We start from the raw sequence: 102,315 nt of genomic DNA on the forward strand, positions 1-102,315 counted from the left end.
GCTTCTGGCCTAATATCTAACTTACCATGGGAGACTCTGATAGGCAGGCTGCATTCTCTGCAGAGGGTTCTTGGTCACCTCAGCCAGATAGAGGGGGCAGAGCACCAGTCAAGCCTAGAACAGCCAGCCTTGCTGCAACTGCTAAGATTTGTACCAGGACCAATGTCCGTGCTGGCACATCCAAGGCTGAAGAAAAGACTGACCGGGCACGACAGAAAGCCATGGATAGAGAGTTTGCCAAGGCTTCAGCAGAGTTTTTACCTCAGGCCCCTTCAGACTCTGCCATTTCTGAACATCAGATGGCTTCTCTAACCCCAGATTTGCCTCCTCAGCAGGATCTGAACATACCATTTCAACCTGCAGCTACCAGGCCCTGGTCACCTGATACCCTCACTGATCCTCTCCCTCGGCCTGGGACTTCTGGGGCACCACTTAGGGCCCCTGAGGCAACGTGGACTCCCACCACTGAGGGACTCCACCAAGGGGAAGTGGTAGAACAAGACATGCCACAGTTTATGAAGAGGTGGCTTGAGCAGGCCATTAAGCGAGGCATTGCCGAGGAAAGGCGCCAGCAGTCTCAACCAATTGCCCACTTGTATTCTTTGGGGCAGGGAGAGGCCTCTCGGAGACCTTTGTCTCCAGTGATGGAGTACCAGGAACCTGTGTCTCCTGCTCCCTCCGAAATTAGTTATTACAATGGGGAGTGGCAAGGTGAAGAGGATTTTTCTGTACCAGAGCAAGATGCCCAACCAAAACCTCCCTTCAAGGGTCTATTCAATCCTGCCTTTCTGAAACCTTTGTTAGCAAAGGCTCGGGCTACAGCACGTATGGATCAGGCACCTGCAGCTTCTGGGTCCACTTTAGATAGCGGGGAACAGGATGGAGGAAGATACCATTCCTATCCCTAAGATGTTTTTGGACTTAATACAAAGGCAGTGGACCTCACCAGCTACAGCTTCCAGGCCCACTGGGTTGGAGAATCAACTTTTTGGCGTGGAGGCAGCCTTACTGAAGTTACTGGACATTCCCAAGGTAGATGCTCTGGTGGCTGTTCTGACCTCTTCTTCTGTTTTGCCACCTGATGCTGAGGGCAGAGGAAAAGAGAGAGGAGACGACCCTGCGCAGGGCTCACCTGGCAGATTCCTGGGCTATTAGAGCCTCTACAGTGGCTTCCTTCCTTACTAGAGTGTCAGTTCGATGGTTGCGACAACTTCAATCTCACTTAGCGCCGGATGATATACGTGCTCATCCAGATCTCTCCAAGATTTTAGCTGCTGCAGAGTACACCGCGGACGCAACCTTGGCCTCTGCCAAATTTTCCGTCAGGGCCATGGCAGCATCTGTCACTGCTAGACGTCTGCTTTGGCTACGACACTGGCGCATGGATGCTAAGCATAAATGGAAACTGGCTTCTGCCCCATTTGAAGGGGAACATTTATTTGGCCAGTCTCTGGATCCTTTATTAATCGAAACCAGAGACAAGAGGAAGGTGCTTCCATCTCAGAGTAGGCGGGGCGATTTCCGTCAGTCACCCTAATATAGGCGGCCCTCCTTCCATCAGAGGGGAGCTGGGCCTAGCTTTCCCCGACAACAATGGCCCTTCCAATCATGGTCAGGTTACCAGACCGAGAGATCTTCCTTTGCCAGAGGTAGACTACTGCCATCAAGCCAGCCGTTCAGGGGCAACAGTGGGAGAGGAGCCCATCGTTCCAAGTGACGACTGGCTCCAGGCTCCTATTGGGGGCAGGCTGGGTCTGTTTGCGGACCATTGGGATGACCTAACCACAGATACCTGGGTCAGGGAGACAGTGCGAGCAGGGCTCTCCCTCAAATTTCTCTCCCCTCCTCTGAGGCTTTTCCTCCGTTGCCCACTTTCTCGAGACCCAGTCAAACGGGGACTCATGGAGTCGGCTATTCAGCATTTGCTGGATATTCGGGCCATTCAGCCGGTTCCGCTGGAGCAACAGGGGCGGGGGTTTTATTCAATATTGTTCATCGTTCCAAAGGCCTCGGGGGGGTGGAGACCAATTCTCAATTTGAAGGGACTGAACTATTACATCAGGTACAGGAGGTTCAAAATGCACTCCCTGCATTCTATCTTAGCGGGGATCAGGGAGGGGGACTTCCTAGCTTCCATAGATCTCACAGAAGCGTACCTCCATGTACCTATCAGTCCAGACCATCATCAGTACCTGAGGTTTTGTTATGCCGGTCGGCATTTCCAATACAGGGCACTTCCGTTCAGATTGGCTTCGGCCCCCCAGATGTTTACCAAGATTTTATCTGGCGGCATACCTCAGGTCCATCCCTATCAGGATCCATTGTTACCTGGACGACCTTCTCATCCAGGCATCGTCCCAACAGCTAGCAGAACAAGACTTAGCTACAACCTTAGGTGCTCTGAGGGATCATGGATTCTCTGTGAATTTGAAAAAATGTCAGGTCATACCTTCTACGAGGTTAGTGCACCTGGGGGCCCTGATAGACACTCGGGCGGGTCAGGTGTTCCTATCCCAGGAGCGGCAGGAGAGCATACAGACCTTAATTCAGCTGATTCGGCAGGACCAGACGGTACCAGTGACCCGATTGTCACAACTGTTAGGGAAAATGATCTCCTGCTTGGCCATAGTTCCTTGGGCAAGGTTCCATGCTCGACCACTCCAGTGGTTCTTGCTTCCCTTTCAGAGGGCGGGCACCAGTTTCTCGAAGGCTCGGGTCAGGGTGCCGCCACGAGTGCTGCTCTCTCTCTCTTGGTGGGAGTCGGAAGCCATCAGGAGGGGATGTTTTTTCAGGGAACCTTGCAGAATAACGGTGACATCGGACGCCAGCCTCTTCGGCTGGGGAGGACATTGCGGGTCCCAGGTGGCCCAGGGACGTTGGACTCGGCTGGAGCTCGATCAACAGATCAACTGGCTGGAGCTGGGGGCTGCGCGTCTGTCTCTTTAGGCTTTTCTGCCACTGGTGAGGGGGAGACATGTTCTTCTTCTCACAGACAATACAACAACGAAGGCCCATGTCAACAGGCAAGGCGGGACTCGATCACGTTAACTGATGCTGGAGGCGGAGGCACTTTGCCAATGGGCAGAGACTCATCTGTTGTCCCTGACAGCGGACTATATTGCCGGGATGGACAACATCAGGGCAGACTGGCTGAGTCGGGCCTCAGTGGATCCATCAGAGTGGAGGCTCCATCCCAGCCTATTCGCAGCCCTCGTTGACCGGTTTAGCCAGCCGGTAATCGATCTTTTCGCATCCCCAACGAACACTCACCTTCTCCGGTTCCTGTCACGATTCCCAGCCCCGGGAGCAGAGGGGGTGGACGCTCTGAGGACCCCATGGCCCAGGGGCCTCTTGTGTGCTTTCCCTCCTCTACCATTGATCCCAGCTGTCATCAGGAAGGTGCTGTTGGAGAGGGCAGAGATATATTGGTAGCTCCTCATTGGCCCAGGAGGCCGTGATTCGCCGACCTGGTTGGCCTGTCAGTGGCCAAGCCCTGGAGGATTCCTCCGGACATTGTCTCCCTCAGTCAAGGACCGGTGCTTCATCCCGAGCCCCAGCGGCTCCAGTTGACTGTTTGGCAATTGAGCAGAGGCTCTTGAAACGGGAGGGGTTTTCTTCTAGGGCCATTCCTACAATGCAGGCGGCCAGGCGGCCTTCGACCACGCGCATTTACAATGCCAAATGGGCCACCTTTGCAGAGTGGTGTAGTTCAAGAAATTGGGATCCTACTTCGGCCTCAGTGGCGGAGGTGATAAGAGTTTTTACAGGATGGCCTTGAGCAGGGGCTTTCTCCTAATACCTTGAGGAGGCAGGTGGCTGCACTGGGTTCCGTTTTGCCATTTGGGGACTGGGGCTCCCTCGCTCACCATCCGAGGGTGTGTACCTTTCTGCGACTTCTATCATGTAAGATTGTTTTCCTTGTGACCATCACGTCTGCCCGACGGATTTCGGAGTTGGTGGCTTTATCAGTGAGGAAGGACCTGTGTATCTTTCACTCCAACAGGGTGGTCCTGCGGCTGGACCCTGATTTTCTACCAAAAGTCAACTCCTCGTTTCACCGAGCACAGGAGTTGGTCCTGCCGGACTTCTGTCCAAGGCCTCGCTATGCCTTGGAGCAGACCTGGCATATGTTGGATGTTAGGTGGGCCCTCCGTATTTATATCTCATGGACCTCTTCATTTTGGAAGACTGAATCCCTGTTTGTTTCCTATCAACCGTCAACTCTTGGCCACAGGGTGACATCGTCCACAGTGGGGCGTTGGCTTAGGTCATGTATAGCAAGTGCTTACGAGCTTCAAGCTCTTCCGGTGCCTCAGGCTTCGGTTGAGGAGATTTGTAGGGCAACTACATGGACTTCTCCATCTCCCTTCATACGTCACTATAGATTGGATGCGTATGCCTCGGCAGAGGCTGCCTTTGGGCGGAGGGTCTTGCAGAAAGTCCACGAAGAGTCAGGGTCGTCGGCCCAGACCAGTTCCCGCCCGTAGTGCTCATCAGTCTTTGGTATATCCCCAAATGGTGCCTCCCATTGCCGCACTATGGAGAAGGGACGTTGGTCTTACCGTGATACGTCCTTTCTCATAGGGGCAATGGGAGGCGCCAGTCCCACCCTGTTTCGGTCAGGTCCGACTCCCGTGGGGGTGTGGGGGTGTTTCCTGTTTTTCTAATTTTTAGCTGGATCACTTCGGCTTCGTTGTCAAATGCTGGGGAACGTCACCAGGGAGGCGGATCCTCAGAAGTTTTTCTTTCAACTCAGAGACCATAGAGCTAGAGACTGGAATAACCCAAATGGCGCCTCCCATCGCCACACTATGGAGAAAGACCTGTGAATGCAGGAATGTCAGAAAGCACCCCCTCATCATCCAAGAGGTCCTGGTCCCTTTGGGCCTCCTCCCCCAGAAATAACCCGTCACTGACTGCAGAGTGAGAAGGTGACCAGTCGGTGAGGTCTGTCAGACTGGCCGGAGGGGAAGTGGGCGCATGATGGGAATAGGAGCCAGAAACAAGAAAGGCTGTTTTCTACTGTTGTAAAACCTCCGCCACACCCCTAGAGATAGCCTGCGAAATTAGCAACTGAAAATTTTCAGGCAAGTCAGACAGTTGGGGCGCTGATGCTGTCAAAGGTGGAGCAGGTTTAGGATTCTTTGATGCAATATTGCATTCAAAGAGATTATCTCCTCTGAGAGGCCCTGCAGTGACTGATCCTGGTGACAGTGAGCCAGCATTCTCAGGTGACCAGACCCTGGTAGAAGGATCTGTCTGTTGGTTCTGTAGTGATCTGGAAGCAGACTGATCACAGGCCTGTGACTGTGACTCCTGATGGTCACGCCTTGTCTGCTTCTCAGCAGATGTCTGCTTGGGGCATTTCTGGAAGGCTGTCTCTCCTTGCACGTTGCCTTTCTGCCTGCAGAAGTCCCTGACTCTTCCTTGGACTTGTGTTCCTCCCTAGGCCTGATTTTGTCAGCCATTGTATTAAGGAAGTTAAGGAAGTAGAAGGCTATGCCTGTTTCCAGGAGCTAGCCAGCACACACACACAAACCTGGGCAAAGGGCGGCTTGCCTAGGGTGAACCTAGGAATTGTCAGCTCCTGTACAGAACCCCCCCTCCAAGCGAGGCTAGAGCAGCTTGGGAAGTAAAGCCTCAGGTGGTTTGCCTAGGACACCCCTAGGACGTGCCAGCACCTATACCTTACTCAGTTTGAATTGAGATCCGCCACGGCTTGTTTAAAGGCAAGGTGGGGGTGGGGGGGTTAGGGTTAGGTTTTCATCATTGATGGACTTGTGTTAAAGCAAAAAATACTGATCCCAGATCCATGTTATAATGCAGATTTTTAAAACTAGCATAAAATTGAAACTTTTATCCTTTAGGATTACCAGATAAGGAGTTGGAAAATCTGGAACTTTGTTATTGTATATGTTGATTGCAGTGAGAAATCTGTATGCCCAGAAAGATACGTCAATCCCCACAACAGAAACACAGATGAAACAGTGATAATGCTAGCAGAGAATATATCCAGTTTTGTTTCTAATTGAAAATCGCTCTGGATTTTGTATTCAAGACAGAAAAAATGACCTCTTGATGTCAGGTTTTTCTGATTAGTTAGTTTGTTATATTAGTGGCTAGTACTTGTTAAATTGGTAAATTAAAAACTTGGGAAGCTATAGCAATAACGAAAATATTTACTTATATTCTGCTACACAATGCTTTACAGTCCTCTCCAAGCGGTTTACAGAGTCAGCATGCAACCCCCAACAATCTGGGTTCTTATTTTACAGACTTCAGAAGATGGAAGGCTGAGTCAATCTTGAGCCCATGAGAATCAAATTGCCACACTGCAGACAAGCTTCAGTCAGCAGAACTGGTCTGCAGCACTGCATTCTAACCACTGCGCCACCATGGCTCTATTCTATTTTATATTTTACTATGTTGAAACAAGTTCAAAGTGAATGCTTTTTCCCCTTTTCATTCTTTATACCTCTCCTTCCCCTTTCTTTCCCATTTTCCTTCTATATTTTTATTTTCATTTGTATTTTGTATTATGATAATCTTAATAGAATTCTTGGGGGGAAAAGGAAGTGGCAGTCACAGGATTACAGGCTAATGTAATCGGTCATTTAAGTGTGAGCCAGTTGCCAGGCAGCCAAATCACGATCACCTAATCTGTCACAGCTGGAACTCCAAGGACCAGACATAATAATCATTTGTTCAGCTATTGTAACTGAATACTCATGAGGACTAATTGTGTATGCATCCTTTGCTGTCACCTAATATTCAATTCACACTTTTTTGTCCTAAATCTTATAAACTTACTTTCATCTATATGCGTTATTCAAGATAACCCAGGTGTATTACAGTTTACAATAGCAATACTTGCTACATAGCTAGAATAACCTACAGGTAAATAACTATTGAAACGAAATTAAAGTTTTTATTCCACCAAAGGTCCCATCCATTTTCTCTGGCTTGTATCTTTGGGTTTATTTTTCATTTTTGATTTGGTTCGGACAAGAATTTTGAATGTTTGTGAAATATTTTCCCATCAAGTTAAATAAATTAAACCAGTTGCAATGTATGGCTGTGAAGGTTGGACCATAAGAAAAGCTGAGCGCCAAAGAATTGAGGCCTTTGAACTCTGGTGCTGGAGAAGACTCCTGCAAGTCCCTTGGACTGCAAGGCGAACAAACAAGTCAGTTCTAGAGGAGATCAACCCTGACTGCTCTTTAGAAGGCCAGATCCTGAAGATGAAACTGAAATACTTTGGCCACCTAATGAGAAAGAAGGACTCACTGGAGAAGAGCCTAATGCTGGGAAAGATTGAGGGCAAAAGAAGAAGGGGACGACAGAGAACGAGGTGGCTGGATGGAGTCACTGAAGCAGTAGGCATGAGTTTAAATGGACTCCAGATGGACAGGAAGGCCTGGAGGAATGTTGTCCATGGGGTCACGATGGGTCGGACACGACTCTGCAACTAACAACAACAACCTTTTAATTTAGGATGCAAAATATAAAATCTATCAAATATATAGAAATTAATTATGAGCCAAAGTATAGACAGATATAAATGGAGAAAGATATAAATGGAGTAACAGACAAGTAAGTTTAAATAAACATAATGCTAAACCATGATTTTTAGTATATTATGACATTACTAGGCTTCTATAACACGGATTCTATAACAGTGAATTTAGTTTGTTTTCTTTACAATTACGTAAAATCCAAAATTATGTTTTAAAATGGAAGTCATATTGCTAATGAATGACTTTCAGACTATAGATTACCCACTTTGGATTAATACAATTGAATTTCCTTTAAACTATATATTCTGTATGTAGTTGTATACGACAGTAAATCAGGAAAATTAATTTTAGATCATGGTTTATTGTTCTTGTTAAATATAAAATAGCAAAAGAGCAATCTTCTTGTTCTTTCATAAAAAATTGTGTGCATAATACAAAACTAGTCTTGCTTTGCTCATTTTGGCTTCCTGCTGTCATGATTACTGTGCAAGATACATAAGATTCAATCTCAAAATATCTAGAGAAGGAACTCTACACTTAATTCATAATTTAGCATTATGGATAAATTAGAGTAGTATTTCAAAAATTAAATATAGCTACAATTAGTGAAACCTTTAATTTTTCTAAAGATAAGGGACATTAGAACTTTTGCCAGATTACTTTATATTTATTTTACTTGTACTATATCTAACAAGTAAACTTTTACCATTCATAAAACACCTTTGTGGCTGATTTGATAATACACTATCATTCTCATATTATTAAATCTAATGGGTTGCTTTAACGCTTTCTGGTAATTTGGATCCTCCTAGCTTCTAATAATGTATTAAGTTATGGGAATGTAATGATTCTATCATCAAAACAGTGATAAATATACAAAAGGCCAAATTTAGCAGAAACTATTAAATAGCTACAAAGCACTAAAATTAGCAGGCCCTTTACACATTCTTTATACTATATATTCTTCATTTTAGCAATAAGTTCTTCAAGACTTTCTTCACATTCTTCAACCATTTCTCCAGCTGGGACATTCTCTTTCTGTTAATGATAGAAAAGAAAAATAACTACTTCACATCCAATTCACCCAAAGACTAACAGAATTGTAAGGAATCTTGATAGTTTTCTAGTCCAGTCCCCTGCTCAAGCAGGAGACACTATACCATTTCACACACTTGGCTGTCTAATCTCTTCTTAAAAAATCCTGGGATGGAGCACCCACAACTTCTGAAGGCTAGTCATTCCATTATTCTGTCATTAAATTTCCATTATTCTGTCATTAAATTTCTCATTAGTTCTAGGTTGATTCTCTCCTTGATTAGTTTACACCCATTGCTTCTTGTTCTGCCTTTAGGTGCTTTAAAGAATAGATTGACCTCCTCTTCTTTCCTTAGATACTGGAACACTGCTATCAAGTCACCGCTAGACCCTCTTTTCATTAAACTAAAGACACCCAATTCCTGCAACTGTTCATGTTTTAGCTTCCAGTCCTCTAAGCATTTTTTTTTTGCTCATTTGAACTCTCTAGAGTCTCAACATCTTTTTCATATTATGGCAATCCAAACTGGATGCAGTATTCCAACTGTGATCTTACCAAGGCATAAAATGGTAATAACACTTCACATGATCTTGATTCTATCCATTTATTCAGGGGTGTCAGACTTGATTTCATTCATTCATTCATTGACCTCGGAGGGCTGCTGTGGGTGTAGTCAGGATGGGCATGGCCAGCTTGACGTTACTTGTGTCAGGGGCGCCTGTGGTGGCCCAAGTGCTCTGCCAACAAAAATGGGCTCCCAAGCACCCACAGTTTCTGGGTTCAACAGCCTCCTGCAACCCTCTGCCAGTGAATGGAGTTTGGGAGAACTGCACTCAGCCCTTGCAAGCTCCGTTTTCGGCTGCGACTGCCTCCTGCAACCCTCCCGAGCTGTTTTCACTGGCAGAGGCACTGTGGGCCAGTCCTTCGCTGTTTCCTGGGTGGCCACATGGACCAGATCTAAGTTCTCCATGGGCCGGATCTGGCCCCCGGGGTCTTGAGTTTGACATCCTTGGCTATTAATGCAGCCTAGAACTGCATTAGTTTTTTCGAAGGCTGCAGCAGACTACTGGCTCATATTTAAGTGACTGCTCACTAAAATTCCATGACCTTATTAGTTACTATTAACTATTACTATTACCAAGACAGGTACCACCTATTTTATAACTGTGTATTTTCTTGCCTAAGTGTAAAACCTTACTCATTGAATTTCATTTTGTAATTTAGGGCCCATAGTCAAGATCCTTCTGTATCTTCTGGAATGTTGACTTTTTCCACCAGCTAGGTGTCTGCAGTTGGTGAATTCCCCTTCTGTAACCTCATATAAACCTTTTTTTGAAGATACCGAAAAGTATGGGCCTAAGAAAGAAGCCTTGGGATATTCGTGCAGATGCAGTTCCATTAAGGACTACACACTGAAGCAAAGCATTTGTTCTACAGGGTAGAGATAACCGAATTTGGCAGGTGTGCTAATACAAGCCAATGATACTCCTGCAGCAGCTGTAAATCAATTTAGCAAAAGCCATTTAAACCCATTCTAAATAAGATATGATGGATTAGAGCCATGATGGCAAACCTATGGCACGTGTGCCAGAGGTAGCATGCAGAGCTCTCTGGGCACATGCCAGCTTCTCTTCTGGTTTCTGAAACTTTGATACACACAAAGAGCAGCTGGCCGGTGCACATGCATATGGTGGAAACCAGAATACTGGGTGGGTGGCAGGTGCGCGCATGCACACTGGCCAGCTGGTCTTCGGGTTTCCAGAGCTCTGGACGCAGATGTGTGCTCCGATTTGAGCACTTGATGCCAAAAAGATTCTCCATCACTGGATTAGATCCTAAAACCAAATTTCAAGAACTTGAATGCCAAGCATTTTTATTACCTTGTTTGGTATTGTGTAAGCCAACGTAATTCCTTCTGGAAGATCAGGAACTGAACTACAATCATCTTTCAGTTCTTCTTCTGAAATCTCCGAAACTAATTCTATACCTGAGCATTCCCCAAAAAACATAAAGATAAAAATTGTGTAATTAAACAGAATCATGATCATTTTAGAAAGTTTAAAAATATACAACAGGTTTCTTGGCTAATTTTGGTCATTCCTGTCCAGAAAACCGAAATAAAAATAAGTAATATTTAGAAAGTTTTACTGCGTTTTACTGCTATTTATGCTGCACTAAATAACACAAAGATATCCACCTGATGAACAGTATGGCCATTAATTTTTCTTCTTATTAACAGTATGTCCAATTTTTTTCTGCATTTTCTCTTGTAGAAAAAAGTAAGCTCATGTCCTTTAATGGCTTAATGATGCCCTAGAGAAAGGATGGCATACTGTAATTTAATCCTTCATAGAGTTTCATGAAATAATCAGCCTGCCTTTTGGTGGGCATTTCAAGGCAAACAGTGGGTATCTGCAGTCTTCTATCTTCTAACTAACCTCTTAAACTTCCATATTATCTGTGATAGAATACAGATAAATGTTTCAAATAAATGTTATTCAGCAATGTCCTCTGAAAATATTGACAGAACAGTTTGACCTGTCCACTATATCAGGTTTTCTTTCCTAAAAATTCTCCATTGTTCCCAGTCTACTGTTAAGAAGTTTGAGATCCTCAAATTGTAATAATAATTTTATTGATCTTTTGAAAATTGCCTGAGATTCCTCAGGGACAAAGAAATAAAATGATGCCATCACAAGGGGATTAGTTTTAAACAATGAAATATAGGAATGTGCATTATCTTCATGAGTCTTTTTTTAAAAAAATCACCCCAATCATTGTCTTCATGAACTATTTCTTCTTCCTGGTCTATTAATTCTTCTTTTGGATTCATTGCCTCCTTTTTCTGGAAATATAAAAATACCAAAACTAACAAAAGTTTTTTGATAACACAAAAATAAAATTAAATAAAGGTAGTTCTCATTATCTGTGAGGATGCTGTTTAATTTAACAACTATGGGCAACAAAATTAAGAATAAAAAATATTTTAAAATATATTTATGATTTCTGCCATTTTGCACATGGACAAAATACACACATCATTCCAAAAATCTTCAAACAAAATGACAAACTCCAAACTGAAGATATATAGAACATTTTGCAGAGGATAACAAGATCTGGTCTGTATTTACCAAAATCGGATGTACAAAATCACTATCCACTTGATAATAATGACTACCTGAAATTTACTTATAATACGTGGAAGAAAACACTCTACAAGACTCCTTTTTTTTCCTTTGCAAGTTCTAAATGAATAATGCAACTCACTGGAGAACGAAGGGATCTGTTTTTGGAGTTTGTATTTTACCTTATACTGCTCTTGCTGCATTCTGCAGTTTCGGTCACTACACTGTGGATTTGGCTTCATTGTCATAGTGGGAAAGAAATCCTGCAGTGCATTATAGCCGAGGTAAAAGCTCACCATTCCAAAGTTTAATAAATATCTGGAGAAAATGTAAGGAGAATTTAAAAGCTTGTATCAAAACATGGAATCAGGTTCAAAAGATTTTATTCTAGAAGATCCATTGACAAAAAACTAAGCTCATCAAGTCTTTAAAATTAAGGCAATTTAAAGATTAGTTTAGATTATATTAGCTTTATTGATTATCCTATAGGCCATATCAAAGTATAAGGTTGAAACATGTATTACTAATACAATCCTATAAAAACAAAGTAAAATAAGAGTAGGATAGAGTACAATAGTTATAGGATAAAATACAATAATACATAAATATGTAAAATAGAATAAAATGACATAAAATTATATTTCTGTGTCACCCTGCAATCTTTCCCAATCAGGCCCACATATGCCAATCTCAGTCAGACCATCTTAGTCAGAAACTGTGCTGCATTAAATGTTGTTTTCAACTTAAAGATTTAGCCACTTACTTCAAGACATTTTGCACAAGAAGACCAGCAACCACTCCCATAGTGGTGGGAAGACTGGCTGCACAAACTCCCTCTCGTTTCAGAGTTTTCTCATCTATGTTTGCGGCTACAACAAGTGGAGGTGCACACTAGCGAAATGAAAAAGATACCTGAAAAGATGCTTATAATCATGTGTTTACAGTATGGAAGAAATATATTTAAATCATTAATCTGGGCTAAATCCCAAATCCTGACAAAAAGCTCAAGGAGGTTTGGAGTTACTGAAAACAGAATGTCACACAGCCAAAATAAAACAGACTGTTGTAACCCAGTTTAGCTTCAGGTACTTATCCATTGCTGTTAAGCTCAAGTTGATTATGAAATGTTGCAGTAGCTCTGCTAGCTAGCATTGCGAAATATTTTTTTTAATCAGGTCATCATCAATCTTCCAATCAAGAGTTTTTTGTCATCAGATCACCATCAGCCATTCTAATCAGAATGTCTTATATGTTTTATGACATATGGGAATAAGGTATTTGAAGCATTTATTAAGCAGTGATGGACCAGCCTGAGTGAGACGCAAATCCAAGTATAAAGAATTATTGCAAGTTAGGAAATATTGTAGAAATTATCTTAAAACAGCAGTTGGTAAAATCTGAAAACAAAAACAAAACAAAACAAAACAGCATGAGATGAATTCCAAGCTGTTTGGCTTGGAAAAAACTACGGTTGCTATTGCCAAAGAGACAGAAAAAATGGTCAGTGTGGCATTTTGGAAGAGAAATATCACTCATCTCCTATTTTATCATCCAAATCCGACTTTTTGGAGACAAAAGATTATGTATCTTGCAAGATCTTGTAGCAAAAAATGCATACAGTAAAGTATGGTACTTGAAAAGCTATACTAGATCCAGGTTCAAATCTAACCTCAACTCTGGAAGCTTTTTGGGGAACTTTGGGCCAGCTACTCACTCATTCCAAACTACTCTCAGCACTGTTATGGAAAAATTGGAAGACTGAATGCAAACACTTAAACTGCAACTGAAAATATAATTATAACAGGGCCTCTCTTTCTAGAAGATCTTTAAAAATTCTGAAAGCAGGATTTTAAAGAAGATTGACTTTTGAAAACTTTCTCAAAATAACAGAAAAAAGAAATTTCTGAAGGCAACAGATTGTTTGTTGTTTGGTATTCCAATTCTAATACCAACGAAAATGCATTATGTAGATCTCAAACTGGAAGGTATTATGGACCAGTATGTGGATACAAAGGAGCAGACTAGGACATTCCTGTAGATCTCACATCCGCTATGAAGCTGGTTGGAAGCCTTTACACAGCCCTAACACATATACATTGCAATTAATTGGATGAATGAAAGAATTGGACTTCTCTAATAGCAGAAAAGAAAAGAAGTCAGATAATTACATACTGCGAAACAAGCTGATTCACCAGGTATGATCAGCTGGATATGACCAGAAACAGCATTTTCGCTTACTCCAGATTCCATCCATATTTGTCCAATCTCATTACAAGCCTTTAAGAAAAAGACATGACATTTGATTTGCTAAAAATAGGTATAAGAGGCGTATACAACTTGCACAACATCAGGCAGAAACTAGGGTCTAAGAACCTAAGGAGTCCACACATTGAACTCAATCAATCCAGGATTATAATGCATTCATGCTTTATCTCTGGATTTTTCATGCTATCATAATTTTCTAACAATAGACACTCAATTTTTATTGGATAAGAATAAGCAAGCACCAATTAAGAGTCATTAATGAGAGTTCTGAATATTTAGTTATTTACTTACAGTGTTAATTGCCATACGAGCTTCAAAGTTATCCACACAGCTTAACAGAAGATCCACAGGTTTTCCTTCTTCTAATCCACCATTACTACAGTATTAATAAAATCAAGTCAAACAGTGCCATTATGTATACTGTAAATACATTTCTAAAAACTATTGTTACCTGATCCTATTCATAAAGTGCTGGAAGTTGTCCACAGTAGTGATGTTGTAATTATGTACTTCAAAGCAGACATCAGGATTAATATTCCTTTAAAAAAAAACCTGCTATTTATGATGTTCACATAAATATTTCTTAAAGGATTTTCATATCAAATGCAATATTCTATCTTTCTGGTAATATTTTTTAAAGTTGGAGAGAGACATCTCCTTGTCTGACTAGGTGGCTCAGTGGCTAAGATATTTAGCTTGTCGATCAGAAAGGTCAGCAGTTTGGTAGTTCAAATCCCTAGTACAGGTCTCCTGCATGAGCAGGGGGTTGGACTAGATGATCTCCAAGATCCCTTCCAACTCTGTTACAGTTATTGTATTGTTAATAGTTGTAAACCCATTTTCCCCATCATATACCTTAAAGTGTGTTCTGCTGCTTTCACTTTGCTCAGTCCAGCTTGTTGGGGTTGAAAAAAGAGCCTATTCATATTCGCCAGTTCCACCTTATCATAATCAAACAAGAGCAGCTAAAAAAAATTAAAATAATACATATATAGTTTCCATTCATTTCTGAATAAGACCAAGTCCTGGTTCTACTAATATACTGTACATTTATACTAATTTATGTGTGCTTTGGAATGGTCTATATAACACCAAATTAGTTCATTAACTAATTTGAATTAGGGAAGATTGTTCTAATCTAAGAATTATTATGTAAGTAATCTGTCTCTTTTCTTCCTAGTTCGTAGTTCATCTGTAAAACTAAAACAAGATAGTATGACATAGGTACTTTGAAACCCAAACTGAACTGGCAAAAGCCACATAATTATAAAGACTGAGCAAATTTAGTTAATATAAATAGTTAAGGCACTTGTGAAAGGAGCTGTTCTATATCCACAGAAGTGGATCAATTCTGCCACAATTTTCTCAACTATTCCAAAAATTGATACTTGGATATAACAAAATATGTTAGATCCAGAAAACATTCAAAATACTTGTAACAGATAAGCAATCTTTCAGCAATATACTTATGCAATTATCAATGCTCAAGGAAAAATGCTTTCAGATTAGGTGATTAGTGAATATCAAATTGACAAGAACCAACTTTTCTAAACTACTTGTAACAGTTTTCTAAGTTTGCAATTTTTAAATGGAACTTGATTCTAATTTCTTTCAAATATTCATTCATTTTATAAACTTCTAGGACAGGGGTGTCAAACTCAAGGCCCACACACCGGATCTGGCCCGTAATATGATTGGATCCAGCCCACAGAGCTGTCCTGGAAAATGTAAGGGGCCGTCCCGCATCGCTTCAGCCTGATCTACCTCATTGCTTCAGCCTGGTTTACCCAATGCAAAGAGGAAACATCGGGCCAATGTGGCTTCAGCCCAGTCTACCCAATGCAAAGAGGAAATGTGCCAGCAGTTTGGAGAGTGGCGTCAAGCTGGCCACGCCTACCCAGTCGACCATGCCCATCTGCCCCCTTGAGGTCAACCACAGCCCTGATGTGACCCTCAATGAAATTGAGTTTGACACCCCTGTTCTAGGAGTATGTATCTTACAATGAGTAAACTCCCATTTACTCCTTACATGTCTCTTCAGATGAATGTACATAAAAAGAAGTATGTGGACATTGATTATTCTGGTGGATAACCAAGAACTAAAAGGAAGAAGTATGGGTCTCCTCCTGTTAAATCTCTTAGAGCTTTGATCAGCCAAATGTTTTAAACTAGATTTTGCATTTTGTCCACCTATCAATTCCTTCCCAAGGACTTGGGATAGACCACTGTTGTTTGATGGTGTTAAAAGGTGTTGTTGCAGGATGTAAACTGTTCCGAGTAAAGCTGGCCTTTGACTGATGGAGATTTTGTCAATGCTAATGGTATTTAAGTGGTGCTCCATGTATTGGAATTGTGCCCAAAGCATTTATTATTATTTTCTGGGCATTTATATCTCAGAGGACTTCTCATGGACTATGAATCTTAACATGCTTGTGAAGAAGGCACAGAAGAGGCTTTACTTCCTGAGAATGCTCAGGAAGATAAATCTATCTCAGCATCTACTTCTGTCCTATTATCGCAGCACCATTGAGAGTGTCCTGACATATGGCATTCTTGCATGGTATGGGAGCAGCTCTACAGCAGACAAAAAAAGCTCTACAGAGAACCATTAAAACTGCCCAGAATATCATCGGGCTCCAGCTACCAGCCCTGGACGACATCCTCGTATCTCACTATTTGAGAAACTTGCATAACATTCTCAGAGACTCTTCCCATCCTGCTTACAATCTTTTTGGACTGTTGCCTTCTGGCAGAAGATACAGAACAGTTAGAACTTGGCCCAAACGTTTTCTGAATAGTTTTTATCCCAGAGTTATAATTGCACTCAACAATGAACTAAAAGGCTATCATCAGTGAGCTGTTGGACAGCATTACTTGGTCTTTTGTGTGGATGTTTGGGTGGTACAGGGGCAGGAAATTTGTGGTGGGTGGGTGGGGGTGTTTCAGGATTGTTATGTGTGTTGGACCTGATCTTTGGCTGTTATGCAAATTTTGTTGTATGGATATACTGTGTATATACGTACAATGACAAAGTAATACTTACACTTATTGATACTTCTATTTGTTGTTCTACTTCTATTTGCATGTATTTTTATTTTGTAATTTTCAATTGTCTCTCTTCTCTTCTGCTGTCTCCAAGTATTGCAACATCCACTATCCAAACATTTTGTTTTTTATCAATAATTGTTAAATTATTATTCTGCCTTTTTATATATAATTCAAAGCATTGAATATTGGCTCTCTCTCATTTTTCTCCCCAGCAAACCTATGAGGTGGATTGAGCTGAAAGTGACTGTCCAAAGTCACCCAGCTGGTTTTCATGTTTAAGGGTAGTCTAGAACTCAGTCTCCTAGTTTCTAGAACAGCTCTTTAAGCAGTATATCAAACTAGGGTTTTTTTTCTACAATTCAGGATTCTTTGTCACGGTATCCTTCTTGACTGCCTGCAAGGATTGGGGTATAGAGTACTTGCTTTCCTGTCATTCTGCTCTTACTTGTGGCTAAGGGCAAGTCTACCCCAGTAAGAGATACTGACAGGCTTGATCCTCTTCCCCACGTTATTTATAATATGCACAAACTGCAGGGAAAGGCCAGTCATTGATCTGGATGAAATATTATCATATGCTGATTACACACTCTTAAAGTCCTCAGAGCAGCCTGGCTGATATCTTGATCCAGTCTCTGGGAGGATAGGAGACTGAGAGGATAGGATAAAAGAAGTTCAATTTAATTCCAGAAAACCATATAGCTCATTGTTTTTAACGTAAGCTTCTTAGAATATATTGAATATGTAGAGTGCAAGTTGAATAATAAAAACAATGTCTTTTGAAGAAAAGTAGGACAGTAGTATTACTGAAAATGTTAATGTGAGAAGACACACATTCTGTAAAATGCAAGCTGAGGAAATCCATCACGGGCCATCGTTTATATGTCTGACATTCATGCATTTCAATGTAGACTATGAATACACTTTCAACAAATGGCAATTCATTTCTCCTTAGACTGCCAATATTCTTATACAGGACTAAGAATGCAGTGTAATTATAATGAAGAAATGACTATTACCTTACCAATGCCACATCTTGTCAGCATTTCAGCAGTCACACTGCCAATTCCACCAACACCCACTATTGCCACGGCAAATGAACGGATTTTCTGTGATAAGAAACCAAAGTTTTTAAATGCTTTGCCTTATCAATAAAACTTTGAGGCAAATTATTTACAAAAAACATTAGCCCACCTCATAATCTTTCACAATTCCCATTCTTTTCAATGCCATCAGGCGACTAGAGTAGAGAAAAAAAAAGCAGAAAGAAAAATAGTTTGTTAAGAAAATATTTTTTAAATTCACTACAAGGCACAGCAGCTTTTCCAAATGAGATGAATTATTCCACAGTTCATAAATTATTTCAACTTTAAATCTCTATTTATCAAATCGTTTTCAATGGCTTACTGTACAATCTGCAGATCTATCCTGTTGAAACTACAATCCATATGGAAGTATCAACTAATTTATGACATTTGGAATGGGATAATTATGAGTTAGTGTATATGGGCATATGTAATTATATTCAATACGCCAATAGATTTGTAACTGTTGTACAATTAAATTTTGCCTTCTATAGTTGACTGTACATTATTTTTATAGTTTATTGTTTTGTACACAGATGATCCTTGACTTGCAACTGTTCACAGTGATCAAATTTCAACAGCACTGAAAAAAAGTGACTTATGACCATTTTTCACTTACAACCATTGCAGCATCCCCATGTTCATGTAATCAAAATTCAGATTCTTTGCAACTGACTCATATTTATTATGATTGCAGTGTCCTGGGGTCACATGATCACCTTTTGTGGCCTTCTCATAAGCAAACTCAATAGGAAAATCAGATTCACTTATTAACTGTGTTATTAATTTAACAACTACAGTGATTCACCTAACAATTGCGGCAAGAAAGGTTGTAAAATGTGGCAAATTCACTTAACAAATGTTTCACTTAGAAATGTCGGGTTCAATTATGGTCATAAGTCAAGGACTACCTGTATTAAGCTAATGTGCACAATAACATTTTGATAATATAACAGCTTTCAAATTATTGCCCTTTTCAGTTGTGGCATTCTATTTACAGAATGCCCTACTCAAACAGCCTCACCCTGGCACATACTGTAAATTATTTTTTTGCTATCTGGGCTACTTATTCTAATTTGCTGGCTTTTGTTACCTTTATAAAAGTGTAGTCCAGCCAATTAAAATATTATTGAATGGATTTAAAAAGTAACTAGTGTAACAGAGTTGAAATTCTTTAAAGATCACCAAAGATTATAGAACTGTATTAATTACTATGCTGAAGCTAGACACAGCCATTATCTTATCATTAATTTCAGTAGTTGAATTGTTGACAATTCTTGACCTGCTGACAAGGTAATTATATTTAGAAATTATTTTTAGCATGAAGAAATATGCTTTCCATGATTCAGCAATAACTTAACAAGAAGTCGACGATGATAAAAAGGAGGCATAGTTGTCTGAGGCATACTGGGGTAAAACAGCAGAGAGTGACAGATATATCAAACAGGAATTTCCATACGTTCTACTCATCTTAAGATTTTATAATATTTTTTTCAGATGAATCTCTGCTGGCAGTGGTTTGGCTAAAAGCCTAAGCTCATTGCCATGTTGGAATCATGCCTCTACTATAACTCAGTAGCTTCAGGCAATCCACAATAATTTTCATGATTTCTTGCTCTGGGGTTTTATCAAATGAAATGCACTTTTTCTGAACATTCAAGATATATACATATATGAAACATTGATCATTATGTAATTCCAGGTGAAAAAATTATGTTGCTTTGCAAGCATGACTTGTAAAAAACGAATCATGTCAGACAAACCTTAGTGCCTTTTTTCAAAAAAGCAACTAAATTAGGGAATCAGCAAAATGCTGTGGACATAATATACCTAGACTTCAGCAAGACATTTGATAAAGTAGTACTTCTTGTTAAATGCAATATGGGATTTACAATACTATGACTAGAAGGGTTTGCAATTGGCTGATCCATGGCAAATAGTCCTCAATGGAACTACATCTACATGGAGGGAAATATGCAGTGGGAGCACTTCAAAGTTCAATCTTGGGCTCAGTATTCTTCAATATCTTCATAAATTATCTAGAAGAGGATAACATTTTCAGACAACACCAAGCTGGAAGGAATAGCTAATATTTTGGAAGATAGTCTCAAGATCCAGAAAGATCTTGACAGATTTGAACACTGGGCCCTATCAAACAAGATGCAGTTTGGTGGTTTCCTTAGGCTGGAAAAATCAAATGCATCGGTATAGAATAGGTGGAACCTGGCTCAATAATAGTAATTGTGAAAGAGATCTAGGTATTCTAGTAGACCACACTTAAGCCAGCAATGTGCTGCAACTGCATAATGCAGTCCTAGACTACATCAATAAAGGAATAGTGACAAGGCAACAAGAAGTGATTCTTGTCACTAGTACAATGTAAAGCAGGAGAGCTTTACATTGCACTAGTGAAACCACACTTGGAATATTGTGCCCAGTTTTTGTTCACCATGACACTAAAAAAATGTTGAGACCTTGGAAAATGTGCTGGGAAGATCAATACAGATGATCAAAGGTCTGGAGACTAAATCATATGATAAATGGTTGAGGGAGCTAGGTATGCCTAGTCTATTGAAAGAATGATCATAACTGTCTTCCAATACTTGAGTGGCTGTCACAAAGAAGAGAGAATTGGCTTATTCTGAAGGTCACCAGGAGATAGGACAGGAAGCAACAGGTGAAATTTGTCAAAGTTTGTCAACGTAGAAGTAAGGAAAAATGTTCGAATATGAGAGCAATTAATGGAATAGCTTGTGTCCTGGGACTGTTGGCCTCCATCACTGGAGATTTTCAAAAATACTGGGCAAATATTTGAAATGTTATAAGGCTCCTGCTTTGATCAGGGATTTCGACTAGAAAACCTCCGTGGGTACCTTCCAGCCTTATGATTCTATGATTTAGGTAGTAGTAGTTCGCAAAACTCATCACGATCTCGAACAACAGACTCGGAGACAGATCCTTCCCCTCACGTAGTATTGCTGCTTCAAAGAATGAATGTGAACACTTCTGCCTGCAAACATCTGTTTTATGATTAAGAACAGCGGTGTTTCTCTGAACATAGTTAAAAAAAAAAAAACCAGTTCCGAAATTCCAAGAAAAAATCGAACTGAAATTGCATCCAGAAGAGGCTTTCGTGCCCAGCTGGAAGGGAAGCTAAGGCAGCCCTAACAACGGCCTCTTCCCTTCGCACGTCGTCCTTCACCTAGACCTTTCCTCGGCCACCACTCACCTGTACGGATTGGAGTCCGTCACCTCGGGACTCATTTCCGCGATCCGTGCTCGCAGGCCCCGACTGCCTCCCCTCTCTCGGACGAGCTTTTCCTCCAGTTCTTGGATGCGGCGCCGTAGCTGTTCTACCTGGTTCCCCGAGGTGGCCATGATCGGGGCCCTCCTCCACCAAAAAAATTTAACCGTCTAGATTTCCACCAGTGTCCAGCGACTCAACTCCGCTCAAACCAGTCAATCCCATCAATATAGACACGTCTCTGTCCCCAACGCTTCCTGGAGTAGCAGCAAAAGCTATCCCCGCCGTAACCCACTTCCGGAAAACACTGTTCCGGTATTAAAAGGTTTCTGGAATGGTAACACATGCTTTCAATTTATGGCACTTTTTAGAGGGCTAAGCAAATGTAATCTACGAGAAATCTACTTTCTCTCTTAGTTTTTAACAGAACTGCTGTGTAGCCTTTCGTTACACGGTCCACGTCTGTTGACCTACTACTTCCCTCAGCCAGCAATATATAACGAAGGATGATAGGAACTGCAGTCTGTTCACATTTAGAGAGCCTCAGGTGAATCCTTGAAAGTTTGTTTAGGATCGCAGCTATAAAAAATCTGTTCTTTCGGAACGTGCGGTGTTACTTTTACGAGGAGAACGTAAATTGCGTAGATAGCCATTTACCACACTGTACGGTATCTCCTTGCCCGCCTCCAAAAGTGGACGGCATTACGTTCCAGGTGTAGAAAGGATAGGCTGCACATCCTGCAACCTTTGTTCTGCGAAAAGATCAGCCGCTGGGCTGAAGCGAATTCACTTCCGCAAAAATGGCAAGTGAACCCGATACGACTGAAGTGCGGGAACAGCACCGATTTCGCCAGGAAGCCTTGGATGAATATCTGTGCCGCTCCCTGCCTGGGTTTCCCGTGGAGCCTCGCGAAGTTCTCACGATCAGGCAATACAGGTAAGAACCCCCTGTCACGGCGGGGGAATCCGGAGGAGGCAATCCCTCCCGCTCTCACCTGCCAAGTATCCTTGCTTCTTTTGAGAAGAAGTCACAGCAGCAGGATTGATCTGTCTTTACACAATCAGGGCTCCCGAAAGAAATGTCCGCGAATGGGATGCACACGTTTGACTTTCCCCAGATTTCTTTATTTACAGTTGTAGGATGGTCCTAAACGCGGCCTAAAGGGGACAGTTGAGGAAGGCAGGACAGTCTTCCAGTCAAATTCTCTCTGGTGCTGATCGGGCTTCAAGGTTGTCTCTAGCCTCCTCCAAGGATATCTGGACTGACAAAATTCCTAACCCTATTAATTCAAATTGTACTGAAATGGCAAAATTCTTATTATTTGAGATTCTTTCATGGGTCCTGGCCACTTCAGGACATTCATTAAATCTAGGGCAGAGGAAGATACCACACACACATAATTGAACATCTTGCTTCTTTTTCCATCTTTGAATTAATTTTTTTGCTGCCGATATCTCATTATGCAGAAGATTATTTTGAAATCTGGATTGCTTGTATTAATTTAGAATTTAACTATTTTGGGAATAAAATTATTTATTAGATTTTCAGCCCCGCCCCCCTTCTTCTTGGAGTTTAAAGTATCATGTAAGCTGTTCTGCTCCATTTTCCCTGTAGCAACAATCCTTGTGAAGTAATTTGGGCTAAGAATTAATAATTCTAAATCAGACTTTTTATGGTTGAAAATGTCACTTACTCAAGTCTTTCCAGGTCTACTCCAACATTTTAACCATTTAAAAGGTGGAAGAGCAGTGATGGTACAGTGGTTAGAATGCAGTATTGTAAGCTAACTCTGCAAACTGCCAGCAGTTTAATCCTCACCAGCTCAAGATTGACTCAGCCTTCCAAGGTCAGTAAAATGACACCATCTGAAATAGAATAATTGCTCAACACTGTTCATATCTACAGCCAAAATAGTGGAATGGGATTTGGATTGGACAAATGTGCCATGCTACCATCAAACAGGGAAAAATAGTGAAAACTGAAGGAATCAAGATACTCTATGAAAATAACATCAAGAGTCTGGATGAAGACTCTTGGATGATACCTTGGTATTTTACTACAAATACTTGGCTATCCTTCAAGCTGACAATATCAAGCACAGTGAAGTCTATAAGAAGACTAGAGGTGAATACATCAAGAGGGTGAAGAAGATCTTAAAGTCCAAACTCAATGGAGTAAATACAATCAAGGCAATCAACACCTGAGCAATTCCAGTCATTAGATACATTAGAAAATTGGACTGAACTCAAGCAGAATTAAAATCAATTAAAATAGGAAGACCACAAAAATAATGACAATGAATCATGTCCTTCTTCCTTGCAATGACATTGACAGACTCTACCTTACAAGGAAAAGAGGTGGTCGTGGAATGTTGCAAGTATATCAAATGGCTGAAGAAGAAGAAAAGGACATTGGAAGAATATCTGAAGGACAACGAAGAAGATGCACTAAAGTTAGTATACCAGGAAAGTTTACTGACTATTGGAGAGTCCAAACGGCCTATAAGAAAGTCCAAATAAAGAACAGAATGGAACCATGGGAAGACAAAGCACTACATGATCAGTATGTTAAAAAAATAGCAGGGAAAGTGTCGATAAGCCCCTGAGACAGGTTCTCCCCCTGTTATCTAGGAAGTTTGACCCTGTTGCTCCTGAAGAAATAGACAGGATCCTAGGGAGTATGCGCGCAAGCACCTGTGTTTTAGATCCATGTCCTCCTGACAGGCGGGTGGACTCTGGCGGTGATTAATACTTCCCTACAGGAGGGGGCAGTGCCCCAGCACTTTAAGGAGGCTGTGGTCCGCCCTCTTCTTAAGAAGCCATCGCTGGACTCCACCCGGTTGAATAATTTCCAACCTGTCTCCAATCTTACCTTTTTGGAGAAGGTTGTTGAGAAGGTGGTCGCACGGCAGCTGCAGAGGTTTCTGGATGAAACAGATTATCTCAAATCCTACCAGTCAGGATTCAAGCCTGGATTTGGGACAAACATGTCATTGGCCGCATTTTTGGATGATCTCTGGAGGGAGTGGGATGGGGGTAGTGCATCCATCCTTGTTCTATGTGACTTCTTGGCAGCTTGGCAGCTTTGGATACCATCAACCATCCTACGGTGGCTCCGTCCCAGGCGCCTAATGGACCCGGAGAGGTTCCTGACGGAGCTTGGGCCGTTACCTGAGGGTCTGGCCCACGGCATGGCTGAAGAACTAGTCGTGGCTTGGGAACTGGCCGCGGCTGGGGCTCTAGACCGTGTCGTGCCTTTGCGGCCTCTGACCCGGCGCAGGTCTCAACCAGCTCCTTGGTTTTCTGAGGAGCTGAGGGAGATGAAACACCGGAGAAGACGCCTAGAGAGTTCCTGGAGATCCAGCCGTTCGGAGGCTGACTGGACACTAGTTAGGTCATATAGTAGGACCTACCTAGTGGCATTGAGGGAAGCGAGACATCTTCACGTCTCTGCCCTCATTGCATCGGCAGATAACCGTCCGGCTGCCCTGTTTCGGGTGACCCGCTCTCTCCTTCAACAGGAGGTGCGGGATGACCCTTTACAGGGACGTGCCGAGGAGTTTAGTGGTTATCTATATGATAAAATCGTTCAGCTTCAGGAGGGACTGGATCAAAATTGGGTAGATCCAGGTGAGAGGTCGGAGACGCGTCTTGTTGAGACTGTTTGGGATGAATTTGACCCTGTGGCTCCTGAGGACATGGACAGGTTGTTGGGGAGGTTGAATGCCACCACATGTTTACTGGACCCGTGCCCCTCCTGGCTGGTACTGGCCACGCAGGAGGTGACACGAGGCTGGCTCCAGGGGATTACTAATGCTTCTTTGTTGGAAGGGGTTTTTCCTACTGCCTTGAAAGAGATGGTGGTGAGACCCCTCCTCAAGAAGCCTTCCCTGGACCCAGCTGTTTTAGGAAATTATCATCCGGTCTCCAATCTTTGCTTTGCGGCGAAGGTTGTAGAGAGTGTGGTGGCACGTCAATTACCCCAATACCTGGAGGAAACTGTCTATCTAGACCTGTTCCAGTCCGGCTTTCGGCCCGGATACAGTACAGAGACGGCTTTGGTCGCGTTGGTGGATGATCTCTGGAGGGCCAGGGATAGGGGTCACTCCTCCGCCCTGGTCCTATTAGACCTCTCAGCGGCTTTTGATACCATCGACCATGGTATCCTGCTGCACTGGCTGGAGAGTTTGGGAGTGGGAGGCACCGTTTATCGGTGGTTCTCCTCCTATCTCTCTGACCGGTTGCAGACGGTGTTGGCAGGGGGGCAGAGATCGACTGCGAGGTGCCTCACATGTGGGGTGCCACAGGGGTCGATTCTCTCGCCTCTCCTGTTCAACATCTACATGAAGCCTCTGGGCGAGATCGTCAGTGGTTTTGGGGTGAGGTACCAACTGTACGCTGATGATACGCAGCTGTACTTTTCCACCCCAGGCCACCCCAACGAAGCCGTCGAAGTACTGTCCCGGTGTCTGGAAGCCGTACGGGTCTGGATGGGGAGAAACAGGCTCAAGCTCAATCCCTCCAAGTGGCTGTGCATGCCGGCACCCCGGTAAGGTCAGCTGCAGCTGCGGCTGACTGTTGGGGGCGAATCATTGGCCCCAGTGGAAAGGGTGCGCAACTTGGGCGTTCTCCTGAATGGGCGGTTGTCTTTTGAAGATCATGTGACAACCGTCTCCAGCAGAGCTTTTCATCAGGTTTGTCTGATTCGCCAGTTGCGCCCCTTCCTCGACCGGGATGCCCTATGCACGGTCACTCATGCTCTGGTTACCTCTCACTTGGACTACTGCAATGCTCTCTACATGGGACTTTCTTTGAAGAGCACCCGGAGGCTCCAGCTGGTTCAGAATGCAGCTGCGTGGGTGATAGAGGGAGCCGCTCACGGCTTCCATGTAACACCACTCCTGCATAGGCTGCACTGGCTACCTGTGGTCTTTCGGATGCTCTTCAAGGTGCTAATTACTACCTTTAAAACGCTCCATGGCTTAGGGCCGGGTTATCTACGGGACCGCCTACTGCTACCGATTGCCTCCCATCGACCCGTGCGCTCTCACAGAGAGGGACTCCTCAGGGTGCCGTCTGCCAAGCAATGTCGGCTGGCGACCCCCAGGGGAAGGGCCTTCTCTGTGGGGGCCCCCACCCTCTGGAATGAACTTCCCGCAGGACTCCGCCAACTTCCTGACCTTCGAACCTTTCGCCGCGAGCTGAAGATCTATTTGTTCACTCGCGCAGGACTGGCATAGGATTTTAGATTTTTTATGGTTTTTAATTTTTAAATGGTTTTTATGATTTTAAATTTATTTTAATTTAGGCCAAATTGAATAAGTTTTTTAATTAGTATTTTATATTGTATTTATATTATTGTCTATTTTATCTGGCTGTGAACCGCCTTGAGTCCTTCGGGAGAAGGGCGGTATAAAAATCTAATTAATAAATAATAAATAAATAAATAATCCTGGGTGGCTTCGGGGGGATGGGAATGAGAATGTGAGGCTTTGTGCTATCCTGGTTCACTTCCTTCCTCTGTGGCCACTCTCAGTCAACGTTGATAGGAGGGGAGAAATCCAGCCCTCACCCACGACTTTATTGGGTTCTGCAGGTCTCAGTACTTTCTCTGCTCCTGTTAAAAATTTATATGAAGCTGCTGGGTGAGATCATCCGTCACCATGGACTGAGATATCACCAATATGCTGATGATACTCAGCTATATGTCTCAGCCTGTGGTGAGTTCAGTGATACCGTGTCTTCCCTCTCGTAGTGCCTGGAGGCTGTTAGGGGTTGGATGGGGAGCAACGTTGAAACTAAACCATTGCAAGACTGAGTGGCTCTGCGTTTGAGGTTCATTGGCTCAGGAAGAATTGCCATCTTTGGTCTTGGATGGGGTGGCACTACCCAAACAGACCCAGTGTGTAATCTAGGGGTTTTCCTGGACTCACAATTCCTGCTTGAAGAGAAGGTGGCGGTTGAGGCCAGGAAGGCCTTTGCGCAGCTGTGAGTTGTATGCCTATTATGCCTTTTCCTGGACCAATAGTCCCTACACAGTTACTCATGCCCTAGTTACTTCCCATCTTGACTATTGTAACATGCTCTATATGGGGCTGCTCTGGAAGAGTATCGGGAAGTTCCAGTTGGTGCAAAATGCAGTGGCCCACATGGTTCTGTGCAGATCCTGGTGTGCACATGTATCACCTCTCCTGTGGGAGCTACATTGGTTGCAGATTTGCTTCTGGGTGCAATTGAAGGTGCTGGTTGTCAACTTTAAAGCCCTTTGTGGCTTGGGACTAGGTTGAGTCCCAAGAGGACCATCTCTTGCTAGTCACATCTACTCGATCAATCAGAGTGGGGAGGCAGGGGATATTGCAGGTCCATCCCCGAGGGAGATATATCTCGTGGAACCAGGAAGAAGGGTCTTCTCCATGATGGCTCCCTCTCTCTGGAACATCATTCCCTCAGAGATTAGAATGGCCTCCACTCTAATACTAGTAAAAAAAAAGCTCTGATGATCACACGGCAGAGATTTTTGCTACCAGTTCTCCAAACCACTCGCCACCATCGCTACCGGATTGGCCAATCCAGTCTGAACTGGGAGCATTTAACCCCTGCTCCTGGGTGTATGTTCTGTTAATATACATCCTGTTGTGTCTTAAAATGGCTTCTACTGGACTGCCTTAAAATGGCGTCTACTGTATAGCACAATGGAGTTGCCATGGTAATGGCTTCACAGTACTCCACAAGGGGGCTCCCTCTGGTAAGGGGAAAAATCCAACATTAAAAATTACATTTGGTCCGGACATTTTAAACAAGGCTTTGATGATCAATAAAACATTACTGCCTGCACCACTATGAGACTGGCACGACGTACTTCACCCAGATTACATACAAGAAAAGAACTACAATGTCGAACAGCTTAGTGCATATAACGCGGACAAGAAGACAATTCTAAATCAAGATCAGAAAAAAGCATACCAAATAATCATGGATCAGCTAGCAAAACAACAGGGTGGTATCATTTTACTTGATGCTTCTGGGAGCACAGGGAAAACATTTTTAACTAATTTAATTTTTGCCAAAATCCAGACTCAGGGTGAAGTTGTTCTTCCTGTCTAATACAGGGCAACACTGGTTTATCAGCTAGTAAATAAATAATAACAAGTGCTCTGTTGTGAGGCAGAACGGAATGGCTGAGGCGAAACGGAACTATTTAAAGAACTCTTTTAATAGTAACCGGCAACGCTCAGAACCAGCGACAACAATTCAGGCTGACAGCTCTTATATATGTGGCTGTCAGACTGTCTAACCAATCAACTGTGAAATAACTCCCGCTCATAGCGTACGGCCAATAGGAAGATGGCGGCTGTGTTGTCAGGGTAGCCCACCAAACACAACACCGCTTTTCCCCTGGATGGAGCATGCGTAATCCTGCAGGTACACAGGGCGCCTGCATACTCATCCAGAATGACGCAACTCAGGAGCAGGTAGAGGCAGGGAAGTTTCCTGCTCTGCTGGCTAACAGCCCCTTGGCACTGCTGAGCACTCCTCTGGGTCTGAAGCGACAGGTGGAGGGACGAATTGAAACAGTAAGCACGACAACGATCTGATTTCATCAGGAATACACGTGGTCGAGTATGAGGCTGCGGTAGTGTCGACAGGTCTAGGCGGGGCCATCCAGGGGGCTTCGTCTCTGTTGGCCGACAGGTGAGCTGGCTGCCACCCTCCTAATTGATCCACATGGCGCCGCCAGGTCCTGCCATCCTTGAGCTGGACCCTATAAGAGCAGGGACTCGTTACACTAGTTATTGTCCCAGGCAGCCATCGAAGTTCACCCCCAAAGTTCATAGACAGGGTCCCCTTCCTTAAAGTTCTGGACAGGTGTAGGTAGTCTGGAGGGGGCTCGGCCGAATAACTAGGGTGCAGTCTATAAAGTGTAGTGCAGAGACAGTGGCCCATCAGCATCTCGGCCGGACTGCAGTTTGTAAGAGGACAGGGCGTGGTGTGTTGGGCGAGCAGGTAAGTAGACACTCTGGCCTGCCACCCCCCTGGTTGCAACCTGGCCAATGTCTCCTTTGTCAACCTGATGGCTCATTCGGCCAGCCCATTACTGGCCAGATGAAAGGGTGCTATTGGAGCATGGTGGATACCGCGAGCAGTTAGGTAAGTTTGAATGGTGGCAGAAGTCAGCTGCGGCCCATTGTCTGAGACAGGGACATCTGGAAGTCCATGGGTGGCAAATAACAGATCGAGGACCTGGATGACAGCCTCAGACGTGGTGGAGAACATGAAAACCACCTCACCCATTTAGAATAGGCATCCACCACAATAAAAAAAGTACGCCCCAGGTATGATACTGTGAAATCCAAATGAATTCGTGACCACGGGGCCCTCAGAGTTTCCCATTTTCTAGAACGGGTGACTGGCAGGGCCGGCCGAGAGAGTTGGCATCTCTGACACTCGGAAATCTACGCCCCAATGTCCTGATCAATCCTGGGCCACCAGACATAGCTCCTGCTGAGGCCCTTCATCTTGACAATACCAGGATAGCTTTTGTGTAAGTGCTCTAGCACAGCAGTCTGAAAGGGGAGGAAACTACCACCCTATGCCCCCACAACAAACAACCCCACTGGACAGTCAGCTCGCGCTGCCGAAAGCGGAAAGGCTGGAACGGCTCGGCCACCTGGCCCAATGGCCAACCCCTCCAAACCCAATCTAAGACCTGGGACATGGTGGGATTGGTGGCAGAAGCTGCTGCGATATCAACGGCAGTCAAGGGGGAATGCCAGTCATCAATCCAAAGGGCACACAAAGCAGAGCAGGGTCGAGGGCAGCATCCGGCAATGGGCACCGGCTAAGGGCATCCGCGTGTGCATGTGCAATTAGCTTGCCTGGCCGGTAGACCAAGGTATAATCATAGGCGGCCAGGAAAGCAGTCCAGCAGGACAAAAGGGGGGAGAGAATAACAGGGTCTGTCTGTCCCCCGCCAACAGACCCAACAGGGGCTTGTGATCTGTCACCAGCTCAAATTTGCGGCCATACACATAATCATGAAAACGCTTCACAGCCGCTACACCAGCTAATGCCTCCCTATCAATCTGACTGTAATTTCTCTCAGTCAAAGACAAAGTCCTTGAATAGTAAGCAATAGGAGACTTCAAGCCATTTTGGAGCCTATAGCTCAAAACAGCCCCAATACCAAATGGAGAGGCATCTGCAGTCAGAATCAGAGGGAGGCAAGCGTGGTACTGGATAAGGACAGCAGAAGATATGAGCAAATCTTTAACTGCTTGGAAGGCAGCAGACTCCAAAATACCCCAGGACCAAAGCATGTTTTTGTCCAGCAGCATGTGGAGTGGCTTGGCCACAGAGGCTTTATGGGGCAAAAACACACTATAAAAGTTCAAGAGACCTAAAAAGGCTTGGAGATCTCCTTTGCACGAGGGAACAGGGGCATCTTTGATGGCAGCTAGTTTAGACGGAGTGGGGTGAATGCCTGAAGAATCAATTATTCAACCTGGAGAACACCAATGACACATATGGACCGTTTTAATTGAAGCCAGCATTCCGAATGCATGTTAAAACAGCTCAAACCCGGTTAATGAGTCCCCTCGACTGATAGCCAAGATGAGAATGCTAATGTCGAACTGCAGGCGCCGGTATTTAAAAGCTCCTTGGTGGGTCACTATTGCTTGTGCCTCAGTGGAGGCATCGTCCACTGGGAGCTGCTGGTAAGCCTGAGCCAAGTCTAGCTTAACAAAAATGGAACCAAAACCCAGAGAATGGAGCAGGTGCTGGACAATTGGAACGGGATAAGGATTCGCTTGCAAGGCTCTATTAAAGATGCATTTAAAATCTGCACAAATGCGGATAGAGCCATCCGATTTGAGCGGAATAATGATGGGAGTTTTCCAACTGGAGTAGTCAGTGGGTTCCAACACACCTCACTCAATCAACTTGTCCAGCTCAGCATCCACCTTTGGGCGTAGTGTGAAGGGAACACGATGAGGCTTAAGCCTAATGGGAGCAACCCCTGGGTCTAAATTTAACAAAATAGGGTTGCCTACATATTTTCCTAGAGAACCATCAAAAACATCAGCAAACTTGTCATACAAGGACTCGTAGGCAATTTCCGTGGTGGAGTGAATGCCAGAAATGCCAAGGCCCAGAGAGCTAAACCAATCTAATCCCAGGAGGCTTGGAAGGGACCCCTCTACAACAATCAAGGGCAGCTGGCCAGCAAACCCATCTTTTTCCACCCAAAACCGGCTACGACAAATAATAGGAATGAGATTTCCCTGATAGTCCCACAACCGGATGGGGCAGGGCCGCAACTGACTTTTGCGCAAAGAAGGAACCCATTTTTTTATATTTGCCCAGAACACAATTGATCAAGTGGAACCAATATCTATTTCCATTTGGCATGTCACCCCTGCAATTTTGACTGTCAAGGTCAAGTTTTTGGGATCCGCCCTGTCAATCTGATGGGAGGCCACCTCAGTAACCTTATGGCCATGGGAAATGGCAAAACAAATCTCACCAGCAGGCAGAGACTTAAAAGACAACCGTCTAGATTTGGGAGGTCCTGGCAGTTGGTCCGAAGAACAGCTAACCTTGTGATTTGGCCCACTTTACTGCAGCTCCGAAACGTGGCCGATTGGAACCGGCAATTCAAACGAGGATGAAGATCTCCACAACTGAGGCAGGGAATGGGTTTCTTTCCTGCCTGGCCCCTCTTCCTAGCAGCATATGCCTTGAGTCGGCTGATCTCTGCCTCCTCATCAGTGGTCTCGTCCGAGGTTTCTTCTTTGTAATGCACCGCAGTGGCCTGACCGCTTCTGCCTGGCTTCTTCCAGGACAGTCTGGAGAGTCAACTCCTTCTTGGCCAATAAATGCCTCTGCAGACTGATGTCTCGCACTCTGCAAACCAATTGCTCTAACAGGGAGTCTTCCAAATCCCTAAACTTGCAATCAAGAGTGGCAGACTGAGGAAAGCCACAAACTGATTTACTGATTCTCCCATGAACCCTTTGCCTAAATTTGAAGTGGCGGGCTATGTGGGAGGGGGCAGGCGCTCTTCAGCTTGTCCCTCAAAACCTCCAATGTTACTGGCTGTGGGGCGACCAGGGCTCTGGCCATCGCAAAAACTTCGGGACCACATGCATTCAAAAAGTGCGCCCATTTGTGGCTGCTGGAGAGGTCCATGAAGTCATTCGCCTCTAGGAAGCACTTGAACCTCTCTTTGTAAGCTTTCCATGTCTCAGCGGCGGCGTTGAACAGGACAAAAGTTGGAAGAACCATTTGCTATTGGACTGGTTCTGCCTACTCTGCTTGCCGATTTCAACATTTTGTTGATCGTGACTAATCTTATTGTCCGATCATCTCAGCATCCCATTCTTGTCGCCAGTGCTCTGTTGTGAAGCAGAAAGGAATGACTGAGGCAAAACGGAACTATTTAAACAACTCTTTTAATAGTAACTGGCAACGCTCAGAACCAGCGACAACAATTCAGGCTGACAACTGTTATATATGCGGCTGTCAGACTGCCTAACCAATCAACTGTGAAATAACTCCCGCTTATAGTGTACGACCAATAGGAAGATGGCGGCTGTGTTTTCAGGGTAGCCAGCCAAACACAACAAGACCTGGCAATGGTTAAGAGCAGGAAAGTTGAATAAAGAGACCGGAGGACTAATTCTACCTCACAAGACCAAGTCTTAAGAACAAATGCATACAAACCCAGGATTGAGAAGACATCAACAGACAGTGAGTGCCACCTATGCAAAGAAATAGAAGAAACTTGGTAAGCTACTGCAAGAAGATCATACAGGCAATGGCATGACAAAGTAGCAACAATGGTGCACTGGAAAATCTGCAAGAAGTATCATTTGCCTGCAAGCAAGAACTGGTGGGACCATAAAATGGAGAAAATCATAGGAAATTAAGGAGCTTAATTGCTCTGGGACTTTAGAATTCAAACAGACGCAACTCTTACATAACACCCCAGACTTAATAATTGTCTATAAGAAAGACAAAAACATATGGAGAGTGGATGTGGCAGTACCTGAAAACAGCAGAATAGAAGAGCAAGAACAGGAAAGGATAAGAAAATATAAAGACATAGAAATAGAACTGTGGCAAAAGCAAGCAAAGTAATAGGTGCCTTAGATGCAATCCCAAAACAACTGGAGCACCACCTGAATATCATTGGCATTGAGAAATTCATCATCAGTCAATTGCAAAAGGCGGCTTTACTCAAAAAAGCTTACATCCTGCAACAATATTGGTAAACCATCAAACATCCACATCTGCCTATCAAAGGTCCTTAGAAAGGACCTGATTGTCAGCTCTGGGGGCCATCTTTTGGATCTTCAGGACTGCCATACTTAGTGCTGTGGGAAACTAGGAGGCGGGGGGAATTGCATGGAGTGGTGGAGATATCTAGCCATAATAACATTCCTTTCCCTGAGAGTCAAGGACTTTCGCCCAGTGGCGTGACTGGCAGCATTTCCACTTGAGATGGTGCATTGATTGAACCATATGATGGACATGGGGGTACAGGGGAAGGGACTTGGACTTTCTTTTGAGTGGTGAAAACCTGGAAGCTTTCAGATTCGGGTTTTCCCAAATGTGCCAATATGACATTTCTAATAAAATGGAACTTTGAAGAATTCCTAGCCTCGGAGTCTTCTTTTGTTGTGGGTGTTACTTGGAACTCTAACACTGATAGGTAGACAAAATGCCAAATTCAGTTTGAACATTTGACTATTTGTGTGAAGAACAATAATAATAATTCAATCCTTCACTGTCATATTTGACTGATTTTCAGCATTTAATGTATCTTAATGCCTTGTCATTTAAACAATGGAAAGACCAGAAAGGCACTGTGCTTATGGCATCAGTTGACCTTAATCCAACTTTGTCTCACTTCAGGTTCTAATTCCCTGACCTTATTTTTGCTCTTCACTGCACCCATACCAGTTTTTCTGAATTCTTAAAATACAGTACTCAGAATTGTAATATAGTATTTCTGACAGAGTTTGACTGGTATATAATGCTTTAATATAGGTAAATTATTACTTCCCATGATTTTGAAATTATGTTTGTTGATGTTGTCTAAAATTGCATTTAGCACTAGCACTAGCACTTAGACTTATATGCCACATCACAGTGCTTCTCAGTCTTCTCTAAGCGGTTTACAGAGTCAGCATTTTGCCCCCAACAATCTGAGTCGTCATTTTACAACCTCAGAAGGATGGACGGCTGAGTCAAATTGCCAAACAGTTTCAGCAGAAGTAGCTTGCAGTACTACATTCTAACCACTGCACCACTGTAATGGAGGCTCTTACCCTTTACCCTGTAAACGGCCATTTTTCAATGCTGATTCATATTTCTCTTGCATAAAATTGATAGATGTATTAGATATTCTTGCATTGAATAACTGGTAAACACTGGTAATATGATAAGAAAGTTAAACAATTATGTGGGTTGGTGTGGGCTCAGGTTAAAATTTGGAAGAGATTACTAAAGTTCAAACTGAACTTTGGCAAGATTTCTTGTCCCTAAACTCAGATAATAAAGAATAATTTACTTTATTATAGATTGCAAGGTTGCAGAAAGCTGAATGCAGCTCGGAATCTGATAAGTCCAATGAAATTCGGAACACGAGACTATTGATAATCAGTTTTTATTTTTCTGCAGAAAGCAAAACCGGGCAACCCTTTTTAGTCTCTCAGCTTAACAGAGCAGACAGAGAGAAAAGCAAGCGCTTGCAAAAAAAAAAGTTTTCCAAACTTCTTATGGTTCACACAGCTTGCATAGATCGTCATTGCTATAGAAACATTATTTCATACCATGAAAATCTCATGATTTTTCTCAGCACTCTGAAAACAATGGACCTTAGAAGAGGAAATAAATACATTTTCTGGCATATAACTCAGAGCTTTGTTAGGGAATGCTATCTCTCATTAGGCTGCTGGGAATACATATTTTAAGTTACAGCAAACAAGCAGAATCCACATTTTACATTTCACAAGAAGTTACTTTAGCTACTTGGCAATTCGCCTAGAAGCTTTATCTCTGCAGATGGCACATTAGGTTATAATGGAGTTCAGTTTCAGCAGGGAATCAAAGGTCAAGTTAGGGACCTCTGTATATGCTCTAATCCTTTCAGGGATCCTTTCAAGATAATAATTAATAATAGATAATATTAATATATCTCAAGTGGACAAGAGGTTTGGCATAGGCAGTCGCCAAGGAAACATTAAATCAGCCATAAAAGTGTTTTAATATCATAGAGCCATGAGAATACATATGACTGCTGTTGATTAGACATACAGGTTTAGTTGAAAACAAAAAATAATTATTTTTCTTATGTTTGGTGTATTTGGTGATTCACAAAAATGTTAAGAGACTGGCTGATGGTCGGATTCCGAAAGATCTCCTGTATGGAGAATAAGTGCAGGGAAAGCGCCTCAGAGGGAGACCACAGCTGTGATATAAGGATATCTGCAAGAGGGACGTAAAGGTCCTGGAAATGGACATTAACAACTGGGAAACCCTGAGCTCTGTTCGTTCAGCTTGGAGGCTAAAGACGCAGCATGGCCTTCTCCAATTTGAAGAGACATTTGTTCGGCAGGCTGAGGCAAAGAGGCTGTCCTGGAACCAGCGAAATCTGGGGGCTGGGCAGGGGACAGAATGTATCTGCCCTCAGTGTGGAAGGGATTGCCACTCTCGAATTGGCCTTTTTAGCCACACTAGATGCTGTTTTAGGATCTCTTTCCAAAGCATCATACCATAGTGTTTTGAGACTGAAGGATGCCAATGTGTGGTGGATGCAAGGAGAAACATGGAGAGGAGAGAAAGGAAGCTGATGGTGAAAGAAAATGTGAAAGACATATTTAATGTAATCAGAAAGTTTGATCTCTTTTTAATCCGTGAGGTAATACCTTTACCTTTCAGCACAGTGATACAATAAACAACTTATACAGTGTGGGAGTTTTGTTTTGAAACTATTTTTTCTCTGTGGTGCAAACTGAGGAAACTCTACTCCTCTTTTGTTCCCTCACCATTGTTTTACTGGCTGGGTGGTGGATCTTTCAATTTGGAAAATAGTCCAAATGAAATAAAATGAGATTTAAGCATAATTCTAGGAAGAGGTCTATTGCTGAATGCATATTAATATGCAGAGGTCTGTTTTAACAGTAATGAGTGTGAGGAACTCATGGTAGAAGTCAGCAGTTCTTAAACTGAGGTTAATTTAGGAATATCCTGGGGTAGTGGAACAATTTGTAATTGTTTGTGAGTTGAGGGAGTGCTCCTGCTGAAACTTTTCTGTAAATCAAGAGAATCTGAAGTCTTTTTTATGGGGGTAATAACTTATTTGAGGCTTAGAAAAGTCTAATTTAAGAGTCACCGATGTAAGTAACAGCTTCTTATCTACTCATTAGTAATAATTACTATTATCTGTTACATCTCACTATGTTCCTGTAGTTCTGGACAATCAAACCCCACCTTTTACTTGAAGAAAGGACTTGAAGCCTATGTGCTTAGAAAGAAACCTCATGGCCCTCTCCTACCTCAGGCACACAAGGTACTAAATTGTTATAATTAAGTATTATTGCTCTTTGTGTGTGTCTTGGGAATGCTTTGGCAGTTTGGCAAGCCATCTAGGGAGGTACTATGATTCAGTAGTGAGTAAAACTACTGTAAAACTACATTTTTCTTAAACTCCAGCTGAAAGTTTTGTCTCTCCATGTCCCTTCCCTCTGGCATGATTTTCATTCTAAATTATAAATCATAAGTTCTAGGATCAATTTTGATTTATTTACTCAAGAACAATGAAGCTGAAAAAGCATTCAGGGTCCCTAAAGCACCCCAGCTGGGGCAGTTATCCCTGTACACTGTTGATGCTCATATTCTACTAAGTAGGACACCTATTTGCTATTATTTTTAGAGTTTTAAAATGGATATAAGTTCCATTGTATTTATAGAAATTATTATCTTATGAAATGCTACACTATCATTATTTGCTGAAATGTGTAAGAATCAAGTACTTCACTAAATTTTTCAATTCTATCAATCTGAATACAATGAACAGACTTTCTATGGATCATATGCTGTTCATGTTCTTAATGTCTGTATTTTTGTATGTCCTACAATATCCTATTCAGATTGACAGAGAATATTGGATTCAGAAAGCTTTGTTTGCAGCTGGGTTTCCAGTTCCTGAACCTCTTTTATACTGCAGTGATGTTTCAGTGATCGGAACAGAATTTTATATGATGCAACATGTTCAGGTTAGTGTCCTTCTTGCAGCCACATTGACTTGACTATTCACATTTTTAGACCAGAATCCAGAGATCCCTGCAGTTACTATAGCATTATAGGAAGTGATGTCCTTAAATTAACATAGGCAAATGTGGCTAAGGATATCATTTTTCTTCATATCAGAGGGTAACACTGGTATGGAATGTGGCTCAATGATTTACAGGCTAGAGGGCATAGAAGTGAGACATGTTTGGCCTTTTTTGTGTTGGGGAATTTAAGGGGAAAATATTCCTTGGTTGCTGTGTATTTTCATTTTTGTTCTTATGATAGAATTTTTTTTAACTTATTTTAAATTGATTCACAACCCAGATCACTTGCTGAAATGAGTGGCTGTACACAGTCAGTGAGTGAGTAAGTCAATAAACTTTACAATAAAAATGATTTGCTGTCAAAGATTGTGGGACTCTCCAGAAGAATATTTGTGATGGTATAGGGCTAAAATGGGGAAGGATAATTTGCAAAAATAACTTCTTAGTGCCAAAGGGAAGTAACTGGTAGATCTCTTCCTGTATTATACTGCTATTGTGACAGCTGAAGTGACTTCCAGTGGTTTTCTGGATACCATTCAAGGTTATCATCTCTCTATCAGGTCAGGATGCATAGGTTGGATGCATTATAGATTTCTTCCCCTAAATTTTGCTACCTTGTGGGACCTTTTTCATGACATTTCTCTTTCTTTGAAACAACATTCTCCCTGAGTTTTGGAAGGCTATGAATATTTGCCTTCTCACCCAGATATTGGTCTAGGATGGAAGTGAATCCTGTAAATGTAAATGTAGAATGAGTATGATGTTGTGGTTGGGATATATGAGGACCTAATGAATTGCTGGGAATCAGATAGCATACAAATTTAATAAATTGGCAATTAATTAATTATATATATAAGGTGTTTAATATATTGTTGTTATATCTATAATGTAATAACATTATTATTAACGTGGTTATATTTATGTATGTTTTATTGAGTATCATTGCCAGCCGCCTAAGATTAGTTAGGCAGATGAATATCAGGAAGGAAGGAGGGAGGGAGGGAAGGAAGAGGGAAGGAAGGAAGGAAGGAAGGAAGGAAGGAAGGAAGGAAGGAAGGAAGGAAGGAAGGAAGGAAGGAAGGAAGGAAGGAAGGAAGAAAAGTTTTGCTCCTCTTTAAGTGGAATAAAATCTCCTTGTGGATCAGCGAGTTTGAATTTATTTCTAGTATTTCAAATAATTAGACAAAGATGGTGGAACCGATTCCTTTTATATTTCAATGCTATATTTTTTTCTCTTATTTCCTTATGATTTCAATTATGTCTCAGGGTCGTATCTTCCGAGATATTACATTACCTGAAGTAAGCCCAGCAGAAAGATCGGCTTTATATATAGCAATAATAGAAACTCTTGCAAAGCTGCACTCCCTCAAAGTTAGTTCATTAGGTCTCCAGGACTACGGACGAGGAGCAGGTTACTGTAAGAGGCAGGTAAATGTTTCATAAACCCTTTCCCATTCTTTCTACTCTTACAATTTTCATAGTGAAAAATAAGTAATTGAAAAGTACAGAGACTCTTGCTATTTACAGATTGCAAATCTTGATGCTTTAAACTTTGTGGTGTTAAATAAAGTTATTAGCATTTAAGGAGTTATGAAATATTGAATGATGTTCAATGTTTTGAAAAATTTTACTGACTGCTCACAATAATTACATTAATACAGTAGTTTGGAAAAACAGCCCAAAAGGTAAAATGCTAAGGAAGTGATTATTAGTTTTTGTTTGTATATAGGCTGTAGTGAGGAACAGAAATTAATTCCAACAGAGATGAAGATGTAAAAATGGCAGTGCACCGATAATAACAATTTAGATAATTCGAAATTGTTTAAAAGACAATGTAGTGAATGTGATATTCCAAGAGTTCTTCTCAAAAATCAAGGTCTCTTTCACTCACTACCAACTTCAGACTAATTTTGATTATGGTTTGTTTTTAGGTATCAACTTGGATGAGGCAATATCAGGCAGCTGCTCATATCCAAATTCCAGCTATGACCGAATTATCCGAATGGTTAAAGAACAATTTACCTGATGATGCTGATAATGAAATTACTTTGATTCATGGTGACTTTAGGATAGATAACATCATCTTTGATCCAAGAGAGGTATCTTGAAATGATGCAGACTGCATTTTCAAAGTAACTTCTATTTCTTTTTGTGTCAGCCTTTATTGTTATAGTATATACTAATAGTATCTTATAAGCCTGTAAAAATTTCCCTCTACTACATTTTGTACTAAACAAAATCAAGGCAGGAGTTTTTCGAGTTTCTCCCTCTTCCTTCCTTCTTTCCTAAAAACAGGCTTCCTAAAACAGTAATCTTTTCTGGACCTCCCCCTCTTCTCTTAATGGTTTGTTCATTCATTCTCAGTGCCAGAGTTATGTTCCATCACCTCAGACAGCAGGGAATGTAGTTAGGCAACATTGGGAGTATTTGAAGTGTGCATTAAATTCACCTTGCATAAGCAACAGATTGTGCAAACCTGCAGAATAAATTATCAAGAGTATTTATTTTGTCATATCTCAATATCTGAACTAAAATAGCAGGGGTGTCAAACTCAATTTCATTGCGGGCCACATCAGGGATTGTATTTAACCTCAGAAGGCTGAGGTGGATGTGGCCAGAGGGTGGGCATGGCCATGGCCATGGTGGGCATGAACAGACACTAAACAAATGGTTGTAAGTCAGGGATTCCCATTATTTTTGAGTTGTAGTGCACTAATTATGCTTTGACTTACAGAGCTGTTTGGAGAGATTTTCAGGCGAAGATGAAGGGAATGCTTACCTGGATTTTCTAACTAATCTTTTAAAAATTCCAAAGAGGATTTTGTGTTTGGGATAGTAACTGCTACATTTCATTCTCAAATATTGTTCAATTATAAAACACTCTCCCATTTCTTTCCTTAAGAGAAGTAATAAAATGGCTTCAGTTAATCCTTCTAACTCAGCCTTTTGAAGGTTTTAAGTGCATGGGCTGCATTCTCACAACTCACTGGAGCAATGAGGAATAATGAATTTCTTTAGCAAATACAGTAAATGCCAGAGGTTGGTGATATGGTAAGATCATACATCTTACAATATAACCACTCATTACATTGTGCGATCCCCCCCGGCCCATTTTTGGCCTGCAGAATGCTGCAGGAGGCCGTGAAGGCTGAAAACAGGCTGCATTCAGTCTCCCTGTGGTACGTTTTTGGCCAGCAGAGTCAAAAACATAAAATCCTGTTGATTGAACGATGATGCCAGAGGCAAAATGAAATATGTATTGCATTTACCCCTGTGGTTTTAATTCTTACCCTTTATTTAGTACTAAATAATTGTGAAGTCAGAATTGGTTTCCAAGAACTTAACATTTGATCTTTAACTTTGAAATAGCTAAAAGGGCCAAAAGATTTTAGATCTAACCTTACTTGCCTGCTCCATAAGTAATCATCACAATGTTATTTATTGGACCTAGTCTGCAGTTGTTAAAAGCTAAAAACAACTGTAAAAATGTAGCGCAGACTCAGTAAAAATAAATAAAATGAATCCAATAATTTGACAATAGCAGTAAACCATAACATTTCCTGGTATGTGATGCTAAGTGCTAATGTCCCCTTCTGTAAAACAGGATTAGTCTTTTATCCTTCCTGCATACTTTTGAAGAATAGCTACATGAAATGTTCCTATTAGAAATTAGAAACGATTGGGATATCCTTCTTATAAGCTTTTTTTCCTCCAATTTTATTTTAAACACTTTTTTGTGTTGGTTGGTATCACATTCATTTGTTATTAACAAAGTTGTCATTTCTGTGTCATCACATAGTGAATGATGTGCTTGAGTTTACTGTGCATTACATTTCGTTCTACATTCACATGAGGAAAATAAGCTCTGTTTTCTAAACAAGACTTGTGGGAGTTATGGCCACAATTGAGCTCAAAATTTCTGTTGCTTAGTGAGATGCATGTTAAATGAGTTTTGCCCTATTTTATGAACTTTCCTGCCACAGTGGTTAAATGAATCACTGCAGTTGCTAAATTAGTAAAATGATTGTTAAGTGGATCTGGCTTCCCCATTCACTTTGCATATCAGAAAGTTACAAATTGTGATTATATGACCCCGGGACAATGCAATCATCATAAATATGAGTCAGTCGCTAAGTATCTGAATTTTGATTACGTGATCATGGAGATATTACAATGGTCATAAGTGTGAAAAATAGTCATAAATCACTTTTTCCAGTGCTGTTGTAACTTTGAACGGTCACTAAATGAACTGTTGTAAGTCAAGGACTACTGGTACAATATTTTATTAGTATGATTAAAACACTGGACTACATCTTTTGATTAAAAAGTAAGAGGAGGTCACATGTCTATATAGCTTCTTCCTACAGTTGAAAATAGTTTGTTGGGACACATCTTTGTTTTCATGGTCAGGTGTGAATTCACAGACCTTCTCTAAAATATATGATGAGCTTAGAAAAATGGCAGGATAAGAATATTTGGAATACACAAGAATCATTCTTACCCTTCCTACAACAGTTATGAACAGTTATAAATAGTCCAGTACAGAAATCTGGAGGAGTGGAACCTTAACCCTTTGTTTCCTAGTTGATCCTAATGCGGTGATATTTTATAGTACTATATATTATTGTGCTTTGGATCTATAGTCAACCCTTGGTCTTCCACAATATTGGCTCCAGAGAGCAATTATTTAGCTATCTTGAATATATTCCTCAGTTTCTATCTTTTCTACTGTCTTCCAAAATCAATGATGCTTCACATGTATAGAAATGCATGAACTCCTATAATCAGAATTAGCTACTAAAGAATTCAACTAATGAAAATTTGCACATGTGCTGTGCTTTAATTTATTCCTTATATATTGTTTGGTAAAGGACTGGTTCTGAGAAAGCTAACCATAGTTGGTTATAACCATAGATGGTTATTTTTCACTCAGCAGTATCAGGGTGATGGGATGCGGGAGATTGATGTAAAAATCTGTAAGATCATAGGTGTGGCATTGCCATCCAACCCCTCCTCTATGGTACATGATTCACCTCCCTCTGTTTGTTTGGTGCAAGAAGCCTGAACTTCTGAAATTCAGATCTAATGCAAAAGTAACTGTTTCCATTTTGTTGGCTAATTAGGTTAGCAGTAATCACATAGTAACAAATGAGTTGTATGCATCCATATTAATATTCTCAAAAGTCATAGCCTATGGTTCCATATGCGTAATATGCACTGAAATCATATCACCAGGAGCCTTGGTGACATAGTGATTAGAACTGCAGTATTGCAGGCTAACTCTGCCTCACAACCTGGAATTCAATCTTGACTGGCTCAAGGCTGACTAAGCCTTCCATCTTTGAAGGTTGGTAAAATGAAAACTCAGATTGTTGAGGGAATATTCTGACATTTCACCATTCAGAGAATGCTGTAAAGCATTATGGAGCAGTATATAAGTCTAAGTGCTATTGCTAAATCACTAAATAGGGCAATCATATTAAATTTTTCAACAATTTTGTCAAGTTTTTATTTCTGCCTCTGTTTCTAGGCCCGTGTCGCAGCAGTGTTGGATTGGGAACTTTCAACTTTAGGCCATCCTCTGGCAGACTTGGCTTATACTCTTGCTTTTTGCTTTTGGCCCAGAGCCCTCAAACCTATAAAAATGCTTAATTTACAGAATGTAAACAGCATTGCAGGTATGTGCTTGTTCTTCTACTCAGCTATTTTCTTTAAAAAAAAAAAAGTGAAAAAACATAATGAGGGGTTATTCTTACTCCAACGATCCATTTTTCTATCTCAGGTATAATTCATCTGCTCTAGGTGAGAGGAAAACAAATTCTTGGAGAAGTGAAAATGTGTTAGTAAAATAGAAACACAGAAGGAATATGTATTAATTACTTTGTTTAAAAAGCAACCTTGAAGTGCCTGCTTTTCAAGAAGCTTTATAAAAAATATCTGTGAAAATGTAACTGATATATTTCTTTCTATTAAGACAATAGTTCTTTCTTAAGGAGAGTAACAGTAGGAGTGGAGAAGTATCTTGAAATTAACTAATTACAAGTATCTGTGTTTATGTCATTTATTGCCTATGTATATGCATGACTTTATCATTTCTTTCTTTCTTCCCTAAAATGTATAAATGCCTTCTTTTGTCTGCAGGAGTCCCTCCCATTATTTTCTGAATATAATTCCTCCAATGGACACTGTAAAATAAATAAACAATACAGCGAGTCTTGATTATTGGTTTTTGGATCCTGCATTTGATTCTCCACAAACCCTCAAAATAACTGAGGACAGAACTTGGTTCAACCCCAGTTCTTCTAAAAAGGCTAGGCCCACAACTAATGAATAGAAGCATGCCTGAAGAGAGCTAGATTAGGGAAATTGACTTAGGAATTTATTATTTTAGAAGAGGTATCAGTCTTTTTGTAAAGATTTATTGAATTGGAAGACAGGGTTTTCCTTGCAGTCATGATTAGAAGGAGCAAATGAAACCAAAACGATCACATAATAGAAATACAGTTGGGCTAACCTGCAATTCAGAAGGCAAGAAATTCAGTTTCACTAAACCTAGTAATTGTGTTTGTGTGTGCTTGTCTTGTCTTGTTCCCTGCCCCACCTCTCTCTCTGTTTCTCTCATCTATATATTAATCATCTATCTGCAGGATCATATTTTTTAAAAGTTTATTATGTAATAGCTTAGTTTAATTAGAAAGGATGACAGTTGAAATTTATAATATTTAAATAAAGTGAGAGTGCAAGAATGTTTTTACAAGGGAGTTGTAAAGGCAGTATAATGGGTATTCTTATATGTTTCTCCACACTGCAGTTGTATGAATTATGTGGAATAATTTGACTGAAACATACAACTTCTTTAGAAAAGGCTACAATGTGGAATGAGAGATTTCTCTTAAGGAAACATTCATCTGCGCATGCTCAAGATGGCGCTGTTTCCATGAGAGTGAAGGGGAATGGAGGTTCTTTTTCGGCCAGTCCGAACGGGGGAGACCATTTCAATCCTTTTGGTCCCCTGCCCGATTAGCTGAACATCTCGCCAGCCTGGGAGAGCAGGTATGGCGAGAATCAAGGCCGAGGGAAGTCGGGGAAGCCGTGGCTCTGTTGGTGGGACCTTTTGATGGCCGCAAGGGAGGCGCTCCCGGCGTTCCCAGCGACGACGACAGCATTACTTTCGTAGTGGAAGAGGAGGTGGCGGTGGTGGCGACGGGGACAGTGGTATCCCTTCCCCACGGACGGAGTTCACGGAGTTTCACGGAACCCTGGAGGAACCCTCTTGGGGTTTGAGTGTGTGGCCGCTGTGGTGTGGCCACTGCGGCGGCCGCCGCCACAGCAGTGGTGGCGGCGGTGACGTCTGGCGGCGGTGGTCATATCCCTGATGTTTTTGGTGATGGTGGTGCTATTCCTGTGGTAGTGGTGGCGGCAACGGCGAGGACGATGTCCCCCCCGGGAGCCCCAAGGAGTCCCAAGGAGCCCCCCTCTCCTTTATGGAGGGGACCCCCGGAGGCCCGAATGGCTGAACTGGGTGGTAGCTTCGGCTGCGGCGATGGCAGCGGTGACGTCTTCTGGCGGCGGCGGTGCTCTTGAGGCGGCATTGGCGTTGGCGGTGGTGGTGACATCTTTTTTCCTCTTGGGGCCTTGGATTGAATGTCATCTAACTTTGTTCCTAATCGGAGATTTAACATCTGGACTGGCCGGGATTAGAACACTTGCCATTCCTCAAATCACATATGTACTCTGCAGCAGAACTCCTTGGTCTGCGAGATTCCCCCTTCTCGCAGAAGTGGCTCTCCACGTTATTGAGGGCCTACCTCGATGACGGATTTTGGAATCCTGAGAGGTGGCATGCGGCTAAGAAGAGTCTTCAGGGTTTTTTAAACAAAGGGTTTTTAAGGGGAGGGAGGGTAAGGATGGGTGTTGGGGGAAACCCGTCGGGGAGAGGGCCAGCCCCTGCGAGGGCTCGCGGCATAGCTGCAGTAGGTTTGGAGGCGAAGGAGGAGGCTTGATCTAAATTCTATGGGGGCTGTTCCATTGGCACGGTAATTGGGAGGGGCAGATATGGCGGAAGCGGGGGGCCACATCTTGTTCGGGGAGTGCGTGCTTGCTGTTTGCGAACGATCACGCACTCTGGTCCCTCGGACTTCTCTTGTTCCCTGAGTGGCTGGAATCCCCAGAGCCTGGACCTTCGGCTGATGCTATATAATGCCAGGTCCGTGGTGAATAAAGCCCCCCTGATTTTTGATCTTATATAGGGGGGAGGGTGCGGACCTAATGGGCATTTCGGAGACCTGGTTGAGCACTGAAGGGGGGGTGCCCCTTGTGGAAATGTGCCCACCGGGTTTCCGAGCATTTCATCAGCCGAGGGCCCAAGGTAGGGGTGGGGGGGTGGCAGTTATTATTAAGGAGAGTCTGGATCCGAGGGAGGCCACTGTACCACAGATAACCGGTTGTGAATCCCTCTATGTCAGTGGTTCTCAACCTTTATAGTGCTGTGACCCCTTTAATACAATTCCCCACGATGTGGCGACCCCTTTAATACAATTTCCCATGATGTGGCGACCCCAACCATAAAATTATTTTTCTTTTGAATTTATCGCGCTTGAAGCCGTATTGGCTAGCGATCTGAACTGCTTGTGATTGCTTTGAGGACGGAGACATTAAAGCGGAGACTCCTCCCCTATTACGTTTATGGCGCCTGAAGCCAGATTAGGCTAGCGATTGGGAGTGATTGCAGCTGGCTTGAGAGGGAGACATCAGAGCAAAGATTTCTCTCTTTTTTAATTCATCGTGCCTGAAGCTGAATTTGCCTAGCGATTTGAAGAGCCTGCAGCTGGCTTGTGGAGTCAACCATTGGAGCGCGATTCTTCGACTCGCAAGTATACTTCCCATATTTCGGTGGTCTTAGGCGACCTCTGGCAAATCATCATTCGACCCCCAACGGGGTCCCGACCCACAGGTTGAGAACCGCTGCTCTATGTGAAGTGGGATCAGAGGGTGCAGGTGGGCTTGCTGATTACATACCTGGCTCCTTGCTGCGTGACAGCAGCCCTGCCCGAGCTGTTAGATGTGATAGCCGGGATAGCGGTTGATACCCCCAGATTTATGGTTATGGGAGATTTCAACCTGCCGTTGACCGGTGAAGCATTAGTGGCAGCTCGGGAGTTCATGGCTTCCATGACGGCCATGGACCTGACCCAGTTAGTTAATGGCCCCACTCACACCGGGGGAAACACACTGGACTTGATTTTTGTCTCTGGACAGTGGCTGAATGATCTGGAATTAGGGGAATTAGTTATTGAACCCCTGTCATGGTCAGACCATTCGCTCCTTCGACTAGACTTTTGTACCGCCATCCAACACCGCAGGGAGACGGGGCCAATGCGTTGGTTCCGTCCCAGGTGCCTGATGGACCCAGAGAGGTTCCTGACAGAGCTTAGGCCACTTCCTGAGGATCTAGCCCACAGCTCGGTTGAAGAACTAGTCGCCGCCTAAAGGGCGGCGGCTGGGGCTTTGGACCGTATCATGCCTTTGCGGCCTCTGACCCGGTGTCGATTTCAACTGGCTCCTTGGTTTTCTGAGGAGCTGAGGGAGATGAAACGCCGGAAAAGACGCCTAGAGAGTGGATGGAGGGCCAGCCGTTCGGAATCCAACCGAACACTAGTAAGGTCTTATATTCAGACCTATCTAGTGGCGATAAGGGCGGCTAAATGTGATTATGTTTCCGCCCTTATTGCATCGGCAGATAACCGCCCAGCCTCCCTGTTTAGGGTGATCCGCTCTCTCCTTCATCAGGAGGCGTGGGATGACCCCTTGCAAGGGCGTGCTGAGGATTTTGGACAATATCTGCACGATAAAATTGCTCAGATTCGGGATGGTTTGGACTCAAATTGGGTAGATTCAGACGGGATGACGGAGGTAAGTCTGGATGATATTATCTGGGATGAGTTTGATACTGTGACTCCCGAGGACATGGACAGGATACTGGGAAGGCTGAATGCGACCACATGTTTATTGGACCTGTGTCCCTCCTGGTTGGTACTGGCCACACAGGAGGTTACACGAGGCTGGCTGCAGGGAATTGTCAACACGTCTTTGACTGAGGGTGTTGTTCCTACCGCCCTGAAAGAGGCGGTGGTGAGGCCCCTCCTCAAGAAGCCCTCCCTGGACCCAGCTGTTTTGGCGAACTATTGTCCTGTCTCCAACCTTTGTTTTGTGGCGAAGGTTGTTGAGGGTGTGGTGGCACGGCAGCTTCCCCAGTACCTGGATGAAACTATCTTTTTTTTTTTTTTTTTTTTATTAAAATAGTTTTACAACAATTAAATTTTTTCCCCCTCCCCCCCTCCCTCCTAAACCCCCCTCCCCCCCCGGACTTCCCGGAGCAAACACAAGGTATAGTTCCTTAAACAAAACAGTCATACATTAAATTTTTAAAATCTAACACAATTATAATCTTTCTCTCCCACATAACCTGACTTCTTCCATTAAAATCAAAAATAACATCCTTCATTCAAAAGCAATCCGAAATTTCTTAATCTGATATCTATTTTGAATATAATCAATCCAGTTCTTCCATTCATTTAAATATTTTTCTTGAGTACTGTCTTTCAAGAAGGCTGAGATTTTAGCCATCTCAGCCAAATTGGAAACTTTCAATATCCATTCTTCTATTGTGGGTAATTCTTTTTTCTTCCAATATTGTCCAATCAACAGTCGTGCTGCTGTTATTAAGTTCAAAATCAACTTAGTCTCAATCACTGTACAGTCCGTTGTTATTCCCAAAAGGAAAAATTGCGGTAGGAACTTTATCTTCTTCTTCAGAACATTCTGCATAATCCACCAGATTCTTATCCAGAAAGACTTAATTTTCTTACAAGTCCACCATACATGAAAATATGTAGCATCATCACAATTACATCTCCAACATTTCGCTTGCATATCTGGATACATACATGATAATTTCTTAGGATCTAAATGCCATCTATAAAACATCTTATAAAAATTTTCCTTAAATTCTGCGCTATGTAAATTTAACATTTCTAACCCAAATTTTTTCCCATGTTTCCAACATTATTGGTTCTTGAATATTCTGTGCCCATTTTATCATACAATCCTTTATTAAATCTCTTTCAGAATCTATTTCTATCAACACAGTATACAATCTCTTTATATGCCCCTGAGTTTGATTTCTAATTTGTTTAACCAAATTTTCTTCATTTTGAATGATACCAATTTTCTGATCTTCTTTCCATCTAGCCTTTAACTGTCCATATTGAAACCAAGTATAATTCCTCCCTTCTTCTTTTAATGTATCCAAAGATTTTAGTTGTAAATTTCCCCTCTCATTGTATAAAAGATCTTTATAAGTAATCATTTCTTGTTCCTGTTCTATATTTATATTCTCTACCGCGTGCCTAGGACATACCCATATAGGAATTTTGTAATTTAACTTATAATAATATTTTTTCCAGACACGCAGAAGAGAAATTCTCAACACATGATTCTTAAAAGCTTTATCTACTTTCTTATCATACAATAAGTATGCATGCCAACCATATAATAAATCATAACCTTCTATATTCAAAATCCTTTCCTCCGTCAAATTAAACCAATCACTTAATACCGAAAGAACAACTGCTTCATAATACAATTTTAAATTAGGCATTTTAATCCTCCTCTTTCCGTGTATCTTGCATTATTTTCATTTTGACTCTCGCTTTTTCCTTCCCATATAAATTTATTAATTCCAATCTGCCATTCATCCAAATTTTTATCTTTCTTAATTATTGGTATCATCTGAAACAAGAACAAGAATTTAGGCAAAACATTCATTTTATAGCTGCTATTCTCCTAACAAAGATAATTGTAATTTTTCCAAGTATTCATTTCCTTCTGAATTTTTTTCCATAACACATCATAATTATTCTTATACAATTTTCCATTTGATGAAGTAAGAAAGACTCCTAAATATTTAACCTTTTTTACAATTTCAAATCCTGTTATTTCCTCTAGTTTTTCTTTCTGGTTCTTAATCATATTTTTGGTTAACACTTTTGTTTTATTTTGATTCACTTTAAACCCTGAGACCCTTCCATATTGATTAATTACTTCCAACAAATATACACTCGAATTTATAGGCTGAGTCAACATAACAACCAAATCATCTGCAAATGCTCTGACTTTATATTCATATCTTCTAATTCTAATACCCTCTATCTCCTTAACTCTCTTATCTTATCCAATAAAGGTTCCAAAGATAAAATAAACAATAAAGGTGATAAAGGACACCCCTGCCTTGTTCCTTTCGCAATTTTAAAACTATCTGTCAAACTACCATTAATTATTATCTGAGCTGTTTGCTCTCCATAAATTGCCCTAAGTATTCGTATAAAACCATTTCCAAATTGCATTTTGTCTGTTAATTTAAATAAAATCCCCAATGCAAACGATCAAAAGCTTTCTCTGCATCCAAGAATATAAACGCTGCCGGAATCTGATTTTTCTTTTCCAAGTATTCCAATATATTCACTATCTGCCTAACGTTATTCCTCATTTGTCTCCCTTTTATAAAACCAGACTGGTCAGTGTGGATCCTTTGTTGTACAATTTCCATTAACCTATTTGCCATTATTTTTGCAAAAATCTTATAATCATTATTCAAGAGAGAAATTGGTCTATAATTCCCAGGCTTAGTACAATCCTGATCCTCTTTTGGTATCAATGAAATAAAAGTAGTCCTCCATGATGGTGGTACTCCTCCTCCCCTCAATATCTGATTGAATAACTCCATAAGTGGACCAACTATCTCATCCTGTAACTTTTTATAATATATTGCTGTAAGTCCATCTGTGCCCGGGGATTTCCCTATTTTTAATTGCTTTATTACCCAAATAATTTCCTCAGAAGTTATAGGCCGATTCAACTCTTCCCTTTGTTCATTAGTTAAACCTTTAACCTTATATTCTTTCAAATATTTATCAATATCCATATTCAATATTGTATCTCTGGCATATAAATTTGTATAATATTCCAAGAAAGCTTTTTTAATTTTATCCTGTTGAAATCGCACTTTACCCTTGTATTCAATTCCTTCAATAGTACGTGCTTTCTGTCTTTTCCTTAACATATAAGCCAACCACCTCCGTGATTTATTGGCATTACAAAAAGTATTATGTTTAGCATATTGTATATTGGTTGCCACCTGATCTGCCATTAACATATTAAATTGACTCTGTAATATCTTTATCGCCTCAGTAGTTTTTAAATCATGTGGATTATATACCAATAATTGTTGTTTCCTCTGAATTTCCTCTTCTAAATCCCTACGCTGTTTTTGTAGTTTTCTCCTCTGTCTACTATTAATATATATCAAGTTTCCTCTCATAAAGGCCTTGCTCGCGTCCACACCATTTCTATCGAAGTTCCCTTTCCCAAATTATAATCAAAAAATTCTTTCATTTGTTTTTTACATTGATTTACATTATCCTCATATCTAAACAAATTTTCATTTATTCTCCATGATCTTCTTCCACCTTCATATTGCAACTCCATCCATACCGGACTATGATCAGTTAAACACCTTGGAAATATCTTTGTTTTCCTAACCCTAGAAAGCAAGTCATTGGTAATTAATATAAAATCAATACGTGAAAAAGATTGATGCCTATCCGAAAAATAAGTATAATCTCTATCATCAAAATTCTGCCTTCTCCATATATCTTTCAACTCAAAATCTTCCATCAAATCAAAAAGATTTAGGCAATTTTGCATGCATAGGAATTTTCTTAGAAAGAGTTCTTTTATCTTTTCTAATGTCCATTACACCATTCCAATCCCTAATATAATAAATGTTTTATAGTCCCAAAAGTCAATTTTTCATGTAACAATTTATAAAATTTTTCTTGTTGTTGATTAGGTGCATATATGCCAATCACAAGTGTCTTTTTCCTTCTAAAATCAATTCAATAGCAATATATCTTCCTTGAATGTCCGTTTCAATTAATTTACTTGATATATTTTTCTTCAAATATATAACTATACCATTTTTCTTATTCGAGCAGAAGAAACAAAATGTTTACCTAATTTGAATTAATCAAATATTTCTGATCTGATAATTTTATATGTGTCTCTTGCAAACATATCACATCATTTTAAATTGTTTCAAATAATGGAATATTTTTCTTCTTTTCTGTGCTGAATTTAAACCATTAACATTCCATGTCAAAATTTATTTGCCATCTCTGGCCTCTTGAAGCTTCTGAGCAATTAGCTGAAGACCCTCACTCTTGGCTTGGCTCCTCCCACAGCTTCAGTAGTAGAATCCGTTCTTGTCTTTGAAGTCGTTCCTCCATCTCCTTACGCCTAATAGCTCCCTTGTCACTCTTTGTTCCTGAGATTGTTCTTGAGGACTGATATCACAAGTGCAGTTTCAGCTTCCCACTCTGTTTCTCTTGAAGACTTTTATCCACTGTTTCTACATCCACTTTCAATACATTAAAAGAAAATCTTTTGCTTTCAATTCAGTATCAATTCGATATCTCCTGCCTTGAAAAATACTGTTAAACCAATTGGAACCTCCATCTATATTGAATCTGATGCTTCTTAAGCTCTTGTGTAAAAACCTAAAATCCTTCTATCCTTTAACATTTTAGCAGGATCTCTTTCAAAACCAACACCTCCTGTTCTGCTATTTGCAATTTCTTTTGGTATGTAGCTTGCAAAATCTGATTTCTTATTGTAGAAGTTAAAATAAATTACAATATCTCTTGGGAGCTTTTTCTGCCTCGCTACCCAAGAATTAACCCTGTATGCCTTATCAATTTGAAAATCAACTTCGAGGGTCCATGCCTAACATTTCAGCTACGGCTTCTGATATAACTTTTTTAAGGTCTTCTTCCTTTCGGTCTTGAAGACCCCTAATTCTCAAAGCCTTCTCCAACGCTCTATATTGCAATACCACCACATGATCCTCATTTTTATCCACTTTATTTTGAAGCTCTCCAACTTTATTATCCAAATACTGATTTGCTTGACTAATTACTTCCACTTTATCCTCCATTACTTCCAAATTTTTTGCCAAACCTTGAAAACCATCAATAAATCTTCTCTAATTTTTTTATTAGTCTCTTTAATTTCTTCCCTAAGTTGATCCTTCACACCATGAATATTATTCATAATTTCTTTAAATCGCTCTTCAGAAACTCTGTTCTGTTCCTTTAATATATCTTCTAAATTAGTTTCAGACCCCCTTCTCGTCATGGGAGCTTTTGGTGGCTTAGAAGCCATTTTAATTTAAGTAAAGTCTCTAATTAAAATTAGGAAATCTCAAAGTCTCAAAAAGTCTCCAATTAAAGTTGTAAAATAAAAACTTTCACCTTGCCTCCTCTGGAAAGCTTCTATTCAGCTAAAATCCACAAAGACGAACTTCGCTTTCTCTCAAAAGCAGCCTCCAATCCACTTCCTTTCAGACGCCATTTCTTCCTTCACTAAGTTCAAGTGAGAAAAAGTTTTCCCCTTTTAAAAAGGAGTAGAAGTCAGCTCTCTTCTTGCTTCCACAGTAATCGATCACTTGTATTTGCCCCGTCTGCTTGAAGTTATTCAAAACGGAATCAATTGAGCAGAGGTGGGCGTTTTCCTCTTGTCCTGCTTAATTAACAGGATCGAGCCGAGTCTGGAGTGGGGCTGGGTTATGCAGGCAGCCCTCCGAGACTCTGCATAAGAAAGCAGAGCCCCTGGGGCAATCTTCCGCTCTCCAGCCGCTCTGGCTAATCTCTTTCACCCAGAGAAAAGCTTTGAAGCTGGCTAACAGCCGTTCTCCCGCTGTTTCACCAGCTTTTACAGAATCTCAGTTCGGGACGCCATTCCAGGCGTCCTTCTCGGGGAAAACGAAACCACCGGAACCTGGATGAAACTATCTATCTGGACCTGTTCCAGTCCGGTTTCCGGCCTGAGTACAGCACGGAGATGGCTTTGGTCGCATTGGTAGATGATCTCTGGAGGGCTCGGGACAGGGGTCATTCCTCTGCTCTGGTCCTATTAGATCTCTCAGCGGCTTTCGATACCATCGATCATGGCATCTTGCTGCGACGGTTGGGGAGTTTAGGAGTGGGGGGCACCGTTTTTTGGTGGTTCTCCTCCTATCTCTCTGACCGGTCGCAGATGGTGCTGGCAGGAGGGCAGAGGTCAACCGCAAGGCACCTCATGTGTGGGGTGCCACAGGGGTCGGTTCTCTCGCCTCTCTTGTTCAACATCTATATGAAGCCGCTGGGCGAGATCATCCGTGGTTTTGGGGTGCAATACCATCTGTATGCTGATGATACTCAGCTGTACATTTCCACCCCTAACCACCCCAACAAAGTTGTTGAAGTGATGTCCTGGTGTCTGGAGACTGTGCGGGTTTGGATGGGAAAGAACAGGCTTCAACTTAACCCCTCCAAGACGAAGTGGCTGTGGATGCCGGCATCCCGGTACAGTCAGTTGAAGCCATCGCTGACTGTTGGGGGCGAGTCATTGGCCCAATGGAGAGGGTTCGCAATTTAGGCGTCCTCCTGGATGGACGGTTGTCCTTTGAAGAACATATGATGACCGTCTCCAGGGGAGCTTTCTATCAGGTATGCCTGATTCGCCAGTTGCGCCCCTTTCTAGACCAGGATTCCCTATGCACGGTTACTCATGCCCTCGTCACTTCCCGCCTGGACTACTGCAATGCTCTCTACATGGGGTTCCCCTTGAAGAGCACCCAGAGGCTCCAGCTAGTCCAGAATGCGGCTGCGCGGGTGATAGAGGGAGCAACTCGCGGCTCCCATATAACACCTCTCTTGCGCAAGCTGCACTGGCTTCCTGTGGTCTTCCGGTTGCAATTCAAGGTGTTGGTTACCATCTTCAAAGCGCTCCATGGCTTAGGACCGGGTTATTTACGGGACCGACTGCTGCCACCTATAGCCTTCCATCGACCTGTGCACTCCCATAGGGAGGGCCTCCTCAGGGTGCCCTCAGTCAAACGATGTTGACTGGCGACCCCCAGGGGGAGGGTCTTCTCTGTGGGGACACCTGCCCTCTGGAATGAGCTTCCTCCAGGATTATGACAATTTCCTGACCTCTGGACCTTTCGTCGCGAGTTGAAGACGTATTTATTCTACCGCGCAGGGCTGGCTTGAAATCATTAATAATTTTAATTGGGGTTTATCATAGTTTTATTTTTGTTTTTAAGTTTTAAATTCGGCCAAATTGAATTAGTTTTTTAATATATTTTTAATTTTATATTATATGTAAAATTGTGTTTTATCTGGCTGGAAACCGCCCTGAGTCCTTTGGGAGAAGGGAGGTATGGAAATCAAATTAATAAAATAAATAAATAAATTCTACAAGCAACTCATTAAATATAACCTATTATATTGGCTTGCTGGGAAATTATGAGAGTTGAAGTCCACACAGCTTAAAGTTTGCTGAGGTTGAGAAACTGTTATAACTTGTGGCGTAGTAATACTTAGTTGACCTTAGATGATTCAGAAAGCTAAATGGGGTAAGGCACGCTTAGTACTTGAGTAGATCACTATGAAGTTTTAGACCAGCAACCAATGTTGAGAAGTGTAAAAATATGCTGAAAAAGATCCCAGCAAACCATTTCTATATATTTGACCAAGAAAATGCTTGTATCATTCAGGGCGGTAGGAAAAAAGGTGGTAGAACATGGAGGCTGAATGAAAATCTGTTTAGATATGAGGATAATGTAAATCATTGTAAGAAACAGCTGAAAGAATTTTTTGATTTTAATATGCATAAGGGGACACCTATAGGAACTGTGTGGGAGGCGAGTAAAGCTTTTATTAGAGGTATATTGATATATTTGGACAATAGGCAGAGGAATAATAAACAAAGGCAGCGTAGGTACTTGGAAGAAGAAATTCAAAAGAAGCAATAGTTATTAATTCAAAACCCACAAGATCACAAACTTAAAGAGGCTATAAGAATATTACAGAGTCAATTTAATATGTTAATGGCAGACCAGGTGGCAACAAATATACAATATGCTAAACATAATACCTTCTGTAACGCAAATAAACCTGGGAGATGGCTGGCATATAACTTAAGGCACGTGTCATACAAAAAATAGAATATAAAGGTAAAGAGATATATCAACAGGATAAAATTAAAAAGGCCTTCTCAGAATTTTATACTGCTCTATATGCAAAAGATAAAATATCGAATAGGGACATTTATGATTATTTGAAAGATTATAAGGTTAATACTCTAACATTAGAACAGAGGGAGGAGCTGAATCGGCCGATAGCTACTGGAGAAATAGTGGAGGCAATTAAACAATTAAAAATGGGGAAAACCCCTGGTACAGACGGTCTTACGGCAAGTTATTATAAAAAATTACAGGACAAAATATTAGGCCCACTTAAAGAATAATTTAATCAGATACAACTAGGAGTGGGAATACCCCCGTCATGGAAAACATCTTTGATTTCACTGATACCAAAAGAGGAGCAAGATTGCTCTAAACCCGGTAACTACAGGCCGATTTCACTTTTAAATAATGATTATAAGATTTTTGTTAAAATAATAGCAAATAGATTAATGTTAGTTTTACAACAAAGAATTCATACTGATCAATCTGGTTTTATAAAAGGGAGGCAGATGAGGAATAATGTTAGACAGATTGTTAATATATTGGAATATTTGGAAAAGAAGAATACTTCAGCAGCACTTATTTTTTTGGATGCGGAAAAGGCCTTTGATCGATTGCATTGGGATTTTTTATTTAAATTAATAGAGAAAATGCAATTTGGAGATTGTTTTGTTAGAATAATTAAAGCGATTTATGGAGAGCAAACAGCTCAGATTATAATAAATGGTAGTTTGACAGAAGTTATTAAGATTGCGAAAGGAATGAGACAGGGATGTTTGTTTTGACTCTGGAACCTTTATTAGATAAAATACGAGAATTAACGAAAATAGAGGGAATTAAAATTAGACAATATGAGTACAAAGTTAGAGCTTTTGCAGACGATGTAGTGGTTACTTTAACAAATCCTATAAATTCAAGTAGATTTTTGTTGGAAGCAATTGATAAATATGGAAAGGTATCAGGATTTAAAATAAATCAGAATAAAACAAAAGTGATAATCAAAAATATGTCTATACAACAGAAACAAAAACTAGAGGAAATAACAGGATTTGAGGTGGTAAAAAAGGTTAAATACTTAGGGGTTTATATTAGCTCATCGAATAAGAAACTTTATAAGAATAATTATGACTTGTTATGGCAAAAAGTTCAGAATGATATGAGTGTCTGGAAAAAATTGCAGTTGTGGTTATTGGGGAGGATTGCGGCTATTAAAATGAATGTGTTACCTAGATTTTTGTTTCTATTCCAGATGATACCAATAATTAAGAAAGATAAAAATCTGGAGGATTGGCAGATTGGGATTAATAAATTTATATGGCAAGGTAAAAAGGCGAGGGTTAAAATGAAAATAATACAGGACTCACGGGAAAGAGATGGCTTAAAAATGCCTAATTTTAAACTATATTATGAAGCAGTAGCCCTTTCAGTAATAAGTGACTGGTTTAATTTAACGGAGGAAAGAATTTTGAACATAGAAGGTTATGACTTGTTATAGGGATGGCATGCGTATTTATTTTATGAAAAAAAAGTGGATAGGGCTTTTAAGAATCATGTGTTGAGAAGTGCTCTTTTGCGGGTCTGGAAAAAATATTCTTATAAATTAGACTACAAGATTCCTATATGGGTGAGTCCCAGACATGCAATAGAGAATATAAATATAGAACAGAAACAGGAAATGATTACTTATAAAGAACTATTGTATGCTGAAGGAGGTAGATTGCAATTAAAATCATTACAGGTATTAAATGAAGAAAGGAGGAATTATACTTGGTTTCAATATGGGCAAATAAGTGCTAGATGGAAAGAGGATCAAAAAATTGATATAATGCAAAGGGAGGAAAATTTAATAAAGCAAATTAGAAATCAGACCCAGGAGCATATAAAGAGATTGTATAATGTGTTGCTTGAAATAGATTTGGAAAAGGATTTGGTAAAGGACTGTATGATAAAATGGGCACAGAATATTCAGGAACCAATAATGTTGGCAACATGGGAGAAAATCTGGGTTAGAAATGTTAAGTTTACACAAGCACAGAATTTAAGGGAAAATTTTTATAAGATGTTTTATAGATGGCACTTAGAGCCCAAAATATTATCATGTATGTATCCTGATATCCAAGCGAAATGTTGGAGGTGTGATTGTGATGATGCTACATATTTTCATATTTGGTGGGCTTGCAAGAAAATTAAGGCCTTTTGGATAAGAATTTGGTGGATTATTCAAAATGTTCTGAAGAAGAAGATAAAGTTCCTGCCGCAATTTTTCCTTTTGGGAATTATAACGGATTGTACAGGGATTGAGACTAAATTGATTCTGAATTTAATAACAGCAGCAAGACTGTTGATTGGACAATACTGGAAGAAAGAAGAGGTACCTACAATAGAAGAATGGATATTGAAAGTCATTAATTTGGCTGAGATGGCTAAAATTTCAGCTTTTTTAAAAGACAATACGCAGGAAAGATATTTAATTGAATGGAAAAAATGGATTGATTATTTACAAAATAGATATCAGATTAAGAAATATCAGACTGCCTTTGAATAATTAGGAAGTATTATTTTATGTAATGGGGAGGGGGTTGGGAGATGAAAAGATTTGGATGAGGTTAATTGGATTAGAAGGGAAAAATTTTACTCTATATTTGGTTTATGTATAACAATACCTTGTGATTGACCCGGGAAGCCGGGGGGGGGGAAGGGAGGGGGGAAGGGGGTTTTCTGGGAGGGAGGGGGAAAAAAGGGGGGGAATGTTTTTGTTTTTTTAAAACTTTTTCAATAAAAAAATAAAAATGCTTGTATCAGTGGTGGGTTGCTACTGGTTCGCCCCAGGTCGGGAGCACCAGTTATGGCGGTGGCAGGAGGCTCCGCCCACCTGCCTCCAGAAGTGTCGCATGCGCACCCACGAGTGAACTGGTAGCAACAAGTTTTGAAACCCGCCCCGGGCTCATATGATGTGAAAATGTCAACTGCTGACCACTGCTCAAAGATAATCCTATAATTTTATTATCTAATGTGGATAGTATGATATGAAAAAACAAATACAATATATGCATTTATTAACTACATTGGTGATATATGTGATATAATCTGTAAATCATAAAGCAAACCTAAAGGTTGATATAAATGAATTTGCTTTTCATAGGAATTCCTTCCCCTGAAGAACTGATCATGATTTATTCTCGCTTCAGGGATACCTGTACTTCTCCACATAATCTTAATTTTTTTCTTGCTCTTTCATATTTTAAGTTGGCTTCAATAAGTCAGGTAACATATATAATCTGCACATTACCTTTTAATTTTAAATGGAGTGACTGAAATATAGTTAATGCACTTTTGTAAATCCTTTTACTCATAATAACATTAGTAATAGCATTCCAAATTTCATAGAGGAACTGTTTGTGTAATATTAAATATTATGCTATTGGTGAGTCCCTGCAAGTGATATCATTACTGTGTTTCAAATAGACTTTTAGAACCAATGAACTGTAGTGATGAAAGTGTCAAAATATGAGATGAGACTGTAGGTTAATTTTCTACTTGATCACATTGCTCTAAAGTTATCTGTGAGAGACCTGTCATCTCTTAGCCCAAAGTAAATAACATTATTTTGAAATAAATAAATAAATAAAAAGAGGCATCAATTTGCTCTGGATACGGATAGCATACAATATCATTTATTGCTTTTCATATACTATATAATGACTATGGTAAATGAAAATTACAGTAACTTTAAATTTAATGAATCCTATGTTGCATAGTTTTAAGTTTCACAAAAATTTCATAGTTTTTAGGTTTTATGCCATTATTTTGTAATTTCATAGCTACTATGTATATCATGTGTAAGTATGGTATATACTATTGTTATTTCTGATAATCTTTTTGCTCATTTGATGAGTTATATGGTTTTTTAAATTTATATTGATCTAATATTAAAATAAATATAGATCTTAAATAATAATTAAACTTTCCTCTGTCATATAATGTTAAAGTGCTGAACTATTTGTTAAATTTCACATATTGAAATTACTTATTATTTAGGGTATATATGCCAGATATCTCCTGGGTAATTCCTCTGCAGAAAACAGTTTGGAGTTCAGCAGTGTAGTGAGACCTCTGGCTGAAGTTGGATTACTGGTAGCAAAAAAGTAAGAATTTTGTTGAAAGAGTTTTAAAGATGCAACTATGCCACCTGTACCTCAAATAGGTTCTATAAAGTTTTCTTGACTGCTATTTGATGCTGCACTGCCTATAATAAATTTGCAACAGTGGTATGTATCTATGGTAGGGATAACAGATTTGAACTGCAGAAATACAGGTAGTATTAAATGGCAGCAGATACATCAATTTTCTCTGTGTCTGTGATGACCCAGGGCACGGCACGGCACGGCACAGAGATAACACAAACAGCTGGCAGTTCAAACCACCCCTTTATTGCTCCAAATCTCCTGAAACACTCATGTTTCTGGCAAGTCTCAGAGCAGAGTGATAACAATGCCCCCCCCCCAACCTCAAGCATCCTCTGGCTGCAATTAGTCCAGGCAAGCACTATCTGCACCAGGCTGAATGGCAATAAATCCCAAATGTATTTGGCAAAACAAGAGCAAATCAAGGAATTCAGGGAGCAAAAGATCCAGGTAATTAGTCAAGAATGCCAAAAGGAATGCAAGGACTCTTGGCAAATTCAAACATTGGCACATAACACTTCAGGAACTCAGTGTTTGCTCCCAAAAAATGCCCCTCCCCACAGCATCTCCTTAAGTCTCATTTCCCAGGTGTGCTTGGTGAAGATGGGCGAGGCACTCTCCTCGTGAGTAGACTACTCTGTCAGTGCTGATCACGCTTTCTCTCCACTTTCTGAGCCCTTGCATTGGGGGAGGGTGGTTCTTGCTCCTCGTCTGAGTTCTGTTTCTCCTGTTCATACTGCCTCTGTTCCTCCCTGGCTGCAGGTCTTATTAATTCTGAAAAGCCTTGCCTGGACCTTCCCCAGTTTCCTCCAACACCAACAGAGCTGCCCACTTATTCGCTGTCAGTTCTTGTGCCATCTCTTCTTCCACCTCATAAATTACAGTGTCTTTCCTGCCATTTGTATCTGAGTTTTGCAGCCCAGATCAGATAGACTATCAGAGATGCAAGTTTGTCCTTTCTTTAACACACTTGTAGGACACATTGACATATCAATGCATTGATTTGTTAGATTTTTATTATTTTTACAAATATCATATTTTTTGGAATATAAAACACACTGGACTATAAGATGCACCTTAATTTTTGGGGAGGAAAACAAGAAAAAAAATTCTGCCTCTGCCTACCAGCATCAGGATCAGCAGTGTCCTCACTTCTACTTGGAAGCGCTGGAAAAGGCAATGCTCAGAGGCCGATAACCTCCGAAGGGTGGGTGGGTGGGGCTATGTTCGATGTATATGATGCACTCAGATTTTCACCCTCTTTTTTGGGGGGAAAAGGTGTGTCTTATACTGCCAAAAATATGGTAACTAAAGCAGCCCACGTACCTAATACTTCCTCTTGGTCATATGTTGCTTTCTTCTAGAATAACTTTCAGCACTGGCACACCTTCTTACAATTCTGGAGAATTATTCCAGCAGTCCACAGAGGGGAAGAAAATCCTTCAGAAAGTGAAGGATTTCATGAAAAAGCATGTTTTTCCAGCTGAAAAAGTAAGTTGTACCATGAATAATTAAAGCAGGACCAAAATCAACATCATCTTGGTCCTTGCAAACTTCTTGGAAGTGCCATTTAATTTACCACAAGGCCAAGAGTAGCCATGTGATCTATTTTGCAGAGATCAATCCTCTAACTAAGGCAATGACAGAGATAAGTTCTCTGTTTTCATAAGCATACAGTCAAGTGTATAAGGAAACATGAATGTCCTAATTCCAATTTGAAATCGTAACTTGTTTAAATCTATGAGATCCAAAGTCTGGCAGAAGATTAATCAATAGTTTCAATTACAGCCTTCAGATGAGGTGGCATGAAAATAATTATTTGTACATTATTTTATATATACCCTCTAGGAAATAGTTGAGTATTATGCCAGAAAGAAAAATTCACCAGATATTTGGAAAAAACCTGATGTCATGGAAAGACTCAAGGTACTCTTTTTTTTCCTGTCCATTGTATACTATAAAAGAAAGATCGTATATCACAGGTGTCAAACTCAATTTCATTGAGGGCCACATTAGGGTTGTGTTTGACCTTGGGGGGGAGGGGGTGGGGCCGGTCAGGGGGGCATGGCCAGTTCGACTTCATTTGTGTCAGGGGCACCTGTGGAGGCTCAAGCATTCTGCCAGCAAAAATGGGCTCCCAAGCTTCATTTTCACTGCGACGGTCTCCTGCAACCCTCTGCCAGCAAAAACAGAGCTCGGGAGGGCAGCCCTCTTGAGCCCTGTTTTCACTGGCAGAGACATTGTGGGCTGGTCCGTCACTGTTTCTAGGGCAGCCCATGGGCCAAATCTAAGCACCCCGCAGAGCTGGCTCCCAGGCCAGTTTACCCCTGTCTTACATGATGCCAATGAATATCTGTGGAAATATAATTTAAAACAATTTATAGTTTTTATTCCAATGAAAGTTATACCTTACAGAGTGAATGGACTTTACGAGTTTAATCCACAAGAGAGCCATTTTGGCATAATGATTTGAGGCACCAGGCTAGAAACCAGAAAACCATGAGTTTTAGCCTTGCCTTAGAAACAAAAGCAGTTGGGTGATCTTGGGCCAGTCCCTCTCTCTCAGTCCTAGGAAAGAGGCAATGGCAAGCCACTTTAAAAATCTTGTCAAGAAAAACTACACGGAATGCCAGAAGTCAAGACTGACTCAAAGGTAAAGTTTATCTTTATTTTATACGTGTATACAATACACTTCAGATAAAATGATTAATTTGTTTTAAAATACTTTAATTCCAGTAATTTTAGCTGTAAACAAACTAAAACTACGTTTCATACTGCTTTTCTCTTTTATATTTGAGGCTGGCATGGTACTAAAACAGCCTGATCTGGTTTCTGTGTCACATTAAGCCATTATATAGTTTGATTTAAACTTAGTTTATTATGTGAAGCCAGTTACTAACTAAATAAGAGATTGTAACTTTTAAAGTATGGTTTATATCTTAGCACATTGTGTTAATGTTGTAAAGGCCTTCCTAGTGTATTTAGAATTAGATGCTCATTCTTGTCATTCAATCAAATGGGAACTGGTTTTTGTTGTGTGAAATTAGTGACATTACCCTTAAATATACTGTATTTTTTTGGTGTATAAGATGCACCGGAGTATAAGACGCACTTTAATTTTGAGGGAGGAAAACAAGAAAAAAAGAATTCTGCCTCTGCCTACCAGCATCAGGATCAATGGCGTACTCACTTCCATTCGGATTTTGATAATGGGTAGCACAGATCTTTTTATCCATTTAAAAAAAATCCTATCACTCTATTTAACTGGAGTGGGTAGGGTGTGGTGGGGGATGATTTTCATGGGGGCAGAAGAGGGACTTGGCACTGAAGGCTCCTGTCAGCCTCCGCTTTAATTAAGTGTATTTCTCTTACTAGACTGTTTTACTGTTTTATTACTTTGTTAAAAGATTGCTTCTTACTGAATGTTTTACATGATTTATGGGAGAGGTGGGGAGGTTTCCTGTAGCTAGCATTCGGCTGACTTTGCATGTGTGGGGGAGGAAGATAGTCTTTCAAGCAGTTTTGCAATCAGACTTTTGAATTGTTTTGGCGCGTAAATGTAATGGGAGTTGCCTGCTTCACATTCCATCCAGAAGATTGACAGAGGGAGAATATCGGAAGTGAAACTACATGTGGCCAAGGAGGAAGATGCCATTGGATTATAACTGTTTGAACTCTAGTGTGGGGGAGGGCTCAGCAGGGGATATGTCGTATGTGGTTTTTGTATATTTCCAGTTCTGGCTTTGCTTCCATTGCTTTCAGACTTGTTTATTAAAAATTACCAATTTCTTTGAAATGATGGAGTTGGATCTTTATTTTCTTAAACATTGATCTGAGGCAAGCTGACATTAAGCCAGAACTCAAAAAAAATAATAAAAAAAAAGCAGTCATCCCGGATCACAACTGAGGGGACTGAAAAATTTTTCTTAACGATGTCGGAGCATGAATGCGAAGCTGATGATGAGCAGCTGCCAGACATCTCATCCCAGGACTATCCCAGAGGAGCTGATAAGGAATCTTTTCTGGGGAGAAAGCCAACCCCAGAAGATGAGCTGGAGGAGAGGGGAGCAGTCTTGGCAGCCACATCGGGCCCTCCCAAATACTCAGGAATTTCTGCAGAGTGGCTGGAGAAACTACAAATAGAGGAGAGACGGGAGAAGGCCAAACTGGATTTTGGAAAGCTTCCAGACCCGGGGGAACTACAATCCGGAGTTACTTGACGTAAGCAGAAAAAGAAACTCTCTGCTTGGCAACATGAACAGCTAATTAAGGATGAATTACAAATTGCAGAAGCTGTCAGACTGTATCGTGAGGTGATAGAGCGACAGAGAGATCGTGAAAGATATGAGGTCCCCACCCAAAAGCCCTGGAGGGAGGGGGAAGAAGTGGAAACAGAAATTTTGATGGCCACCAGGGGAGCAGCATACAGCAGAGATATTCTGGAGGAACGAGAGCCTGAGCTGCGTTCTCCAGGGGCTGCAGAGTTTGATAGAGGCCAGGGGACTCCTGCTGCACAAATGTTGCCTCGCAGAAGGAAAAAACCTAAAATTCCCCCAATTCCCGGGAAGTTTGATGGAGACCCTAAGGAATTAGGTTTATTCCGGGCTATAGTGGACAGCCACATGCAAGAATGGGGTGAAGATTATTTGTCAGAAGCCTCTAAAGTGAGAAGCATGACCCAGGTCTTGACTGGAAGGGCGGCTTCCTGGTACGTGTCCTTGTACCAAGAGAATTCCCCTCTCTTGAGGAACTACCACCACTTTATGGCAGCCCTGAGAATGAGGTTTGAGGACCCCTTGGCAGAGCAGAAAGCCAAGATTCGCATGAAGTCCATCAGACAAGGGAGGAGACCAGTGGCTGATTACAAGCAAGAGTTCAGCGATCTGGTACCTCTCATGAGAGGGTGGTCGGAAATGGCTCTTTTGGACATATACAAAGACGGCCTAAACGGGGATTTATATAAGTTGTGCAGAGCCCGAGCATCCCCGAGTACCCTGCATGGCTGGTACACCCTGGAAGCAGAAATGGAGATCGATCTAGCCAAGGACCGCTTGCGAAGTGATCGCGTTTGGAGGCAAACCCCAACTCAGTTCCAGAGAGAACTGACCAAAGATTCTGTTGCAGCAGAGGGTGGGAAGAAGAAACCCACGGGCTGTTTCAGATGTGAAAAGGAAGGCTACAGCGTGGCTGATTGTCATGTGAAGCTGCCACCAAAGACGACCCCTAGTGGCAAAAAAGCAACAGCGCAGGCAGAACCAAAACCGTGAGAGGTTGCAAAGAGGGGAGTGGATGTCACAAAGAACACTCCTCCCATTAAGGAGGAACTTGGGACTCCTTCCAGGTCAGATGATAGCAAGCCATCTTCGGAATCAGACGAGGATCTCCTGGTGAGTTGGAAAGGGGGGGGCCCTTACCATTCCAGTAAAACTGTGTGTCCCGTCCTCAGGAATGCAAGGGGAAATGCTAGCCCTCTTAGACTTTGGGTGTACCTGATGTATCATCAGCCCCAAAGTGGTGGAGAAAATGGAACTAAAACTAAAAACATTGAGCAGGCCCATAGCCTTTTGCCAGCTAGATGGGTCGGTGGTGGGGGGAGGCCCAGCCCACTTTGTGACAGAACCCTTAGAGATGACCATAGAAGACCACCGAGAAATCATAAACTTCATAGTGGCCCCAGGAATGGAACAGCCTCTTGTACTGGGTCTCTTGTGGTTCCGAAAATGGAACCCGAAAATAAACTGGAGAATAGGGGTGTTGCAACTCCGCACAAAGGCGCAAAAGAAGGACAAGATAAGTTTAAAACCCCCTGACCTCAATCCCCCTGAGATATTGGGGTTGATGTTTGAACGGCTGGAGGGGGAGGAAAAAAATCCTAAAGAGTACTGGGACCTACGAGAGGTTTTTAGTGAAAAAGCTTCAGACATGCTACCTTCCCATAGGCTCACAGACTGTGCAATCAACATTCTACCAGGGGTGAAACTCCTGAAACCAAAATCTTACCCCATGACCCAGAAGGAATTGGGAGAATTACGAAACTTTATGGATAAAAATTTGGAGCGAGGATTCATTCAACCAGCTAGGCCCCCGGTCGCAGCCCCAGTCATGTTCCGGGAAAAGAAAGATGGCACTTATCGCTTAATAGTTGACTATAGGAACCTGAACTGCGTGTGCGTGGAAAATGTATACCCCATGCCCCTTATGAAAGAAATGCTCGCCCACTTGGCCAAAGGAAAGTTTTTCACCAAACTGGACTTACGGGAGGCGTATTACAGAGTGTGCATAAAAGAAGGGGATGAATGGAAAACGGTGTTCAATTGCCCTCTTTTCTGAGTCCTACCATTTGGGTTGCAAGGGGCCCCAGCAGTTTTCATGCAGCTAATAAATGAAGTTCTCCATGAACATTTGTTTAAAGAGGTTCTGTTTATCTTGATGACATACTTATTTACACAGAGACCATGGACGAGCATGTAAAGTTCGGAAGGGCAGTACTCAAAAAATTACTAGCCGCTGAGCTTATGCAAAATTGTCTAAATGTGAATTCCATCAAACAAAAATTGATTATCTGGGATACCGTATTTCCCCTGACGGTTTGGAGATGGACCCTGCCAAAGTCCAGGCAGTATTGGAGTGGGCACCCCCTCACACCCGCAAACAGTTACAAAGCTTCCTGGGTTTTACTAACTTCTGTTGCCAGTTGATTCCCTCATTTGCTGACATTGCCCTGCCAATCACCAAACTCCTCAAGACAAAAGGGAATATTAAACCCAAACCTTCCTTACCACTGGAGTGGACAATGGAGTGTCAGGCCGCTTTTGAAAAGTTGAAGCGATTGTTTGCCACCGAACTGGTCTTCAAGCACCCTGACATGGAATCCCCATTCGTGCTTCAAGCAGATGCTAGCGATGTAGCAGTCGGAGCAGTTTTACTCCAAAACAATGCTAAAGGTGAGCTGCAACTGTGCGCGTACACATCTTGTAAGCTCACTGAAACAGAGAAGAGATGGGCCATCTGGAAGAAAGAAGCTTTTGCAGTGCACTGGGCTCTCCAAACATGGAGACAATTCTTGGAGGGGGCCAAACACCCTTTCGAGGTATGGACTGATCATAAAAACTTAGAAGCCCTAAAAACTCCCAGAAAACTATCACCAAAACAAGCTTGATGGGCCCAATACTTTAACCATTTTAATTTTTCCTTGCAATACATTCCTGGAGGAAAGAACTTTCTGGCGGATGCCCTTTCCTGTTTACGTCAGTACAACAGTACTCGCAAGGAAGTAACACACCCTATACTCCCAGTTCAACAACTAGCTGCCCCGGCAATTACCCGTAGCCAAGCACAAACTGATGTGGCGTTACCAGAAGATCTCACCAATTTGCTCAAGGAAGCCTTAAACAAAGACGACTGGTTCTTAGCCCATTCGCACGAGTGCACTCTTCGTGATAGACTAGCTTGGGTGGGCACCAAGTTGTACGTCCCTGCATCTCTGAGGGAGGTCATACTTCTACATTGCCATGATGCTAAAGTGGCTGGACATTTTGGGTTCGTGAAAACCTTACACCGCCTGAAAAGACAATTTTGGTGGCCAGGACTTAAAAAAGACATTGAATCCTTTATAGTGAGTTGCTCTGTTTGTGCATCAGCTAAAAGACCACCAGGGAAGCCTCCTGGTTTGCTTCAAACAGTAGCCCGGCCAAAAGCCCCATGGAAAGAAATATCCATGGATTTCATAGTGGAGTTACCCGAAAGTGGAGGCAATACAGTGATCTGGGTAGTTACGGACCTGTTCTCCAAACAAGTGCACTTCATCCCATGTTCCAAAATACCTTCTTCAAAAACTTTGGTGAAGCTGTTTATACAACACATCTACAGACTCCATGGAGTTCCAGAACGGATAATCTCAGACCGGGGTGTGTGTGTGTGTGCAATTTACTCTCAATTTTGGAAAGAATTTTTGCGGCTGATAGGCTCCGCCCAAGGATTAAGCTCCTCCCATCATCCTCAAACTAAAGGAGGTTGTGAACGCTCGAAGTCGATACTGGAACAATATCTATGATGTTACATTAATTATCAACAAGATAATTGGGCGGACCTACTACCTTTTGCGGAAGTGGCTTACAATAATTCCGTTCATAGCAGTACTGGTTTCACCCCGTTCAAAGTAGCTTCAGGTCAAGAATTTGTCCCCATTCCTGAACTCCCTGAACAAAAACCATCGATTCCATCATTGGCTGAATGGATAAAGCAATTGCAAAGTACATGGGAAATTACACGCAAAGCAATTGATGATGCTCATCATGCACACAAGAAACAAGCAGATAGAAAGAAAGCTCCTGAGAAAAAATTCAAAGTAGGAGATAAAATTTTCTTGTCCACTAAATATTTACAAACTACACAGAAATCTAAATAACTTGGACCCAAATATGTTGGGCCATTCCCCATCGTGAAAATCATTAATCCAGAGACTGTCCAACTGTCCAAAATCTCTCAGAAGAATTCACCCAGTTTTCCACGTTAGCTTAGTCAAACCTGAACACACATCCCCCCTTAGGGCTAATCCTACTAAGTTCCCTGTACCAATCCTCATAGGAGGGGAAGAACATTTTGAAGTTAAAGAAATCCTAGACTCTAGAAAATATAGAAATAAAATCCAATATTTGGTAGCTTGGAAACACTTTCCTCTATCACAAGCAGAATGGGTTAACAAAGAAGATATTCATGCTCCCAAAAAGCTAGCACAATTTTATAACAAATATCCTGATAAACCCTAACATCTCTCTTTTCTTTTCCAGGACTAACGTCCTTTTTTTGAAGAAGGGCCGAATGTCAGCCTCCACTTTAATTAAGTGTATTTCTCTTATTAGACTGTTTTATTGTTTTATTACTTCGTTAAAGGATTGCTTCTTACTGAATGTGGGCCTCTGTGGCTCAGACTACTAATGCAGTCTGTTATTAACAGCAGCTGCTTGCAATTACTGCAGGTTCTAGTCCCACCAGGCCCAAGGTTGACTCAGCCTTCCATCCTTTATAAGGTAGGTAAAATGAGGACCCAGATTGTTGGGGGCAATAAGTTGACTTTGTATATAAATATACAAATAGGATGAAGACTATTGCTAACATAGTGTAAGCTGCCCTGAGTTTTCGGAGAAGGGCGGGATATAAATGCAAATAAAATAAAAAAATAAAAAAATAAAATATTTTACATGATTTATGGGAAAGGTGGGGAGGTTTCTACTGTAGCTAGCGTTCGGCTGACTTTGCATGTGTGGGGGAGGAAGATAGTCTTTCAAGCAGTTTTGCAATCAGACTTTTGAATTGTTTTGGCGCGTAAATGTAACGGGAGTTGCCTGCTTCACATTCCATCCAGAAGATTGACAGAGGGAGAATATCGGAAGTGAAACTACACATGGCCAAGGAGGAAGATGCCATTGGATTATAACTGTTTGAACTCTAGTGTGGGGGACGGCTCAGCAGGGGATATGTCGTATGTGGTTTTTGTATATTTCCAGTTCTGGCTTTGCTTCCATTGCTTTCAAACTTGTTTAGTAAAAATTACCAATTTCTTTGAAATGATGGAGCTGGGTCTTTATTTTCTTAAACATTGATCTGAGGCAAGCTGACAGCTCCACTCTCAAGGTGCCCTGTCTTCCTACCTAGCACTTCAGTCCTCCTGGACGCTGCCATCTCGTAAACACAGTGCTGGTCTTCCCAGAAAACCCCCTGCACCTTTGCTGCCTTGATTTATGCATATGCATTTTACATTAAAAATTATTGTCACTTTCAAATTGTAAGTGAAAAGATGAAATATAAATCAAATCAAATGTATATTAATCTTATCCAGATCTTTGTATCAATCTCTACTCTTCATGGGCTTATTAAATTTTCAATGTCTATGATTTCTAAGCTTCCCTGAAAAAAAATAATAAACTGTTGCACTTCCTGCAAGAATAATATTTTGGAATAATTTTTACTGCATATTATACTATGATTTTGTAAATTCATATGATTAGCTATCTTAGGTCATTTTCAGATGAGACAAGGTGATCTATAATTTAATAAAATCGCAATTTGCTTTGCTGTTTCTACATATACCATATTTTTTGGTGTATAAGATGCACCTTTTTACCGCAAAAAAAGGGTGAAAATCTGGGTGCATCTTATACTCCGAATGTAGCCCTACCCACCCGCTACTCCTCACCCTTTGGAGGTTGTCGGCCTCTGTGCGTTGCATTTTCTGGCAGTTTCAGGCAGTGGGGATCCTCACATTGCCAAAAATGAGCATTGCGTTTTCAGTCTTCGCACGCTGAGAGATAGGCAGCTGAAATGGTTAGAGTGCTGCTTGGAACCGGCCGAAAACTCCCACTGCTGCATTTTCATGAGAAACGTGGGTCTGCAAATTGCATCAGGGAGGAAAATACGATGCATGGAGGCAATGCTCTTGCGAAGCGAGTGCTTCTGCGCGAGAGGTGTAAGACTAGGTGGCTCGCCGTCCGGCCTGCCCCTTCTCATGTGACCAGGTGGGCATGGCTATGTGCATAGGGACTACTCAGAGGGCTGAAAAAAAGTCATTTCTGACTGCTCCTCGCACTTTTGACCAGTCCTCACACTTATGACCATCCTTACATTTATGCTTGTTGCAGCATTCTTAATAAACAGGTCACTCATTTCACAACTCTTCTCTTCACCACAGTTACAGGATCGGGTGCAAAACATAAAATGTGAAGACAGTCGTAAGTGCGAGGACCGGTCAAAAGTGTGAGGACTGGTCAAAAATAACTTTTTTAGCCCTCTGAGTAGTCCCTATGCATATAGGGACTACCCAGAGGGCTGAAAAAAGTGATTTCTGACAGGTCTTCATACTTTTGACCAGTCCTCGGACTTATGACCGGTCATCATTTATGCCCATTGCAACTTTCTTAACAACCGTGTCACTCATTTCACAATTGCGGTGGTTCGTGTGACCAGGTGGGCATGGCTAGGTGGTCATGTAACATCACTTCTTTGCCCTAATGACAGCTTGCTGCAATGGTCGTAAGTGTGAAAAACTTTCCTCCCAACAGCATTGGGAGTATTTCCTCCCAACAGCAGTGTAAAAAGCTTAAAACAACCCTTCCCCTTTAAGAAAGTCAAGGAAAAAAAACCCTCCGAGAAGATCTGGAACCTGAAGTGACAGTAAGTCTAGGTGTACTGTCAAGAATGTAATAAGGGTTAACGGAGAGGCAGGGCAATTTAAGATTAGGCTAGGAAACAACATCAGAAAGTTGTAATTCCTTACAGGATTAACCCTGTAAAGTGGAAAAAAACAAAAAGATTTCTTCTAACAACCGGTTCTCTGAACTGCTTAACTACTTAAAAACTGATTCTACCGAACTGGTGCGAACCGGTAGAATCCCACCACTGGTCCTTTGGTTCTTTCAGGTGTAAAATGTTCTGCTTAAAAAAGGGATAAGTCATGGCAGCTTTATTGTTTATTCCAGTTGATGTGTTTCATTCTTGTTTCTGTTGGTGATGCGGTCAGTTTCTGGAAAGAGCACTAAATCAATGATCACAACCATTGTTAAAATAGTTGGTAGATGCATTGTAGCCGCGATGATAGCCCCTTGCAATCCCACTCACACTTTTCACTTGTTTTCTGGTTGTTTTTGAAGTCATTGAGTAGTTTTGAAAAGAAGTTAGCTCCATCGAAAAGTTGTGTCGTGCCTCAGGTATCTTGCAGCAGAACTTTTTGCAGCATAGTTTTGTGACGTAAATTTAACTTTTATATTCCTGTTTCAGTTAAAATTGAATAGACCTATTGTTGAGTTACTTGTATCCATTTTTCTCTTTTCATCAGAAAAAAGCCAAAGCAGACGGCCTCTGGAATCTTTTCCTGCCAGCTGTTAGTGGTCTTAGTCAGTTGGACTATGCATTAATAGCAGAAGAGACTGGAAAGTGCTTCTTTGCTCCTGAAGTAATCAATTGTCATGCACCAGGTGTGGGACTATCTAACTGCCTTGTCAGAATTTTTATCACGCTTATATTGTATGCTGGATAAAATAGGAATGGTGTTTCAATGTTTCTTCTATTTTCCAGACACAGGAAATATGGAGGTTCTATATTTATATGGGACAGAAGAACAGAAGAAACAATGGTTGGAGCCTCTTCTGGAAGGAAAAATTAATTCTTGTTTTTGCATGACAGGTAATTGTTTCATATTTTAGACATGAAAACATTCATTTGTAGCAGAGAGAAAATTTCATTGTAAAAAATTTGGGTTGAATCTGGCATGTGAGAAATTCTTGTTTTTTCAGTGTTAAGGGAATTTAGCCAAGACTAATTTATAAATATCAGCAACGTTACATAATTAATTTACTCTGTGTAATTAATTTACTCTGAATATAGTAGTGTATTTCTACAATTTCCAACAGTAAAACAGAATTAACTTCCAATTCACTCTAAAATGCATTCTCAGCTAATTATTACTATGTATTAGAAGACTGGAGAATTCCTTTTTTTTTAACTTCTCTTCCTCCCATATGTCATATCCAGATAGTTTTCCAGGTGTAATGCAAAGTACTGGTCATTGCTTAAAAATACTATATAGCTTGGGGCCTGAATATGTTTAGGACCATCTTTTCCCCAACTGTTCCAACCTATCCTACTCAGATGACTAGGGAAACTTGTTAAGAGGCACTATTTATGAAGCGTGATGAAAAGAGGAAGCCTGATGGCAGACATTCTCTGTCATAACTCCATTCCTGAGGAGTAGCTTTCCCTTGAAGGAAAGGATTGCACCCACCATCATAATGATGGCCTTGGAATTGATTCTTTATGACTTGTAAAGCACTTCAGCTTTCATAAAAAATTAGTGTAGCCCTCCTAGTCACATGACCAGATTTCTGGCTCTTGGCAAGCTATTTGCATTTACTACTAATTGCTAAGTGTCTTGGACCATGTAATTGTCATTTGCAATTTAATTTAATTTAATTTAATTTTCTCATTTTCCTGATAGGGCAATCCTGGGCAACTTACATAACATAAAAGGATAAATAGAAAGCAATTGAAATTTAAAACATTAAAAAATAAAAATTTTTAAAACTATGCAAAAGCAATCTTCTCAGATGGCTTCCATAGGTCAACAGGGAAGCCGACAAGAAAGATTGTGAGGGGATGGGCTGTTGGATTTGAGGTATGCTCCTCCATTGGAAATCCTCTTGCATGCTGGAAGCCCACAAATCTGGCAAAAATGCTAGTTAAGATTGGTATTCTGAGCTCTTGCTTAGTCTTGCTTAGCATTTTCTCCTCCCTTCTGGAAGCTTGTAAGGGCTCCAGAGTAGAGAGGGAAATGCTAGCATTTGCTAATGAAATGGGATTGCTTTGCTCAATTATTGAGATTCTGGGCCCAATTATTGTCATAAGTGAAGGACCACCTGTAGTTCCACATTCCAACTAATGAATTCTATCTTAAGGGTTAATTTAATTGCCAGTTGAATTGGAATTGTCATATTAATAATTATGTTGAATTTGTAATTTATAGATAAGCTCTGTAATTATCTGAAATAGCATATATAATGATGGTAGACAAATCTCATCACTCACTCACACATTCATTCATTTAGAGAGGATAATGAGACAAGAAAGGGAGGGGAACTATCCCTTCCTTGGAAGTTCATCTCTGATATGCCTAACAAGCCTTCTTGGTGTCTAGAAAAAACTGTAAGATCTTTTCTGTTTGCTATTGCTTCAGTTGTGCTAAATTCTGACATTTGGTTTAGAACCTGATGTTGCATCAAGTGATGCCACCAATATGAAATGTAACATTCAGAGAGATGGAGACAGCTACATAATTAATGGCAAAAAGTGGTGGAGCAGTGGTGAGTAAAAATGTTTCCTATAGCGTAAAATTATAGTAGTGAGTTTCTGTATCTCTCTCATTAAATGGACTGGTTTCTCTTGTTTTATTATACATGTATTTGAATACTTATATACTAATTTATTAATTGACTATTTATTTATTTATTTAGCATATGGCATTCAATATCAGGAAAATCTACAAATGCTAAACACAATGCAGTCCTGACAGCCTAAATTGCTAGTTCATTCTCTTTGGAACTTGTGTGCCTACTCTTGATGCACTGCAGGGGTAAACTAGCTTAAACAGCTGTCTAGCACACTCAGCTTGCTGGTTCTTCTGGGCTTCTCTGCTGGTCTTGCCTTGCCTTGCCGCATATTGTGTTGCCTTGTATCCAGCCAGGTCCAGCACCAGCTTCTGCTCTCTGCACACACAAATGCAGCTAGGTTTTTTTCCACCAAAGAGGTACCCATTTATTTATTTGCAATATTGCATGCTTTCGAACTGCTGGGTGGGCAGGAGATGGATTGAACTGCTGGAATGCGACTATTTGTGGCCTGCAATTCCAGCGTCATTCAAGCTGTGCCACTGCAGATTGTTGGGGGCAATATGCTGACTTTGTAAACTGCTTAGAGAGGGCTGTAAAGCATTGTGAAGCACTATATAAATTCTATTGCTATTGCTATTATGCTCAAGAAAACTATCTCATGTCTGAATGTAAACAATAAATTATTATTCAAATTTGTCTTTTTAGGGTATGTTTTGCTTCATCTATATCAGGGGTAGTCAACCTTTTTATACCTACCGCCCACTTTTGTATCTCTGTTAGTAGTAAAATTTTCTAACTGCCCTCCGGTTCCACAGTAATGCGCCGTGTATTATCGTCTGTGCATGCCTCTCGCACATCGTGGATTGGGTTTGGGAGGGGGCGCCGGCTACCAGATCTGCTTGTCTGTTACAGCTGGATGGTATGAGGGGAGATGCGCGAGCTATTCTGGGACGAGGCTCTTTTGTTTGAGGTTGCACTATAGCGTCATTTATTTATTTATTTTATTTATTTATTTTTATCACAACAGTATATATAAGCATAAGCATGAAAATAACAATATAATATATAAGCATATATATGAGCATAAGTATGTAATAATTATATTAATTGGATATAATGAAAGGAAACAATAGGAGAGGAACGGTAGGCACGTTTGTGCCCTTATGCACGCCCCTTATAGCCCTCCGGGTGAGGTCAATAATAGAGTTTTTGGTTAAAGCTTTGGGGATTTTGAGAAGAGACCACAGAGTCAGGTAGTGTGTTCCAAGTATTAATAACTCTGTTACAGAAGTCATATTTTCTGCAATCAAGATTGAAGTGGTTAATATTGATTTTAAATCTATTGTTTGCTCTTGTATTGTTGTGATTGAAGCTGAAGTAGTCTTCAACAGGAAGGACATTGCAATAGATGATTCTATGAGTTAAACACAGGTCCTGTCAAAGGTGGCGGAGTTCTAAATTTTCTAAATCCAAGATTTCAAGTCTGGTGGCATAAGGTATTTTGTTGTATTCAGAGGAGTGGAGAACTCTTCTTGTAAAATATTTCTGGACACGTTCAATTGTATTGATGTCAGAAATGTGGTATGGGTTCCAGATAGGCAAGCTGTATTCAAGAATTGGTTTAGCAAATGTTTTATAAGCTCTGGTTAGTAGTGTAGTGTTTCTGGAGAAGAAGCTACATAAGATTAGGTTTACAACTCTTAAAGCCTTTTTGGCGATGTAGTTGCATTGGGCTTTGGCACTTAGATCATGGGATATAAAAACTCCAAGGTCTTTAACAGGTTGGGGGTCATTTGTAAGGTAATGTCCATCGAGTTTGTATTTAGTGTTTAGATTCTTTTTTCCAATGTGTAAGACAGAGCATTTGCTGGTTGAGATTTGGAGTTGTCAAGTTTTTGACCATTCTGACACAAAATCAAGGTCTTTTTGAAGGGTAGCTGTATTGTTGGTAATGTTAAATAGTTTGACATCGTCAGCGAAGAGAACACAATTACTTTTAATATGGTCACAGAGATCATTAATGTATAATATGAAGAGTGTTAGTCCAAGAACATTGCCTTGGGGAACACCACTATTGACAGGAACAGGATTTGATAGGGCACTGTCTATTTTGACCACGTTGTCTGTTTGACAGGAACGCTGTTATCCAATTGTGGAGGGGTCCGGAGATGCTGTAGGATTTTAGTTTTAGAAGTTTGTCATGTACCACTGAGTCAAAAGCTTTACAGAAGTCTATGTAAATTGCATCTATTGTTTTGCCTTGATCAAGATTTGTAGTCCATATGTTTTTGCAGTGAAGAAGTTGTAAGTTACATGATAATTTTTTTCTGAAACCAAATTGTTTATTAGAGAGTAGATTGTTTGTTTCTAGGTGAAGGGGTAATAGATTGGTTGATGATAATGGATTGGTCCATTACTTTGCAGGTGACACAGCATTGAGAGATAGGTCTGTAATTTTCAACTAAGCTGGGGTCTCCTTTTTTGAAGACAGGGATGACCATGGCTAGTGACCAAAGTTTGGGAAGGGAACTGGTCGTGAAGGCTTTTCCAAAAATTATACTTAAGGGTTCTACTATATTAGAGGAAAGCTTTTTTAAGAAGTATGCACATAGTCCATTTAGTTTCATTTAGGTAACGTGAACTAAATTTATGCATGGGCGACAGAAATAGTATATTTTCAGAAATTTAAATTGTCATGTGGAATTTTATGAAAACCTAATGAAAATGTTTTTAAATAATGCTATGAAATTTTTCTAAAAAGTCAATTAAATTAAAAAAAAGGAAAGTGCTTCAGTATCGGACAAAACCCCTACCGCTCACCATGCAAGCTGGAACGCCCACTAGTGGGCGGTAGGGACCATGTTGACTACCACAGATCTATATTAATAGCAAGTCCAAAACCATTAGAAAAGTTAGTAAAATTGGTCTATTTGTAGATCGGGGTGACGGCTAAATCTTCTGGATTTCTGCCTTAATGTAAACTACCATCTTATACCAGCATAATATACCAGCGTTTTTCTACATATGGCTAATATTATTTATTCTATTTGGAAGTAGTTTTCCAGGTTTTCACACTCAGTGTTCCAATGTTCTCTTTAACTATTGCTTTTAAATTTACTAGAAAGCAAGGTCTATTGATCATTGTAACTGTATTTTCTTTTCTGAAAAGTTAAAAATCTTATAGATTCTTAACCCAATGATAAAGGTTTCAAGCAATAAATTCTTTTTGTGTTCATTTGTCAGGAGCTGGAAATCCCAGTTGCAAGTTCGCTATTGTAATGGGCAAAGATAAAAATACTTCTCCATCTAGGTAAGAAGGAATGTTCAGTTTTTGTTTGAAATATGTATGGAACAAGAAACAACATTCATTTTTGGTATAATATACTGTGGAGTAATTTTCTATCACATTCCTTCCCAGCTGCTAAGATACTGTCAATAACTTCTAGGTTGCTGCTCTAAGAATCGTAAGTGTTAAAGGAGAATATTTAACTCAGAGTTCACATGAGGGTTTTTGGTGCTCTCTGAGCCTGCTTGTATGTTTCATTACCCAAACTAGGTAATATAATCAGTGCTAGTAGAGAGTGCTGTGCATGTAGGAAAACTGATAATTTTTAGAAATTACTGTTAATCCAGAGTGTCTTACGTTACTGTCTTATTCAGTATTCAATATCACTTATTACTTTTATTTCAATTAGATATAAACAGCATAGTATGATTATTGTACCAATGGATACACCTGGAGTGAAAGTTATAAGGCCTCTTTCAGTCTTTGGGTATTTTGGTAAGTGGAATTTTCAGTTGCTTGTACTTCAAGTGCTTAAAGTTGTGTCTGAATATTTGTCTGATTTCTGAGCTGTAGGAGGAAGATGGGAATTGGGGGGGGGATATAAAGGCCCTCTATGTAGGTCTGGTGTATGCATGGAACTGTATTTGTACCATCTATATCTGAGATGCAATGAGAAAAAATATGTGAGATGCAGTGAGTTTCCTGAAGTTCTGATAGGAAGCCTATTGTAAGGTTAATGCAGTGGGTTTTTTTTAGTTTATGCTCAGTTTGAAGAGAGAGAATGAGAGAGAGAGAGAACATGGGTATTTCCAAGATATGGTTAAAAAGAAAAAGAAAGGCAGCAGCCATGGTGGTGTAAACAAATTTACTTTTTTATATGCATTACATATTCTATTGCCAGATAGGTAGATTGGTTGACTTTATAGAAAAGGTTTCAGACACTGAACTGTGCAGAAATATTACATTCCTAAAATGCTACATGCATTTGATGGATTCTTTGCAGTATTATTTTTATTTCCATTCTCCAAGAGAGAATGACTTACTGTTATTGTTACTGTATTAGATCTTTTTTTCTAAATAACACTGCTGACAGTTTTCTTTAATTGATACTTGATTGTCTTCATATTTTTATAGATTATTTTCATGGTGGACATTTTGAAATACATTTTAATGATGTTCGTGTCCCTGCCACCCATCTGATACTGGGTGAGTCTTGAATTGCTTCTTCTTCTGATAGTTACTGGATTGTCAAAAAACATTTATTGGTTTAATTATCTGAGCTGGGAGGAACCAGCTTTGCCATTACTTTTTGAACTTTAGACAATTGTATCATACATATGAGAGCCAATTTGGTGTAGTGGTTAAGAAATCAGGCTAGAAACTGGGAGTTCTAATCCACCTTAGGCACAATGCCAGATGGTTGACCTTGTGCTAATCACTCTCTCTGTCCTAGGAAGGAAGCAATGGCAATCACTTCTGAAAAGGCTTCTCAAGAGAAGTGTCCAGACTTATCCAAACTTTCTGTCTGAGACCCTAGAAAGTTGTTATCAGTCAGAAATTTTGCATTCCAATGTAGCAAATAATTATGTAATTACCCACAAAGTGAAAAGAAGAACTACCTTTTTCTTTTTGTAACACAGGAGAAGGAAGAGGATTTGAAATAGCTCAAGAACGACTTGGACCGGGCCGCATTCACCACTGTATGAGATCAATTGGAGCAGGTGAAACTGCTCTCCAGATTCTGTGTAAGCGATCAGCCCAAAGGGTCACATTTGGGAAGAAACTCTATCATCATGTGAGTTCACAACCTAATTATATAATCTTGTGTATAAAAACACTTTTTGCAATTTGAAGATGGACATGAAGCTGATAAGAAGAGACATAGGGTAGCAAAATAAGATCATTTTTTAAAATCTGAGCACTGTGTGTGGTTTTGTTTTTAAACTGCATGTTCTAATTTGCTTTTTGCCTTATTTACCTATAGGAAGTTGTTGCTCATTGGATTGCTGAGTGCCGCATTGCTATTGAACAGGCAAGGCTGCTTACATTGAAAGCAGCTAATAAAATAGATGCCATGGGCAATAAAGCAGCCAGGAAAGAGGTAATAGGACTGAAATTTTGTATGGGGATGACAGGAAGGGACAAACTATCAGGAATTTAATTAAACTAATGAAACTGTTTTTGCTGAGAACAAAAGAAAATGGTGGCTTTCATAAATATTTGCAAATACAGGATTTTAGAAACATATATGTGTGTGTGGTTCATTAATTTAAATCAATGGGTTTAAATTTGTCAATGATGTGAACTGATGTCACAGTAAATTAACCAGTTGATAATTGAATACATAGTAGATAGAATAGAATAGAATAGAATAGAATAGAATAGAATAGAATAGAATAGAATAGAATAGAATAGAATAGAATAGAATAGAAAATTTTATTGGCCAAGTCTGTTTGGACACACAAGGAATTTGTCTTGGTGCATATACTCTCAGTGTACATTAAAAAAAAGATAACTTCATCAAGGTATAACACTTACAACATTTAATGATAGTCATTGGGTACCAGTTTAACACTTAAGGATACAACAGTTAATGATAGTCATAGGCTACAAATAAGCAATCAGGAAAAAAATCAATATAAATCGTAAGGATACAAGCAACAAAGTTACAGTCATACAGTCATAAGTGGAAGGAGATGGGTGTTGGAAACAATGAGAAGATTAATAGTAGTGCAGATTTAGTAAATCGTTTGACAGTGTTGAGGGAATTATTTGTTTAGCAGAGTGATGGCGTTCGGGAAAATGTTCTTGTATCTAGTTGTTCTGGTGTGCAGTGCTCTATAGCATCGTTTTGAGGGTAGGAGTTGAAACAGTTTATGTCCAGGATGTGAGGGGTCTGTAAATATTTTCACAGCCCTCTTTTTGACTCATGCAGTATTCAGGTCCTCAATGGAAGGCAGATTGGTGGCAATTGTTTTTTCTGCAGTTCTAATTATCCTCTGAAGTCTGTGTCTGTCTTGTTCGGTTGCAGAACCAAACCAGCCAGTTATAGAGGTGCAGAAGAGAGACTCAATAATTCCTCTGTAGAACTGGATCAGCAGCTCCTTGGGCAGTTTGAGCTTTCTGAGTGGGTACAGATAGAACATTCTTTATTGTCCTTTTTTGATGACGTTTTTGATGTTAGCTGTCCATTTTAGATTTTGCGATATGGTAGAACCTAGAAATTTGAAGGTTTCTACTGTTGATACTGTGTTGTCTAGTATTGTGAGAGGTGGAAGTATGTAAGGGTTTCTCCTAAAATCTACCACCATTTCTATGATTTTGAGTGCGTTCAGTTCCAGATTGTTCCGGACGCACCACGAGGCTAGTAGTTCAACCTCCCGTCTGCATGTGGATTCATCATTGTCTCAAATGATGAATCACTGTTGTGTCATCTGCAAACTTCAGTAATTTAACAGATGGGTCATTAGAGATGCAGTCATTGGTATACAGAGAGAAGAGAAGTGGGGAAAGCGCACAGCCTTGGCGGTGGTGCTGTGCTAATTGTACAGGTATCTGATGTGATTCTACTTACTTCACCTGCTTTTTCCTGTTTGTTAGGAAGCTTATGATCCACTTACAAGTTTGTTCAGGTACCTGTAGCTGTTTTGCTTGGTTAGAAGAGTGTCTGGAATGATGGTATTGAACGCTGAATTAAAGTCTACAAAGAGCACCCTTACGTAGGTCTTTGGAGATTCAAGATGTAGGATGTAGTGCAGAGCCATATTAACAGCATCATCTGTTGATCTATTTGCTTGGTATGCAAATTGCAAGAGGTCTAAAAGCAGATCCGTGATGGTTTTCAAGTGGAATAGCACTAGCCTTTCAAAGGTTTTCATGACTACAGATGTTAGAGCAATTGGTCTGTAGTCATTCAGTTCTTAGATGGTGGGCTTCTTTGGCACTGGGATGATAGTAGAGTATTTGAAGCAAGAAGGAACACAGCACAACTCTAGTGATTTATTAAAGATCATTATGTTTTCAAAAAAGAAAAAAAAACAGATCCAGGAAACTACAGACCTATCAGCCTGACCTCAATACCAGGGAAGATTCTGGAAAAGATAATCAAGCAACGAATCACTGAACACCTAGAAGCAAACAAAGTAATAACCAAAAGCCAACATGGGTTTGTCAAAAACAGATCATGCCAGACTAATCTCATTGCATTCTTTGACAAAATGACAAAATTAGTGGACCAGAAGAATGCTGTCAATATAATTTACTTGGAATTCAGTAAAGCATTTGATAAAGTAGACCATAACCTACTACTAGATAAAGTAGAAAAATGTGGGTTAGATAGCATCACCACCAGATGGATTCGTAACTGGCTGATCAACCACACTCAACGTGTAGTCCTCAATGGAACTACATCCACATGGAGGGAAGTATGCAGTGGAGTACCCCAAGGCTCTGTTTTAGGCCCAGTACTCTAAAAAAGGGCCGGATAGCTCAGGCTGGTAAGGCCTGTTATTAAGACCTGTTATTAAGAACACAAAGCCTGCAATTACTGCAGGTTCAAGCCCGGCCCAAGGTTGACTCAGCCTTCCATCCTTTATAAGGTAGGTAAAATGAGGACCCAGATTGTTGGGGGGGAAATAAGTTGACTTTGTAAAAATATATACAAATAGAATGAGACTATTGCCTTATACACTGTAAGCCGCCCTGAGTCTTCGGAGAAGGGCGGGGTATAAATGTAAACAAAAAAAAAAACACACACAAAAAAAAAACACCTTCATCAATGACTTGGACAAGGGGATAGATGGGGAACTCATCAAATTTGCAGATGACAGCAAGCTGGCAGGAATAGCCAACACTCCAGAAGATAGGCTCAAGATACAGAAGGATTTTGACAGACTTGAACATCAGGCGCTATCTAACAAAATGAAATTCAACAGTGAAAAAAGTAAGGTTCTACATTTAGGCAAAAAAAACCCAAAATGCACAGGTACCATATATGTGGTACCTTGCTCAATAGTAGTAACTGTGAGAGGGATCTTTGAGTCCTAGTGGACAACCATTTAGATATGAGCCAGCAGTGTGCAGCAGCTGCCAAAAAAGCCAACACAGTTCTGGGCTGCATAAACAGAGGGATAGAATCAAGATCACGTGAAGTGTTAATACCACTTTACAATGCCTTGGTAAGGCCACACTTGGAATACTGCATTCAGTTTTGGTCGTCATGATGTAAAAAAGATATTGAGACTCTAGAAAGAGTGCAGAGAAAAGCAACAAAAATGATTAGGGGACTGGAGACTAAAACATATGAAGAACAGTTGCAGGAGGTGAGTATGTCTAGTTTAATGAAAAGAAGGACTAGGGGAGACATGATAGCAGTGTTCCAATATCTCAGGGGCTGCCACAAAGAAGAGGGAGTCAAACTATTCTCCAATGCACCTGAGGGTAGGACAAGAAGCAATGGGTGGAAACTAATCAAGGAGAGAAGCAACTTAGAACTAAGGAGAAATTTCCTGACAATTAGAACAATCAATAAGTGGAACAACTTGCCTGCAGAAGTTGTGAATGCTCCAACACTGGAAATTTTTAAGAAAATGTTGGATAGCCATTTGTCTGAACTGGTGTAGGGTTTCCTGCCTGGGCAGGGGGTTGGACTAGAAGACCTCCAAGGTCCCTTCCAACTCTGTTATTATGTTATGTTATGTAATTCTCAAAGTAATCTTTCAATTTTGAAGAATTGTATCTTTTATTGATAAACTTGATTTAATTCTATTGTGTATACTGATGAATTTTATTATGGAATCCATATCATCTCTCCCCCAAAAACTGAAGGGAACATTAGGCTGAGATATAAATAGTGCCCAAAACTTTATGTACTTCATGGCTAAATGAAATATGAATCTTTCTTCTTTGGACCAAGTTTGATAAGATTATCTCACAGTTCTTGTGGTTATCCTCTACTATGCAGTTATTTATTTGTGTTAAGAAAGCAACAAAATAAGGGATCACAGAGTCATAAATAGGGAGTTTTATTAACAAAGTCTCAATGTAAGATTGACACTCATGTTAACAATGCTTCATTCCTATTTGCTATGTCCCACTCAAAAGCTCTCAGGCTTAGAAACAATTAAAAATCAAATTCTAGAATGTTTTTCACCTCCTTAGATTCAAAATTCAGCTTGTCATAAATGACATTTTTTTTTTATTCAAAAGGTTTTACAGAAATACCCCCCCCTTTCTCCCCACTTCCCCTCCCCTCTCCCTTCACAACCCCCCTCCCCCCCCCGACTTCCCGGAAAAAGCACAAGGTATAATTAAAAATAAAACAAACATATGCTAAAAAAAATTTCGTCCCAACTTAATTATACCCCTACAATCTTCAATTCCTAACTTCCCCCGAAAACAATCAAAAATAATACATCATAACCATTCAAAAACAGTCTGATAACTCTTAGTCTGATATCTACTTTGAATATAGTCAATCCATTTTTTCCATTCCTTTAAGTATCTTTCTTGCGTATTGTCTTTCAAAAAGGCTGATATCTCCGCCATCTCAGCCAAATTGGCAACTTTCAATATCCATTCTTCTATTGTAGGTACTTCTTTTTTCTTCCAGTATTGTCCTATTAGTAATCTTGCTGCTGTTATTAGATTTAAAATCAATTTAGTCTCAATTACTGTACAGTCCGTAATAATTCCCAACAAAAAAAATTGCGGCAGGAACTTTATCTTCTTTTTCAAAACATTTTGTAAAATCCACCAAATTTTTATCCAAAAGGCCTTTATATCCTTACAAGTCCACCAAATATGAAAATATGTAGCATCATCACAATTGCATCTCCAACATTTTGCTTGCATATCTGGGTACATACACAACAATTTCTTAGGATCTAAGTGCCATCTATAAAACATTTTATAAAAATTTTCCCTCAGATTCTATGCCTGCGTGAATTTAACATTTCTAACCCAAATTTTTTCCCAAGTTTCCAATAATATTGGCTCCTGAAAATTTTGTGCCCACTTTATCATACAGTCCTTTACCAAGTCCCTTTCAGAATCTATTTCAAGTAACACATTATACAATCTCTTTATATGCTCCTGAGACTGATTTCTAATTTGCTTTACCAAATTTCCCTCGTTCTGCTCTATACCAATTTTCTGATCTTCCTTCCATCTAGCACGTAGTTGCTCATATTGAAACCAAGTATAATTTTTCCCTTCTTCTTTTAGTACGTGCAGAGATTTTAATTGCAAATTACCTCTTTCAGTATACAAAAGATCTTTATATGTAATCATTTCCTGATTCTGTTCTATATTTATATTCTCTATTGTATGTCTAGGACTTGCCCATATAGGAACCTTATAATTTAGTTTGTAAGAATATTTTTTCCAAACACGCAGAAAAGCAGTTCTTAACACATGATTTTTAAAGACCTTATCCACTTTTTTGTCATAAATTAAATATGCATGCCATCCATATAGCAAGTCATAACCTTCTATATTCAAAATTCTTTCCTCTGTTAAATTAAACCACTCACTTATTACAGAGAGAGCAGCTGCTTCATAGTGTAATTTAAAATTGGGCATTTTTAAACCTCCCCTTTCCCGGGAATCTTGAATTATTTTCATTTTAACCCTAGCTTTTTTACCTTCCCATATAAATTTATTAATTCCCTTCTGCCATTCCTCAAGATTCTTATCTTTCTTAATTATTGGTATCATCTGAAAGAGGAATAAAAATCTAGGTAAAACATTCATTTTAATAGCAGCTATTCTCCCCAGCAAGGATAATTGCATTTTTTTCCAAACAATCAACTCCTTCTGAACTTTTTGCCATAAAACCTCATAGTTATTCTTATACAATTTCACATTTGACGATGTAATATAGACCCCTAAGTATTTAACCTTCTTTACAATTTCAAATCCTTTTATTTCCTCTAATTTTTCTTTCTGTTGTCTGGCCATATTTTTTATTATCACTTTTGTCTTTTTCTGATTTACCTTAAACCCTGAAACCTTCCCATATTGATCAATTATTTCCAACAAAGATTTACTAGAGTTTATAGGGTTTGTTAAAGTAATCACCAGGTCATCTGCAAAAGCTCTCAGCTTATATTCAAGTTGTCTAACTTTAATTCCCTCTATCTCCTTTACTTCTCCCTGTCTTGTTCCTTTCGCAATCTTAAAAGGTTCTGTTAAGCTACCATTAATTATAATCTGTGCTGTTTGCTCTCCATAAATTGCCCTAATTATTCTTGTAAAACCATCTCCAAATTGCATCTTTTCTATTAATTTAAATAAAAAATCCCAATGCAATCGATCAAAAGCTTTCTCTGCATCAAGAAAAATAAATGCTGCTGGAATAAAAATTTTCTTTTCTAAATACTCCAGTAAATTAACAATCTGCCTAACATTATTCCTCATCTGTCTCCCTTTTATAAATCCAGATTGATCATTATGAATTCTTCGCTGCAAAATCAACATTAATCTATTAGCTATTATTTTAACAAAAATCTTATAATCATTATTTAAAAGCGAGATTGGCCTATAGTTCCCAGGTTTAGAACAATCCTGTTCCTCTTTTGGTATCAATGAAATAAAAGAGGTTCTCCATGAGGGGGGAATTCCCCCTCCTATTTGTATCTGATTAAATAATTCCTTAAGTGGACCTAACATCTCATCCTGTAAATTCCTATAATAACTAACTGTAAGACCATCCATACCAGGGGTTTTCCCCATTTTTAATTGTTTAATTACCAAAATAATTTCTTCAGAAGTTATAGGCCGATTCAGTTCATCTGTTTGTTCTAAAGTTAAATTTTTAACCTTATATTCCTTCAAATAATTATCAATATCCCTGTTCAATATATTATCTTTAAGATATAAATTTGTATAATATTCTAAAAAAGCTTTTTTAATTTTATCCTGTTGGTATCTCTCTTTACCTTTATATTCTATTTTTCCATAGTACGTTGTTTTTGTCTTTTCCTTAAGGTATATGCTAACCACCTACCAGGCCTATTTGCATTACAAAAAGTATTATGTTTGGCATATTGTATATTTGTTGCCACCTGATCAGCTATTATCATATTAAATTGATTCTGTAATAACTTTATTGCATCTTTAAGTTTTTGATCATGCGGGTTATGTATTAATAATTGTTGTTTCTTATAAATTTCCTCTTCTAAATACCTACGCTGTCTTTGTTGCTTATTTCTCTGTCTATTATTAATATATATTAATACACCTCTCATAAAAGCTTTACTGGTGTCCCAAACCATTTCTATCGATGTTTCGTTATTCAAATTATAATCAAAAAATTCTTTCATCTGCTTTTTACATTGATTTACATTATCCTGGTATCTAAACAAATTTTCATTTAATCTCCAAGTTCTTCCACCTTCTTTTCCATATTGCAATTCCATCCAAACAGGACTATGATCAGACAAACATCTTGGAAATATCTTAGTTTTCTTCACGTTAAAAAGCAAATCATTAGAAATTAAAATAAAATCAATACGTGAGAAGGATTGATGCCTATCAGAGAAAAAAGTATAGTCTCTTTCCTCCAAATTCCGCAGTCTCCATACATCTCTCAACTCAAAATCTTCTATCATGTCAAAAAAGGATTTAGGCAGCTTTGCATGTGCAGGTATCTTCTTAGAAAAAGTTCTCTTGTCCTTTCGTGTATCTATTACTCCATTCCAATCTCCCAATATAATACACGATTTATAATCCCATAGAATCAATTTATCATATAACATTCTATAAAAATTTTCTTGTTGCTGATTGGGTGCATATATACCAAACAAAAAGGTCTTTTTTGTTTCTATTGTAAGTTCAATAGCAATATATCTTCCGTGAATATCTGCCTCTATTAACTTGGCTGGTATATCTTTTCTCAAATAAACCACTATGCCATGTTTTTTGTCCAAAGCAGAGGCAACAAAATGTTTACCTAACTTTGAGTTTATTAAGTACTTTTGATCTGATAGTTTAATATGCGTTTCTTGTAAGCAAATTACATCATTTCTAAATTGTTTCAAATAATGAAATATTTTTCTTCTCTTCTGAGCTGAATTCAAACCATTGACATTCCAGGTCAAGATTTTATTTGCCATTACTGGCCTGCTGAAGCTTTTGAGCGATCAGCTGAAGATTGTCCTCCCGTATCTTCGGCCGTGCTCCTCCCACTGCTTCTGTAGCTTCTGTAGCAGAATCCTGAAATTTACTTTGAGTTTGTTGCTCCTTTTCTTTACGCTTAAGGGCTCCCCTCGTCAGTCTTTGTTCTTGTGGTTGTTCCTCAGATGGTAACATCATTGGAATCACCTCAGCTTCCACACCCATTTGAGTCTCTTGAATTATTTTTTCTATTATTTCTACTTCAAGTTTCAGCACGGTGGAAAGAAAATCTTTGGCCTTAAGCACTGTATCAATACGATATCTCCTTCCTTGATAATACACTGTCAAACCAACTGGAACCTCCCATCTAAATTGAATCTGGTATTTCTTAAGTTCTTGTGTAAAAAATGTAAAGTCCTTTCTATCCCTTAACATCTTGGGAGGAATCTCTTTCAAAACCTTCAGCTCCTGTTCTCCTATTTTCAAGTTTTTCTGAAATGCAACTTGCAAAATTTGATTTCTCACTGTTCTTTTCAAAAAATAAACCACAATGTCTCTAGGAAGTTTCTTCTGCCTAGCAATCCAGGAATTAACTCTATAAATTTTGTCAATTTGATAAGCAACCTCTTGTGGATCAAGTTCAATAAATTCAGCCAGAGCTTCTGATAAATTTTTTTTAAAATCTTCCCCTTTCTCCTCATTCAAGCCCCTAATTCTCAGAGCTCCTTCCATCATTCTATACTGCATCACCACCACTTGATCTTCATTTTTGTCCAATTTAATTTGCATTCCCCCCATTCTATTTTCTATTTGCTGATTTGACTGAGCATTTTCTTGCACCTCCTCCTCCACCACCTCCAGTCTTTTTGCCAAACCTTGGAAAGCCATCAAAATATCTTCTCTTATTTTTTTATTATTCTCTTTTATTTCCTCTCTTATTTTCTCATTATTATCCATTATCTCCTTAAACTTTTCTTCAAAGACTTTCCCTTGTTCTTTAATCAAATCTTTTAAAGCTGGTTCAGAACCCCTTCTACCCCCAGTCTTAGGTGGTTTAGTAGCCATTTCAGTTTTTAAAATTCACAAAATATAAGTCTAGAAACTTCTCTTTTCCCCTTTAAGTATAGGAGAGCTCACTTCACTTCATTAAAATCCACACATAACATTTCTTACACATACTTACACAGGTTGTTTAGAATTCCATTCTTCACTTTCACTCCCTTTCAGGCGCCATTTTAAAGAGTCAGTTGAAACAAAGAAAAAAAAGTTTCTCTTTTTAAAAGGGTAGAAGTCAGGAAATCAAAAATACTTGCAATCCAGTAGTTGTTCACTCGTGCTCATTCCATCTGCTTATAGAAATCCACAAAGATAAGACAATTAGCAGAAATGGACACTTTCTTCTATTCCTGCTTTTGCAGGCATGCACTGAAGTTGGAGCTTGGCAGGATTATTTATGGGACTCTCGACCCTCAGGGCTTGCTTAATAAAAAACAAAGCCCCTGGGGAGGTCTACCACACCCCCGCAGTTCTTATCTTTCCCTTTCATCCAGGGAAGGAGATTAAAGCCGGTGTTTTCCTGGCTTTTACGAAGTTCAGTACGGAGCTCCTTAATTAGGAACTCAGCGAAGAAGGTGGCGCCACCGGAAGCCATAAATTATATTTTTATTTCTACACTAATCTGAAAATTTCTAAATCATTTTCACAGATTGCTATGATCAAAGTGGTGGCACCCCGCGCAGTCCTTAAAGTGATAGATTGTGCTATTCAAATTTGTGGTGCTGCTGGATTCTCAGAAGACTTCCCATTGGCTCAAATGTAAGTGGAAAATACTAGCACCAACTCTGCCCACTAGAACCCTCCTGACAACCATGTATAATGGGTACTAAGTTCCTAAATCTTCAGTTTTGGCAGATCAAGACTGTAGCCAAGCAGTTGGTATCCCTTATTTTAATGGGAAAATTTTAAACTTTGAATTTATTCTTTCAACATTATTGACATCGTTGCAGTGTGCCAAACTAGCTTTCTGCATCCTTTGTAATATTAATTCTTCCTTCTAGTGAGGAAGCAATATTTTGTTTAAATATCCATGATACTCTCAATGAAGTGGGAAACTAAAATATTTGATGTGTGAATTTAATGTCCCACAATAATCTGAGATGCTCATGCTCCCTCACCCTATCATCACTGGCCAACTAAAATAGGATTACAAAGTGTAAATAAATCTTGGGTTAAATTAATTTTCCCTAGTCACGTCAATTGTTTGTTCCAGAACAATGAAAGAGCAGCGCCAACAAAACTTATGTCTTCATCACTTTCTCATCTTTTTCCTTTTATCCTTGCATCTGTACTGAAGAATGGTGGGCAAGTAATCATCCCCTCTAACTCTGATTAGATTATTGTGATTTCTCCCCCCTGCCCTGAAAGAATGTTTAGAATGCAGGAACTGATAGTTTTTCAGTAACCTTTGCAGTTGTTGGCTTTGTTTTTTTGCTAGCTGTTGTGCAAATAGAGCCAGAAAGTAGTCTAATCCAGTAGTCTAATCATTTTGTGGTTTGCGTTATTGCCTGAAATTCATCTAAGATTCATGAGCCCTGCAACTTCAGTACTGTCCTGAATAATAATAATTTAAAATACTTTGATTCTTTAAATCTGATCTTTATTGTGCTTTAAGCTAAATTAAATTTCAAATCATAATAGGATGCTAATTTTAAGGCACTGTAAATGTAGGCATGCATGTTACTATTGTTTAGGTTTTTAGTTCAAAAGGTTTGTCTCTGCTAGAACTTCAATCATCCCACTCAGTCATTTCTCTTGGCCAAAAAGATAATGTGATTTCACCAAGCATACACTATCTTATTAAAGCTTAATTACACTATTAAAACTATAGACTTAACTAAATTTTGGCTATTCTTGCCTATATTACATACAGCGGTTATTGTATGTTCCAATACTACAACTAGAAAGAGTGCTAAAGCAGCAGCTACCAAGCTCTGTTCTGTATTGTTGAATTGACACAATCTTAATATTTTCACAGGTTTGCCTATATTCGGACTTTGCGTGTGGCAGATGGGCCTGATGAAGTTCATCTCTCAGCAATTGCAAAATTAGAACTGCTTGACCAAGCCGGGCAACTGAATGCACACCTGTAACAACTATTTTATTTTGTGATGGCAATTCATATAATGCTCCTCCACATAGCATTTTTCTTAAAATTAAGTATGTCTTAATAACCTAAAGAGGAACATTGGTTAAATTTCAAAACCTTGGTTAAATTTCAGTAATTTGTCTTTATTTCTGCAGAAAAGATAAGTCATTTAATTGCAAAATTGGAATAAGAGCACTAGAGTTGTTGCCAACCACAAGGGACCTGCTGTTTGCTGTTGGGAATGATGAAAATGAAAGTTTTGCTATATTATTCATATACTTCTACTATATTACATTATTAAGATTTCCATTCATTTCATCTCTAGTGAAATTTTCTCTTCCTTTTTTTGGAAGCTGTGGTAAATATAAATACAGCCTTTGAAAATGGTCATCAAACAAATAAATGAACATATTCAACATTTTTGTAATCTGCTTTGAACAATAAAAATATTTTAATTACTGAGCTGATTAGTTTTGAATTTATCAAACAAATAATTCAGTAAATAAGAGGATTCCACAGAAAAAATCTTTTCATTCATGTAGGTATCTTGATGGCAACAAGTATTCAGCTTAGGTAGTCTTGAGCAGCTGCGATAGTGATGAAGATTGCAGCTTATTTATATGTTTAAATTAAATGGCAAATTATTAGCATTTTGCATTTATAGCAGGTTGTTTTAAAAAAATCTTCTGGAGTTTTCTTATTTTTATACTCCATTTTCCTCTAGCTGATTTGACCTTCCCTAGTCTGCCAGTTAATGAACAAATTATTGTTTATTATGTAGTTATTTTGAGCCAAGTTCTTAGATTAAACTGTTTTTAGCAATTAAATACCAGTTATTGTATTTCTTAAGATAATGTGCAATAAGTAATGACTCCAGACCTTTTTTTTTGGAGACTAAAATAAAGAAAAAGTGGGAAATTCATAGCAGTCTTTCTAAAATGGAAGTCACAGCAAAATTGCCATTTTTGATCTAACAGAGATCAGAATCTATAGATCTACAGAGGATGCTATAGCCATCACTCTTCACACTGTTCTGACTCATTTGGAACAGCAGGGGCGCTATGTGAGGATGCTTTATGTAGATTTTAGCTCTGTATTTACAATAATTCCACATAGACTAATGTCTAAATTTATGGATCTTGGGCTTTCTTATTCAATCTGCCTTTCAATTATGGATTTCCTGTCTGGCTGCTCTTAGAGGGCCAGATTAGGTAATCATCTCTCTTTAGCCCTTATTCTTAACACTGGTACACCACAGGGTTGCCTGTTGAGTCCCTGACTCTATACTCTATGTGCATGACTGCATTTCCACTCACGCTAGTAATACTAATTTTGCAGATGATACAACAGTGGTAGGACTGATCTCCGGGACGTGGGTGAGTCTGCCTGTTGAGATGAGGTGGAACGGCTGCTTTCATGGTGTGGAAACAATAACTTGGCCCTTAAGATCTGGCCCGCGGCACGACTGAGGAACTAGTCGCGGCCTGGGAACAGGCCGCGGCTGGGGCCCTGGACCGTGTCGTGCCTTTGCGGCCTCTGACCCGGCGCAGATCTCGTCCGGCCCCTTGGTTCTCTGAGGGGCTGAGGGAGATGAAACGCCGGAGAAGACGCCTAGAGAGCACCTGGAGGTCCAGTCGTTCTGAAGCTGATCGGACACTAGTTAGGTCCTATTCTAGGACCTACCTGGTGGCAATGAGGGAGGCGAGGCGTTCCTACACCTCCACCCTCATTGCGTCGGCAGATAACCGCCCGGCCGCCCTGTTTCGGGTGACCCGCTCTCTCCTTCATCAGGAGGTGCGGGATGACCCTTTGCAGGGACGTGCCAAGGAGTTTAGTGGTTATACAATAAAATCGCTCAGCTCCGGGACAGTCTGGATCGAAATTGGGATGATCCAAGCGAGAGAGAGGAGACACGTCTTGTTGAACCGGTTTGGGATGAGTTTGACCCTGTGGCTCCCGAGGACGTGGACAGGTTGTTGGGGAGGCTTCACGCCACGACATGTTTACTGGACCCGTGTCCTTCCTGGCTGGTACTGGCCACTCAGGAGGTGACACGAGGCTGGCTCCAGAGGATTATCAACGCTTCTTTGTTGGAAGGGGTTTTCCCTGCCGCCTTGAAAGAGGCGGTGGTGAGACCCCTCCTCAAGAAGTCCTCCCTGGACCCAGCTATTTTGGGTAACTATCGTCCAGTCTCCAACCTTCGCTTTGTTGCGAAGGTTGTAGAGAGTGCTGTGGCGCGACAGCTACCCCAATGCCTGGATGAAGCTGTCTATCTAGACCCGTTCCAGTCCGGCTTTCGACCCGGATACAGCACGGAAACAGCTTTGGTCGCATTGATGGATGATCTCTGGCGGGCCAGGGACAGGGGGTACTCCTCTGCCCTGGTCCTATTAGATCTCTCAGCGGCTTTTGATACTATCGACCATGGTATCTTGCTGCGCCGGTTGGGGGGATTGGGAGTGGGAGGCACCGTGTATCGGTGGTTCTCCTCCTATCTCTCCGACCGGTCGCAGACGGTGTTGACGGGGGCAGAGGTCGGCCGCGAGGTGCCTCACTTGTGGGGTCCCGCAGGGGTCGATTCTCTCGCCCCTGCTGTTCAACATCTATATGAAGCCATTGGGTGAGATCATCAGTGGCTTCGGGGTGAGATACCAACAGTACGCTGATGACACCCAGCTGTACTTTTCCACCCCGGGCCACCCCAATGAAGTTGTTGAAGTGCTGTCCCGGTGTTTGGAAGCTGTACGGGTCTGGATGGGGAGAAACAGGCTCAAGCTTAATCCCTCCAAGACGGAGTGGCTGTGGATGCCGGCATCCCGATTCAGTCAACTGCAGCCGCGGTTGACTGTTGGAGGCGAGTTATTGGCCCCAAAGGATAGGGTGCGCAACTTAGGTGTCCTCCTGGATGACTGGCTGTCGTTTGAAGATCATTTGACGGCCGTCTCCAGGAGGGCCTTCCACCAGGTCCGCCTGGTTCGGCAGTTGCGCCCCTTCCTTGATCGGGATGCCTTGTGCACAGTCACTCACGCGCTCGTTACCTCTCGCTTGGATTATTGTAATGCTCTCTATATGGGGCTCCCCTTGAAGTGCACTCGGAGGCTTCAGTTAGTCCAGAATGCAGCTGCGTGGGTGATAGAGGGAGCTTCGCGTAGCTCCCACGTAACACCGCTCCTGCGCAGACTGCACTGGCTACCTGTGGCCTTCCGAGTGCACTTTAAGGTGTTGGTTACGACCTTTAAAGCGCTCCATGGCTTAGGGCCTGGGTACTTACGGGACCGCCTGCTGTTACCATATGCCTCCCACTGACCCGTACGCTCTCACAGAGAGGGACTTCTCAGGGTGCCGTCCGCCAAACAATGTCGGCTGGCGGCCCCCAGAGGAAGGGCCTTCTCTGTGGGGGCTCCCACACTTTGGAACGAGCTTCCCCCAGGCTTACGTCAAATACCTGACCTTCGGACTTTCCGCCGCGAACTGAAGACATACCTTTTTATTCGCGCGGGGCTGGCCTAAATTTTAAATTTTACATTTTAAATTTTAAATTTTAAATTACATAAATTTTATCGATTTTAAATTTTCTACTAATTTTAAATGGGGTTTTGGTTTTATAAATTTTAAGGTTCTAGGCTAATTATAATAAGTTTTTTAACTCGTATTTTAAATTGTATATTGTGGTGTTTGTATTTTATTGTAGCCTGTACACCGCCCTGAGTCCTTCGGGAGAAGGGCGGTATAAAAATAAAATAAAATAAAATAAATAAATAAATAAATAAATAAACACAAATAAGACCAATGAGCTTATAGTGGACTATAGAAGAAATAGATCAGACATCCAGGCCTTGCTTATCAATGGCAACTGAGTGGAGCAAGTAGCCAGTTTTAAGTTTCTAGGTGTTATCATAAAAGAGAACCTGAATTGGGGCATTCACATTGCAGCACTGGTCAAAAGGTCCCAGCAGAAATTATACTACCTGAGACTTCTCAGGAAGCACCAACTGAATGAAAAACTGCTGGTGGCCTTCTACCGCTGCACCATAGAGAGTATTTTAACTTACTGCATCTGTGTATGGGTTGCCAGTTGCATACTGGCAGATAGGACAGCATTCCAGAGGGTCATCAGAGGGGCCTCTTATTTATTTTATTTATTCAAATTTATATACCGCCCTATCTCCCGAAGGACTCAGGGCGGTTCACAGGCAAATAAAACAGCATATATATACAAATTAAGAAAACCATTAAGAAAACATATTCAAAAAGCCTGATTATTAAAATAATATAGATATTAAAACCAATTAAAACCCCATAAAATTTAAAAATTTAAAATTAGAAAATTTAAAAAACTAGTCCAGTCCCGCGCAGATAAATAGGTGTGTTTTAAGCTCGCGACGGAAGGTTCGGAGGTCTGGAAGCTGGCGGAGTCCTGGGGGGAGTTCGTTCCAGAGGGTGGAGCCCCACAGAGAAGGCCCTTCCCTGGGCGTCGCCAGACGGCACTGTCTAGCTGACGGCACCTGAGGAGTCCCTCTCTGTGAGAGCGCACGGGCCGGTGAGAGGTATCGATGCAGTAGGCGGTCCCGTAAGTAGCCCGGCCCTATGCCATGGAGCGCTTTAAAGGTGGTTACCAGAACCTTGAAGCGCACCCGGAAGGCCACAGGTAGCCAGTGCAGTCTGCGCAGGATAGGTGTCATACGGGAGCCACGAGGGGCTCCCTCTATAACCCGCGCAGCCGCATTCTGAACTAACTGCAGTCTCCGGATGCCCTTCAAGGGAGCCCCATGTAGAGAGCATTGCAATAATCCAGGCGAGACGTCACGAGGCGTGAGTGACCGTGCACAGGGCATCCCGGTCTAGAAAGGCGCAACTGGCGCACCAGGCGAACCTGGTAAAAGCTCTCCTGGAGCGGCTGCCAAATGATCTTCAAAGACAGCCGTTCATCCAGGAGGACGCCAAGTTGCGCACCCTCTCCATCGGGCCAGTGACTCGCCCCGACAGTCAGCCGTGGACTCAGCTGACTGTACCGGGATGCCGGCATCCACAGCCACTCTGTCTTGGAGGATTGAGCTTGAGCCTGTTTCTCCCCATCCAGACCCGTCGGCCTCCAAACACCGGGACAGCACTTGATAGCCGTTGGGGTGGCCCGGTGTGGAAAAGTACAGCTGGGTGTCATCAGCGTACAGCTGGTACCTCACACGAAGCCACTGATGATCTCACCCAGCGGCTTCATATAGATGTTGAACAGAAGGCGAGAGGATCGACCCCTGCGGCACCCCACAAGTGAGGCGCCTCGGAGCCGACCTCTGCCCCCCTGTCAACACTGTCTGCGACCGATCGGAGAGATAGGAGGAGAACCACCGATAAACGGTGCCTCCCACTCCCAATCCCTCCAACCGGTGCAGCAGGATACCATGGTCGATGGTATCAAAAGCCGCTGAGAGGTCTAATAGGACCAGGGCAGAGGAACAACCCCTATCCCTGGCCCTCCAGAGATCATCCACCAACGCGACCAAAGCCGTCTCAGTGCTGTAACCGGGTCGGAAACCGGACTGGAACGGGTCTAGATAGACAGTTTCCTCCAGGTGCAAGGGAAACTGATATGCCACCATACTCTCTACAACCTTCGCCGCGAAGCGAAGGTTGGAGACCGGAGGTTGCGGACGATAATTACCTAAAACAGCCGGGTCCAGGGAAGGCTTCTTGAGGAGGGGTCTCACCACCGCCTCTTTCAAGGCGGCTGGGAAGACTCCCTCCACCAAGGAAGCGCTCGTAATAGCCTGGAGCCAGCCTCGTGTCACCTCCTGAGTGGCCAGTACCAACCAGGAGAGGCACGGGTCCAGTAAACACGTGGTAGCATTCAGCCTACCCAACAACCTGTCCATGTCCTCGGGAGCCACAGGGTCAAACTGGTGGCTCAACAGACTAAGCAGTCTGTTATTAACACAGCTGCTTGCAATTACTGCAAGTTCAAGTCCCACCAGGGCCAAGGTTGACTAAGCCTTCCATCCTTTATATGGTAGGTAAAATGAGGACCCAGATTATTGGGGGCAATAAAAGTTGACTTTGTATATAATATACAAATGGATGAAGACTATTGCTTAACACAATGTAAGCCGCCCTGAGTCTTCGGAGAAGGGCGGGATATAAATTCAAATTAAAAAAAAAAAGTCATTGCCCAGAAGATCATTGGTTGCACTCTCCACTCTTTGGAAGAGCTTTATAGCTCCTGCTGCCTTAAGAAAGTTCAAAATTTTCTTAAAGATCCATCTCAACCTGGGCACCTTTTTTTGAACTATTACCATCTGGCAGGATAATAAAAACAAGGACAAATAGGCAATAACCATATTGAATTCTACTGTATAGTGCCATGATGGTGAACCTATGGCATGCATGCCAGCCATATTGATGGGCACATGAGTGTTGCCCTAGCTCAGCTTCAGTCCAGTGGGACTGGAAGTCAGCAAACAGGCAGTTTCTGGCCTTCAGAGGGCCTGGTGGGGGGGAGCCAAGAAAGCCTCTGGAGCTTGGGGAGGGTGAAAAATGGGCCTACCGGGTCATTGTGTGCCAAAAGCGGGGTGTGTGTGTGTGGGTATGTGCATGCAACCCCCCCGCTCCCACTTTTGGCACTCAACGGCAAAAAGGTTAGCCGTCACTGTCAGCCCATTGCCCACTGCCCATGCTATCTTGATTGTTTTATTTGCTTAGTTAAATGTTTTATTGCTATTTTAGTGTTATTAGGAATAGGTAATGTTCCTTTAAGATTGCTTCAGCTGCCATACAAAGAGGGGGAGGAGGAATTCAAACTTCAAGACGCAGGCTGACACTAACGAACTCTGCATACCAGACAAGCAGAGGTCACCGGAAGAAGAACGCCACGTGAAGCCTAAGAAGAAATTAATTGGACTAGATTGTTTGACCTTTGGAGAGAGGAGGGATTTATGAGGGATATTCTTATTTATGTCACTCTTACTATTCAGATCTTACTTTACTTTTGTGCATTCAGTTCTACTCAGTAAAAGTACCTTGCTCTAAACCTATGGACTCGGGGGTTTTCTTTCTTGGATTCTGAACAGAGGCATACGTGATATTAAGCAAAATCTCGAGTCTCTCAGCCATCCAGGAAAACTGCCTAGGGGGCTGAAAATAAAACAATGTCAGACTTTGATCGTGGAGTGGAAGAAAAAGAGCAGCCTGTGGCATCACACACTTCTCAGCTGGAAGAAACTGCAAATAGAAGTCAAATGAGATAAAGCCAAATGGTTGATTGGGGTTGGCAGCTTACCAGAGCCAGGGGAGCTTCCATCTGGTGTTACAAGGAGAAAAAAAGGGGAGGACTCTCCAACTGGCAGCAGGAACAGAGAATCAAAGACGAACTTCAAATTGCAGAAGCGGTGAGACTTTACAGAAATGCAATCGAGAACAAGAGGCTCGTGAGAGGTATGAGCTATCCACCCAGATCGCCTCGGGGGTGGGGGAGGAAGAGACAATCTTAGGAGCTACTGGAGGGGCGGCTTATACCGGAGAGGTTCAAGAGGAATGGGAGCAAGAAATACTTTCCCCTGGGCCCTCAGATGTCGATAGAGGCCGGAGGCCCTCTGCTGGTCAGATGTTGCCAGGCAGAAGAAAAAAACCCAAAAATCTCCCCAATACCTGGGAAATTTGATGGCGACCCTAAGGAACTGGGATTATTTCTGGCATTGGTGTGCAATCATATGGAAGATTGAGGGGAAGACTATTGGTCTGAAGCGACTCGAGTAAGGAGTGTGACCCAAATTTTGGGAGGAAGGGCAGCCACCTGGTTTGTGTCTCTACACAATGAAAACTCCCTCCTACTGAGAAATTACGACCACTTCATGGCCGCCCCAAGAATGAGATTTGAGGACCCTCTGGTGGAGCAAAAGGCCAAGATCCGGATGAGATCCATCAGGCAGGGGAGGAGACCAGTGGCCGATTACAACCAAGAGTTTCGTGATCTGGTGCCCCTCATGAGAGGGTGGTCGGAAGTGGCTCTTTTGGATATATATAAGGATGGCCTAAACGGGGACTTATACCCGCTGTGCCGGGCACAAGCGTCCCCTGTTACCCTGTATGGCTGGTTTACCCTGGCAGCGGAGATGGAGTTGGCCAAAGATTGCAACCAGGGTGACCGCACCTGGAAGCAGACCCCAACCCAGTTCCAGAAAGGGCCCCAAAGGGCCTAGCTGCTGTTGATGGCGGGAGGCAGAGATCCACGGCATGTTTCAGATGTGGAAATGAAGGCCACAGAGCAGCTGACTGTGTTGTCAAGTTGGCACCAAGGATGACCCCTAGTGGCGGAAAAGGAGTGGTGAAGCCGGCAACCAAGACTTGAGAGGTCGCAAAAAGGGGAGTGGATGTCGTCAAGAATGCTCCTCCTACTGAGGAGGAGCTAGGGACTCCGACCAGTTCCAATGACAGTGAGTCTACTTCTGAATCCGATGAAGATCTCCTGGTGAGTTGGAAAGGGGGCCCCCTGATTGTCCCAGTTAAATTACATGTCTCATCCTCGAGAATACAGGGGGAGATGCTAGCCCTCTTAAATTCCAGGTGTACCAGGTGTGTCATCAGCCCCGAAGTGGTGGAAAAAATGGAACTAAAATTAAAAACTTTGAGTAGACCCATAGCCTTTTGCCAGCTAGATGGATCAGTGGCAGGGGGAGGCCCAGTCCATTTTATAATGGAACCCATAGAGATGATCATAGGAGACCACTGAGAAACCCTTAACTTTATCATGACACCAGGGATGGACCAGCCTATCTTGCTGGGACTGTCTTGGCTCCAGAAGTGGAACCCGCGAATAAACTGGAAAACTGGGGTACTGTGCTTCTGCTCCAAGTCGCAAAGGGTGGAGAAAAGGGTTGCCAAAGGAGAGGTACCTGCATCCGCCAAACTACTGGGTTCAGTGATGGAGCAGCTGGATGGGGAGGAAAAGATTCCTAAGGAATACTGGGACCTTCGGGAGGTCTTCAGTGAGAAGGCCTCTGACATGCTACCCCCTCATAGGCTTACGGACTGTGCTATTGAAATCCTTCCAGGGGTAAAGCTCCCGAAACCGAAAGTTTACCCCATGACACAGAAGGAATTGGGAGAATTGCAGAATTTTATAGACAAAAATTTGGAGCAAGGATTCATTCAACCGGCCAGGCCTCGGGTAGCGGCTCCGGGAAAAGAAAGATGGGACTATTCGTCTCATAGTTGACTATAGAAATCTGAACGCTGTGTGCGTAGAAAACATGTATCCTATGCCACTTATGAAGGATAAGCTGGCCCATTTGTCAAAGGGGAAGTTTTTCACCAAATTGGATTTACGAGAGGCTTACTACAGAGTGCGCATTAAGGAAGGAGATGAGTGGGAAACTGCTTTCTATTGTCCCTTGGGCTGTTTCCAATTTTGAGTACTCCCATTTGGGCTGCAAGGTGCCCCTGCGGTGTTCATGCAATTGATAAATGAAGTGCTTCATGAACACCTTAATGGGGTTCTGGTTTATCTTGATGACATCCTTATCTACACGGAGACCACGGACGAACATGTGAAACTAGTAAGAGTGGTGCTCAAAAAACTGATGGCTGCAGAACTATATGCAAAACTGTCTAAATATGAATTTCATCAAACAAAAATTGACTATTTGGGATACTGTATATCTCCTGAGGGATTAGAAATGGATCCAGGGAAGGTCCGAACCATGCTGGAATGGGCACCTCCGCGCACTCGCAAACAATTGCAGAGTTTCTTGGGATTTGCTAATTTCTATTGCCAGTTCATCCCTTCATTTCAAAGATTGCCCTGCCAATCACCAATCTCTTGAAAACCAAAGGAAGTGAAAAGCCTAATCTGTCCTTACCACTAGAGTGGTCAATGGAGTGCCAAGCAGCTTTTGAAAAATTGAAACGGCTGTTTGCGGCCAAACCAATCCTCAAGCATCCTGACATGAAGGCCCCATTTGTGGTTCAAGCAGATGCTAGTGATGTAGCGGTGGGGGCCATCCTGCTCCAAACCAACACGGAAGGGAAGTACACCTCTCGCAAGCTGACCAAAACTGAGAGGAGATGGGCTATCTGGGAGAAGGAAGAATTCGCTGTTCACTGGACTCTTTTAACTTGGAGACTGTTTCTAGAAGGAACCAAACATCCTTTTGAGATCTGGACTGATCATAAGAACTTAGAGGCCCTAAAAACACCAAGGAAACTGTCACCAAAACAAGCTCAATGGGCCCAATACTTTAACCATTTTAACTTCTCCTTGCGTTACATCCTGGAAGGAAAGAACTTCCTGGCAGATGCTCTTTCTCGGTTGCTTCAATACAATAGCGCTCGCACGAACATGGCGCGCCCAATACTCCCGGTGCAGCAACTAGCAACCCCAGCCATCACCCGAACCCAAGCAAAAACCGATGCATCACTACCAAATGATCTAACCAAACTGCTGAAGATGGCCTTAGACACAGACAACTGGTTCTTAGCCCATTCGCACGAATGTACTCTCCGTGATGCGCGGACTGGCCCGGGTGGGGGTGAAGTTGTACGTCCCAGCGTGTGCAAGGGAGACCATACTTCAGCGCTGCCACGATGCTAAAATGGCTGGACATTTTGGATTTGTGAAAACCTTGCACCTCTTGAAAAGCTAATTTTGGTGGCCAGGTCTTAAAAAAGACATTGAATCTTACATAGCTGGGCCGTAATAGCTGGGCCGTAATAGCTCAGGCTGTTAGAAGCCTGTTATTAGAACACAGCAGCCTGCAATTACTGCAGGTTCAAGCCCGGCCCGAGGTTGACTCAGCCTTCCATCCTTTATAAGGTAGGTAAAATGAGGACCCAGATTGTTGGGGGGGGGACAATAAGTTGACTTTGTAAATATACAAATAGAATGAGACTATTGCCTTATACACTGTAAGCCGCCCTGAGTCTTCGGAGAAGGGCGGGATATAAATGTAAATAAAAAAAAAAATAGCTAGTTGCCCTGTGTGTGCAGCAGCTAAGAGACCACTGGGAAAACCACCAGGGCTGCTTCAAACGATTGCTCACCCTGGAGCCCTATGGAAAGAAATATCTATGGACTTTATAGTAGAATTGTCCGAGAGTGGAGGAAATACAGTCATTTGGGCTGTAACCGACTTGTTCTCCAAACAAGTGCATTTCATCCCATGTTCTAAAATACCCTCAGCAAAAACCCTGGCCAAGCTGTTTGTCCAACACATCTACAGATTACATGGTGTCCCAGGACGAAAAATTTCGGACCGGGGGGTTCAGTTCATTCCCAGTTCTGGAAGGAATTTTAATGACTCTTAGGCTCCGCCCAGGGATTAAGCTCCTCCCACCATCCTCAGACTAATGGATCTTGTGAGAGATCAAATTCTATACTGGAACAATACTTGAGGTGTTACATTAATTATCAGCAAGGTAATTGGGCAGACCTACTACCTTTTGCGGAGGTGGCCTACAATAACTCTATACATAGCAGCACTGGCTTCATTCCGTTCAAAGTGGCTTCTGATCAGGATTTTGTCCCAATCCCGGAACTGCCTGAAGTGAAACCATCTATTCCATCGCTGGCTGATTGGATAGTGCAATTACAAAGTACCTGGAAAATAACTCGCAAGGTTATAGATGATGCGCATCGATCGCATAAGAAACAAGCGTATAAAAAAAGAACTCCAGAGAGAAAATTCCAAGTGGGAGACAAAGTTTACCTTTCCACCAAATATTTACAAACAACTCAAAAATCAAAGAAACTCGGACCTAAATATGTTGGGCCTTTCCCCATTGTGAGAGTGATTAATCCAGTTACTGTCCAGCTGGAACTAACAAAAATATTGCAAAGAATTCACCCTGTCTTCCCTGTTAGTTTAGTGAAACCTGAATGCATATTCCCTGTTAGATCTAAACTGACTCCTCCAATTCCTATTCTCATTGAAGG

At 41.2% G+C, this 102,315-nt stretch overlaps 2 protein-coding genes across 4 annotated transcripts; one reads left to right on the plus strand and one right to left on the minus strand.

The window, feature by feature from the left end:
* Nucleotides 1-7,858: 7,858 nt before the first annotated feature.
* Nucleotides 7,859-21,595, minus strand: UBA5 (ubiquitin like modifier activating enzyme 5). 2 transcript variants are annotated; one of them, XM_058181012.1, is made up of 12 exons: nucleotides 21,303-21,595; nucleotides 18,183-18,228; nucleotides 18,008-18,097; nucleotides 14,799-14,908; nucleotides 14,395-14,481; nucleotides 14,235-14,319; nucleotides 13,851-13,955; nucleotides 12,442-12,569; nucleotides 11,861-11,996; nucleotides 11,323-11,398; nucleotides 10,434-10,540; nucleotides 7,859-8,555 (listed from the first exon to the last, which is right to left on the minus strand). In XM_058181012.1, the coding sequence occupies exons 1-12, from the start codon at nucleotides 21,449-21,451 to the stop codon at nucleotides 8,472-8,474; spliced, it is 1,203 nt and encodes a 400-aa protein (XP_058036995.1). In that variant the 5' UTR covers nucleotides 21,452-21,595; the 3' UTR covers nucleotides 7,859-8,471. The 2 variants fall into 2 exon arrangements, with proteins under 2 accessions (XP_058036995.1, XP_058036996.1); XM_058181013.1 differs by lacking the exon at nucleotides 14,395-14,481.
* A 145-nt stretch (nucleotides 21,596-21,740) lies between these two features.
* On the plus strand, nucleotides 21,741-90,857 carry ACAD11 (acyl-CoA dehydrogenase family member 11). 2 transcript variants are annotated; one of them, XM_058181009.1, is made up of 20 exons: nucleotides 21,741-22,254; nucleotides 36,795-36,894; nucleotides 37,475-37,600; nucleotides 38,927-39,088; nucleotides 39,592-39,759; nucleotides 43,191-43,338; nucleotides 58,930-59,051; nucleotides 59,826-59,932; nucleotides 61,336-61,462; nucleotides 61,820-61,897; nucleotides 71,802-71,940; nucleotides 72,041-72,148; nucleotides 73,723-73,821; nucleotides 77,092-77,158; nucleotides 77,544-77,629; nucleotides 78,269-78,340; nucleotides 78,775-78,929; nucleotides 79,119-79,235; nucleotides 88,956-89,065; nucleotides 90,285-90,857. In XM_058181009.1, the coding sequence occupies exons 1-20, from the start codon at nucleotides 22,118-22,120 to the stop codon at nucleotides 90,397-90,399; spliced, it is 2,343 nt and encodes a 780-aa protein (XP_058036992.1). In that variant the 5' UTR covers nucleotides 21,741-22,117; the 3' UTR covers nucleotides 90,400-90,857. The 2 variants fall into 2 exon arrangements, with proteins under 2 accessions (XP_058036992.1, XP_058036994.1); XM_058181011.1 differs by lacking the exon at nucleotides 88,956-89,065.
* Nucleotides 90,858-102,315: the final 11,458 nt, after the last annotated feature.

The sequence above is a fragment of the Ahaetulla prasina genome, chromosome 4 (genome assembly GCF_028640845.1).
Source record: "Ahaetulla prasina isolate Xishuangbanna chromosome 4, ASM2864084v1, whole genome shotgun sequence".
In the NCBI taxonomy this organism is placed as follows: domain Eukaryota; kingdom Metazoa; phylum Chordata; class Lepidosauria; order Squamata; family Colubridae; genus Ahaetulla; species Ahaetulla prasina.

What these genes read in the sequence shown, in the direction of transcription:
- UBA5 (XM_058181012.1), bottom strand. Translation starts at nt 21,451, where the DNA reads ATGGCCACCTCGGGGAACCAGGTAGAACAGCTACGGCGCCGCATCCAA. An exon ending in TCATGAAGACAATGATTGGG is followed by an intron (nt 10,541 to 11,322) that starts GTGATTTTTTTA and finishes GGGAATGCTCAG; the next exon opens with GTATAGAATTAGTTTCGGAG. An exon ending in CTTACACAATACCAAACAAG is followed by an intron (nt 8,556 to 10,433) that starts GTAATAAAAATG and finishes TATCATTAACAG; the next exon opens with AAAGAGAATGTCCCAGCTGG.
- ACAD11 (XM_058181009.1), top strand. Translation starts at nt 22,118, where the DNA reads ATGGCAAGTGAACCCGATACGACTGAAGTGCGGGAACAGCACCGATTT. An exon ending in TCATCTTTGATCCAAGAGAG is followed by an intron (nt 39,760 to 43,190) that starts GTATCTTGAAAT and finishes CTCTGTTTCTAG; the next exon opens with GCCCGTGTCGCAGCAGTGTT. An exon ending in TTCTTGTTTTTGCATGACAG is followed by an intron (nt 72,149 to 73,722) that starts GTAATTGTTTCA and finishes CATTTGGTTTAG; the next exon opens with AACCTGATGTTGCATCAAGT.